The following is a 144179-nucleotide window of genomic DNA, read 5'->3' as shown; positions in this document are numbered from 1 at the left end:
TCCCCATCATATTTGCACTTAAGGGAGAACCATTTAAGGTCATCATCCCCTTAAGAATGTGTCCTCACATCAAGGGAGAACCATCAAAGGCCATTATCCCCTTCATGATGATGCATGCAAGGAAGAAGCATTCAAAGTCATCCCCTTGTGTAGGTCTTAGTTATGTACCCTCAGGATGGGATAATGATTATTTATGATTACTATGCTAGATGTGTAGACAACAATGTAGAATAAGAGTTACGAGCATGAGTTGACAAATTCGAAGTTTAGACATTGGTATGAAAAATAAAAGAAAAAAATATTTAAAGGAAACTTATAAAGAGTAAGAGACTTAAATTTTTAAACAAGGAAATAAGCACGTAGAACTAGCAAGAAAGGAATAAACACAATCAGATTATGAATGCATGGAAGGTGAAAAGTCTTTGATAATATAGAACAACTCAAAAACTAGTATTGGTTAATGAAATACAAAGACTATCCAAATTGAGGTAGATAAATCACGCTTAGTGGGTTGAAAGACGAACATTTGTACAAGGTTGATGAGAAAGTGGGAATATGTAAGGGTAGGTTACATCAATGTAGAGTTTCATAGTAGTTGATTCATTGTGCAAAGGAACTCTATAACATAAGCTTCTAATTAGACAATTTTGGGCACAATTGAACTTTCATATTTTGAAGAATACTCTCAAGGGGATTGTCCAATCCTCCATGGGATACTCGAGCCATTTAGTGACCCACTTCCCTACAATTTTATAAGCCATCCTCTCCAAGTTTAGAATACCTAGCTCTTCTTGGATTGGATTTAATGTGAAGAATTTCCACAAGACCTTGGGCATCTTAACTTTATTTGAATCCCCTCCCAATACAAATGTTTTCATAAAGACCATAATTGTTTTAGGAAAAATTGAGAACTTCAAGAAGATAAAAAATAAATGCATGTAGAAATCAGGATGTGATTTAGAACGACTTTTTGAGCAACAAAGCCCTATTGTAGATCATTTCACCTATCTAGCTTTCTCCAACACCTATCTAGATCTCTAATGTAATGTGAATCCAAAGACCATGGGGATCTCGAGTAATGTATGTATCTTACCTTCTTGAATAAGTTGATAGCCATGGTCTAATAATCGCTAGGGAGGATCTTTTATAACGGTCTTAATGCCAACTTTGTTGTGGTTGATTTAGGATCCTCTATTGAGTGAAAAACTTATTAGCATTTCCCAAAATTGGTTAGTGATTTGTTAGTTGATTTCTTAAAGTAGTGTTAGTATTGTCAACAAACAAGTATAGTAGTTGTAATTGTTTGCAAATAGTTTAAGTATCACATCCTTATAGAAGTGAGGAAGCTTATCCCCTTGGTGTTTCCTTTGTGAAATTCTTCCTTAATTAGCCACCCCAATGCATCTACATCTATAGTAAGAATAGTGGGGACAATGGACATCCATGTCTCATCGATCTATTTAAGGAGAAAATGATTGAGACATCACAACTAGTGGCAATCCTAGGTGAGGTGTTTCCAAATAATACACATATTAACTTAATGAATCTCCTACCTAGTCCCATGTCTAGTAACACTTTTTGAATCAATTTTCCATTCAAGGCAATCATACACTTTATCAAATTCTACTTTGAGGGAAAAATAGTCCTAATTGGAATTTTGGGCAAAAACTAGCCCCTTCCATAGTCCTCTAGTGGCATTTAGGATATACAGGCCTTTGATAGAGCCATTTTGATCATTCCTAACTCAAAATTCAAGATGGGTGGAAAGCCTGCTAGCAAGTGTTTTGGAAAAAACTTAATAAGAAGAGGTGTGATGGGTCTCCAGTTAGATATGTTTTCCTTTATTGCCATTTTTAAAAATTAGTTTGACTACCTCTTCATTCATTAATGTTGATAAAGCCTTGAAAGATAATGCCTCCTTTCAAATAACTAAAAGGAGGGATGAGAAACTTCTTAAAAATTTGGAAGAATTAGTTTGCGAGCTCATCTAATCCACAATTCTTCCAATTAGTTAATGAATCTATATTATCTCGAGCTCTATCTCACATATGTTTGAGATAATTCCTCCTTTAAAATAACTAAAAGGGGGATTAAGAACTTTGTAAAAATTTGGAAGGATTTGTTTGGGAGCTCATTTGATCCACAATTCTTCCAATTAACTAACGAATCTATAGTATCTTCAAGCTCTATCTCACATATGTCTCACTTTGGATAGTTCTACTTTCTTTATATCAGGGGATACTCAAGCTTTGGTTGGTATTGGCCCTCATTGATTGTAGGGGAGTATTAAAGATCTCAAAGTAGTCCTCAGTAATTGTGAGGTTATCATTGTGAAAGTAGGTTAACGAGTCAGCTTTTTTTGAGTAGGGGAATAACCTTCTTAGTTTTCTTCTACCTTAAAAGCTAAAATTTTTCTCTTGAAGGTTGATTGATTTCCCTTGCCCACCATTCCCTAAAATAGATTTGTAGGGTTCTCAATCTCAATCCATTCCTCTTAAGGGAGTGTTTGTCAGAGAGAGAACCAGGGAGAGAGAAAGAGGAGAGAGAAGACTACAGAGGAGAGAGAAAGACTGCAGGAAGAGAGAGAATAAGAGTGACGAGGAGAGAGAAAGACTAGATTTAGAGAGAGAAAGACAAGAAAGAAGGGGAAGCCATAGAAGCTGTGAGCAAGAAGGGAGAGAAAGTTTGTAATTGTATTAATGTGTCAAAAAGATGTGAAAAATTACATCTTCTCTCCTTTTATACCGATGTCAGTGTGACATGGCATAATATCAAGATTATTAACACTTATTTGCTATTCCTAGCTTCTTACAATCCATCCCTTCCCAAAAGTTTTTGTCCTAAAAAACAAACCTAGAAACAACTAGAGAGGAGATGGATAGAACACAGTACTACTCTGTTTTACAGCTTTACAAATGGAAAATGAATGAAGAATGACCATTACAAGAGCTGAATTTGAAGAATGGAAGTAAGGCCCAACTATATACATGATTTGAAGTACTTCAGAAGCAAATGGAGCCATAAAGTCTTCAACAAATAGTCCCAGAACAAAGTAGACAGCTTGCTGAATAAACAGTCCCTGCTGGACCAAATCTACCATAACTTTTGATAGAAGTGTCCAAATGAGATGTACCATATATCAAAACGAAGCTCTTGAAGAGTACTTTAAGCCCATGTAGATAGCTTAATTTTGAAAATTAGGTACGATAAAAATTGTTCTAAAACAGCGTGTTGTCTTGAACCAGTCTGCATCAATACTAGCTCCATAAGCAATAGGCTTTAGCCACCAATGTCTCCCTCAAGTATGGATACTCATCCAATATAGAATCAGGTCTCCAAGAAGCCTCTTCAGATGGTAAACCTCTCCATTTGATCAAATATTCCACAATAGAACGTGATCGAAGCTTCTTTTCGCACTGACCTATAACAGTCTCTGGGATGTATTGAACAAGACCATCTTCATCAATAGGTGGCAGCTCATCAACTATATCCACTAGATCACCATAATAGGGCTTGAGCTGACTAACATGGAAGACGTTATGAATCTTTGTAGAAGAGGGAAGCTCTAGTTTGTATGCCAAATCTCCAATCTGCTTCAGGATCCTGTAAGGGCCATAAAACCTGTGGGCAAGCTTATTACTGGATCCATCTTTCAACGTAGAGTACTTGGATTTGGGCACTTTCAACAAAACCAACTCTCCTTCTTGGAACTCTAAAGGCCTCCTCTTCTCATCAGCATACATCTTCATTTGATCTTGAGCCTTCCTTAGATTCACCTTGCATTGCTGAAGAAGGGTCTGCATTCTTTCCAACTCTTCCTTCCCATGAGGATTGATCTTTTCATTAAAGATGACTGTGGATAAGGGCACCTTGTAACCATACAAAGCCTCAAAGGGTGAAACTCCTATGCTCGCATGAGTGGAATTGTTGTAAGAAAACTCAGCCAGGTGTAACCAAGAATCCCATGAGGTTTGGACATCATAGCAAAAATGGCGAAGATAAGTCTCCAACCATTTATTAACTCTCTCTGTCTGTCCATCAGTTTGGGGATGATAAGCCGTAGATGGAGCCAACTTAGTGCCCATAGATGTAAATACCGCTTGCCAAAAGTTACTCATAAACTTTGAGTCCCTATCATGGACAATCATCTGCGGTAATCCATGTAGTCTAAAAATATGCTCCATAAACTGGTCGGCCACTTGAGAAGCAATAAACTAAATTTTTGTTGGAATAAAATGAGCTGCTTTGGTGAGTCTGTCAACCACCACATAAATACTATTCCACCCCTTCTTAGTAGTAGGTAAGCCAGTGATAAAGTCCATGGTAATATGAGTCCATTTGCCTGTAGGAATAGGCAATGGCTGTAACAAGCCTCCTGGGCTATGGGTGCTATCCTTATTTTGCTTACAAGGCATACACTTCATAACGAAGTCTTGACATCTTTCCACAGTCCTTTCCAATAAAAGCTATTGCTGATCCTATCATAAGTCTTGAAAACTCCCAAGTGTCCAGCTAAAGGCGAAGAATGTAACTCCTCCATAATTTTCCGCTTGAAAGAAGAAGTAGAGGGAATAACAATCTTGCCCTTCCACCAAATAAGACCATTTTTAAGCTGGTAATGCGAGTTTTCTTCCATAAGACCTTGCTGTAATTTCTGAAAGATTTGGCTGAATTCCTAATCTAAAAGATAGACCTCCTGTAGTTCTTTAATCCAATCATTATGTAGTTCTGTCATGGCTGACACTTTGCAGGCCCACATACGAGAAAGAGAATCAGCCACTATGTTATCTTTGCCCCTTGTATGAGTGATGTCAAAGTCATAATTCTGTAATGTAGCTACCCATCGTCGTTGCTTTGAAGTGAGATTTGACTGAGTAAGGAAATACTTGAGTACCCGATGATCACTATGTACTTTGAATTGGCTGCCATATAAGTAATGGTGCCATTTCTTGATTGCATGTAGGATAGCCAACATTTCCTGGTCATAAACATTCATGGCTATCTCCTTATCTGTAAGCTTAAGCTCTCAAATGCAATTACTCCATGCTCCTGAAGCAAAATAGGCCCAATGCCACGGCCACTAGCATCACACTGTATAGTAAACTCTCTGGAGAAATCCGGGCATACTAGGATAGGAGCAGAAGTAAGTAGTTCCTTTAACTGTTTGAAGCTGCTATCTGCAAGAGCATCCCAAAAGAAAGCCTCTTTTTTCAACCTGTCAGTCAAAGGAGCTGCAATTGCCGCATAATGCTTTATAAATCGGCGATAGAATGAAGATAGACCAAGAAATCCTCTAAGAGAGGTAGTACTAGTAGGTGTTGGCCAATCTCTTATGCATTGCACCTTCTTGGGATTAGCCTGTATTCCTTTTTCATTGACTATATGCCCCAAGTATTCCACTTCAGTCTGCATGAAAGAGCACTTCTTCTCCTTAGCAAAAAGCCTATGATGTCTCAACACATCAAAAACCTTCCTCATATGTGACAAATGATCCTGTAAAGTCTTGCTATAGATCAAGATGTCGTCAAAGAACACCAAAACAAACTGAAAGAGGAAAGGTTGCAAGATCTTATTCATCAGGCTTTGAAAGGTAGCTGGAGCGTTTGTAAGCCTGAATGGCATCACTAAGAAATGATATAGCCCAGGATCAATCCTAAAAGCAGTCTTGACTTCATCACCCTCTTGCATACGAATCTGATGATACCCTGATCTCAAATCAATCTTCGTGAAGAATCGAGCCCCCTTAAGTTCATCAAGCAAATCATCAATCTTGGGTATAGGACATCTATTCTTCACTGTTATCTTATTGAGATCCCTGTAGTCAATGCACATTTTGAAAGATCCATCTTTCTTTTTGACTAATAGGACTGGAGATGCATAAGGTGAAGAACTTGGTTCAATGAATCCCATTTCAAGAAGCTCTTTGATTTGCTTGGCTACTTCCTCTCGTTCACATTTTGATAGTCTATAAGGTGGCTTATTGATTGTCTTTGAGTTGGGCTCCAAATCAATGGGGTGATCCACCGCTCTCTTAGGAGGCAATAAAGTAGATACTTCAAACAAATCTCTATACTCCTCAAGAAGAGCTATCAAGGCTGGATGGTTTGCTGAATTATTGGGTTGATCCTGTGTTTCTTTGTTCAAATGCAAAACAAATATCTGTGAGCGCTTCTTGTACTCTCTCTTGAGTTGTTGAATGGTGATAAGCTGAAAATCAGATCTACTAGGAATTCCTTGTAAATGGATGAGCTGTCCATTGGAGGAAAACTCCATATATAACTGTGAGAAATCCATAGTGATCCTGCCTAATGTCATCAACCAATCACAACCGAGTACAATATCTATGGGCCCCATTTCCAAAGTGATCAGGTTTACTTTGACTTCAAAATTTTCAGCCAACTGCAAAGAAACCTGTGGGCAAATTTGTGTGTTGATTTCTTCTTCACCATTAGCCACTTGTACTCTAATGGGCTGCTGTAAGTCTGTGGGAACACAATTTAACTTGTCCATGATGGACTTATTGACAAAACTGTGAGTACTACCACTATCTATCAGGATGAACACTGGCTTTCCACATATACTTCCCTTCATACGAAGTGTATTAGGGCTCTTAGATCCCGTCCAAGCATCCATAGATATAGAACAATTAGTGGCAGCAAGCGACTCATCACAAGATCCAGCAGGATCAAACGGAACATCTCCACCTGGATCAAAAGGAAAAGAGTCGGCTGGATCATAAAAGTACTCCTGTCCATCGTCATCCTCAAAATCTTCATTTTCAGCATTGATTGCCACTGCATTAGCTTCATCTATGTCATCTTCAAAGTCCTCAAAAACTAGCATACTCTAAAGCTTTGGCTTGACATTTTTGTATACACACTTTGAAGCATGATCAGGAGTATACTTTTCTCCACACTTGAAGCATAAACCCTTGTCCTTCCTTGTAAAGATCCATGGGAATAGATTTGGGATTTGTATTAGCTGAAGTGAACTTAGGCTTGTTGTCATCCTGCTTAAATTCAACCTTTGGACTTTTTGCTGTCCTGAAATTACTTTGAAACCTAGAAGCATTGAATGGAGGATAAGTTGGTACCCGTAAGCTCCCACTAGGCATATGATTGCTGCCATAAATGTTACCAACTTGTCCTTGCTTTAAAACAGTCCTTGGCTGTCCATAACTTGGCTAAAATGAAGACTCTTTCCTACACTTTCTTCCATAGCGCTCCGCAAGCTCAATAGCCTTGAAAAGTGAAGTAGGATTTTGCACCATAACATCAACTGACAAAGATAGCTCTAAACCATACATAAACTTGTGAAGCTTGGCCTCATCACTGATGCTTTCCACATACATAGTCAAGTTGAGGAATTGGTTTGTATACTCTCTTACACTTAGGCCCCTTTGTTCCAAACCATACCATCTTTGTGCTAGCTTCTCTTTTTCAAGAGGCGAAACAAAGACTTCAGCCATAAGTGCCTTGAAAGCTTCCCAATTCTCAATAAGTACATTCTCTTTCTTGATATACCTCCACCAAGTACGGGCAAATCCTTCTAGATGCAAGGAAGCAAAGTGAATCTTCATTTCATCAATTTTAGGGTATATATCAAAGTAGGACTCCATCTTAGAGGTCCATTCCTCTAATTCTGATGGTGAAGATGACTGGCCATTAAATTTGGCTAAAACAATTTTGTCCTTGAATTCTCTTTCATGAAAGGGTTGCTGTCCGAAAATTGGCTGATCAGGATTTCCAAGTACAGAACCTCCAAATTGAGACTGAAATCTTCCAAGGTGGCTGAGAATTACCATGTAATCTTCCTGTTGGCAAAGTACCCCTGGAATTTTGAGTATGCAGTCCAAAAGCTTGAGTATTGGCCCCATTCAAACTGCCCAAATAGTCATCATGCCTTTGTGAAGCTTCTCCTACTTCATACTGACTATTTGGAATGCCGCTTCTTCCAATGATCCCATTTCCATGACCATTTTGGTTGGATGGCTGAAGTGGGACTGAAAGGCCACTGTTTGAACAAGCCCTCTCATTGGCTTATCTTGATCCCATTTGCAACTGCATTAATTGAGAAAATTGTGCCATAAGTTGAGCATTAGATTCTACTAACTTATCAATGGAAGCCTTGGTTTGAGTAGTTGAATCCACTAACTTATCAATGGAAGACTTCGTTTGATCAATAGATAAAACCATCTGCTCCATTCTTGACAAAATGGCCTCATGTCATTCCCTATGTCTTTGTTCATGGGCACACAAAGTATCATTGAGTAAACTGACTTCTCCTTGTTGTTGAAGCTCTTCAGGGTTCTCTTGAAGTGTGCTATCCATCATGGAATCCCTCATTTGCTGAGCATAATCCTCCTGGACCTTATTTTTGCCTTTATGTCTTGCCATACTAGTGCAGTCCTGCAGTACCCCCTGTCAGTAAAACGGCTATAACTTTGGCTAGGAAACTCCGATTTCAAAACTTTTTTGTGTGAATCGAAGCTAACAATGCCATCTTCGAGATGAGCTATAGCAAGCTATAACAGGTTTAGGACAAAAAATTCTATAGCTGGATTTCAGAGTCTGAACTGTCCAGTCCTGCACCCTGTCTAGACGTGTAAGTGCCCTGTTTTGACCCTGTAATGCAAGATAGTAACCCCAAATGGCTACAAACCCTGCAAAAGGGTATATAGGACCTGTGGGTACCCTATAGTACCTGCATCTGTGCTTCAGCAATGAATGGTGTACCTGTAACCACCTGTAAATACCCTGTAAGTGACCTGAAATTCCCTGTTTTACCCTGTTTTGGTCCTGTAGGTACTTGAGTCCTTGGAAAGTCTTCAACCTTCAATCCTCCACTCGTTGTACCTTTGTGAGAGATAAAAGGGCATGATAGGATCCCTACACGGGCTCCGAATCACCGGGAGGTGGGCAAAGTCCCCCCCGGGTCGGTTGGTTGCACCTCTTCGGGATCTTCGATAGTGAGGGAGGGTCACCTCTCTTTTGTCCCACTATCTCCCCCGGCATCCATCTTTTTCATCGGTGGGAATATCAACATGGCAGAGGCTAGTGTGCTAAGCAATCAGCATGATATGCAATTCAGAAATATTCATTCAGCCTTTCATGAGATGCAATTGATTAAGATAAGAAAATTTGGGATAGGAGAAGGGTCTTATCGTTGCAATTCAGTGACTCACTGATTGCTAGTACTTACCCTTTTACAATATTTCAATTTGGGCAAAAGAAATTCAGCCAATCAATTGGATTAGAGTAAACAAAGGCATCAATCAATGTATTCAGTCAATAGGATTCAAGTGTTATGCTGAAATTTCAGATTGAAGCCTCTAATTCACTGATTGGAACTAATATGCATTAAGCAAACATTGCATTCATGAATAGATGGATTCAAGCAAAGGTTAGCTGAGAATTTGATTAATAATGTTCAATTCTTTAATCTCTTAATCAAATGGATTAAGCTCAGCAATTGGATTAATGAGAGAGATTAAGAATTGAAGAGAAGTACCTTGACATGGCTGAAGATGACTTGATCAATTGTCAAATGCTTGATAGAGCCCCCGGTTGTCCAATGTTGGTAAAATAATCCATAAGGCTTGCTTATCCAGTGCTTGAGACCAATCTTGAAGCTTCAAATGCTTGAAATTGAAGCATTAAACTCGTTTCCCCCAAAATTTTGCTCGATAGAAGCTCTTGATCTTCAATATTTAACCATTCCGTGTGCTTAATCCTTGCAATTTGTTGAAGAATCCTTGCTGAGATGATTCCACGGGCCAAAAGGATGAAGAATCTTCAAGAAATTGTTAAGAAATGAAAGCTTGGGCTGAAGCTTTCATGGCTGCCCATGGACTGTTCATGTAGGATTTCAAGAGAGTGAAAAGCTGAGAAATATAGCTCTATTTTGGAGTAAACACACCAGGAACTTGAAGGAATCACTACCAAGGATGAATTAGAAGCTCCATAGCTGAGGATTAACTGAGGGAAGATGAAGAACAGGCTGAAAAAAATCAGCGCAAATTTCGGGCTACTGTCCAGGCCACGTGGCAGCTTCAACAGGGTATGAAATGGTGCTCTACTTGTTGCATTTGATGTCTAGAGTACCATTATGCAAGCCATTGTTGATGGAGAGCAAGGATCAGTGAGAAAAGAAGAGATCTCAGCTAGCAAACTCCATGGAAGCTTGGGCAGAGCTTGAAGAAAGAGGAAATGAATACCTCTTTTGAAAAGTAACTGTAGTTTAGTCTCTAACTAAGCCCGGTTAACCATCCTTTATCCTAGTTACCTCCATTTTTGCATGAAATTTGATGACGTCCAGCCATTTAAGCCTTTATCCTCCATATCTGACCTTGGATATCTCCAGATGTAGTCTTTTACTAACTGTAGATGTCTTGCAGCACTCCACTAGTCACTGTCTTGTACCATTTTTGTCTGAAATTAATTTTGAAATAGGAAAAGGGGACTGAAAATGGAAGAAAATAATGGATCAAAGACTGAAGCTCTGATACCACTTGTCAGAGAGAGAGCCAGGGAGAGAGAAAGAGGAGAGAGAAGACTGCAGAGGAGAGAGAAAGACTGCAGGAAGAGAGAGAATAAGAGTGACGAGGAGAGAGAAAGACTAGATTTAGAGAGAGAAAGACAAGAAAGAAGGGGAAGCCATAGAAGCTGTGAGCAAGAAGGGAGAGAAAGTCTGTAATTGTATTAATGTGTCAAAAAGATGTGAAAAATTACATCTTCTCTCCTTTTATACCGATGTCAGTGTGACATGGCATAATATCAACATTATTAACACTTATTTGCTATTCCCAGCTTCTTACAGTGTTAATTTAGATTTAATTAGTTCTTCTTGAAGGTTCATTTACCCTTTGTCAATGTTTGCTTCCAATCGTGAAATTTCTTAGTAAGCAAGGTCTATTCTCTCTCGTGGCTTAGGATATCGTGCACTTATCTCTCTCAAAAACTAAGATTTTGAGTTGTAGCTACCCAAGCCCTAGCCATGCTATTGGGGGGCTTTGGAAATGTTTCTCCCATATTGCCTTAAACTCCTTCAACATACTTAAAGTGGAATAGGGATGGATTAGTATGAAATCACCAAGTATAAGATTTTAGTAATTTTGTGATAGTGTTACCATAGTGGACTTAGGGTCAAAAAAGGAGATGATCTTGAAACCTTTAAGTTTGTAGTTTGCATAGGATGATAGAAGACCATTTGAGATGTCATATCTACCCTTAACCTAACTTTATAAAGATTAGGGGACTTAGACAAGTGAATCTTGAGGGGGAATTGATATTTATTAACAAATCGAACCCCTTTAGGTTCATCCAATTAACCCTCTATCTTTTTATTAAAATTGTATCCTTACCTTTGAAATAATCTTCCTTTGCTTTGACTATATTGAAATTCCTTATGAGAATACCTGACAATGAAGACTTTAAGGAGTCTCATAAGCTTGCTTTGGTGCTATCTCCTCTTTGAGCATAAAGAGAAACCACAAATTTCTTTCTCCAACCATATATTACCTAGGTCCTTAACTTTCTAGGTTATTGCATTATCCATATAATTATCCATTACAAGAGTTGACCCTCCACTACCTAGAGCATGATCATCGTCCTCCTAATAGTATTATTTAGAAATAACCTTGAGATTCTTCTCTAATGTGGTCCCAGTCCTCTTGATTTCATGCAGGTAAATGAAATGCAAAATATCCTCGTGTAATGACTTTTGAATTTATCTAACTCTTTAAGTTATATGATTGTTGCAAAGTGTATCACATCACATGTGATAGACCTTGCATCTTAAAACTTAGAAATATATAATCTCAAAAATATAAATGTTTTAAAAGGTTAGCAAATTTTGCAAGAATAAAGACACAACACACAATAGGGCCTCACATTCCCCATGAGGAAAGCCATGGTTTCTTATCCTCCATTGCAGAATATTGAGTTACTTTGCTATTTACATCTATGTTTCATATCTACATGCAAAAAAATACAAACATCAATCAAAATACAAAGTCTTGTGTATCAATAAGTTTCTTGAAACTTGTTATAACAATTTTGCAAAGTTTTTGGTGTGTCAAATCATGATGTTTTAACATCACCATCATATCCAAAATGAGCCAACACTCCCCAAAATGACTTCAAAAGCTCTAAATTTCAATTCCAAATAAGAGACAAACAATGAAACAATAGTTTTACCCTATTCTACAATCTTGTATGCAATCATGTTGTTTTGATAAAGAAAGAAATATATGAACAATAAAGCATTTCACAAAGAAAGATTACTTTAATTTAAAAGAAAATATCATAACACAATATTAGTGAGTTTGGGAATCTCCCAATTCCCATTTTTTGAATACTAAAAGGTGGCACCCGGATAACATGCCCATAAGTTTCTCAAAACCATATGATGTGACCTATCATTGGAAAGCTCTTGAAAAATGGAATCTATTGAGCTATAGACCGCTCAATTTGGAGTTATAGTGTTCAAGTTATGACCAATCCAAAGATTTGACCACGTGTCCCAAACTTATGGAAAATTCCCATACTCCCCAATATGATGTTTCATCTTAAATTTAATAGTTTAGTATTATTCATATTAAAGAGATTTAATTAAATTAATAGTATTGACGATCAACAATTTAATCTAGACCAACACTAAAGAAGATTAAACTTATAATTCATAAATAAGATAACACTTTTAATCATGCATAATATGATTTTCATATATTATAATATCATGGATATATGCACTATTGTAACATTACACTTACTTTACAATCACCTAGAGATTATACATGCTTTAAGATTCTTCAATTTAAAATTCCAAAATGAAAACCTGCTACATTTTAATTGTTAAGTCTATAATATATGGTTAAATATTAGACTGAAATATAATTATGTATTCCCCTAACTCATCTTAATAATGAAATTTCTCTATTAAGATTATCTAAATAATTGTGATCTCACGTCATACCTTAAGGGTATAAAAGTAAATGACTATATTTGCTTTGCATTTCTTGACTTACATTCAGAAGGTTTACCTTAATCTACATGTAAAAATATAAATTCATCCCTATTTATTATAAAAATTATATGATAAAAATGTAAAAATTTTAGTGAAGAAAAAAAATCAAATCAACAATTAGATAATTTTTTAGCTTTAAAAGAGAGCTCTATGAAATGCACATAAATGTTTGTAGAATCTAAGAATGATAATTCATTTGTCTCCATTACACTGAATATATATTGCTCTATCTATGAATAATGAATTGTCAACAAAGCTCTATATAAAAATTCCACATATACATACATTGCACATCATCCAAAAGATCTATATGTGGAGTATATAAAAATATATGAGGGATATTCTACAAGTATCCTAAATAAAGTAGTATGCACAAAACTCTTATATATAGACACCACAATTAGTTAGTATGCATATCAAAGAGTCACATAGAAGTGGAAATTACTCATGTATATGCTAACAAATATAGTCACACAAAAAGGAAAATCATCCTCATCAAATTTGCACTTAAGGGAGAATCATTTAAAGTCATTATCCCCTTAAGAATGTGCCCTCACATCAAGGGAGAACAATCAAAGGTCATTATCCCCTTTGTGGTGTATACAAGGAAAAACTGTTTAAGGTCATCCCCTTGTGTCGCTCTTAACAATATATCCCTAGGATGGGATAGTAATTACTCATAATTGCTATGCTTGATGTGTAGGCAAAATTGTAGAATGAGAGTTAAGAGCATGAGTTGACAAATTCAAAGTTGAGACATTTGTATGAAATTGAAAAGAAAAATACATTTTAAGGAAACTTATAAAGAGTAAAATACTTTTATATTTTTAAAATAAAACATACATGTAGAACTACTAAGAAAGGAATAAACACAATTAGACTATGAATGCATAGAAGTTGAAAGGTCTTTGATAACATAGAACAACTCCAAAACTAGTATTGTTGAATAGCAAGATAATTAGACTCCAAATATATTACAAGAATTTTAAGATATCCATGAATTATCTTCATAAATGTGCAAAATGAGATTATTCACTCTTAAAAGGGGCCAGCTACTATGAGAGTTTGATTATATTTTAAAATTGCGTACATGAAAGATAAGAGGGTCTACGATTCATGCAAATAGAGATGTTTAAGTATGTATAGGCTCCATGACTAGAAAATATGTGCTCAACACAATCTATCCCTATAATAATACCCTAATATAACTAAAAAAAATGCTAAAGTCTATACTAGATATTAAGGCAAAGTAATCAAAAGTGTAAAGTCTAGTTAGCTTTTAAAAAAAGTTAATCTAGGTTCCAAGGAAAAGTTTGAACAAAATAGACAATTGAAATAAGCAGACAAGTGATCTACAAAAGTAAAGTAAAAAATTAGTGTAATTGGCTATGTTTTATTAAATGAAATACAAGGCCTATCCTAATTGAGGTAGACATAAGATAAAAATTTTGTAATATAGAGAATGTAACAAAGGATAATTTAAAAAACATATAGATAAATTAAGCTTGTTCTAAAACTACATATTAAAAACTCACTACTACTATTTTATAATGAAAAATTAATTAGCAAGTCAATGAAGGAAAATAATAAATTAAATCAAAATAATAAAATTTAAATTCAAATTATAGAGTGCTCTTATTCTACTAAAAATAAAAGAGTGTTTCCATGACCAAAAGGAAAAATATGCTCATAATAAGTGTAAACAAACTAAACTAAACTAAATCATATATTTTAGAATAAGAGATACATAATACTGAGTGATCTAACTAAGCTTTAGAATTGTAGAATTGATGACATCCCTAAACGAAATGTTAAAAGAGATCATAAATTAAAACAAATGTCAAGTAAGTAAAATCCAAATCTATATTAGAAAATAATTCCTAATAACTAAATGTATTTTAAGATTATAAGTGCTTTGCTTAGTAAAGAGAATAGATATGCTTAGTATTAAAGGATTTATTATACGTATTCAACTCATAATAGTACATTGATAAGCTAAAAAGTAACTAGTCATATAGCATGTACAAACTCAAAAACTTCATTAGGAGCATGGAAAGTTGACTAAGTTTAAATCAAGATGAAAGACATATTTTGAATATAGATAAATTTATTATGGTTCACAATTAGTTAAATATCATGGCTAAATAGTTGTAGCTAGTAGAAAGCTCTACTATGTACTATTGAAGGGTGGCTAATTATAAGCATAGGTGCATCAATATGGAGCCTAAATATATCTAGAGTTTAATAAAGTAAAAGTTGAGTTTACTAGCATCTCACAAATAAAATAGCTCAAGAGTTATTAAGGATTGAGAAACTATATATCAAATACAAGTTGAAAGTCTTATGATGCTCTATAAAATTTGTTTTATTGATTATGCTCTAAAGAAAGAAAAAATTGATCAATTCAATACCTTTAAAAAAAGTAAAGAACATATTTCGACAAAAAAGTGCAAAAACATATTGAGAGGCTATCTTCAACTTTAAAAACTTTAAAAATTATGCATTTTTAGCTTCAAGGATCTCTAGCAAAAGCTATAATTATTTTTTTGTACAAATTTTCTTTTTATAGTGCATCTAAAGTCTAAATGAATCAAAATTTCTTTTTCCAATAATTTAGGTCTTTATACAAGTTTGAACTAAAAAATTTGGTTAAGTTTGGGTCCATTTGAAGGCCTAGTTTAGAAACAAAAACTATGAGCATTTAGCATCGGTTCAAGGTTATAATTTGAGAGTTATAGATTAGAAGGGTTCTATAAATTAGTTTCTAATTATATGGGTTGCCAATTTAAGGTATTCAAAATAGAGCCCAAAGAAGACTTAAACACATATTTTTGCTTAGTTGTGAAATATTACCACTAAAAAAGATCAAATTTATGGTTTACAAATAAGTTATTAACTTTTATTATTATATAAACTCATACTTATATATTACAATATGATGTATATATGTAGTGTTGTAACACTTACTTTACAGTCACTTACTTAGAGATTATTCATACTCTAAGAATCTTTAATTAAAAAAATTAAAAAATAGAAACTCTACTAGATTTTAAAATTTAACACTATAATATATTCTCAAATGTTAAAATAAAGTACAATCATATAACTCCCTCCTAATAATTAAATTTCTCTATTCATATTATGTAAATAATTGCATCCTTGCATCAATTATAATAGCTTGATTGATTATGTCAACATTTTTTATTGTGTTTAGAGTTGCTCCCCCCTTCTTCTATGTCGTTCATGTTGCCCAATGGATTTCAAAGTTGATGTCCACTTTTGGGCTAAGCCTCCTCTTGCATATGTCAACCTATGTTCTGCCATATAGTGAAGTTAATGAGAAATTATTGTTTGCCAAGCATGTGTTAACACTCATTGATTTTATTGAGATATTGGATCCATTTAATTAATGTTGAGAAGCCAACCAAAATCAGTACATCTACTCATGCAAAAGGCACTAATCCTAAACACATTAGCATTTGGCCCCATAAGTCTTTTGTACAAAATAATGTAATCAGCTCATTACCCCCATTATAGTGTTGAATGTCAAAAGAGTTCCCCTTGCAAACATGTTGACAAAGCCTAATAAACCTTTTACACTATTCCACCTAAGTACTATTTTAGGCCAGCTAGAAATCTTGTAACCAAAAGAATTAGAAACAAGAAAAAAGAGTATAAGGATTAGGGTTGTTTATGATTGCCATTGAATATGGAACACAATATAGTGCAGGAGGTGTTCCGTGAGATGTTGCCCTTGGTATACCACATATATGGTCCCGATGTAGCTTTCCCCTATGAGAGTGTCTCTTCCCATCTATGGAGTGGATCTTTGTGTCCCCTCATTTTGAGTTCTATAGGACTTGCCAATGGACTTAGTATATGGGACAATATATGACATCTCCCAATTATTGCATCCGTGCCGATGGAATCACCAACCTAGAGTATGACTTGTGGAGACTTCGTTGGGCCAATAGGCTCAACCTTGTTTGCCTTTTTATCTTTTACCCAAGGCACCCTAGCCCTATTAAGTACCATGAGGGTAAGGCTATGACACACGCTCAGTGGATCTATAAGAGGGTTACTTGGGTAATTTGATCCAATCATGTTGTATTTGCTCATCAATCCTAAGCTTGTAACTATCACAAGTAGAAGGGTTTCTAGATCTTTCTAAGGAGTATTTAGCTTTAGATGTCATGGGCAAGCAACCTACATATTACTCTATTTCCTTAAAGCAGTTTCATGGGCTGATGCTATATGAGATCCATGGTCCCTGAACAAAGTCTTTGTATATAAATAATTGAAATAATACATTTGTTTTTTTTGTTTATCATTGCAATCTCATCCAAAATTATGATTTAAGTTAACTTACTTTGTTGCAATTTAGATTCAAAACAAACCATGGCATGACTTCTTGGTCTTCCACACCATGTACCAATTTGTCCTTCATTCATGAGACTACTCTTGAACGAGAATACTTTATGAAGATTTTGGAGAACCTCTAATGTCTCCCAAGATACTATGTGGACAAGCATTGGCCTCAAAATAGTGTTTATTACTTCATCAATGTCAAGAGTAGCTTACCTTTAGATAAATCTGAAATGGATTTGGTGGATGGAAGAACTAAAACTTGTCAAAATATCATTGTTCGAAGAACCTAGGGTGAACCCATAATAAATATAGATGTTCAAAATATCTATCAAGACTCATACATCTATGACTAAGTAACTGACATCTTATCTCTTGATAGAATAGCTCATTTGGTTGACCTAAGTGAAATAATTATGCTATTAAGATATTCATAGAGCATCCTAGTCAATATTGTGTTCTCAAAGTCCATGAGAAGCCTCTAGTGTATAAATAAATCTCCATCGCCAATTTCCATGACTGATTTTCCAATTAGTGTTTTGAAAGCTTTTATAAAGTTATGAGCAATGCCGATATTTCATGCAATAAAACTTAGCATTCCATGGTGTGGATAATCACATATAAATTCTATAAATTATTTTCAAGTATCCCCACATCTAGTCGATTTAGCTGACCAATAGGAAAAGAAATTTCTACTTATGCAAGTAAAGTCTCTTGTGTTGAGGTCCTGTTAGGAGGTCACACTCAACCACCAAGACCCACAGACCACTTATTCATTCAAGCATTTTAAGCGAGCACTAATGGCTACCTCTCACATAGCGACATGCTCTCTCTCGCTACGAGTGTCGTGAGCTTACCTCAATGCCCGAACGAGTCGCCTCCTCCCTCAAGCACACCGATAGCTCCACAATTCTTGATGTGAGCTCAAGCATCCTCAAGCCTCTACCTCCAAGCTCCATCCTCCATAGCTGCGCGCGAGACAAGAGAAGAGAAGAGAATAGAAGAAGAAGAGAGGAGATGGTGGAGAGCTTCATCTCCTTGAACCCTCACCCTCACACACTCACTCTCTCACACTCTCACACTCCCTCTCTTAAGCACACACAAGCAAGCAAGATGAGAGAAGAAGAGAGGAAAAAGAGTCTCTTGTTTCCACACACCCAAGAATTGGCTCTTTTCACTTTTTGAACTTTATATACATGCCCAGAAATCTCATGGGCACCCATCCCCCTTTTTACATGACCGGCCATTGTGGCAAGGTCCTTTTTCCCATTCCCTTCTACTTGGCCCATTTCTTTAGTTTATGCCCGTTTACCCTTTTATAATTTGCACAAGAGGGAGCCTGGCACTCTTTAACAAAAAATTTGGGGTGCCTTTCACTAAAAAATGCTCTTTTTTCTTTAACTTAATTTTAGAGGCTTAGAGGCCGTCCTTGTGCCTTTGCTTGTTCTTCGACCTGCTTCTTCCGTCTCGAGCTAGGGTTAACATTACCCTCCTCCTAGCTTAGTGCCAATCCCATGGCATTGATGTGGAGTGGTTGGTAGGAGGGATGGCTGTAGCCGAATGCCTTTTTTGAGTTGGTATACAAGCCCGTGCGAGGGTGTGCTGGATGGACCAGCCCTTGAAATTGAAGATGAAGTTGGGGTGGGTTCTTCTTTGCTACTGGTGTTGAGGAGATTTATCCTTTGAAATTGAATATCGTGTTGGATGGATCCTTGTGTGGAGAGAGGCTGATGGGAAAACTCATTTTTGAAATTGAAGATGGTTTTAGATGGATCCATCTTTTGTTCCTCCGTAGTTGCCTTCTCCCGCACTGTTCCGAATGAGCTTCTTCATTCACTTTTTGACTGGGGCTGCCTCGGTCTCACTGTCTCTGTTTTGTTTTGCTTGCATGGTGATATTGTCGCAGAAGATGGCCCCGTTCGTAAGTAGGTGCTAGTTCTAGGACACTTGCCTTTTTGAGTTGGCGAGGGCTCGATGAGTATGCGTAGATGTGTGAGTCAATGTTGATGGGGTCCCAAGGGAATTGGGCTTGGGAATAAGGGATTACTCAGTTAAGGTGGTGGGGGCCGTGGGCGTATTGCCTGGATGATGGGGCTTCCAAAGCCGGTGGTTGGGGCCTTTGTTTGTACTTGGAAAGAAAAGAAGGTGCACTACTTGGGGGTGTCTGCTTTGCCGTGTGGTGCATTGTGCTTGTGTTAGTGGAAGTGGGAGTTGGGTCGACGAACCATAGGTAAGAACCATAAGCATACCTGTTAACCCTCAAACGAAAGCTGGAAAATCTAAAGTGGAGGACAAGGCCAAGGCAAAAGTGGAATGGAATACGAAGGCACACTAAGAAAAATATGGAAACGCAAGAGGTGCAGAAAAGTCCTAAATCAAGGAAAAAGGCGCACAAGAAAAGTGCAAGTCAATACTTTTGTAAAAGAGCGCAAGGCGCATCATGATTTATTTTAAGAGCACCAGGCTCTCACCCATGCAATTTGTAAAGGTAGATGGGCAGTAGGAAGGAAGCTAGGAAGATAGGAGGACAATGGGAAAAAGGGCCTAGGCCATGGCTGACCATGTAAAAAAAGGGATAAGGGAATGAACGCCCAAAAGGGATTTAGGGTTTTGTATATAAAGTTGAAAAGTGAATGAGAAGCTCATTCTTATGTGTGGCCAAAAGTGGCTCTCCTCTTCTTCTTATTCTTCTTGTTCTTGCTTGCTTGATCTTGTGCTTGAGAGGGAGTGAATGTGTGAGGGTGAGGGACTAGGGAGGAGAAGCTCTCCATCTTCTCATCTCTTCTTCTCTTCTCTTCTCTTCTCTTCTCTTTTCTTGCTCGTGGCAATGGAGCTTGGAGCGTGGAGCTTGAGAATGGAGCTTGCACTTAGATCGTGGAGCTACCGAAGTGCTCAGGAGAGGAGGTAACTTGATCAGGCATGGAGGTAAGCTCACTACACACGTAGAGATGGATAGTGCGTTGGCTATGTGAGAGGTAGCCATTAGTGCTCAGCTTAGAACTCTTGAAACAATAAGCAGTCTGTGGGTCTTGGCAGTTGATCACCTCTACATTTTGGTTCCGTTGCCGGGACCAACGGATTCAAGCCTTGAGCGCTTGCGTGCTTCGAATTGAGCATTGGAGTAGGGTTTTCCTCGAACCGGTGCTTGAGATAGATAGGTAGGAAGCAAGGGAGTTTGAAGAGGTATTCTATTTCCTTAGCAAGTACGTTTTTGGTTTTTTGGATTTGGAAAAGCATGTTGGAGTAGTGTAGGTATTTTTTTGTGATTTGGATATATTAGGATAAGAAAAAACAAAGAAAAAAAGAGAAAAAAAAGCATTAGGGTTTCTGCTGTCATAACAAGGCAAAATAGGGCATAAATCGTGGTACACAAAAAAGAAGAGTGGTCGAAATGATTAATATCGGCAATTGAGTGATTTGGGATAGCAAGACCTTGTCCGAGAAGGGGTTTAAGGGCCAAGAGACCATAGAAGAGCTCATTTTTCACCCTAGCATTAAGAGAGAGAGAGAGAGAGAGAGAGGGAGAGGGAGAGGGAGCTTCCATTGGCGATTCAAATCGATCTTGCCATCGGGGAGTTCTTCTCATGCGCTAGGTATATCAAACCCTTCCTTCTACATCCTTGTTGTGATTTGGAAGTTTATGTGCCTTGTGATTGTTGGGATCGCTAGATTTAACGAAATCGCCCTCACTGGCATTGTCGCGATAAACTTGGCTCATCTGAGTAGCTTGGTTTTGGGTCGAGTCCCAGAATTGGCCCCCTTGGCCCTCTTGCATTTGGCCAATTTGACCCATCCAAACGGACAACTTGGTTGACACCTTTAAATTCGGTCTTCGGCCCTTACACCTCGACCGGGTTTCGGACATACCATTTGGCCCTGTTTGACCCTTGGCCAACTTGATTCGGCCCAGACCACTTGGCCATTTCCACTCAACCCTTTTTGACTCAGCCTATCCAAACAACTAACTCGGCCCTTGGCCACATCCATTTGGCCGTTCGAGAGCCACAAATTCGGCCATTGTTCCTATTCGGCCCTCGGCCTGCCGTTTGAATCCATCACTCAGTCCTTGCAATTCGAACGAGTTGGGCAGAGTCAAATTTTTGCAATTTTTTCGAAGAATTGCACCAGACCCAACCGCGCAAACCTTGTGAACCATCTCGACGCCCAGAGGTCGATTCTGGCGCAAGGAATAGACGAATTCGCAAGACGTAGCTGCTTAGCAGTCTGAGGAGGTTGCTGAGAGAGTCCGTGCCGTAACGGTAGCCAGTGGAGTCATAGACCCCGAAACGAACCTAAAACGAGTAAGACGACGCATCAAGAAATCCTAGAACCTCAATGGGCCAATCTAGCCAACAAGGGCAAAAAGGCCAAACCACAAAAACATGTATAGGTTGCATTAGGACTACATCTAGTCAAAGTGAAATGCAACATCTCAAGCTACAGTTGCGAGGATGACTAGACATGACAATCTTGAAGATATATGCACCTTGAACGGCATTGCACAGATGACCCAAGATATCAGTAGAGAACCCAAATCTAGATGTGTAGTTGGGGACACAAGGGCATGCATCAAAAGGCTTAAATTTACAAGCCAAGACCTGGAATATGAAGACATAGTGCCGCTTGCTTATGTTAGGGTCAAACTCACCACAAAAAGAGAGCACAATGTCAATGCTCTCATTGATGAAGGGGCAGATTTTAATATCTTGACCTATGAAGCATGGACTCAACTAGGCCAACTAGAACTCACATCAACTAATGCAGCTCTTAGTCCATATAGGGGACACCTACAAGCACTCGTAGGAAAGTGCAAAATCCTTGTAACTATTGAAACTGAAAGCTTTCCTATCCTATTCCACGTTCTTCCAAATAGTGCCAGTTGTGGAAAGGAAACCCTCCTAGGATGACCCTTCAAAAGGGCGACGAAGTGTGAGGTTGATTATGTAGCATAGAGGATACACTTGACACTACCGGGTATGAGGATAATTGCAACCTTTAGTAAAGGTGACCTCATCAAACCTTGAGGGAAAGACAATGAACGTTTTGATGTACCAAGCAAGTCTAGTGATGAGAGCAAGGACTTGTTGAAAGAGTTGATACAAGTGCATGTTGAACAGAGAAAACTGGTGAGCGAGGTCATGACACCACCCTTAGCTCTTAGCCTAAGGATATGCATGTGCAATCCATTGTGACTAGCTCAATCTGCACAAACAAATGCGCAAAGGGCAACAAAAGACACGTCCGCTTCTAATCTGCTCAAGGACTTGATACCGCAATCAACTAATAGTAGCCAGCCCACTGACCTAGTTGCTACTACTTCCAATCAGGAATCACAACAGTCACAGCCTTTGGCCGTGATGATGCCTCTTGCAGAATGTGTCCTTAGCAATTCACCCATGGAAGAGGTGTCGCAATCAATATCCTTGACACCTCTAGCACTATCAAAGCACCTCAAGCCTAAGCATGAGAAACCTCTCGAAGATGTGGCCAAGGAGATGGTGCATCTGACCAATCAACCTAGAAAGGCTGTCCAGCAAGTCGCACAGCTATGTCCCATGAGGACACACCAGAGAAAGAGAAAGTTGAGGCCCAACCAAGCATATCAACGACTGACCTAGTTCAGGGTCCTGAGTCTTTAGGGAATATACCTTTATTGACCGAGAAAAAGAGGGGAAAAAAATGAAAACAATGGCAGTTACAAGCAGTTGGGGACACCAAGAAGACGGAGACCAAGAGCATGAAAGGGCTTGGGAATAAAGCATCAAGTCCACTCACTAAGGAACCCATGGCCATCTCTCCTAATAGGGGTGAAACCTCAGACACATCCGTGTGTTTTGATAAGTCAAACCAACCATTACCATAAATGGTTGCTTGCAACACTCAATCCATCAACAATAGAACTTACATCAAGAGTGGATACAATACTGTCACAACAGGTTGGCGGAACTACACCGGTCACATCCGAGGGAAACCATGACACAATAGTAGCAAAGCCTCATGAGAAATATGAAAACCCTGAGGACATAAACAGTCCTAGCATTGACCAAACTTGCTCATCTAGACCTGACCCCCCCAGCTATGCTAAAGCCTAGGGAAACTCCCAGAACCTTGCATGAGATAGCAACCGAGCAAGCCTTCATAGAACATAGAAGTGTCACAGAATGCTTAATTGAGTTGGATGCTAAACTCAAATTATTCGCATGTGTCTACGTCCTTCCAGACATGGGTACATTTCCTAAGGAGAGCAGCTTGAGGAATACTTGCCATTTCCTCTATCCTGAGAAGAGCAAGAATATCTTAATGAGTACTGTGACAAGCTTCTACATGAACGCATGCAACTCATCTTTGACGAGGAGGTCGACGAACTACGCTTAACTGTGACATTCAACAAAGCACTTTACCAACCAAATCTCTTAGAGATAGAGCAACTTAAGCAACAATCAAAGGGTCGAAGTCAATTTGAAGAACATTGGTTTGAAAACTGCGTTACAATGGTCGAACTAGGAGCCCAGATTGTCTCAGAGGAGCGATTGGCCAAATGGCGGTCTCAAAGAGACCCAACCTATGTGGCTCCAACTTCCTTCCGAGTACTGATTGCTATTCGGGGTATGGGCTTAGCCGAAACTAGCCAAGAGAACTCTCTGGCTGATAAGGTTCTCATTGAGAAGGAGCTACATGTTGCGAGTAGACTTGGACAAGGTACCATGCTACTCAATGTTGCAAAATACTTGTTGTTATTAAGTAGACTGCCCCAAGTACTGGATGTGTGTGCCACACTCCAGTACAATCCTAAGTTCTACAATTGGTTTTTATCCTCACAAACTGACATGGATTCATAAACGTGTACATAAATAAAAAATTTGTTTCGAGATTGTGCATAGGTAGTACCAACACACACAAGAAATGATAGTTAAGCGTAGGGAGAAAAGTTTGGGTTTGATAGGCTAAGCTCCTTAGGTCCTCTCACCACACGTCTAGAAGTTGTGTGACCATTCTCGCCTTGGGGGAGGGTATGCAGCCCTCACGGCCATCATGCGAAGCCTTGACCAACACCTCGGAGGACGTAGACGGGGCATCATCTCCTTTTACACACTTTTCCCCGTTTTCAATTTATCCTTCCGGGGATGAGCCTTGCCCTCACAGCAACTGCGAGCAACTTGGCATATGCAAAAATTTGCTATTAGGTGGAATCCACCCCATAGTTGAGCCAAGATGAATATCATCACACAGGGACCGACCCTCTATAGCAAATACTGCATGGCTCGCATCGCCCCTCTTTGTCATATGCACCAGATAACCCACTGTTTAATTCATTTCATGCGAATAGCTCTATCATGCCTCAGGTCCTAGCCCTGGTTCACATTTTGCAGGTCCCTCCATAGGAATGTGTCATGGAGCACACAATGCAGCTAGCCTATAGCGAAGCTCTCCGCAGAGCAGAAGAGAGCATACGGCACAAGCGCCTCCACCAGAACGCTATGTGACTACCCTTAAGAGGTATGCACCGAAACGAGGCCCCAAGCGACACCACCTAGGACACACATACTGAAAACTCCCCAAGCTAGGAGGATGAAGGCTCAAGGGAACGCCCGAGGGGGGGGTGGTAACCCCTGCTGTGCAGGCCCTCACCAAACGCTCGGGCACTAGGTGCTCAAAGGAAGAGAAGGAAGCTAAAAACAAGAGGGAATTTGATGAATTATTTAAAAGCATTCTTGAAATGGTAGCGGCCAGGGACTACATCATTTGGGTCCCAGCCGATATCTTCTTTGCCTAGCCTGATAGGAGCCCCTCACCAGCAACGCCCTTGTCGCCTCATCACCCGGACTCACCCCACTTCATACAAATAGAATAGCCCTTGTTTTGTACAAAAGGCTTACCAAATTCTCTCTAACCACAACTTTTTTCATTAAATGAGTAAAAGAGGCAGACTCTCTAATTGTGCAAACTTTCTATATCTATTTTTAATATATTTCACGACTTCAACAAAAATCAAGCACAGGTGATATGCATCTAAGTCAACTCCATGGGATTCTGATGAGTGATGTTTCTTTGTGTTGCACTTGTTCATTATGATTGAAAAAATACCAGGAACAAAGAGCCATGACGGAAGCCTCACTGGCGGAAGCAAGAATGACCCTTGTAGACCGCCCACATCCCATGGCCCAAAGCATAGTCATTGGCTACTCTCTCTTTCTACGTCACACTCTACATTTGGATCATGGCAGTTGTTACCTCAATTGTATCGACATCACATGTTACAAAGAGGTTTTGCGAAATCTCAGGTGTATCTCCCCATCTCCACAACTGTCCCTCTCGCAACGAGGCTAGTAACACAATCATCGTTGTAATATCCATCTTCATAGCCTTTGACTCTCTACATTTCCTAGTCCAAATGAAAGGCTGATAGCCTCAACATATTGCAATGGTTGTATTTCCAAAAAAATAAGAAGAGAGAAGCAAAAAAAAAAAGAAAAAGAGAAAACAAAAAGAAAGGACAATAAAAGAAAACAAAGAAAGAAACAACGAAAGAAAAATGAAAAAGCACTCACAATCACAACACAACACCTAGGGGTCCGCAAATTAGGTGCATCTAGTGACCTTGGTCAGCAGACTCCGTCCCTAATCTCCTAGCCCCTTTACACATCCTCCACAATTGTTCACGGCACATCAAAGGCAGGACATACCTAGGGAGCTTGTCTCAGCTATGGTTAGACATGTCACCCTGACCTACTTGCATGATTCCTTTTTTGCATTCCACTCCATGACCATTGCAATCGATCGTGAAAAGCAACACACGAATGACCATGGAAAGTACACCGTACTCATCAAGCAATATAAGTAGCTACTAGCTACCAAAAGTTAAGGTGTCGATGAGTTCAATTACGCTACCTTATGTTGTCATCATGACACAAATTATGTCTCGTCCACCTTCAGGTGCACTTCTTCTCAACCACATGTTGCTACACGGCATCTGCCTATCAGTCTTCTAACTACGTAATATCTCAACATGCACATGCACTCACATAATATCTACACCACAAACTATACACAGTTTGGGTCCTCAAGTGCAGGACATTACTCTTGGCTTGCCTAGAGTTCTGCCTCGAGTTCCACCTGTCTCCCAAACTCATCAAACTCTATCTTATGCACGATAAGAAGTTTAGCACTGCCCTAGGGAGAGACCACATATGAGAGGTTTTTAATTGTGTAGGTATTGAAGACTCCAATAAACGTACCATCATCTCATCATCAACAATCAACTCTAAATTCTTATCCTTCATCCCGCAGGCCCAGTAGTAAGGAATCGTCGCACGCCGAATCCCCAGCACATCCACACCTGTGGTAACCCATGAGTGCAACTCCCAACAACAACCAACCCGATCAACTACTTCAACAACCTTATCACCAACCACTCATGTCAACAAAGTGCCACCCACCACCTTCTCCGCACCACCATTGAAACTCCTCCAAGGCCAACCACATCAGTCCCTTCCACCCACATCTTCAGTGCATGCCAAAGTCTGCTACCTACGACAATGTGAGTGCCATGGGATTGGCACTTGTCTAGGAGGGGGGTAATGTTAACCCTCAAACGAACAAGCTGGAAAATTCGGAAAACCTAAAGCAGAGGACAAGGCCAAGGAAAAAGTGGAATGAAACATGAAGGCACACCAAGAAAAATATGGAAACAAAAGAGGTGCAGAAAAGTCCTAAATCAAGGAAAAAGGCGCACAAGAAAAGCGCAAGTCAATACTTTTGTGAAAGAGGGCAAGGCACATCATGATTTATTTTAAGAGCGTCGAGCTCTCACCCGTGAAATTTGTAAAGGTAGATGGGCAATAGGAAGGGAGCTAGGAAGATAGGAGAACAATGGCAAAAAGGGCCTAGGCCACGGCTGGCCATGTAAAAAAGGGGATAAGGGGATGACCGCCTAAAAGGGATTTAGGGTTTTGTATATAAAGTTGAAAAGTGAATGAGAAGCTCATTCTTGTGTGTGGCCAAAAGTGGCTCTCCTCTTCTTCTTCTTCTTCTTCTTCTTGTTACTTGCTTGAGCTTGTGCTTGAGAGAGGGAGTGTGAGAGTGTGAGGGAGTGAGTGTGTGAGCGTGAGGGACTGGGGAGAAGAAGATCTCCATCTTCTCCTCTCTTCTTCTCTTATCTTCTCTTCTCTTGTCTTGCTCGCAAAAATGGAGCTTGGAGTGTGGAGCTTAAGGATGAATCTTGCTTGAAGCTTGTAGTTGGATCGTGGAGCTATCGGAGTGCTCTGGAGAGGAGGTAATTCGATCGGGCATGGAGGTAAGCTCACTACATCCGTAGAGATGGATAGCGCATCAGCTATGTGAGAGGTAGCCATTAGTGCTCAGCTTGGAACGCTTGAAACAATAAGTGGTCCGTGGGTCTTGACAGTTGATCGCCTCTACAAAACCACATGCAAAAGCTTGGGTAATGTCCCACACTTGAGGACCCAGCTTGTGTAGAAGGGAGGTGCGGTGTGTGTAGCTTAGGGTGACAGGTCTAGTGTTACCTCCCTAGGTATGTCCTACCCTTGATGTGCCCTAAGCATGTGGGGGTTAGCTAACCAACCAAGGCCAAAGGACGTGCCTAACTTGAGAACCCCTAGGTGTAGTGATTGTGATCAACGTGCATCTCACTGTGTCTTGCGTGCTATGTCTTCCCATTTCCTCTTTTTTTTTTTGCCTTGACTTTGGTGGGATAGTACAAAATAGAGGATTTATTCCTCAGGCTCTTGAGTGTGAGATGGGGAGGTAGGGGGCTTTAATGATTTACTAAGGATGTGCCTACTTAGCATGTACCCTTTTTTGCCTATTCTAACATGGACAGGAGTGGTGGACAAAAATAGATGGCTACAGCTGGTAAAATGGTTGTCATTCATGTCCTAAAGGAGGGCCATGCAAAATGATGGAAGTAAACTAGCGCCCAACATTAATCGAGTCATGGTGCATCCATCTATTCTCACATTAATGTCAAAAAAGAGTGGCGAGAGATGGTACTCTATTGGTGCGGGGGGTTTCTTGAGGAGAGTCCTAAGTAATCTAATATAATTACATGTTGTTACAAAGGCAAGATCTAGGCAGGAGGAGAATTTCATCAAGAAATGAGCCATGGAGTCCCATAGATCTTGCTCTGAGAAGGCGAGTGCTTCCTCCGATTTTGTGGCATTGATGTTGTAGATCTTTCGGAAGTCATATCGACCATGGATGTCATGGTCAAAATCTACTCCCACCCTGTGAGGATATAGTAGATAGGTCGGATCATTTCATTTGAAGGGTAGGGAACCGCAATACAACATCCACGCGTCCACATTTTCATTCTAGACTTTTCTTCTCCACTTACGTTGGGATTCGTAGCCTTTCATCGTGTGGGGCAGCTTCTCAATCTTTTTTTCCTACTAATTTGGGGATTCCATCCCCCAAGCTGTTGGATTCTTCTCTCTTTCAGCGAGCCATCGATCACCAAGCCTTCTTCCCATGGCGATTACTTCCATTAGCACTTCAGTGGATAATATTTTGCTCAAGGCCACTGGGTATCGGAAGGTGAAATTGAAGGGTTGGTGGCGATTTTCCCACTGCTCCCAAACTGATAGCTTCGTATTCCAGTTCATGGGTGAGCAGTCCCTTTTTGGTGGGATGGGAAGCTCTGGAATTGCATGTGGTTGCGCTTTTTCCCTTTTGCGTGCTTCATTAAGCATTCTGGCCCTCTTCTTTTTTGCTTATGCCCTTTTGATATCTTTGTGTTCCAGTTCATGGGTGAGCATTCCGTTTTTGGTGGGATGGGAAGCTCTGGAATTGCAGGTGGTTGCACTTTTGCCCTTTTGCGTGCTTCATCAAGCATTCTGGCCCTCTTCTTTTTCTCTTCTGCCCTTCTTTCTGATGTGGCATCTTGCTCTTGAGGGGGCTTTGGTTGTGGCGAGGGAGGTGGTGGAATCCACTCCTCATCTCGTTGTGCACGGTCATGGCTTTTGACCATGCTCCTACTTCCTATGGTTGTTCTTCTTGGAGTCCCAATGCGTCAACCTCCTATGGCATCAAGCCCACTCTCAAAAAATTCTCTCGCTGATCTTGCCTAATCGAGTTGAGACTTGTGTCGTGGATTTGGAAGCACATCCCTTGTTTAATCGCCTTGCGAACTATTTCCAGTTTTCTTTTAAGCACCTCAACTGCCTCCTCCTCCTTAGAGAGTGTGATGTTTAAGATCATGCTGAGGAAGGCATGTTGTTGGGCTTCTAGACTATCCTGAGCGGCACCTGCCTTACTCTCTGCTAGTATTCTACTTCCTTTTGTAAGGGCCAAGCGGCTCGCTAGGTCCTTCACTTTCTTCTCGCTCTTGGCCTCCCATTCCCTTGCCTTCTTTTTCATCTCTTCCAAGCCCTTACTTTGCCTTTGTGACAGGGCCACTATCATTGGCTCCTGCCTTTTTCATTTTTACACAAGTTCTTATTTTTCTTTTGTCAGGTACTCAATCTTCTTTTCTAGTCTTGCTTGTTCCTCTCTTTGTCTTTGCATTCCACACTCTGCTTCTTCCCTCTCTTTTTTCCTTTCTTCTTGTTCTTGTGCTCTCTCTGTTTCAAGTGCGGCGAGCTCTTCCATGTTCTCTTGGAGTTTTCTCACCTACGTTTCGAGCTTCGCTTGTTGTAAAACTAGGAGTTTGTACTCCCTTTGCATTCCAATAAGCTCATGGTTCTCTCCTTCCAGTCTTTTTTGCCATTGTTCCTCCTCGTCTTCCTTGGCCCTCAGCTTTGCTTTTAGTGCTTGGATTTCTTTTTGTTGTATGGCCACTTGGCGGGTCTTTTCTAGTTGGAAGGTATTTGATATTTCCCTTTTTGTTTCCATCTTTGTCATTATTGCTCTCTTCTTCTCTTTTGCCCTTTCTAATTGAACGTGAAGTTCCCTAACATGCTCGTCCTAATCAACAGGCTGCGGCCCCGTGGTAGTGGTAACTGTACCCATGCCATGAGGTTATTGATGTCTACTGTGGTTGGAGTGCCTGGCGTTGTTGCGATGGTCAGGGTGTTCAGCAAGATGGTAGGCAGGATCATGTGGAGTGCAGCCTTGCCCTTTCCCTTTGGGATGGGTGGAGGCAGGTTCCCGGCCCATCTTGCCTTGGCGGGCTCATTGCTACTAACTCCTCATGCCTGCACTACTGCTCAATGGACATGTGCATAGCTTTTGCCAAGTCCTCCTCTTCTTTTCTTCTCAACTCCTCCTCCTGTTTGGTGGTTTTTCTCCTCCTCTCTTCCTCGGCTCTTTTTTGCTCATTCTTGGCTTTTTGCAAGTTTGCTTCCTCCTGATTTTTCCAGTTGTCTTCTTCTTAGGCATTCTTGCCTTCCTCTTGCTCGATTGAGCTTCTTGCTCTCCCTCCTCTTCACTAACCATCCTCTCACTTGATTGTTCTTTGTCCTAAGACAAGGAGGTGACCTATCAGGTGTTTCATCTACTCCCTCTTCTCCATCTTGTGCCTCTTTTATTGCCTCTTGGATAAGGGTGGTCAAGATTCCTCCATACCCTATAAACGAGGCTTTGACTGAAGGCTTCTTCTTGTCGATTCCTTTTGATGCTAGGGACTCTCCACCCATCGGTTTACTTCCAAGGGCTACTGCTTTAGCGGATTGGTCTATGGTCTTCCACATGTAGCCATTCCAATCTACCTCATCCAGCAAATGAGCTGCCACACTCTCCAACACGGACATACTGATACTATGCATGAGTGAGTTGTACCTTTGGTTGGAGAAGAGGGAGTGGATCACCTTGGCCTGCAATCTGACTTTCACGTTAGGAATGTCTTGGATGCTTATGCCATCGTTTGCCAAGACACTCTCCTTTATCATCCCCAGCATGGCATATACGTCTCTTCCTTGCCTCTTCTCCACCTTCGGTTCCAATCCCAATGGATTTTCCACCAAGGCCTTGCTGAGTAGGACTTGCACTTGCTTGATTCCTTCCATGCTTCCTACGAATATTGTCCCACACTCCTTGTCGGGGTTATATGTCCTCAGGAATTCCATGCACTTATTGTGGTTTGAACTTTTCAATGTACTTGGTGAGGTTGCACTGGTCTATGATCCTCCTGATGGCCTCCTCACTGGTCACCACCTCTTCCATATTGTGAATGCTCCTGAATCTAAGCTGGCTGTACGCCTGATTTTCAAGGGAGAGGCCGTACATTTCTCTTTCCTCTTTCGTGAAGGGAAGGCGATGGGCTTGATCTTACTGCGACATCTTTAGTTTATGTCACATAAGCCATGGTTTGTCATTAAGGATTTTCAAAACAGTCAACTACTGGAAGATAAAACTTTATGCTTGCTGAATTGAAATGTTTTTAGCACAGAAATAGACTTCCCTTCCAAGCTTTATTTCAAAGGTTGTGACATTTTCCTCAATCTCTATTTAATGTTTTCCTTCCTTTTCTATTCTTAGATGTGGATTGAGGCTTTTAAGATGTGTTTTTTCTTTTCTTGTTTCCTTATGTGTTTGATTTGATTTTGATTCTCCTTATGATTCACCTTACCCCCGCCTCCAGGAAGTGAGAAGAATCCTTCCTAAGATTGAAGGCTAGAGTGTATGTGGAAAACCAGAGTTGCAACAAGAAAAGTGTGCACAAGAGGGAGATGGAGATAGGAGCTCAAAGTACAAGAACAAAATCTTGTTTACTAAGTTGCTCAAGGTACAACTTGGGTACACTTTATCTCTTCTTTGATAGTGACCCATAGGCTATTTATATAGCCTCTGCCTGGCTAGGTTTAGGGTTTCCCGTGTCCTTCAGGCTATTCACACCCATTTTCCCTCATACACCCTTGCTTATGGTGGGTTCCTATGCTTATCTTCTAACACCCCCCCTCAATGCCAAGGTGGCATTGGATTTCAAAGCATGTAAGATGTACCCCCCCCCCCCCCCCTCAAACAACCGGGATGCCTTTATAGATCAAGATACAAGAGTGTTTATAGGTAGATGGTTTAAGGACTCAAAAAAGTCGATCATCAGATGGATTGGAGGCATAGTTAGCCACCAGTTCTTTGGGTACTTCAGGAATGTTGGGGCATTTACTAGTGATATGCCATGTCTTCTTGAATTTGTTACATTTCATTTTTTTGGGATGCTTCTTCCAACAGTTGTTTACAAAATGCCCTTTTTTCTTACAAAAAGAACATTTAGTGAGAACTGTATATACCAAAACTTGATCACAGGAAGTTGAAGATGCCTGATTGGTGTTGCCTTCTTTGTGGTTCCTCTTTTCTTCATCCAAAGAGGATTGGATGGTACTTGCCAAGGTAGGGTTTGGAATGTTGGTAAGAGTGGTTACAAGGGTAGGAAACACCTTTTTATGGCTTTTAGGAGAATAGCAATAGCATCCTCTTCATGGATTGGATCTTGTACTGAGGCAAGCTGTGCCATGAGACCCTTCATGTGAGGGATGAAATTTCCCAAGTCTTCTCCTGATTTATATTCCAAGTTAAAGAATTCAATTTTAAGGAAGATTTTAGTATTTTTACCAGTGGCTCCATAGAGCTTTTCAAGCTCATCCCATTTTTCTTTAGCAGTATTTAGTTGATCAACATGATGAATCAAGGACTCATCTAAGTGTAGCATGATGATTGCTTGGGTACGTTGGTCATCCTCTACATCAACTAGATTTGCAGAGTTTACAGCTCTAGTGCCTTGAATGAGAGGCCAATACCCTCTCTCCATCATCTTGTACTTGATAAGTACCTACCATGAGTGGAAATATTTGCCATCAAATTTACGAATTTGAGGGTAGACATCAGCATAGGTTGTGGCCATTGGGAAGGCCTTACCACTTGCTAAAACAAGGGTAGTGTCTAGTCCCTTACAAACTTGCCAATGAATGCAAAAGCAAATCAAGGACATTGTTACAAACAATTGATATTCAAAATTGTAATGAAGAGAAAGGCTAAAAATCATACATATGTAATACTTCAAAATATGACTTTGGTGGTCCTTTCTTATGTGCAACCTTCTTGCGAGGTTTAATGGTCTTTTTAGGCTTCAATGATGTGAACCTAGATTGGACTTCTGGCTCCTCCTTGTGGAATGGTTTAGTAGATGAACCTTGTGTTGCGGTCTATGATTTCAATGCTTGTTGCTGATGACTCCGAGGAGAGTACAATGACACTCATCTTTCTAATTTCATTGACCAAGGTATTTGAAAGAAACCACACATGATATGCAGCAAGCAACACAAGTTTAGGATAGGATGGTCTATGCGTTTATAGTTGTACACATAGCCTTACAAAATGAAGTAGAGCACTTAATGGTTTTAATTTTCTAATGAAAAAACTCGGATTGAGTAAATACTAGCAGCAAAATGATTGAACCATATGCTTTAGTGCTTACAAGCACTTATCTCTTAATTTATGCTTCTAGAGATGGTAGATGTTGGTCTTGATGAGCTTGGTGATGCCCTACCAAGTGAAAGAACCTCTGAAATTGAGTTTCAAATTAGTAACTGACTCTGGAAGAGATAACTCGATGATTAAAATCATTGTTAGTGATAGCAAAAGATGAAAAAAAACAAGAAGGTCAAGCTTTCAAGCTTGTGGCTATGGCTGCCATGAAACCCACAGTTAGGGTTTGACTCTGTAGGGGTAGTAGAAGAAGAATTTCAGGGAACCCTCTTGGGTGGAGATAGCACACTTGGGGGGCTATCAAATCCCCATGGTCTCGCCGCCATCATTGTGCCTGCTATAGGCCCTACTACTGTACGAACTGCCCGCCTATTCAGAACTGCGTTAATCTAATGATTTCCTCAATGCTATCTTCCACGCTGTGTTGCTCTTTAATGTGCCAGGATTGGCCACCTTGTGTCAAGGAAGAAGTTCTTAGTTGAAGCCAGGAGCTGAAATGCTCTCCTTTGGCTTCCCTAGGTTCTCCAAAGTGAGACGGTCAAGCTGGTTATGGAGTTTGAAGGTCCAAGATGAAAGAAATGAAGATTTTCTTGTGCACTTAGTGAGGCTGAGGTTTGAGGAAGCTCAAAGGATTAGAGGAGGCTCTGATACCATGTGGAAAAACAGAGTTGCAGTAGGAAAAGTGTGCACAAGAGGGAGATAGGAGCTCAAAGTATAAGAACTAAATCTTGTTTACTAAGTTGCTTAAGGTACAACTTGGGTACACTCTATCTCTTCTTTGATAGTGACCCATAGGCTATTTATATAGCCTCTGCCTGGCTAGGGTTAGGGTTTTCCCCATCCTTTAGGCTATTCACACCCATTTTCCCTCATACACCCTTGCTTATAATGGGTTCCTATGCCTATCTTCTAACAGTGTAGAGGGGATTCTGTGCATGGGTATAGTGCTTTACTTTCGCATGAGCCAAGCATAGAAGTGGAAATCTTATTCCATATGAGCGTGCCGGTCCATGTTGAAAGGTCGGATGTTGACCTGGGTGATGTAAGTAAGGACATCAAGCAAGAAGTCAACAGAGTCTATGCGACTAGCAATGTGCAGTTCCTCCTCAGTGAGGATGTGATCTAAGTAGGGGTGTCCCTGAATATGTTCTTCTAAGGGTCGGTCGTTAATACCCTATAAGAGATTGGAGTGACATAAGTTGGGTCGTACTCCAATGCTTTGATTGCGTGTCATTGCTCGTCATTTTTCATGATCTAACATCCCTTGAGCTCCCATTGAAGGTGAAGAGTGTACCATTTTTTCAAGAAAGGGGAGTTGTTGGCTGCAAGTTGTTTCAAGTGTTCTATCTCTTGATCGTTGGCATAAGTTGTGCACTTATCATATAGGTGATGAGGCTTTGTTTTTGTGCTTGTTTGAGGGAAACCTCAGTGGCAATTAGCTTCTCAACTGCATTGAAAGCCTTGACAAACACAAATTCCAATTCTTCCCAAGAACAAGGGAGTGTCCGTACTTCCATCGCTATAGGCTCGGTCCAAGATTCCCAAGTCTAAGTGGTCATAGCTTTTAGCAAGTGACATGAAGGTGGCATCTAAGCATCTAAGACATGCAACCAAGTCATCCCTTGTTGCTAAGTCCAGGGTCACAGTCAGAATCGATCATCGCTCATAGAAGGGTGTAAGGCCGACAGGTGGTTGGAACTAGAGGGCCCAATAGCTGATGGTGGTTGGGTTGGTTGTTCCTGAGCTTGCGGTTGGACCTTTTGTATAGCAAGCTGGGTTGTGGTTTTGCTGACTGTGCATTGCTACATTCGAGTGGCCTTCCATGAGCTGAAGGACTAGTCATGGCATGTATATGGGTGGCAGGCAGTGGTTTGGGTCGATAGAATCGCTTAGTTTTCACTGGTTTATGTGTTAGTGATTCTGAAGGCTTTGAATTTAGAGGCTTTTACGTTGGCCTTGGTTGTGGCATGTGTGTCTGTGTGATCAAGTTTGAGGGCAACGTTTGATTAGTGCCTTGGGCCATTTTGTCCTTAGGAATCCATATCCAAACATTGCCCTCATAATAGCCTTGCGCTCGCAATAGGTTCTTGGGGACCCATTGCGGTTTGATCGTACATCGATGTCTATGGTTGCGCCTTAATTTGGTAGGGCGCGAGGTGGGGTTCTTAGCCTTGTAGGGTTGTGGGTGTTTGCCCCTAGGTGATGGTTGTTGCCGTTTAGGCATCCATTGAAGCTTTGGCTTATGGGCTTTAGCTTTGACTTTAGTGATTTGCTGGTCTTAAGGCTTGGTGGGTTGTGACGAAGCACCACTCCCCTCCTTAGACTTAGTGGCAGGTTTCTCCATTGTTGACTTTGCAGACCTGGAAGGTGCCACACATCCCGTGTTGAAAGGTGTAACTATGCAGACATTGCCCATGGCTAGGTTGATACGCTGTGACTCGTAGTCGACATTACAACAAGCTTGCTTCTTAAAGGTTCATCCCAACAGTGACTCTGTGCTTGCATCTTTGGTGCTGGGAAACACATAGAAAATCTTTGGCATGCTTTTAGACTCGATAGAAATTGCAACCTTGCACTTTCCTAGGAGTGCATACGATCAGCCCCCATATGAGTTGAACTTAGCAGCAGTGGGTTGTAAATGCGGTCTACCAATTTGGGTCCAATGATCATGAGTCAAGACATTAAAGTCAGCTCCCTCATCGATCAATGCATTGATGGTGCATGTGTGCTTGGCAGTGATTGTTATGCTTAGGTAAGCTAGTTCTACAACTTTCTCATCCTCATCATCCATCTCAGTAATAGCGGCTACTCGTACTTTGATAGGGGATGCTAGCATTGGAGGGTCATGGAGTGGGTGCATGGGAGGGAAGTATTTCTTTATGCGGCTGCCATTGAAGAAGTCTATGCCCTCACCTTCTAGGGTTTCAAGTTCTACATTGCCATTTCGGCTAATGATTCAAACTCTGAAAGGACCTAGCCCCCAAATTTTCATTTTTCGTTTGTGTCCCTTGATTGAGTACAACAGTACTAAGTTGCCTTGTTTAAAGTCTCACTACTTGACATGCTTGCCAAACCAGCTTTTGCATCTTGCCTTCTCACATATTAGTGTGTGGGTGGCTTAGAAGTTGAGTTTTCGATAACCATTCGAGCTCAACCAAGTGGTCCGTCCATGTCTCCTTCCCATCCCATCTCTGTTGAAGGGCTATCCTCAGGCTAGGGATGAAGAACTCTAAGGGTAGAATTGCCTCAGTTCCATAGGAGGTCAACCTAAAGGGAGTCTGACCCACAATAGTTTTATAAGCCGTATAGTAGGCCCACAAGGCCACCATCAACTTGTTACCCCAGTCATTATTGCGCAAAGCAGAGACTACCTTGGTCAGGATGGTCACCAAGATTTTATTTGTGGATTCAGCTTGGCCATTTGCTTGAGGGTTATAAGGTGAAGATTTTCGATGGATGATTAGGAAGGTGGATAAGAGATGAGCTATCACTTCGTTGATGATGGTGTGTGCCTTGGTCGCTAACACATTTGATGGGGCATTTGAATCATGAGATCACTTGCTCCCATAAGAACTTCGCAATAGTTCTAATGTCATTTTTTCTCATAGCTCGTGCTTCTATCCATTTCAGTAGCTTGTGAATATTGTGCTGTAGGACTAATGGGTCCGATGAAGTCAATACCCCATTTCTCAAAGAGTTGTCATGCAATGATTGGGGTTAGCTCCATGTAATCCTTATAAATAGGGACCTTAGTCTGTTGCCACTCATCACAATGCTTCACAAATTGTGCTACATCTCGGAAAAGAGTAGGCCACCACAATTGGGACTATAGCACCTTGCAGGCTATCGTGTCTCCACTGAAGTGTCCTCCTGCAATTCTGCCATGTGCCTCTGTGAGTACATCATGCATCTCATGCTCACACATGCATCTGCGTAGCAACCCATCTTGCCCCAACCTATAAATTTGGCATGCTATCAACTGATAGGGTTGGATCTTCAAGATGAGTCGCCTAAGTTGGGTCTTTTCTATTGGTCATTCTGATCGTCCATGCTCAAGTACTTGGACTATGTCATCTGCCCAATACATCGTCATGTCGGCTCTAAACAAATCTCTTCTGCTGGACAAGTGGAATAGATGCGTGTTTGGCAGTTTGTCTACTGTGCCTTGTCCAGCAGCTTCTCCGATGGGGATGCAAGACATATGGTCAGCCATGTAGTGTTGCTTCTCTTTATGTACCATCACAGAGAAGTCAAATTCTAAAAGCAGAAGTAACCATCGAGTGATGTGTCTTGTAGCACAAGGTTTATTAACAAGATATAGCAGGGCCTGATGGTCAACAAAGAAGGTAAAAGGAGTAGCTAAAAGATAATGCCGAAATTTCTTTATAGCAAATACCATGGCCAAGCCCTCTCTCTATGTCGTTTAGTAATTTATTTTGGGCTTAGTGAGTTGTTTGCTAGCAAAGCTCACTTGGTAATCTAGGTTGTGTTCACAGCTCCTACATCTAATTTTGAAGCATCAGTGTGTACATGGAACGTGAGTGTCCAATCTGGGGCTCATAGAATTGGTCACGTGGTCAGATCCTTTTTCAGTTCCTCATATGCGCGTTGGCAGTTGTCAGTCCATTCCAATATGATCAGTAGCTTGTATAGAGGTCTAGCAATCAATTCGTAGCTCAACACAAACCATCGATAATACCATGTATGACCTAAGAAGCACTGAACGCCCTTGTAATCAGTTGGGGGTGGAAGATAAAAAACATGACATGATTTTCTTCGACACTATGTGTCCTAAGATGCATCCATGCTTTATCCAAAACTGGCACTTTAAGGGGTTCAATGAGAGACGATATAGTCGATATTGTTCAAAGACCACTCGGAGTTTGTCCAAGTGTTCTGTCCAAGTAGAGTGAACACATAGGTCATCTACGAAGACCTCTAACTCCTTTCTAAGCATGTCTTTGAATATAGTGCACACAAGTCATTGGAAAGTAGCTGGTGCGTTAGTCAACCCGAAGGGCATGACTATGTAGGCAAAGATGCCCCACTCAGTGGCAAATACAATCTTGTGCCTATCCTTAGGATGCACTTGCACCTGATTGTATCTAGAGAAGCCGTCTAGGAAATTGTAGGTCTCTTTGCCGGCCACTCTCTCGAGCATGTGCTCAGTGTACAACAATGGATAGTTATCTCTCTTCGTAGTAGCATTTACCTTCTTGTAATTGACACACTAATCTTTCCATTCTTCTTCAATAAGATGACTATGGGTGAGTGTGTCCTTTGCTTGGTTCTACTTTTTGGGATTCGATCATCCATCTAAGTCTTGGGATCTTCTCTTAATGGTGGGTTTCTTCAAATTTTTATGTCTGAGTGAGTTCCTTGTTAGTTATAAATAGTCCTCAACTTACCCTCACCCTGTGCATGTGTGTGTGCCTTCTTTTCTGCGCATTGTGTGCAATCAGGCTTTTAGCTTTTCTTAAGTGTGTTCTGAGTGTTGGAAATCAAAGAAAGTGAGAAAACAAAGTGTCTAAGTGTCTTTTGCACTCTCAATTATGGGTTTGACCTGATAGGCTTGTATGTTCAGTTTTTGGCCGCCCTCGTTGCTCTATAAGGTTTTCACTGCACCTCCCGCTTAGTCAAGATTCGTTTGGGGTCTACGACTTTGCTTGATGCTACTAACGGGTTGGGTCACTAGATAGCTGACTAGCGTGGCCTTTTACATTTGCATTTTGTTGGTTTTTTTATTCCTTGCGTCAGAAACGTGTTTCAAGTGTCTATGTGGCCGTCGAAGGTTCGTGAGGTCGATATCTAGGTGGGTTTGGTCCAAAAAAAAAAAAAGTTCTTGGGAAAAATCAGATTCGGCCAACAGGTGTCTGAATCACAGGAGGGGTTGAGTGATTGACTTGAATAGGCCAAGCGGCCGACGACCGAGTGAAATTGGGCTAAATGGCCAAGGGCTGAGTAGGTTTGGGCCGAATAGCCAAGGGCCGAGTACCTACTTTGGCCAGTCGATGACTCGAACGGGCCAAGTGACTATGTGTGCAAATGTACCAGGACAACTCGGATGGGTCGAGCGGCCGAGGATAAGTGGGTCGAGGGCGGATTCTGGGACTCAACTCGGTGTCAAGCGACTCGGATGGGCCAAATGCAGCACTTTTTTTTCAAGATGACAAAAAATTCGTGGCATTGAGTGATTTTGAGCTTCACACCTACCAAGCACTTCTAGATCCTATCTATGCATGAAGCAGAATGTGTGGTTATACCTATAGTAGGCAATAAACTTGTCGACGGCAAGATCGAAGTGGATCCACGCAATGGGGCTCTCTCTCTCTCTCTCTCTCTCTCTCTCTCTCTCTCTCTCTCAACCAAGGTTTCAAATGAGCTCTCTCTTTGCCTCTTGGCTATTAAACCCCTTCCCAACAAAGTTCTTGTCACTCCCGCTCCCTCACTCGTCGACCTTAATCCCCTTGAGCACTCTTTTTTCTCATTTTTCTTGGTTTGTGCCCTATTCGGGCCTATTTTACAACAGCAGACTCTACGCTTTTTCAACCCATCTCTTAACCTTAACCTACTCTAAATGCAACAAGAATCAAAAGCAAAGTACTAAACTGAGTTCTCCTACTCTCCTATTCATTCAACCATCAAAATAACCAAAATACTTACTTGTTGTGAAGATCAAAAACCCAAAACTTCCTACCTATCTCAAGCTTCGGTTTGGGGATGAAACCCTTACTTTGATGCTCGGTTTGAAGTGCATGAACACTCAAGATTGAATCCGTTGATCCCAGCAATGGAACCAAAATGTTAGGAGCTCACGCTCAACCACCAAGACCCATGGACCGCTTATTCATTCAAGCGTTTCAAGTGAGCACTAATGGCTACCTCTCACATAGCCAATGTGCTCTCTCTCGCTACAAGTGTAGTGAGCTTACTTTGATGCCCGAATGATTTGCCTCCTCCCTCAAGCACATCGATAGCTCCACGATTATTGATGTGAGCTCAAGCTTCCTCAAGCCTCCACCTCCAAGCTCCATCCTCCATAAACGCGCACAAGTAAAAAGAAGAGAAGAAGAAGAGAGGAGATAGTGGAGAGCTTCACCTCCTTGATCCCTCACCCTCACACACTCACTCCCTCATTCAAGCATACATAAGCCAGAAAGAGGAGCGGAGAAGAGAGGAAGAAGAATCTCATGTTGCCACATACCCAAGAATGAGGTCTCATTCACTTTTTGAACTTTATATACATGCCCTAAAATCTCATGGACACCCATCCCCTTTTTTTACATGATCGGCCATAGTAGCAAGGTCCTTTTTCCCATTCCCTTCTACTTGGCCTATTCCTTTAGTTTATGCTTGCCTACCCTTTTACAATTTGCACATGAGGGAGCCTGGCACTCTTTTATAGAAATTTTGGGACGCCTTCCACTCAAAAATACGCTTTTGCCTTTAACTTAATTTTAGAGGCTTAGAGGTCATCCTTGCGCCTTTGCTTGTTCTTCGACATGCTTCTTCCATCTCGAGCTAGGGTTAACAGGTCCCTAGAATCAAAATTAATGATGAGACTTGGATCAAGAAAATGGAAGTGCTTACCTTTCCGCTACTAGGACAAGCGTAGCCCATGCCCACACAAATCTCTCACTGGGGAGGCTCATCTTTTGTGAATGAGCTCAATAATAATATATTCTTCTAGAGTTCTACTAAAGCAATGGTTTAGTGATAAGATCATCTCATCAAGAGCTCGTAAACTTAGGACCAAATCAAGGCGTGGTAGTCCAAGGAAGATACATATGTGTCCATGTTTTACCAAATTTGAAAAATGGATGAAATCTTCAGCTTAAAGAAACAAGGGTTGATGGTGAAAGGTTACTATTCCTACTTTATTACTCAATCCTAGTGTTTTTGTGCAACTAGTCAGTCCAATGCCATGCTAGGACAAAAAATGCCAATACCAATCCTCCTTGTAACCCACTAAAATGGGGCAACTTCAACACTCATGGTCTAAGACAAGGAGCAGGATATGAGGTACAAGTGGACATGCTTGATTCCTAGTTGGAGAAGAAGAAGAAGACCCTATCATATAAGAATTAGAGAAAGAATAATCACGTAGCTATAAACAATCGGAGAGACTGGATGATAGAATTTCATCATTTCAAGTTATTATAGACCACCAAGGTAAACTCTTTTAAATTCTCATAGATTGTGATACCTCTCATTCCTTCCTCTCTCCTAAATCTATAAAGAAATTACAATTGACATGCAAATCCACTAGAAAGTTGATAGTTGAACTAGGAAATGGAAATGAATTTTTGTCAACACAAGCAATAAAAAATGTAGAGCTCCGATTAGAAAATCAACATAAAAGGGCTAATTTTCATGTTATATCCCTAGGGACATGTGATTGTCTCCAAGGTATGTATTGGCTAGTTCCCAATTAGGCTAGCATTCATTTTGGAGAAGGAAAGACTACTTTTAACAACCTTGAAGGGACCTAGTCCAAGCCCATGGAAAGGCAAGAAAGCCTAGAATACAATGGCTTAGTAAGCATGCTAATGTTTTTCTAAAAGACCTAATGGAGTTACCTTCTAGCCATGAACTAGATCGTGAAATTAAACTAACCCCAAGATCTAAATCTACTATATAAAAAGACACTATAAGATGTCAATTCTTGAAGCCATTGAATTAAAAGAACAATTGAAGCAACTATTGGAGTAGGGATTCATCCAATCTAGCAACTCACCTTAGGGTGCCCTTGTGCTAAAACCAAAAGAAGAAAGATGAAACTCTAAGGTTTTGCATCAATATGGAGGCTTGAATCAGGTGTAACCATCAAGAATAGGTATTCCATCCCACAAATTGATGAGTTTCTTGATAGATTATAGAGAGCCAAAATATTTTAAAAAATAATCTTAAGATTAAGATATATCCAAATTTGAATTAAAAATAAAATATATCCCAAAAATCTTCTTAATACTAGGTATGGTCATTTTAAATTCATAGCAATATCCTTTGGTCTACTGATGTCCTAGTTACTTTTAATAGGTTAGTTCATGACAATTTCACACCTTATCTTGATGAATCTATTCTTGTGTTCATTGATGACATTCTAGTTTACTCCAAAGAAGGAAGGAGATGGATTGAAGTTGTGCAAGAGTTTGACTTTAAGACTAAGTACTACTCTGGTAAGGAAAATGTGGTTCCAAATACTATCAATCTCATAAAGACTCCCTAAATGCCCTAATAAGTAAAGACCCTTCAAGGCAATTAAGCCTTGCAAGTCATGCCATTAGGAGAAATATGGACTCTCTTTTTTGCTCCTTAAGGGGTTTCTCGCACCTCTCTCTCTCTCTCTCTCTCTCTCTCTCTCTCTAAAAAGAGATTCCAAAATAATATTAGAATAAGATATCTTTACAATCAAGCAAATCTCGTATTTGTATTTTCAATAGATTTCACCTATTATTTTATTCTCAAACTATAGGATAATGTCACTTTTTCTCAAAATCCTCATAACTTTAAAAATACAATTCTATTTTTTGTAAAAATGAATCCAATCATTAATATATAACTCTTTAATGCCCTCATGACTTTTCAACATGAAAATATGTTAGAATCATTCTCATTCTTGCTTCTTAAAAGGGTGGAAGTTAAAAAACGATATAAAATGATGTACGCATCATATTTTAATATGATTTTTTACCCAAAGACACCTTTTTGACTCAAGATTTTCCTTGTAAATTTTTATTGTTTTTGGACAAGTATATGCCTATTTCTGGGCATTTCTTCATTCCCTCTTAAAGCTCTAATTTTGTCCAAAATTTTGTATACTCTTCTCCTTCCCTCTAGAATATGGTTTCTTGCATAAGAATTCTTCTAAAGCAACACTCAGTACTATCTACAATACTCTCTACCCTGCTACACTCAGTACTATCTACAATACTCTCTACCCTACTACAAGCAATCTCAATAGTGGTTTTGATAGCATTTGCTGAAATCAAATAATCTCTATCTATAACACTCTCTACCCTGCTACAAGCAATCTCCCTCTTCAGTACTGTGCTATAAGATATCTTCCTTTTCAACACTCTATACTACAAGCAATCCAGTGATAATGGAGGTATCTTTGTTTTTTAAATCTTTATGATTTTATTTTTCTTCATAGTTGTTGTTTATTCCTTAAGTGTCAATTTATATAGAGAGAGAGAGAGAGAGAGAGAGAGAGAAGAGAGAGGGGGAAAAGAGAGGACTTTGTGAGATAAACTAAGAAAATAAGTGATAGAGTGACAGAGAGTAAATTAGGGTAGAAGATAAGATAATGTTATTGTTCTCCACTGGCTAAGCTTCTGTATAAATGTGTTTAAATATCTTTGATAAGTTCTTCTTTAGGGGGAGAGAGAGAGAGAGAGAGAGAGAGAGAGAGAGAGAGAGAGAGAGAGAGAGAGAGAGAGAGAGAGAGAGAGAGAGAGAGAGAGAGAGAGAGAGAGAGAGAGAGAGAGAGAGAGAGAATATTTTGGATAGAATAGAAGATAAGATTGGATGTTGATTAGAGGTAGATTAAAAGCTAAGATTACAAGTAGATTAGGGGTTGATTAAGGTCTATCATGACTGAAATCAAAAGAAAGAGACAAGATCCAAATGGGTAAAAAAGAACACAAATATAGTGAATCAAAGGGGTGTAATTGTGTGATTTGAGCCAAGTCCAGAATTAGATGCATGCTACTAGATTGATGTTGACCTGCAGCTCCCAGATATTTAGACATTCTTGCTATTGATAAAAAAATTGGCATCGACTCTTTAGTTACTATTAATCAAAGGGGTGTGATTGTGTAATGTTAACATTGGCATATATTTTTCTTTACAGAATGCAGGTGCAGGACGTACCAAGAGAAAGAGAGATATTCACTTTCAATTGGAGGATAAATATGCACCAATGTTCAAAAGAACTATAGAAAGAGATGATGCAATAAGATACAAGATGCAACAAGAAAGAAATGCAGGGGGGAAAAATGTGGACCTTTGGGTTGATGGGTGCATTTATCCACCCAATCTAGCCACTTAAAGGCCACCACAATTTGAAGGATTAATGGGTGCATTTATCCACCCAATCTAGTCACTCAAAGGCCACCACAATTTGAAGGGCTTACATCATTTGTAAAGTTCATTTGTGAAGGCAATGAAGGATTGCATGGATACACATGCAGACTTGTCACACAAGGATTAGCAGGGGTTCATCAAGCCTTGACAAATATGCATACAAGATTATAACGGAATATGTAATCTTTAATGGAAAAGGATAGATTATTGGCTGAGAAGGATAGGGAGAACCAGAGCCTACAACAAGCAATGTCTATCATTGAAGATGCTATGCAGGCTACACACGTGGAAAATATGGAGTTATAGTCTAAAGTTATGGACTTGGAGAAGGAGAATCGAAACATAAAGAGGAAGCTCACAAAAAATTTGGAGATTGGGCCCACTTTAAAAACTAAAGAAGCATGTCGGCGCATCCAATTAGTTAAGCCAATTCACCAATTAACCAAAGGAAGTGGACAATATCATAGACAGATATATGCTCAATCTGCTATAATGAGAAATATGTTCCCTCATGCAGAGAATGATCCTATTGCCAAAGTCCTAAGCAAGGATATGGTAAAAAATGCATTGGAAAATCGTAAATTCAGGGACATTGTAGATGGTGTCACAAGTGAAAACCTTACGGATGTGAGCAACTTGTTTACTGCTACGTATGCTCAGGGATTATGTGACAAGGTGGGAATGAGTTCTGAGTCATATAGTATGCTCTATCAACAATTGGATACAGGATTTCAACAAGTCTTCAAAACTAAGTGAGTAATGCCTCTGCTAAAAACCATTTCACGTGAAGAAGGCTCAAAAACAACTAAATGAGAAAGTTTTAGAACTAATTGGTGAGCCAATGCATTTGGAAAATACACACATATTGAAGTATGGTTCCAAAGAAGCATGAGAAAAGCAAGCTATGAAAACATCACAGCTAGACAATGCCACACAGAATGGTTGGCAACCCAAGAGAGAGATGGCAAGAAATGGAGACCTAGATAAAGATAATACTTTTGATGTATTTAGAGTCCACGAGAGAGCATAGGTACCCAGGATATGACACATTAATACTCCTATCTTTAACATGAGATGCCTTGCAAATTTTGTTTAAAATTTCGAAGGTTTGTCACTATGTTTTTCAAAGTCGATTTCGAACTATGTTTTTAAATTTTAAAGTTCATTTACACCACACTAAGTTTAAAAGTTTTGTACTTAAGTCAAGTCTCTCCTTTCATTTTTTCCCATTACTCTTCACTCTACCCTTCACCTTTCTATCCTTCATCATCACAACCATGGCACGTTCCAAGCTTCCTATCAAGAAGGCATCTGCAAGAGCAAGAGCTCAACACTCTTTCGAATCTAGTGAGTGTACTATGAGTGACAAAGGTCCCTTGGTGATTGACAAAGGTGGCCCTACTGCAGCTAATAATGGTGGTGCTATTGTGTCCAATAATGGTGGCCCTAGTGTGGTTAATAGCGATGGTTTGTCATTGTCCAGAAATGGTGGTCCACATACTCCAGTTGCTCCACCTCCCACTATTGCTCCATCTGGTAATACACATCCTCCAACACATGAGAAGCGAAGATGGAGACTAGGTACATCTATGCTATGTGAGATAAGGAAATTTCAAAAGAGTGCCAAGTTGATTATTCCTAAGGCACCATTCTCTAGGTTGGTGCGAGAAATATTGTAAGATCTGCAGTTAGGGCATCATCACAAGTTCTTTTCAAGGAACCACACAAGGAATGTGGGGCGATGGTCAAGCCAAGCCTTGCTTTCTCTCTAAGAAGTAGCTAAAAGTTGATTGATCTAATGGGTGATTCCCAAGTTTTAGCCATTCATGCCTGACGTATCACAATTAGGCCCATAGATATGGTTCTTGTTCATAGGATCTGCAACAACAAGGATGCATTTAATCTTAATGTCAACAATATGCTTTGAGAAGCTACCTTGTCATTGGATCTATGTTTTTAGCTCATGTTTGGTTATAGATTGTAAGGAGCTTAGTTTTGGTTTATCTTTCCAGTAGACCTTCAAGTATTTGATAGCAGTGGTCTACAAAATGGAGCTAAATTTTGCCTAGCTCTAGTTGTACTTGGTGCAATGCGCTATCTACAATGTATTTCATGGTTTCGTAATGCCAAATCTGATATTTGATATTCTATTTTACCATGATTTGCATTGTGTGTATTTTCAAGTTTCTAATTTTAAAAGTAGTTTTGTTAAGGATAAATTCAATCCGCAATTACGCACACATCAGTGATCAGTTGTACATGGGCCGATGCACTATATCTTTACTGTATTTAGCGATTTGGCAATACTATACCCAATATGCGGTATTCCATTAGATCCATGACTTATTTTTTATGAAATTTTAAGTTTCCAATATTTCACGTAGTTTGGTTGACAACACATTTAATATGCACTTGCGCACACTCGGTGCGGTGGTGAGTTTTTATGTTATCAGTGAAGTATGATCCAATTAATGCACTTTCAAAAAATAAAAAAATGATTGAACCATCAATTTTATAAATCGAAATTTGGTGAAACTTCACCCACATACCGGGCATCATAAAAAAACATGGATATTAAAAAATTGGCCCCATCAGAAGTCTCTGGGATATCTATGGGGATTCAGGGCCCCAGAAGCTAGCCTCCGGACAGGTGTCCCAGAGACTTCTGATGAGGCCAATTTTTTTTTTGGATAGTTGATATATCCTAGAGAAGTCCACATGTAAAATTTCATGTCAATCAGATCACTGGTTATATTTTTCATAAGCATGGATACATTAATTCAGGTTTAAGGGTTTTTTGAAAGTTTTGCTATAAGTTTAAAGTTTCACCTCATTTTACACATTTCACTTTTGAGTTTTGATTTCTCTCTCCTAGAAGACATGGTACACACCAAGCAAGTGGCCTAAAGACACCCCCTAGAAATCCTATGCAAAGGCCATCTCCCCAAGCTCCACCACCATGCCAAGCATAGTGGCTCTTCGTGAGATCTACCATTACCAGAAAACCATGGACCTCCTGATACCAAAGGCTCCATTCCAAAAGCTAGTGCGTGAGATTATGGACGGCATACTCATTAAGAACAACAAGAGACACTTCCTAGATGGAACACACTTGCAACAGCCTGATCGCTGGACTGCCCAAGCACTCCTTGCACTATAGGAAGCTGCCAAAACTTACATCATCGACTTATTCGGAGACTTGGTCTATGCAAAGCAGTACGTGCAAGGAGAGTCACCGTCACCGATAGGGATTTGCGAATAGTGAGGTTCTTCTGGCGAAGGATAGTCCTCGCAGAGATCAACAATGATAGGGGTGTACTACCAAAACATATATGGAATGTAGCTTCCAAATAAATTTTGTAAAACCCTGGTTGTAATGGATCCCATGTAAAATGTTATGAATATGAATACAATTTTTTTGGCACATCTTATTTTTGTTTATTCACTTGTTATTTGTTTTATTTATGTCTTTGAGTTATCGTTACATATGTTCGAATGAATATACGTTGCGCACGAACTCAATAAAGCACTACGTATTAAATTTAGGGTACGAATCGTGTTGCATATAAATTCGATAAATAAACATAATATTTAAGTAAATAATAATAATAATAAATGCGTATGACAAACTACATTGCATGCAAATTCAACAAATATTGGATTTCATTACTTCAAGAGAAGATTACAAATTACATTACATTGGTGATGAGATATCATTTGGCACTAAGTACATCTACTCTCTCCTAGGCTTCTTTGAGCTAGACTCCCCATGGTCAGGGCCATTCTTGATCATAGGCAGCAACACATTTTGCCCTAGTAGTTCCTGCCTAATGACATTGGGGTCTTCAACACTAGCAACCATGCCATGGGCCACCATGGAAAAAAGCGGCCCAAACCTAGTACTAGAGAATAAATGAGGAGCTTCGAAGGTCGAAGCAACACTACTTTCTCCAAGCTAGAGTTCATCGGGATGGTCTTGAAGGGCCCAGCCTTCAAGACCAGCCTTCATTAGTGTCCTCAACACTACTTCCTCCAAGCTAGAGTTCATTGGGATGGTCTTGAAGGGCCCAGCCTTCATTAGTGCCCTCAACTTCAAGAAGTTCTCAGAAAAAGCGGGAGAGCATGTCTTATGGAATACAAAAATGTCGCTCACAAGCTGGCCGATATACTCCTTCAATGTCGAGTCTTGCACCCTTTCTTGGCTACCAGATTGGCCACCTTGTCTAGATGAAAATTCATCTATATAAACAATGTCTTGCATCACACAAGTTCGATATCAAACTCATTGTGTCAAACTCATTATGCATGGAGTGTGGTAAAGATATATACATCGGATTTGCGTCAAATTTTACCAGTATAGGGACTCTAGGGCATCGGGAGTGTGCACATCGAATTTTGCTAGGATTGGGCCCCCAGAGCTACCCTGGCTGGAGACTCGTGTCTGGGGGCCTTGCGTCCGGGGGACTGAAGGCTCACGTCTAGGGAGCTGCCTTGGCCGGAGGCTCGCATCTAGGGGTCTGAATCTGTAGACACGAGCCTCTGGCCAAGGCAACTCTGGGGGCCCAATCCCAGCAAAATTTGATGTGCACACTCCTGATGCCCTAGAAGCCCTACTGGTAAATTTTGATGTGAATGTGATAACATTAATTCGATAACATTACCTTCTCTGCATCATCTATCTACTGTTGTAATGGAGCTTCTAGGTCTACTCCTGCAACTAGGCCACCCTCGTCTCTCTCTTGGGAAGGTACTGCGTAGTCGGGTCAAGGTCCAAAAATGCTTTCTTGCAACCGCTTGAACTCCTCATCTGAGATCCCATACTATGGTGTCCCATTCTCAATTTGCTCTTGGATGCTCACAATGGTAGAGATGTCATCAATACTTGTGCCATCATATCGAGCCACCTCATCAACATGTGTTGGTGCATCTTGTATATCAAAATCTATAAAATCATTAGGTGCATCACACACCATGATACAATATAGCTCTTCTTCCCTTAGCTCCAAAATTTCTAGTACATCTTGCATGAGTAAATATTCCAGCCCCTTAATGATAATAGCATGGAGAGAAGTGAGGGGTGGCTCATCGCTTATCAGCGTCTCAACAGGGCAAGGAGGTGGGTGCACAATGGCTAAGCTTTGTGTTGCCTCTACTCTTGGATTGAGTGTGATCTCTTCAGGCCCCCTCTCAAAATACTCTAGCTATGGCCGAGAGGGTGTGTCAATGTCTTCCTCACTGTCCTCTTGCACCTTAGTGCACAAAACATATATGGCAAATGCTACATCATGCTCAATAAGATCCATCGTGGTGTGGTCCTTGGATGAGGTGAGCATTGCTCTAGTGTAGAGATGCTGCCCCACATGCACGAGGACTCGATTTATTACCTTTGCATGGCTTGATCAAGCACGTAAACTATATAGGAAATCTATGGGGACCCATCTGAGAGCAAACTCCAAAATAGAGCAGGTGAGAGGGTTTACCGCATCACAAAACGATGCCAGTATACTAGAGCTAGGGTCTAGGGCGGAAATTGAGCTCTCTAGACTCAAGGTCATGCAAAACCTAGGGTATATCTGGTCTCCTATGTGTGCATAGCATGTGGAGCTAATCCATGCGGCAAAGGCGGGAGTGGTAGCCATGGCACACAAAGAGAGAAGGGAGGAGAGCACGTGTAGGGAAGTAGAGAATGAAAGTGAAAATGAGTTTGGAGTTATAGCTTTTATGTATCTAAGGTTTTAAATAAAGGTTCTTTTTTAACCCTAAAGTTTCAAATTAAAACTCTTACCTTAGTTTCTTTATTTCAATACTTTAAAGTGGCCATTAAAATTACTCATATAAACAAATGCTTCATTCTACATTATTGTATCCTAAAATATACTTGGATCGCTGAGTATATTCAAGTCCAACTACAGAAAATATAGAAATTTTTTAAGAAAAGAAATTTGAACACCTTCAAAATCCCTTGGATTCCATTTAATATTTAAATTTAAGAAATAAGTAGAAGAGATGAGCTACAATGTATCATTATGCAAAGACAATATTGCATAGATTATAGAACTCTAGCTTGCAATTTAATTATGATTTTAACCAGCGCGGTTGACTAATTACAGTTTGTATTATCGCATACTTGGATCATAGTAAACTAAGATTATCTAAATTGAAAGTACTCAAAAGTTTTTAAAATTTTATTTTTTATTTAAAAAATTACAATGATTTCACTATCTCAAGGATATGTGGAGAAGCACATTGTTTACTTGCTATGGATTGCTCACTACGAATCTTGACTTTTCTATTATCTAACTAGAAATAGAAGTTGCAGAGGGCCTCATTGGACATTAATTGGATTTATTGTCTCAAAAAAGAAATGGGCCAATGGCTCTTTGCACTGACCACAAAGGGATTATGACCATTCCACAAGATAACCACATCTATGAGAGCTGTATGTGTTTCATATCGGGTCTCTTGATCCAAGCTGATCCATTCCCCTTGCAAAAGTCGCCATCTTCTATATCAAAAGCGAATGCGCAGAGTTTGTCTAGCGATGAAATACTTGTAATAAAAACAAAAATAATGGTAAGTAAATGCGAACAACACAACAATTCATCTAAGCAAGACCTATGTCAATTAAATCAAGGCATTTAAAGTAGTAAAAAAGATTTACCTGAATGTGAGATCAGATTGGATGACCCTACATTCAATCATCTCATCAAAATGTGTTATTTTGACTTGCCAAGACACTCACCCAATAGCTGACTCATCCATTCCTCGGATGGACACTTGCATTGATAAGTAATCTTTATTTTTTTCAAAACATCACATGAACCAAACAAATAAGCAAACAATGAGAATGGAATAAACCAACTAAGATGCACATCTTTGGAGCCTGTGTGGGTTTCATAGCACTATTGATGTCAGATTTTATCTTGGACTTACATGCTCTTGACAACTCCAAGCTACCAATCAACCATTCACCACTAGATAGTGGCGGCAATGGGACATGCTGCAATATCTAGCTTTCTACTACATACAATGAATTATAAAAAAAGATATTTTGAGTTGCAAGTTGACTTGTAGAGTTATTATCATAGATAAAAAAACCTACGTCTTCATGCCAAGCATGTATATTGCCACTCAAACATTTCGCATTCTACCATGCATGCAAAGTTAATGGATATAGAGCTGTCAACAAAACAAGATTGAATTAGAACATTGCAAATATTTTTAAAAACAACTCTAATGCAAAAGAATAAACAATGATAAAATTTAAAAATTTATTGTTTTGTTTATAATTTCCAATGTAGTTCTTGTCATGTATAGAGATTTGTTTGTGCATATAAACATGTTGGTTCAATATTTTTGTTACTGTAGTTGTTCCATTAAACACTTTTCTGAACTCTAAAATTCTACCTTTCCAATGTTTTCTAGGGTTTGCAACATCCCTACACTTGACCTTGAAACTCCCTCGAGTACTTGGATGCATCAAAATCCAATCCAACTTATAGTACTTATCACAAATCCAACTACGGCCACTATCTTTCCTATTGAAGACCTCCACTACAAGTATGTTACTGATGTTTTTCCTCCGTGAAGACATCTATGATAACCAAATAGAAAAGTTACCTATTAGCATGTGTATAATTTGCAAATGTTCTCTCCAAATGAAATGAAATTTAAATGGAGAATTTTTTTTAAAAAAACATTGTGCATGTAATTCTTTTCACAAAAAAGCCCAAAGACGTTGAACAAGAAGTTGACTTATAACAAGACCATTGTTCCTTCACTAACAAATTCCTAGAGTACAAAAACAAAAGAAATATCGAGTCAAAGCATGCATATAACTTACATAGGCTTTGTTCAAATGAGTTGAAACTCAACCATGGAGTAATAGAAAAAAGTGGCAATATACATGTGTCTCTCTTTACAAAAAAACCCAAAGATGTTAAAGAAGTTGAGTTTTAAAAAAATCATTGTTCTCCACCCTTGATGCCTCTGGGAGTAAAAAAATAAAGGAAAACTCGATATGCATATAGCTTGCATACATTTTGTCCAAACAAGATAAAATTTAACCATGGAGCAGCAAAAAAACAAGACAACGTACCTGTAACTTTGTTTACAAAGAAACTGTAAGATGTTGAAGAAGTTGAGTGTTCAAAAGATCATTGTTCTTGACTGTAAGAGACTCCTAGAGTACCAAAACAAAAGAAATTACATGTCAGAGAATGCACATAACTTGCACACGTTTTGTCCAAACAAGATACAACTTTACCATAGAACATCCATGGAAGAGAACAATATACCTATAAAGTTTTGTGACGAAAATCTTAGAGCTTTGGTAGAACAAGCCCTACTCTCATAAAACATGTGAACCTCTCTGTGTTTGTGTAGAGGAAATGAAATCTCATAGGGTTACAGATAGGGCAAGCAACAATGAAGCTGTAAGATTTCATCAGGAAAGAAGAAGTGGGGAAAGAGATATGATAAATTTGAGTTCCGCCTAAGAAAGAGGGGGAAACTGAAAAGGGGAGAAATGAAAAGTCAAACATAAAAAAAATAAGAAAATGAAAATTCGAGTTACAAACTTCCAGGAATTGTCAGCATTGTATTCCCCACATTCCCCTTATTTTATTGCTAAGGGAAGATTTGGGCCAAGATATGGGTAGAAGATTCATGTTACATGAATCTGGAATCCCAGCTCTCTCATTGGTTAGGCCTATATTTCTTTATTCACTCCTTAAGGGGCAAAAAAGAGAGTCCGTATTTCTCCTAATGCCAACAATCTCATTCTTAATGTCATGGCTACTAAAGCTCCTAATGACCTAGAGTACCTTGCGATTAAGAAGATTATTTGACTAGAAAAGAGGATCCCAAAGGAAGAAGCCAAGTGCAAGAATTATCTCTTTCAGGTTGAGCTTTTGTACTATCACCAAAGACTATGTGTACTTGAGAATTGGGACCTCGAAAGAAGAATTGTCAAACTTGTATAAACGCAACCCTATTTGCACCGAATGCTCATCTTTGCCTCAATGGCATGTTTTGGTCCTCAAAGATTTTATGGGAAGCCCATGACAACTTGGTAACTGGACATCCTAGCTATGCAAATACCTTGAATTAGTAAGAATAAGCTACTTCTGGCCAAAAATGAAAGCTAACACACTTAGGTATATGAGCGAATGCTTGAGCTACAAAAGGGTCAAGGCCAAAAGGATCAAACTACCTAACGAATTACACCCTCTTGATATTCCCCAAATGAAATGGGAGTACATTATCATGGATTTTATAGTGGGCCTACCATTGAGCAATGGGGAGATGTTTCCATCCTAATGATTGTGGATATGCTAACCAAAGTAGCTCATGTTGTATGTGTCAAGACAACTCATAAGGCTTTGAATATCGCCAGGATATTCATCAAGGAGATATTTCAATTACATGGGCTCTTAAAAAGGATTGTCAGTAATCGAGACAGCCTTTTCATCTCTAATTCTTGACTAGTCTCTTCCAAGTTATCAAAACCCAACTATGTTTAATACAACCTATCATCCCTAAACTAATGAGCAAACAAAAAGATGCAATCAAGTCTTGGAGGATATTTTAAGAGCCTATTGTAGCAATGAGCCAAAGAGATGGATTAAAAACCTCCCATTGGTGGAATATGCCTATAATACTTCATACCAATTATTCATATATCAAAGCATTGGGACAATGCCATTCCAAGCATTATATGGGAAAGAGTGCTTCTTATCTCAACTTTTCTGACCCTACCATGAAGGTTAAAGCCTCCAAAAGAATGCTAGATGACATGCAAAAGCAAGTCAATGCAATCTATCAAGACATAAATGCAACCTAGGATCAGTAAAAGGCCTATATGGATCCCAAGAGAATGAACAGGTCCTTCAATCAAGGGGATATGGTCTTTTTAAGGGTTCAGCCCAAGAACAGTTCTCTATGTCTTTGAAAATTCAAAAAGCTTAGTTCAAGATATTGCAAGCCGTAAAAGATCATAAAATTACCTAGGACACATGCTTACAAGTTAGCCCTACCTCCTCATTTAAAGATCCATGATGTTTTTTATATAAGCCTATTACAATATTATGTCCCCAATCCTGACCATATGCTCAATAATGAATAAATTGTAGTGTCAAATCCAAGGAATCCTTAAGGTCTAGCTTGAGAGAATTCTAGAAATCAAGGAAAATTCAGATATCTCTAAAGATATGTTACATTCTCTAAAGGGAAGAGAATGTAACATATCCAAATTTCCCAAATAGATGTATCATAACCATGCCAAATTTTCCTCCTTTCCTACATGTGAATTATTAAATTTTTTCCACATATATATGCTTATGTAAAAATACACACACTCTCTCTCATCTAATTCATTTTGCTCTATTATCTACTTATTTTATTAAATTAATAAAACTTTTTAAATTTTTGTATATTTAATTTATTTTGATATTGTTTATCTTGGTTTTATTTTCACTTATTCTCATTTATATTGATATCTCCAATTATAACAATCTCCTTTTTTAATCATATAATATTTTTATTAATATATATATATATTTATTTATTTTTATAAATTTATTTAAATTATTATTATTATTTAAAATTTATTCAAATTTATTATTACTTTTCTCAACTTATTTTAAATTACCATTAAATTTTTACATATCTTATTTATTTTAAATTATCTTAATTTATTATTACTTTTTTACTTTATTTTAATTTTATATATTTAACTTATTTTAACGTTACTTTTGCAAATGTTTTTAACTTAATTTTTATCTTGTATAGTTTAGTGATTTTTCTTAATATATTGTAAAAATTTAATTTTGTTTTATTCAAGTTTATTAATTATTTATATTTAATATGATTTTTTCTTTAATATTTTACATTTAAAAAATAAAAGAAAAAGAAACAAATGTTATTAAACCGAGACAAGAAACCCCTCTTAAAAGGGGGTGCATTGTGATATCTTGCCTTTGTAAGGCAATCCCACCATCCTTAATACTCCACCCAAGAAAAAACAAACCCCCCTCCCCCCCCCCCCCCCCCCCCCCCCGCCCCCAAAAGAATTATATTAGTGTGATGCACCTACACTCGTTACGCACTCAACACGGCACAGAGAGGTAACACGATATGTGAGCTCAAGGTATACTCTTGTATTATTCAATCCAAAAAGCGGGACAAACACATCCCAGGACTACACCCTCATGACGCCACACATAAGAGGGTTTACCACTGGGTATAGGGAATCACACTTAGTGTGAAAACAAGGCAGGGCTTTGAGTCACTACTACTCCCTATATAGGTGCTTCTGATGATAACGGCATGGTATAGCTACAAAGCCCTTACACTCACCCTCACGTACTGGATTGCTATCCTCAGTAATCTAAGGGTAGTGCTTTATTTGACTCATCTGGGGTCTTAACACAGCTTTTCCTATCAAGCTGGTCAGTGTCTGGCAGTCTATGTAACTGTGGGGTCTTAACAGAGTCTATACTATCAAACTGGCCAGTGTCTGCCGCACTAGGACTTGGGGGTCTTAACACAGTCTTTTCTAGCAAGCTGGTCAGTGTCTGCCCATCTAGACTCATTTTTGGGGGGCTTTGTTGGATTTATTGATTTTGGGATCACCATGCGGGTCCACCCTCAACTCAATTACATTTGAGGAGTGGAGGCATATTGGGGTCTATGATTGAGAACCGCTTTGTTTGGTTTGGAGAGGCTCAAGGGTCATTGGAAAGAGCAAGGGGGTTCTCCTTGAGCCACAGGGCGAAGGCATCTTTGCCGTGTTCGCCAGCCTCCGATTCTGAGATCCAAGTGGCCTCCTTGAGTGGACGCTGGCGCCACTTGGTGAGGTATTCAGGGAATCCTCTTTCTTCCCGACGTCGGAGGAATGCTTCTACTTCGAAGGGACCGTTGGAATGGAGCATTGGTACGCACCGTCCCCATTTGTTGTCGGGATAGAACCTGCGCAGAAGACGAGCATGAAAAGCATTATGAACACAAACACTATCTGGCATGTCAAGTTTGTAGATGACTTCATTCAACACGTGCGTGATTCAGTAGGGTCCATAGTAGCGGTGATTGAACTTGGGAGTCATGTTCTTGGGAAGTGACACATTCTTAGAGTTGACTAGGACCATGTCTCCTTTGGTGAATAGTACAGCCTTCCTCTTTTTGTTGGCTTGCTCCATCATAGTGATTTTTCTTTGTTCTAGGCTCTGCTTGGCCGCTGCATTTTGATCCCTCCATTTCTTCAGGAATTCCTCTGCATCTTGATCTTCCGCTTTGGCCGCTCCGGATGCTAAGGCCAGCAGGGTAATGACTTCTTTGCCTATGGTAATTCAAAGGGGGTGTACCCCATTGCCGAGTGGATGGAGCTGTTGTAGTGGAATTCCAAGACATCGAGATACAAGGCCTAGTCTTTCTGGTCCACTCGAGAATAGCTTCAGAGATAGTCTTCAATGCCTTGGTTGACTCGTTCTGTCTATCCATCTCTCTCCGGGTGGAAGGATGAGGAGAATCTCAATTGTGTTTCCAGGGTCTTAAAGAGTTCCTTCCACATATCGCTCATGAATCTTCCATTTCTATCAGATACTATTGCCAGTGGTAAGCCATGGATTTTGAATACATGTGTGAAGAAGAGGCGTGCTACCTCCTTGGCATTCACTGGTGGCTTGGCCGGGATGAAATGTGCCTATTTGGAGAAATAGTCCACCACTACAAAGCTGATTGTGTACCCATGGGACTCGGGTAGTTCCACAATGAAATCCATGCTGATGACATCCCATGGGCGGTTGGGTATGGGTAATGTTTGTAGTAATCCTGCTGGTTTTGAACGTGGTGCTTTGACTAGTTGGCAAGTGGGGCAGGTTTTGATGTAGTCGATGACTTCTTCCTTCATATTGGGCCAAAAGAACTGCTTCATAAGGGCTTCCAAGGTTTTGCTTTTCCCTTTGTGTCCTCCAAGTTTGCCATCATGTATCTCATGCAGGATGAGTTTCTTCAACTCCAAATTGTTGGGGATATACAATCTCTTGCCTAAAAATAGGATACCCTCCTCAAGGGTGTACATTCCATGCGGGGTCTTCTCTGCTTCCACATCTCGGATTATTTTGTGCATCTCTTGGTCTTGCTCTAAGTCCTCCTTGACTAATTCTATGAAGTTGTTGCTGACCACGCTGACAGCTTTTAGGTCAGCTTTCCAGCTCAAGGCATCTGCTATTTTGTTAGTGGAGACAGGCTTGTGTTTAATCTCCAAGTCGAATTCTGCTAAGAAGTCTAGCCAATGGGCTTGCTTTGCCAATAACTTGGGTTGTGATTGGAAGTATTTGAGGGAGATATTTTCGGTGAAGACTATTGTATGCTTGTCTTGAACATAGTGCTTCCATTTCCTGAGGCAGTGGATGACTGCCAACATTTCCTTATCATGTGTACTCCACCTTGATTCAGCATCGGTAAATTTCTTGGACTCATAAGCTATGGGGTGACCTTCTTACACCAGTACACCTCCTATGCCATAATCGGATGCATCTATAGATATTTCAAAGGGCTTGGTGAAATTCGGCACCTTTAAGACGGGAGTTTGACTCATGCATTTCTTCATCTGCTCAAAAGCTTCATGTTGCGTGTTCCCCCATGTAAAAGAGCGATCTTCTTTGGTGAGGTGGGAGAGGGGGGCTGTGATGAGGCTGTAATCTTTGATGAACCTTCGGCAAAATACTGTGAAGCCGAGGAACTCTCGTACTTCTCTTACAGTTTTCAGTACATGCCATCTTTGGACAGCTTCCACTTTCTTAGGATCCACTTTGATTCCAGCTGCTCCTGCAATAAAGCCTAAGAATTCCAACTCTTTCACTGCAAATTCACATTTTTCAGGCTTGGCATATAAGTGATGTTGCCGCAATTTCTCAAAAACCCGGCGTAAATGTTGCTTGTACTCCTCTAAGGTTTTGCTATAGACTAGGAGGTCATTGATGTAGATAATGACAAAGACATCTATCTCGGGCCTGAAGACTCCATCCATGAGGCCGCAAAATGTACTTGGCCCATTGCTTAGGCCAAATCCTAATACTAACCACTCAAAACTACCATAGCGGGTGCAAAAGGTTGTTTTAGGGATATCCTCTTTTGCTATGCAGATCTGATGGTACCCTGATCTAAGTTCTATGCGGCTAATGTACTTGGCCCCGTGCAATCTATCTAAGAGGTCTTCCACTAGGGGCATTGGGTATTTGTTTTTAATGGTGATTTTGTTAAGGGCCCTATAATCTACATAGAGTCTAAATCCCCCATCCTTCTTCTTGACAAATAACACTGGGGCACCAAAGGGGGATTTACTAGGGCAGATTAATCCTTGTTCTTCTAGTTCATGTAGCTGCTTCTTCAATTCCATGAGCTCAATGTGGTTCATGCAGTAGGGTGCTCGAGCCAGTGGGGCGGACCCTGGAATCAATTCAATCTTATGATCCACATCGCGTCTGGGTGGTAGACCCTTGGGTAGCTCTACTGGCATTACATCTTTGAATTCTTCAAGTATCTCTTCCACTTTTGTGTTATTGCTTTCGTGTTTGGGCTTTTTGCCATCTTCTTCTTCAATTGGTCAGATCATACATAAGTAGACCATATCTCCTTGTTTGACTAATTTTTCTACATGCTTGGCACTACACGTCATGATGTGTGGCCTGATAACGGTCCCTTGGATCGGTGCTGTTTGGGTTTGGCCTCTTGGTTGGGTTGCATTTGGCTTCACTGTTTGACATGACACTCCTGGCTTATTTTCCTTCATTTACACTTTGATTGGGGTCCTACCATGCAATTGCATTCTTTCACAGGGTAACTCTAACGCCTTCTCCTTGCATATCTAGCATCATTTCATTTACACATTTCCCGAACATCGCAATGACATATTTGTCATAGAATTCCAAGCCTAGGATCACTTCAAAATCGTCCATGGGGATTACTAAGAAGTTGAGTTTTGCTTTCCACTTTCCAGCTTCTACTTGAACTGCAAAGACTTGTTTCACTTCCTTGGCTTCTCCTTGTGTGAATGTTACTATTAATCCTTCTGGGGCCTTAGATAGTTTCAATCCATGTTTTGCTGCGCACTTTGGGGTAATGAAGTTGTGTGTGGCCCTTGTGTCCACCATGATGGGTTGGTTTCCTTCGCTCACTCTGCCTTTGATGTATAGGTGGGGACTGTTGCTACTCTGGTTGCCATGCATTGGGGTCGAGCGTTGATTGTCCCTACCCTTGGGTGGTCCATGCTTTCATCACTTTTGGTTGGGATTTCTTGAATACACGGGGGTTGCGGTTCTTCTCCTCCATATGCGCTAGTCGCATTCACCCTCGACCCGCTTGATGAGGCTGTATCTTCTACAGGGCATCTGTTTTGGTAGTGTGGACCCCCGCATTTGAAGCATCCGATCCCAATGGAAGGGCCTAGGGATCTCCACCATGATGTATTGATCTTGCGGGTCCATATGATGTACTAGGGGATGTACTAGGGGTTGGCCTATAATGGTTGTTTCCCCATCTTCCTGCTACTCCTCTTGGTACCAATGCGGTTTGCGACATGGCCGTTGTGGTGGTGGGGGTTTGGCTCCTTGTATCTGTGAATGGCCCTCTAGGGGCATTGGGCCTTTGGTTCCATGAGTTGTTGTTGTTGAAGCTGGTGTTGAACCTGCTTTGGTTCCCCTGGGTCTAGGTCCACTAATCTTTTGGTCATTCTCATGGCTTTTGCTAAGCTTGTTGGCTCCTGTCTCTCCACATCTCTTCTGGCCCATTGTTGCATCCCAAACAAAAATCCATGTAATTTGGTGTATGTATCCATGTTTGGTAGCTGCAGCATAATCTACCTATATTTGCTGACGTATTCTTTCATCTTCCCTTGTGTTTGTTTGAGGTTCCTCCATTTGTCTCTCACTTTGAATTTATCCATCTTTGGAATGAAGTAGTCTTTTAGTTCTTCCTGGAGTTCTTTCCACGAAAAGATGGTGTGGCCCTGCTCTTGCTCCAACAAGTACCAACTGGCAGCGTCCTTCTCCAAGTAAATGGCTGCCACTTCCGCCTTCCTGTCTTTGGTTATTCGGTAATACTTCAAGTACCGGTCCACCTCTGCGATCCATTTCTTCAGGACCAGCCCCTCTCTCTCTCCTTTGTACTTGGTTGGTTGGGGCATCTTGAATTTTCCATAGTTATCTTCTGAATTGTCACTATCTTCCTCTTCTCTTCGATTGTGCTTCTTCTCCTTCTTCTTGTCTTTCTTCTTGCTTCTTGCTTCTACTACCTTCTCCTTCTATTTCCTTGTATATTGCGCCCTCCTAGACGTCTCCTCTCTACCCATCCTATCCATCTCCTCTTGCATTTTGTGTCTTTTCTCCTCTTCTTGTTGTTGTAACACCCATTCTCTATAGCCCTGCTCCACTTCTAGTTTTCTCTTCCTTTCCTCTTCCTCTTCCTTCATCTGCATGTTCCTCCATATTGACTCTAGCATGCCTGACATGCCCTCCAACTACCTTTCCAGTCCGACTACCTTCTCCTCTTGGGCCACTCTCCATTCTTGCCCTCTACTCTTCTTCCTCTCCTCCATTGTTGGGAGAGTGACATTCTCCCTTTCGTCCTCCATGTGGTTGGTGGTATTGTCGGCGCAGGGAAGCCGCGATGTGGTCGGTGGTATGGTCGGCATGGGGAAGCTGTGTCTCGCATGTGGTGGAAGAGGTCGTGCCGTGGGGAAGCCGCGTCACATCTTCAGACGGTGGGTGGTGTCGGGGTCGGGACGTCACGCCAGGGAATGAAGCGACAGGGGCGTCGCGACGGGGGTCGATGCGACATGGGGTGACGCAACGTGGGGCGACGCAACGGGGGTCAACGCGACGTGAGGCATCACAACGCGGGGCATCATGACATAGGACATCACGGTGTGGGTCGTTACAACTTCGTTCTCTTTGGGGCACTAGATCTTCTCTCCTACTTCCGTGAGCACTCCTTCACTCCGAACAAGAGTTGCTCTGATACCAAGTGTGATGCACCTGCACTCGTTACGCACTCAACACGACACAGAAAGGTAACACAATATGTGAGCTCAAGGTATACTCTTGTATTATTCAATCCAAAAAGCGAGACAACATAGACACATCCCATGACTACACCCTCGTGACGCCGCACATAAGAGGGTTTACCACTGGGTATAGGGAATCACACATAGTGTGGAAACAAGGCAGGGCTTTGAGTCACTACTAGTCCCTATATAGGTGCTTTCGGTGATAACGGCATGGTATAGCTACAAAGCCCTTGGGGTCTCCTCTTCACATTTTCATTATCGCTCGATGTAGATGTGAAGGCTTTGGCACACACACACACACACACACACACACAGTGTGTGTGTGTGTGTGCACGCGCGTGCATGCATGCGGGGGGGAGGGGGGGGGGATAAAGGAGGATAGCAACCATTTAGGTGAAGTCAACCGAGCATATACCTTCAGCTTAAATGGTCCCACACAAGCATGTATAAGTTATGGATCCCCCCTCTGCTCCTAATTTTGAGAATATTGCAGCCAAGTTGAGTCATGTTTACTATTTTCATTTCAAAAAATCATTTAAAAAGTAAATTTAAAATTTAAAAAACCTTTTAAAATTTTCAAAGTTATAGGTTAAATAAATTTTGCAACTGTTAATCATTTGCTAATGTTGAAATTTAAATAAGTGCTAAAACTGATAGTAAAAGAGTGTGCTAAAATAACAAAAATAAAAAAATTAGAGGTAAATTTTAATTTTAGCTTACAAAATTAAAATAACAAAAACTAAAAATTTAGAGGTAAAATTTAATTTTATCTTATATAATTAAAAATAAATTATAAATAGTTATAAAATAAAAATATTAAATAATTAAAATACGTTACAAGTAAATTAGATTAGAGGTTAATTTTAGGTTTCTCTTAAGTTATTAGCAAAATTTCCTAAAGAAATCTTTAAAAACTAGTAAAATTTAAATTTCAACTCTAAAATTTTATCAAAAAATCATTGAGAAATTATCATTAGGCTTGTAAAAATCTTAAAAGTCTTTCTATATAAACTATCCTTTAATTAATTAAAATGTATTATTAATATTAACATAGCAACTAGATCATAGTTTAAAAATTATTTAAATTTTACTTTCTTAAATATTAACACATTTTCAATTCAAATGACCCATCTTAGTCAATAATTTGGTTTGTCACTTAGATTTTCCCTTCTTACTTTTTAATTATTAAAGTTGATCAAGTCTCCTTTTTATTTAAATATAGGCATGCATTTATATGCATGTGTGGGTTGGACTCAAACCATGAGTTAATTACTAGTTGTTGATTGAAAAAATAATTGAAATTACCCATTGAAATGTTACATTAGCTTAAGGTAGACATTATCTAGAAAGAAATGTTTTTGTCCTATTAATTTTTATGATTGATTTGGGCTAACATAAATTCCTTCAAATGATACTAATGACATATGTGCCTTTGATTATCAAATGGGATTAGAGTGTTGTGCAGTGCCCCATGGCATTGCCCAAAGCTCTTCACTTGGAACTAAATAGAGCTACCTAAGGTAGCCAACCACTGCTTAGGTATGTGAGATCTTTCATATAGAAATGTTCTCCCTTATGGCGAGTGAGAACTAGTGAGATTCTAATATGAAATAATACAATCTCACATCTAGTTCTTTGATATGGAAGTAAATATATACAAGCTCAAAAAGGTTTAGCATTGGAAGGCCAAAGATTAAGAAGACAAGGTTTGGGTTGGTTTGACGCAAATATTATAATATTATAAATACCTTGTTTGCATATGAATGCTTTTATGTCTATGCATAAGAAACATGCTAAAGAACCTTATGCCAAGATACATAAGAAATTTATCTTTAACTATCTCATAGTGTGAGTAGTATGTTTGTTTAGAAAACTAAAGTGTGCCTTGTTTAATTAAGGAAAGTTGATGGGTGAACCCCTTGATGAATCCATCATATGCTTGGGTGGACCAAATAAGCCAAGTGGCTTCTCACAAAACTTAGGAATTAGACCTAACTTATGACCAACCATCCTAGGGTTAAGTCTTAGAACCAACATGGTATCTTATTAGGGGACTAGTGTGAGATTATGCCTATGGACAGAGCGGTTGATGCCTAATCCCCACTATCATTGAACCAATTGTGGTGCCAACACACCTCGATTCTTTGATAACTCATGCAATAGTGATTGATGCTAGTAAACCACTACATATATATATATGTAATTAGGAACCTACATGTCGATGCTCATGGATTGAGGCCTAGATGCCTCACTTGCAAGTTAGGCTGAGGGAACACCTAGTCAGCCAATCCACATGCTCATGGGTAGCATGGATGGTGATGGTTAGGATCAAATCCCTAGACAACTACAAACTACCCTCCTTATGGATAAGGGGCATGTACATTTTAGTACCCCACATCATAAGCTCTTGAGTCTTGAATCGACTACAAGCAAGATGGAGTACCTTCCTTTCTAGATTTGATTTTGTAATATCATATCGACTTGGCAATCAACAAGGGAAACCAAATGCATTCTCTCAACGCTCATATCTTGCATCTAGAAAATGAGATGAAATTCATGACCAATAAGATTATGTTCTACTGAAATATGACAATTCCAACTTTTCATAATAACAAGCAATGCTCTAGAAGATCCAAACTTCCTTCTATAAGTCAAAAACTAACTTTCCAATTATTTCTTTGCCCAAAATATCAATCAAAAAATCAGGAAGGGTGTTGTTACAGAATCCGAGATACACACTCAACTTTCTTATATAATTAAAATATATATGGCGAATATTACGTTGGCACAGAGGGAGAATAGATGAGAGAAAAGAAAGATGTAGAGAGAGAGATAGAGAAATTGGCAACACACTAGGGACAAAGATGGGCCAGTCCCCCTCCTTGTGGAGTTATATTATTGACAAGGAGCAATCTCCTCCATTACACATAAGCCAGTTCTTACTTGTAGATCTTGGAAACAAGATCACGGTTACTTGCACAGTATACAACCGGCTAACACTTGCACAACTTGAAAGTTGGCACCTTTTGATCCTTCTTGAGTCTCCTTCTCTCCTACACAATATGTGTAGGGCTCTCCTCTTGGCGCTTAATTTCAGCAGAGCTTCCACAACACTTGCACCTTCTCTTCTCCTCTTGGAACTTGATTTTGGCAGAGCTTCTGCAACACTTGCACCTTCTCTTCTCCTCTTGGATACATACAAAGTGATGCTTCCTTCACCTCTCCCTTACACCCAAGGAGAGCCTCCTCTTTTATAAGCTTTCAAGAGCTTCTCTTCTTAGAGAGAGAGTTGAGTTGATCTTCATGCAAGATGTGGTTGTTCCACTCTGTAGCACTAATTTCGAGATATCTCTTTGTGCATTGTTTGGATGAAAAAATGTCCAACACGAAAGTTATAGATCTCGTTGTTTTCGATAACCTATGCGGCCCCTTTTTAGAGATTGTTTTTCTATTGCAAGATATTTTAAAAACGGATTCTCCAAAAAATAGCTTTTTAAATTGTACTCTTAGCTTTTGGTCCATGCAACCACTTTGAGTCATAGATAAGGAGAGTTCATTAGATTGCCTTGGGCCTCAACCTTAAGATTGAATTCCACACAAAAGCTTGTGTCATTTTAGACCTTAGAAAGAGAAAATCACTTCTCTCCTCAATTCCAGAGGATCACGTCTCTCGTCTTTCTTAGTGAGAATTCCCTCTCTCGTCTTTCTTAATGAAAGAAAATACCTTAAACCTTGACTTGTAGGGGAGAGGATGACCCCAAATGAATGCAATGCTCATTACACACAAGTAAACATTCCCAGGCGTCCCTGGATGCACACATAAATACATAAACACAATGCTAATGCACTTCCTCTTCTTAGAACTCAATCCATCTTCATTTATGAGTAACTCCTTGGTTCTTGTGTACACTCTTACACTTGGCAGACACTTCTTTCCCCCTTCATAACTTGTACTGCCTGTACCAGATATCCCCATCACAGTGTTCTGATCACCCCATTAAGTGATGCGCTAGGAATACTGGTCTCTAAATGGTCTCATGGCCATGCTAGATCATCATCAACACTTAAAGAAAAGTGAGTCATTAATTTATTGATATAAATTTATTAAATAGAGAATGTGTAATAAGTAATCAATTTAGTGACAGAGATGTAGAAGTATTAAAGGCTTCCATGAAGTTAAAGACATGCTCTATTATCAAGCTCTACTATACATACTACCAAGATCACTTCAATTATATATGCTTAAAATAAGGCATAACCTTCCAACAACAAGACATTTTGGGGTCAATAAAATAAGAGATCATATTTCATGACCTCATGGGTAGCTCCAACCTTTATCTATTCCTAATCACCCTTGATCACGTGTGTCAATGGACTTCATCAATTGATCTATCTATCTCCAAGGGATCTGATTCCATTCTTGTGGTGGTTGATAGATTTACCAGACGGCATACCCACAAGACAATTACTAGCAAAGGCATGGCCCGAACATGTCTACCATTATCATGGGCTACCATATGACATTGTTTCAAATCGAGAATCACAATTTGTATCAAGGTTTTAGAGAATTCTCCTTAAGCTCCTTTGAAGCCTCACATCTTCATCGAGTACCTACTAAAGTAAAAGGTTTTTATCAATAGTATCCATTAAAGCCAAGAGCCTTACCAAGAAATCCCACCACTCCTTGTGGACCTTGTCAATAAAGGAGGGGATAATGTGGCATACACCAAGAAACCTAGTATCTAGAAACTACTAAAGGATTTGAGAAAGTTTTAGAAGATTCTAACAAGGTTCTAGAAGATTCTTATGTCATCAATGATGTCACCATCTAGAAGCTTTTCCATAACCCCCTCAACTTTAGTACAATAGGGGTCTTGGGCTACAAGCTCTTCAATCTTGCCGATGCCAGTATAGTGAGGCTCCTACAATGTAAATCCTTTATAGTTCCAATTCAAGACATTTATATCTAGTTCATGTCTTGTCTTGTCTTGTATCGAGGATCTAGCCTTGTTGTAAACACCATTGTACCATTCTTGTATCAAGAAGTATATCATTGTAATTTATTATCTTGTAATAAAGAATCAAGTTCTTCTTCTTCAAGTTAATTCATTGGTACTTGTGAGGTGACAATCCATGTCATTGCCAAGTTCTTGTTTCCCTCATAATAATTTAGTAAACTTTGTGTTTATTTATGCCAAATTAGTTGGGACGTGGATAGAGAGGAAACTATATGTAATTCTCAAGCTACAAGCTACAAGCTACAACAATATGTGAAAAAATGCAACCACACCAAACATGGTATCCATTGATGCCAAGTCATGGGACCTAGACATGATGTTGTATGTGGGCACAAGAAAATGATGTGTCTACACCAAGCATAGTGTCCCTTAGTACCTAACAAGATTTTAAAAAAACTCAAGTACTCCAAGCGCATCAACCCACATCTATGAAAGGGAATGATAACATAAAATATATTCTCATATTATTCGTATGTAGCTCCTTTAGATCTCTCATATGCATTCACAAGGATTCTTATCACTTTTCTCCTTCAAACACCAGCTATGAAAGGGAATGATATCATAAACTATATTCTCATATTATTCGTATGTAGCTCCTTTAGATATCTCATATGCATTCACATGAAGGGATTCTTATCACTTTTCTCCTTCAAACACTAGTACTAAGACGACATCTCATCATAATTTACCTTACAAAAAGGAAGTTGATGGAGTAAAGACAACGATGTAAAGATAACATCTAAGAGCTCATTGATTGTTGACATCTGCACTGTAAGAAATCATCAAGCATTAATGTTAGGCTAAGGTACTCATTTATGAGAGTTTTGCCCAAGTATTGTTTAACATAAGAAAGTAAATTTTGTTAAATAAAAAAATACATGAAGCACCATTGCCTTCAAAAATCCCTAGTTTGCATGTTGCAACTCTATTGAAGAGAAATGATGGAAAATGGGTGAAGCACCATTAGCCCCAAAAACCCAAGTGTGCATGTTGCAAATTCATTCCTAGGAACTTAAAGCAAATTGATGTAGCTCTAAAGTTCTAAAATTGTGCTAGTTGAGTCCTATGAACATCATTGATGAGCACCAAAGAAAAGGGGAGCTAGAAAGGAGAAAAAGGCCTTAGACTACCCCCAGAGATTTATGACCTATTGTACTAGTTTGCCTACAACAAGGAGACAAATGTGCATGTTGTGGGTTGGCTCATTTTATTCCATGGTCAAGTTTTATATCTTGGACCAACACCTATGGCTAAGTAGGGAGTTAAGGAATGCCTAGGAAAAAGTGATCATGCTCCGGATGGAATTCAAGGCTTGAGAGTGCATGCTAGTAACTAATAGGGCCATGCAATCATCCTTTGTAGATCTAGATGAATTTTTTAGGGTAGAATGTGGCATTGATCTTGTAAAGGCATAGCAAACACTTGTAGAGCTTGGCCTTATCCTAGCCCATTACTTGTAAAGAGCCCATCCCTTGCAAATTTGCAATCTTTGCTTATTTTTTGTAAAATTACTTAGCAATTTTTGTGACTTGTGAATACAACTTAGTCTGCCCCTATAAGGTGTCACAATTTCTTGAATCCAAATACTATGCAATACAATCTAACAAAAAATTTCACTATTTCTACAAGTGCAATGGTGTTGTCTCTATGAGTTTACAATTTCTATCTCTATGAATTTGTGTCTTGATTCTCTATGAACGCTATTATATAGTTTGTATGTCTATGGGACCTTTTTAATCAAGACTTGCAAGATGTAGAGTTAAAAATAGGGGTGATGGAAAGTAAGCAAATGCCTCCATGAGGATATCAAGGAGAATATTGAGAATATAGCCCTTGGCCAATCACTTCAGAATGCCAAGTCCCCCTTGTACTTAGTGAAGTTGTTATGCATACACTTCATGATGGGTTAGCTAGTGGACTTCCCATCAAAGGAGACCCACCATTCCACAGAGGACGTACAAGTGCACAATGTGACCATCACAAGGAATGATATGCAATTGGCACTACAAGGTGCAACATTAGGCTTGCATGCAAGGGAAGAGGCCTTGAAAAACAAGCTAACCCAAAGGGAGACGAAGTTCCCACAAGTCTTACAATCCCAAACACCACCACAAGTGCATGTCCACATTGGGGAATGAATTGAGATGCTCACACAAACTACTAAAAGTAGAGTACCACATCATGGAGGGTGTTTCTCGGGGAGTGTTACCACCACGAGATTACCTCATGAGCATCTACTCCATCCCCATGTCATCGTGCAAATTTTAGATGTTCCCATATGCTCAAGCAATATTTGTATGAGCTACTTCAAGCCATTTGACAATGAAATGGGCTCATACTTTTTGTCATGCAAACATTACATCACCTTACTTGCCTAGTCAAATATAGATGATTCTATCTAAAAAGTATCCGACTTGCAACATCATGTTTCATGAATCCTTGTACAAGATATTTAGAATGTCTCATACACAGGCTCAAGAGGGCAAACAAGAGAGTACTCCTTGTGGTATAGGCAACTAGTTTGACTAAAACCTACTTGGGGATTACAAAATAATCTTGTTTGTACATATACTAAATGACAAGTAATACAATTGTTTGATTTTATATTTCTTTCTAACTTCGAAATGTATCAATTGTGATTCCATTGAATGCTTCTTTCATTGTACAAGTTGAGTGTGGCATTACAAAATCAATAAAATTACGATATGTTCAAGCTTACAAATCTACATGGATTAATCAATTACAATACTTAAAGTCACTTGCATCAAGGGTAGAAGAGAGATGAAGCTTGAAAGGTAATCCATGACTACATTATGTGGTTCCAACTCAACAAGTGCTACTAGGACCGAGCATCTATTGGGCAAGATGCTCAATCCTAGCAACACTATTGAGCAAGATGCTCCTCTATGTTTGCATCTATTGGGCAATATGCTCCTCTATGTTTGCATTGACTACCTCTAGGTTCATATGAATCTCAATGTCTTTGCAACAAAATGATTCTTGCCCTTAGAATGATTGATTCCATCAAAGATTGATATCTATGTCTCAATGTGACAATTGTACATCTATATAGGGGCATACCCTTCTCATAGTTAGTGCTCTCAAGAATCTGCAATATCTTGTCTTTGTAATACATTTATAGCAACTTCTCTGCCCTATCTAGCAATAGTCGATTCTAAAAGATTATGTGTAGATATTTTTATGTGCTCCAATTTCACTCTGAGCTAGAGTTGCTAGTGCATTGCACAAGTACACATACTGTGAGGGGTCTCAAATGTGGACAAGTATCCCCTACATTCTTAGTCCACCACTTCCACGCTAGTTGCTCCTTGGCCATTTCTCACACAAAGAGATTAGAAAATAAGCCTTCTCTTAGTCTGAATCTAAAGATCTATTTGACACATTCTTAATGTGGTTCCACATTGGTTGCTCCTTAGCCATCTCCTACACAAAGAGATTAGAAAATAAGCCCTTCTCTTAGTCTAAATCTAAAGATCTATTCGATACATTCTTTGTGTGGTGTCTCATCTCCCACATGGAACATGTTGCTCACTATGTAGAAATGTGCAGCTATCTTACTATTGCTCCACAGGATCTAACAAGTATGCAACACTATGCTATGGTGTATAGGTAGCAACCCATCTTCTAGGTAAACATATTTTAGCAATACCCTTCTCTAAGATGGCTTGAACAATTTTTGCCATGCATTTCTTGTTGCACTATCCACCATGTTCCAAACTTTTTCCATGTTTTCCACAATTTCATCCATGTTGCATATGGTATACATGACAAACATCATTACATGGTAGGCATCAATCATAGACTACCACCATTTGTCTTTATTTATACAACTAGAATGCAACTTGGTAGCATTATTCCTCTCTTGCACACTCTGCTTATCCTCCCAATTGTATTTATCCATGCATAAGAAGGTCTCTATCACAACACCCTTGTTTCATAGCAAGGATTCCAAATTGTAAAAGTGAGTGTAAAATTGTGTCTTTGCAAAAAGCTTTAGCATGCATGCCATTTAAGCCTAGTAAATGTCAAGCACTCAATCTCTCTTGACAACAAACTGAACAACTCTCCTAGAATCATTAAGAACACTAGTGAACCCAACTGTATCCTCCTTTTCATACCAATCTTTAATACCTAAATTGAGCGAGTAGGTATTGTAACCACTACAAGTAATCTCTACGAACATAACAATCTTGTACAAGATTGGCTGCATTTTTGCAAGTTCCCCTATCTCTTCAATAGTTTTGCACTTATCAAGAACATATTGTCATACTGAGTGATAATATGGAGGGGAAAATCTAGCCCTAAACTCCAATCTTCTTTCGTGTATGTTTCCAATGAAATCAATGTCCATAATTGACATTGTATGGCTAGAAAAAAGATCACCTTAGCTAAGCCATTTGTGCTTCTTCTAAAAGTGTCACACAAAAACTTTCATGGAGAGAGGCTTGACAGACACTTATTTTGTTCTTATTCTTAGATTGACAACTTTCCCCATTGTGTTGTACTTGAAACTTTCCAAAGTTAGAAGCAAGGGGTATTTGAAGCTAAGAGGCATTTGCTTGGTTGAGAATGACATTATGTAAGTAAAATATATTAACCTTAGCACATTACACTCTTGCAATGGGAGCCCTCTTATTGTCATGGTGCTCTCAAATGGATTTGGATGCTTATTTCATAGCTAGGTGTAGACACACTCACACACATGGACTTCTTAATACTACCAAGAAAGTGATTCCTAGTGCAAGGCACATTACCAAACTTCACCATATGACAAGAATTGCACTCCCAATACATGTATTCACCAATAAGTTTTTTGGCCAACTGCCACTCTATCCTTGTGAATTCTTTTTGGAGTTGGCACTTGACTTTCCATTATGCTAGTCAGAGGAAAAAGCATCAGTCTCCAAACCATGCCTGGGAATCGATGCCCTCATGCTCTCAAATACTGCAGTGCAGATGGAGCTAACAAGTGATCAATGATCACTAAATTATAATGTTTAGCCATGTCGAATGATCATAACCATACAATATAAACAAGCAAGCAATACATTAAATAATCCATGGAATAAACAAACAAACAAGTAGATAAATAACTAAGATAAAAATACATGGAACATTTAAACCCTTAACCCTAAACATACAAAATTAAGTGTAATAAAAATTAAAAAATATTACAGTCACATGTGAATGCTATAACTTTATCATTTCAATAGCTATATACGATGCAATATTCACTTTTGCATTGAAGCGAATTTTGTAATCAATCAATCTTTGGCAAATATATCATGGTTTGATTTTAAATCTTTTATCTATTTTTAATGAACACCTAACACATGTAACATAAAGGAATTATGAAATACACAAATAAACATGCAATCATAATCCAAAGAATCAATATTGATGGCTTTTATACCTTGTAAATATGCACAAGTAAATGTGTATATATTAAGTATACATACTTACATTGCAATTTACATAATTTTGTATATTTAAATACATAAAACAAAATGATAAAATTAAATGCAACTTACAAGCAATAAGCATAACATTGAAGCACATGTTTAGACTAATGAAAACAAATGCTAATGAATTAATTTTGCACACACAGTTAGGGATAGCATAGTCCAATTACCATTAAACAAAAATCATACCATGAATTAGCATTGCCCAAGCTAAGACATTAGCCCATTAAAAAAAAATCACACATGTTTAATTGCTACTATCTAATGCAATGCCTTATCTCTAGGATAATTGCAACCTATAAGAGTACTAAATACCCAAGATTTAAAGCACTTCATTATTGTCCCAATGTTTTTTCAAAAATAAGAACTAAGACCAGTAAAGAATCAAAGATTACTTTTTGTTCTCACTAGAATAAGCAACCTGATCTTGTCTAGCACACATGCTTTGGTTCTTTGTTTTTTGAGTATGTCTATGTGAACAATGGAACCTTGCTCATTAAAAGGTCCTCAAAAAATCCACTCAAGGTATGAGATACCCCTAGGATTTTGCATGTAAGAGAGTTCTTTATCTAAGAAGGATGTACTCCCCAAGAACCTCACCCAAAAGCTAGAAAGTGACAAATGCACTTGACATCCTCTATATATAGGGGTTTTTTTTCATGTCTAGATAGCCCATTAGCATTTCTATATTTCCCATGATACTTTTTGCACACTAATTATTTGTTTCAAAATCTCACCTCTTGTTTTATTAGTAGCAAACATATAATCGTGACATTACATCCTCTCCCTCTTAAAGAAATCGAGATGTGCTCATCTTAACAGAAACTGGGGATATTCTTTTTAAAGGGTAGCCTCATCTACCCAAATGGCATCTTCTTTAGGATAATCCTTCTACTGTATAATATGTTCTCTTAGAATTTAGCTTCTTAAAGGATTGTCTCTTGTCTTGAGGATCCTTTTTGGTTGCATTTCAGTAATCCCTTAACCATGCATCATTATTGGTTCATCATGGAGTACTCATGGATGGTGAGGGTTAGATATATAAATGGACATTCCAAAAGAACTACTAAGATACATTTATATGGCTTTGTCCTAAGAGACTTAGAGGAGGTTCTTATTGCTTGTTGATCATATGACCTCATACATCAACATTACCAAGGGGATGGAAGTTGTTGTGTATACGAGGTCCTATCAATTATATACACATATAATTCTTTGTATTTCAAAATCTCGAGTCTTTATAGGGAATTTTCACAATCAAGAAACTACTTGATTTTTTGCATAGGGGTTATGCAAGAGTGGCATCTTGAATTACAAGTTGACTAAAGTGATATCTTAAAAGGTGAAATTCAATATACATTAGCATGTTCATGACATTCACACTTACAAAAAAATTTACAAAACTTATTCTAGACTAAATAAGACTTTGGAACATCACCCTTGGAGTGCAGTCTAGCTCATTTAAAGATCATTTGAGTATATCTCAAAGATGGAAATTTTTGGGTACATCATATTGATGCTATGCTGATGAAGGCATGTATCTTATGGCATAGGAGGAAGGATACTACTAACATCTTTGATCTCTTAAATGTGAGTAGGTTAAAGATATGCACTAAGGTAAGCTTTGCTCTATTTCCATTTTTGTGTGATATGCATGAGGGGCAAGGGCATTTGCATGAGATTGCCCATGAAAAATATGGTTGAGGGTGTTAAGATCGATGGCTCTAGCTTGCAACTTGTCAAGTAGCTAAAGGTCATGCATGCAAATCATGCGTATATGTTTGCTAAAGAAGAAAAGAAGAATGACCTGAGATCTCTCGAAGGTGAAGCCCCTAAGGTGAAAAAGGGTTCAAAAAAGGTGGGGCTATTAGTGGATGTTGGCTCATCTATTGTTTTTGTGCTTGCGAGTTGAGGATCATAAAAGGAGAAAGACACAAAGAGCATACATCTAGTTGCAAGAGGAAAGCAAGGTAATGAATATAAGGTCTCACTTAGTAAAATTTGTTCTTTGTTGTGCTCAATGGTGATAAGGATAATGATGATTTCTATGTTGATTTTTATGAACATGCTCCTTTTGTTGCAAGAAAATTGTTGCCATCACTTGGAATATCCCAGGGATGTTTGGATGCCAAAAAGGTTGTATGAAAGTTGTTGATTCAAGGAGGAAGCCCAATTTAGGTGCACTTCAAGAGGCAAAGACAAGTTTTGAGGAAGTTGAGGACTCAACCTTTAAATGCTATAAATGTAATTTGAGGTATGGGAAGGTAGTACGATAATGCTAATTAAGAAATCTCTTAATCCTATATTTGTTATGAGTAATGGGAAGGCTATATCCTTGCAATCCAAATTGTGATTAGTGGAACTTTTTTTATATGCTTCTAATCTCTCTAGAGTAAAGGGAAGTGATTGTCTAATGTCATGTAGAAGGATTTTACCATCCTTTATGGGATTAGAAGCATGACTAAGTATGCATGCCACAAGTCTCAACTGAGTTCATGTATGATTAAAAAGTAGAGAAAGGCATGTAGTAAGATGTTACATAAGCAACATATTGCTAAGTGGGGCTTGTTACATGTGGGGATGGGCTTCTAATGCATGCTTAGCACAATTGTCATGTTGGCAACTTCATCTTCTATTATTGTTGTGAAAGAAGAGAAAGCTATCGTGGGCACAAGAAGGGTGGAGAACTTTGGTGCTAATGAATAAGGATATGGGGTTGATAATGTCGATTTTGGAGGTCCTACTAAGGCCATTTCAGATGGTGTGACAAAACTAGGGGGTTTCACAATGCCGACTATATAAAGTCAATGTGGGTTTGCAAAGTTTATGTTGGGATATTTTATAGTAGTTGTGCTTTTGTCGAGGAGATAGTATGGCTCATTTAATCTATGTGGTAATTCTAGCTTAGGAAGAAGTGTGTCTTTGGTATCTCATTTATGCAAACATTTGATCCAATGCTTGCAAAAAAATAAATTTTGACCAACCAAGATGATGGTCACTTTCAAATGTTGTTGGTTTCTTAGTTCAAATTTTGTATAAAATTACTTATTTTGGGTGCAAAAAGATATTATATTAGTAAGAATAATCAATCAATGCTCTTAAATAAGCTTTATACAATGAGTTGAGACAACTTTGCTTAAGTCTTGCCATCCAATTTACCCATCAAATGTTGTTGGTTTCTTAGTTCAAATTTTGTATAAAATTACTTATTTTGGGTGCAAAAAGATATTATATGAGTAAGAATAATCAATCAATGCTCTTAAATAAGCTTTAGACAATGAGTTGGGACAACTTTGCTTAAGTCTTGCCATCCAATTTACAAGTCTTAAATAAGCTTTAGACAATGAGTTGGGACAACTTTGCTGAAGTCTTGCCATCCAATTTACCCATCATGTAGAATAGAATCCTACCATCCAATTTTCCTAGCATGTAGGGTAGATTCATGCCATCCAGTTTACCCATTAGGTAGGAAAAACTACTTTTTTAATAACAAAGATGTTTAACATTTTCACTGGATTTTATGAACACAAACTAATCCTTCGGCTTTCAAATGATAAAAATTCTTTGATATCTCATTATGAACATCACTAATGGCCTTCTTGGTGCAATACCAAGTCCTCAAAGGGAATGTGTTTATAATTGTTGTCATTGGAACACCTTTATTTTGTATTATTGTACATAATAAGATGGCTAGTGTACATATGGGTAGCTAAGGGGTGGTTAATGATTATACAATTGTACCAAAACACTACCTTCATGTCTAGGCCAAGTAAAGTAAAGCTTGAGCTACTAAGCCTTGCATGCCAACCCATGTCAAGACTCAACACTTCATGATTTGTAGTTCATGCCCAACATCACAAGTCTTAGGCTAGTAATAGTGGACTATGCAAGTGGTTTGAGTGTTGAAGTTTGAATTGGATCATTGCCTTGACATGGGGTACAACATTCTTTGCACTACTTCAAGTATGCATGAAATATTGGCTACAACTCATAGGGATTGGCATGATGCATATTTTGTTAAATGCTTGCTAAATCCTTGAGTGGTGTTTTGACAAAGGAAAATCAACTTAAGTGCCAAAATTGAAATTGATAATGGCTTGGGTTTAATCTCAATTGGGACCTAATCTATGGGTCTGCTTTGATGAACACATTGTGTCAAATGTAATGGATGCATCAAATAAGCCAAATAGACTATGATTCTTCCAACTGGTATTTTGGGTAGAAGCTTTCATGGCCTACTTGGGCTTAGTTATGAACTAATGGTTTGGTTCTCTATGTAGAACATTTTAGTGTCCACAAAGTGGGTAACATGACCCTAAAACGCAAAAGAGACCCTAAAATAAAATAGGGTGCCATCCTAGAGAAGGAACTCAAAAGGAACCTAACCTTAGTCCTAATTTTTGTCTCTTCATTATAATCATCATTGCATACATCCATGGTATGGAAGCTCTATCAATGTGACTATTTGAGCAATCATTTACCTCTTATATTCTCTCATATTATCTCTATCATTGAGAGTGAGGGAGAGAGAGTATGAGAGGTGTTTTGAGTGAGGAACTTGGGATAGAGGATGTAAACCCCTAATTCACAATTGTGGAAATCCTAAAATGAAAAGGGGGCGCGAACCCTAAAATGCAAACTGGGGGCCATCCTAGACAAGGTGCCTAAACTTAACCCTATTTTGGTTCTATATAAGGGTGGGAGGTCTTGGTTGTAATCATTCTTGCATACATCTATGTTGCTGAAGTTCTATCAGTGCAACTATCGAGCAATCATTTACCTCTTCTATTCTATCAACTTGTCTCCATTATTAAGAATGAAGGAGAGTGTGTGTGTGAGAGGAGTATTGAGTGAGGAACTTAGGATGTACAAGCTCTACCTCCTTTTTTCACCTTTATTCTTTTTCCCCATTCATGGTAAGGGTTTTGAGTTTGAGGTTGTGTATGAGGTTGTGACATTATGAGAGACCGAAGTACTATATGTGGAGAAGCTAATATCTATCTTCTTTCTCTCATTCTTCTTCTCAATATTCTTCTCTCATCATTGGCATACTTGGTGGTGGATGCAAAGGAGAGACAACATCGGATTGTGTTGCTTGGGCCATGGGCACCCACCACTACAGTGTACAAGTGTGCAGGTCTATGTACAAGTAAATATGGGTGGATAGGCACAAGCGGCCTTTAACCCCCAACACTATTCAATTAAAATAAATCTTTTAGTCAAAGTTGGGACATGATGTACATCATGAAGCACAAAAGGAGCACTAGTATCAAACTGTAGTCAAACATCACATATGCCAATAATACCAAATGCATTGTCATCTCCTAGTTTAACAAAACCCATAACAATACAGTAGCTATGAAATAAATGACGATGCAAGGTAACATGAAATAAAACCCCAAAATCAAGAAGCTAACATTGAGAGTAAGAAGACAAATCATCGGTTAACTAAGTAGTATCAATTGATGAAGCAGCAAGAATATAGTCATCAAAACTATACTCCAAGGCATTTATCTCCTCTACCTTCATGTTGGACTTAGGCATAATCTCAGTGGACTTTGCATTTTCCTATATTTTTCCCTTGTCTTTCTCCTTATGCATTTTATGGCACTACGGCCTAATGTGACCCTACTACCCATAATAATGAGATGTCAAAGAAGACTTGAGAGCGCAAGACTTACTACAGGATTGTTCGTGAGACGACATACACTTGCCCTTGTTGGGCTGTGAGTCTCTACTACGATTATTATTCCCATTTTCATACCATTTCTACCTCTAATTGTAAATAACCATCTTTGAGCCTTAAAGATTTTGGACTACAACATGAGATAGGTGAGTTCATACCTTGAAGCTAGTCTTGTGCTCTTGCTTTTTGAGGATATAAAGAAGGATGTGTGGTTAGTTAGAGTGGAGTATCAAGAAAACAAGGTGAGACCTTATCGCCAAAGCAATTTATGATTCTCACTGTTTGGCTCAACATTTTGGTTCTCTGCTAGGACCAAGGATGACGCAACCACTCAGGCTCTCACATTCTATTATGTGTGGTGGAATAGGAGGCTTGTCTGCTTAAGTATGGATGGGATCGTTGAGGAAACTATTATCCATGCTCATGATTTGCAAGCTCTAAAACATATATAGCTAGTTTAGGAAGGTAGAATGAGAAGGAGCTGATTCATTGGATTGACATTGGGAAAGATTGGATTTGTTAGAAGAAGAAAATACAAAACACAAACTCTAAAATACCAAAAAAAAAAAGATAAAACACAAAACTCAACTCTTTACACTTAGACAAGTTGCACAACATTGTTGTGCATCTTGCTTGTCGTGAATGATTGGTTAAATATACCATTCATGGAAGGAAGAAAAGATTACCCAAATTCAAATCTCTAAACAATAAAACATGAGCACTCAAAGCTCAAGTTTCCTTGTGGTGGGACTATGTAGCATCATTGTTGTAAGAAGATTCATTGTTGAGGGTGGTTGTGTTATAATGTTCTATTGGATATGCATGATCAAGAAAGATGTTATGGTATGATTACAACAAGTTTGAGATGTGGTTGTTGGTTAATATCATAGATATGACATGCGAATGCAGTGACATATTCATCTATTCTAAGCCATCATCTATTTGCATGATGTTTATAACATTACAAGTCAACATGTGTTTCATTAGCATGAGGCACCTGCTGATACCTCACACCGGGCACTTCACATCACGATTGGGCAAGAAGGGTTGCATGCGCGAGTAGGCAGGCATGCAAGTGGGTGGATGCATAGGTAGGCAAGCGGGTAGGTAGGGTTCCATGGATTAGCAATCGAGCATGTTGCAAAAGGTTTTGCAAGGTATGCGGGTAGGCGGGCATGGTTGCGTGGACCGGAAAGAGGGGTCCACATGCACCAAGTGGTCCCTTTGCAAAACCTTTTGTTAATAGTTATAGAGAATTTCATATCACCAATGTTTTGCAATGGTGTTGTACCGAATTGGCGACTAGGTGCTTCGTGCCTAGATTCTCCCAACACTTTGTGCTAATATTCTACCAGTGCTTTGCATTAGGATGCTAAGCCACATTTTGATTATTTTAGTTATGCTTTTGGTTTTTAACATCAAGCAAAAATCTAGCTTATGGTAGTGTAGAATTTACCAACACCAAATGCACGTAAGAATAGTACACTCTATAATATGTTTTGAGGATGCATTTTTAATATTTTTTAGCAAGGGAGCATTAGGACTTAAGCTTTCAATAGGGAAGGGAGCACTAAATCTTTGGAAGATGGTTCGGCTTCAAGTGGGGGTTTAGGTTAGGGGGTCTTACCTTCTTTAAATTTTTAATGTTTTGCCCCAAGGGGGGGCATTAAGTATTTGGTAGGTGGTTAGGGTTCACATTGGGGATCAAGTAAATAGGTCTATCATTTTAGAGGCCAAGGGGCTAGAATTGATGGGGAAAGGTAGCTAGGGTTGTTAGATGGGATAGCTAAATTTAGGAGCAAGGGGGGCTAGTGTTTTAGGGAGAGCTAGGGTTTGATATTTCAAGGGCTAGGAGGTCATGACCTGAGTTTTGGTGGTAAGAGGGGAAGAGGGCACATCAAGACTTAAGGAAATCAGTCTTTTCAGAGTGGGAGTTAAGTTTGGTGGGAATATCACAAAGAGAGAGAGAGAGAGAGAGAGAGAGAGAGAGAGAGAGAGAGAGAGAGAGAGAGAGAGAGAGAGAGAGAGAGAGAGAGAGAGAGAGAGAGAGAGAGAGTCATGTTACAATAATGTCTCATATCTTTAGCGAAATGATTAAATGCAAATGCATAATTATTCTTCTACAGAAGTTTGGATAAAAATTCCTCCCCTAGTTGGGCAAGAAAGCATGAGAGAAGAGTACATCAAGTAATAAAGCATACGTTAGAGCTTGAATCCAAAAGAAAGTATGTTAATCCATACCCAAGCATATAACATCACACATTATAACTCATTGAATTCATTTAGTTATCGGGCATTGCAAATCATTTCAAATATACAAATATCTACGCTCTTATAATGCTTCCTTATGCATGTCAAATCCTATATTAATGACTACATGTCAAGTGTACAAATAACCACATGTTAGAAACTTTCTTCCACCCAAATCCTATAGACCTCATGACCCATTATCTTCCTCTCTTTTTCTATACAAAGTCTTTAACTGCCTTGAATATTAAATAATCACATATAACTCTTCATGCATGTATACATGCACATATTAAATATTAAATAATCACATGCAACTACCTTGAATCTATTAAATAATCACACATAAATCTTTATTCATGTATATATGTATATATTAAAATTTGAAATATGTATACAACTCGATGCATTACAACATACCTTTGGTGAAATGATTGAAAAAAAGCATGGATTGTAAGCGGATATATAACCCTATGATATAATACCAAGTTCGAGGCAACGTACATGCAAGCTTGAATGGCATTAAGCTTTGGGAGAGCAACATGTGGACCAACCTACAATTTGAATGGACTTTGTTGATAGGTGTCAATGGCGTAGAGTCAAAAGGTTGAAGAAATTATGAGATTGTTGTTTGAGAAGAGAAGCACTAAGCATATGGCCACTTTTACAATTTCTATATGCCTAAGTGACTCCATAATTAGATAATGTTCCTTCACCTACACTGTTAGTTCTAAATCTTCATGAGTCACTAATCTACAATACCATATGAGTTACTAAACTAATCTATAATATGAAAAGAGATAGTATGATTGTTTTGACACAACATTTGAAGCAAACCAATTGATTTTTACATGTTAGTTTGGCAAGTTTACAAAGGTGACTACATTTGGGCAAAGGCTCTTATCTTACATGGATCCAAGTATTCTAATACATAAGGTGCCAAAGTATACATTCAAGATCATGCTAAAAAGAGAGAGATGGGGACCAACTCAAAAATATAAACTCATCAGGCAAAAAAGAAATAGATAGGGACCAAAGGAGACTATCTAGAGATAACCTAACCCTTATAAAGGGTACATATAGTATTTGTAATATTTTAACAAAAATATACACTTCTAGAATTATTGGCCATATATGTTAAACTTATACATCAACCACACACATAAACATAATTAGCATTGCCTTGATAAAACACATATATCTTCAATTCTCAACTTATATGCCATTTCATTTGGTTTCTAGAATCTTAGGACACCATGTGAACAACCACTTTTCTCAACTTATATACTATTTCATTTGGTTTCTAGAATCGTAATCTCAAAGGAGAGATATCCTCACCAATCAAGTCAATGACATTTATCTCAAGGAGAAATCATTGCATGGCAGGGTTATACGCTTCCTAATGGCTTGGTGCAATGCCAAGAACACCACAACTTTATCTCACATGACTCCCACCTTATTGTTTAAAGTATCTTGACAGACATCGTGGAGACTGGATAATTGATTTTGTTCCATATTTGGAATACATTTTTTTATTTCGAAACCATGCAAAGATATTACAAACCACTATTATTTCAAGGTTACTATAGGACATGTGTCCATTTGTAATAGTTCATTTTTATACATAATATAGGGTCACCTTAAGACGTGGGAGTTGGGACACTCGATTAAACACATTATAGGCACCAAACTAGATGATTAGTTTTATTAGGAATATTAATACTTACACGAAGCACATTCAAGTACAATAATCTCCTCATCTAACATGCTTGCTTACTAGTTTATGACTATTGATCATGTCAAAGGCATTTTAGATTAGAGCTTAAGAGGCTTCCATTTTGGACAAAGTAAAAGGATGCAATGAAAATTGGTGTTTCCATGATATGTTGTTCATTGCATCTACTATAATACCCGTTATTTAGTTTTATGTGTTCACATTTTTTTCTTTCTTTGTTTTAACGCGATGAAAATGCATGTAAAAATAAACAAGCTAGAAAATTTATTAAGTTGTGGGTCCAGATATCATGAAAAGGAATGTATTGCCTCAAAAGAATTTGGAGTGAGAGTAAATTATTCCCAAAATGTCACCTTTACTTATCCTTTAACACATCTCTTATCTCTTACTATTATTAAGGAAAGGTTTTAAGGGGTAGCACGTGGCAAACATTCAACACCCCTTAGGGGTGCCACATGGCAAACATTCAACACTCCTCGAAACCTTCTGTGTGTGTGTGTGTGTGTGTGTGTGTGTGTGTGTGTGTGTGTGTGTGTGTGTGTGTGTGTGTGTGTGTGTGTGTGTGTGTGTGTGTGTGTGTGTGTGTGTGTGTGTGTGTGTGTGTGTGTGTGTGTGTGTGTGTGTGTGTGTGTGTGTGTGTGTGTGTGTGTGTGTGTGTGTGTGTGTGTGTGTGTGTGTGTGTGTGTGTGTGTGTGTGTGTGTGTGTGTGTGTGTGTGTGTTTGTGTGTGTGTGTGTGTGTGTGTGTGTGACCCTCTCCCCTCTCAATCTACAAGTTAGAGCCCATCACTTTTGATGCCCTTTGAGTGGGCCATGTCCCCTCCCCCCCAACACAATTGGCCCTCTCATCCTACAAGACATTGTCAGGCCTACCCCTAATGCAAATACCCAATTGCAAGGAGGACCCTTCATGCCTACAATGGTAGGATGGGAAAGATGCTACCTCTATAGTGTATGTCACATATGGTAGTGGGGTGGACATAATAGAACATGTAATATACCACGTGAGTTCAAAAGAAATGGCATTTTTATTATGTTGACTTACAGTTGTCCAAAAACAGAAGGGGTTTATAAATGCACCATTCACATTAGGGGTCTTTTTATTCAAAAATTATCAAAAGCACACTTTTTTAGGGAGGCAGAGGGGCCGCGAGGGGGGGAGGGGAATCGATACTTAAAGGCATATATGTTCTCATGAGACAAATATTTACAACTAGCATGGGGGAGGGGTGTGGATTCTATCATAGCTTTTCATCAATATGAATTTACCTTGTGTTCACATTAAAATCTAGACAACTTCCAAGTTTCAGGATTATAGGCAACACAGGTGCTTTTGTCGGGTGAGGCAAAGCATCCATAGTTGTTCCCTCTCCTTACAATTTTATTAGCATTTCCCTTTAGGCATATGCTAGTAAAATTGTGTGTGGCAAGGCGGTGCATAGCTCCAAAAAATTAGCCACACTTTACTCAAGTTAAGTGGCTCACTATCTTGAGTAAAGTGGCCCACTTTATGAGTTAAGAGTTGTGGATCTTGGAAAAAAAGGAGTCCTTAAAATTAGGCATTGGCTACATCAAGGCAGATTAGAAGTGTTGGAGGAGGGCAATCAACAACTCACTCAACCTCGTAAACTATCATGGATAGTAGTCCTTAAATTAGGCATTGGCTACATCAAGGTAGATTAGAAGTGTTGGAGGAGGGCAATCAAGAGGTTGCTCAACTCACTCAACATTGTAAACTATCATGGATAGTGGTCAAAATAGAAGTGGTACAATGGTGTAGTAGTAAATTGCATCTTAGTATGGATAGCACCCCCCCCCCTCTCTGCATAGAAGGTAAGAAGATTAGCCAATCATTGTCTTCTACTCATGTCAGGAAGCCATTGTTAAGGTGTAGACCTAACTTTAGCCACATTTGCAGAATCTAGGGCATTGGATTGTCAAATGTTGAGATTGAGGGGGCACTTGTTCATCTTTGGAACATTAGGGCTCCTCTTAGAGATAGAGTATTTGGCTGGAAACTCATTTCAGGTGCTCTTTTTACACATTAAAAATTAAAGAACATAGGTATTTTAGATGGCCTATGTGTCTGTGGAGGAGCGAAAATGCCTTCACACTTGTTCTGGGATGGTTTCCATGCCCCCCAGATTTGGAGGGAGGTTCTTCCCAAATTGAGTCAATGGGGATTAACTATTCACAACCCAAAATTTCATATCATAGCCCGCAAACTTTCGTTGTTAACATAACTAGGTGATTTACACTACATGAAATATGGTAGGCACATGTTAAACTCCTCTTAGGAGAAGGAGATGGGCAAGTTGTCTAGGCTACAATATGGCCAAAATTTTGGTAGTATCTTAGGAGACTTTCTAAAGAGAATCACTTTAGGAATAATGAGCTAAGTTAGCTGGCCAAATGGCTTCCAATTTTGTAACCCAAAGATTCTTTTTTGACACCATTAATAATAACACAATGCTTAGTCACCTCCAAAAAAGGAGTCCTTGATTTCAAGTTAATGCATACTATACCATCAAATGGCTGCCTCACGGCTTGATACTAGACAAATTCTATCCATCCTTTCCTGCAATTAGAGATGTAGGAGAGGAGGTATCATCATCATCATCATTCACCACTATCATCAATCAGATCATCATTCTTACCATTAGCATTTCTACAAGTCTTAGTAAGAGATATGGTCTTGCAATCGATAGCTCCCCTTTGCATTCAATAAAATATCAAGAAAGGGAAGATGGAGTCATTATGGACGTAGTACTTTAAAGATCCCTTGCTATGGCAGGACAATTACAACAGTAATTTAGTTTGGCCCGATATATCTCATCATGACGTATTCAACCTCTACAAAACATGAAATCTTATGAGCTATCATAGATCCCTTGCCAGTGCAAAGGTCTCTATATTTCAAGCACAAAGAGATAGTAGAGGCCTTGTGGTTGGATTGCTAGTACAATCCAAACTAGGTTTTTGAAGAGCTTATAAAAACCAATCAACATCGATACTTGAATTGAACGAAGCAGAGCCTCAAGAGGAGAAAGGAGCTATCTTTTGAGAGGAGACTGCTCATGTTGTGGGACTTTTGAAGGCTTGTGCAAGGCAAACCAATCTATTCAAGGGCACAAGGCTACATGAGGACATTTGCAAACAGAGCTTACTTGAAAGAAGCCCCTATGTTACAAGCACTTTAATAACTATGTATGCTAAATCTGGTGCTCTTGCAAAAGCACAAGAAGTACCTAACAAAGGTATTGTTCATGGATAGATTCTCAGATGGTTGGGAACACATTTGAAATGGATGGTTTTCTCGTACTAGTGTTTTGATCTTTCTATTCAGCATGCACCTCTCCTATTTTGGCCAAATTAGCATGAAGGGAGATTTACTTCTACAATATTGAAAATAGGATAAGATATAATTACTTAGACCCTCCCTAGGACCTACAAATCGATTTAAAGGCTTCAAAATTGTAATGAGAATCCCTTTGATTAAGAGAAAGGGATAAGAAGAGGATTGTGAAAAAGAATTTTATGACAAATGTGCGAAGTAACATGTATAATTTGAAAGATTTCTTATGTACTAATATCTTAATAGATGTATGTATGTATCTATGTATATGTACTTCTATGATTAACACTTAATGCTCCCTTGCCTCCTTGAATACATAACACAGGAACACATACACATGATTAGAATCATCACTATGTACAAGGGTCTTAGGGGATGAGTGTGTCACGATACATTTGTCTTGTTGTGATGAGTGCGTAGGGCCAAAAGGTGCTTGTCAAATAGGCACTTAGTCGTGAACCCAGTAAATGAGTGTCTTTTGATAAGTATGTCACAATTGACTTGGCATTGTGTCATGAACTCGGCGTAGAGGTGTCACTTTGGTTGTGATACCCTCCCTTCCCCCCTGGGTGTAGATGGGCACTTGGTCGTGAATTCGGCTAAATAGTATCTTGGATGGGCTACACATGAAATAAGTGATGGGCATTTGATCATGTATTCAGTTGCACAATGTCCCAATACACTAATTGTTTGCTATTGTTCAATGGGATGGGCATTTAGGTCATCTATTCGGCCAAAAAATGTCCTAGCCTATGTGTAGTTTTTTTTTTAATCTGTCATGTTCTTGCATTTGTATGCTTTTTATAAGTTATGACTTGATGTAATTTGTGTTACCTTTTCAACGTTTAGATGGTATCATGCATTTGAAGTTCATATGTAACACCAATATACATTAAGATTGATATCATACAATTGTATTCTTAATCAAAGATTATATGTCATACATTTATATTAAAATTATGTAGCTTAACTCACAGTTGGTAGCTTAAGCCTTGGCCATTATGTTTATACACTTGTTTTTCTTTATCGCAAAGAGTTTACAATTTGTGAAGATGGCCTTATGTCAACTTTTGCAATTCAACATGTTCATCCATCTAGACCATGTTGCAGCAATGAGGGCTTTCACAGCTAGTCATTGGCTGATACACTTTGGGATCCCAAGAAGAACTTGCATCTTTGTTGTACATTTCTTGGGAATGCACCCAAGACAATTGAAGGTCTTAAGGAGTTAGCACCACTGTCTACATTGAAGGAGAGGTTAGCCTTCTGGAACATGAAGTGGACAGAAGAGGTGGCACGCTTAAAGCGAGCAAAGGACTTGTCCAGGGCAACCTCTCTACCAAAGCATCTAAAGACCACTATAAATGCAAGTCCCAGTTCTAGTCCCGCAAGGCAAAGAGATGATCCATCAAGGGTAGGAACTATGTTGCGCACATTGAGGAATCACCAATGTGCACCAACGATTGGCATTTCCGTTGACACCATCAAGCTAGGCAGAGTCATTGGCGAAGGTTCCTTTGAACAGTGTGTCCAAGTTACTATAGATAATATTACTTATTTTTCTTTAGATTTAACATATTGTGCCAAAATGTACAAGGGCTTCAACAATGTTAAGCTGCAACAATTCCAAGTGGATCATGGGATACAAAAGGTCAATGCATCAATTGTACAATACATTGCCTTTACTTATGAGCCCCCCTAGGTTACGATCTTTCCCTTTTTCAATGGTGGTACAATAGATTATATATTGATGCGGGGCCCTTTTCAGGAATGTAAATATAGGAAAACGATCGAGCACCTCCACAAGCCATCAATGGGGGTTAGACATGTCTTAACAGGGCGCCTACTACTGCAAAGGAGAGGGATAAGATCCTGGGTTGTCATCAATAATATGCCAAACATTATTCATGCATTGGTGGATGGGATGAAGGCCGTGCATAGTGTCGGTGTCACCCATTTGGACTTACATGCCAAGAACATGGTGCTAGATTTTCAAGGGATCACATGTTGTTAGATGATAAGGCCATGTGAATGTCCTTTGCAGATCTCAATGACTTTTTGAGGGCACAGTGTGGCACTGATCCTACAAAGGCACAACGACTGCTTGTAGAGCTTGGCCCTATTCTAGCTCACCTTTTTTGAACAACCCACCTCTTGTAATCTCTCCTTGTATTTTGTAAAACAACCTATCAATATTTGGAGTCTCTATGACTCGTGAAACCAAGGATGCCTAAAAAAGTTGTATTTTTTTATAAACTCTATTCTCTATAGAATATAGCTTGTAATTTGTGCTTTAAGATTAAGTTAGTTATGTGGATGTACATCTTCAAGAGCAATTATCTCAAGATTTTGTGTCTTTATGTATCTTGGCAACAATTTCATCATTGACTTTCTCAAGTTTTGAAATTTAATAACCACATTGTTTTGTATTTAATATCATGGTGTAATTTTTAAAAGTTGCCAAAGAGATATATTGTTGTCGTAAACACACAAGTGTGCAAGAAAGAGAACTACTTCAATGGTTTAAAAAGCTATGATTTTCACAGCGTATTCATATTGCATTTTTTAAATTACTAATGATTAGAAAATAATAATACATTATAAATGAATGATTTAAAAAAACTAATGATCAAGTGTACCCAACAATTATAGATGATATTAAACCTCTTAAACTTTCCCCAACAAACTACTGCTTTCGAAGTGATGCAATAACTCGTCACCTCCACTAGTGCAAGTAGACATTCTCTCGTGTGAGAAATACCCTAGTTTTGTAAGCTTAACGTGATCAAGTGTGCAGAATGTATTAGTGAGTTTTATATATTTTTATCATTTCTAATTCTATGTACTTTATTTTCTATGGATAGGCTTTATTAGATAAATATTTAAGTCTTTACTAGATGCATTGCTTTTATAGTTGCAAGCTAAAAACGTGGTGTGTATTTTTCACTGAGCAAAAAGTGATGCTTGTGTTATGTGATGGAAACAGTTCTAATTTTTTTTTTAATATTAGTGTATATTTTTTAATATTTTTTACATATGAGAAGTTACTAAATTATTTTTTGCTTTGTATTTGGTTATAAGGTTGATCATTCATGGCTTCAAGAACTCGCATGAAGGTCTTTGATTATGGGTCTAGCGAGAAGAAACTTTTAGGTTATGACCGAGTTATGGTGTTGATTCCACATATAGTGCAATATGACAAGATATTACACAAGATGAGCTTATATTTGGTCCCTTTAAATTCATAATTGAAGATGAAGATGATGATAGTGAAGGTTGCACCCTAAACCCAATAGAAGAAGAACATTGGCATGTAGAAAATGTCAAGTTTATTGGTATAAAGAGAGATTCAAGCATGGTAGATAAGGTTGGGGATGAGGGCAAGCCTAGAAAACGCATATGTGAAGGCTTGAAGGATACTCTCGAGGACACTAACTTTGATGCAAGCAATGAAGGTGATCATAGTTTGCACAAGTCAGGTGACAACCTAAAGCATGCTCAATAGCACATTGATTTCAAAGTCTACTCTTGAAAGTTGGCTAAACCAATGTGAGAAAACTTGCAAGAAGTTGAGGGAGCAAAACCCACCAAGAGATTATAGGTTTGAGCTTGCCACAGAAGATCTTAAGGGTGCACCCTTAACTCGAGTATGATGCCATGAATGTGAAGCTCATTATGGATCTGGAGTCATTGGCAAGAAATTCTCTTACTTGTGTCTTTCTAATTTCATGAGAACCCATATATTGGAAGGTCAAGCGCATCAAATAAGATATTTGACAAATCAAGGGTTGAAGGTGGAAGCGACATCTAGCTCAAAAGACGTATAAGAAGGCAATGAAGATAATATGGTTGCGGATTTAATTGCAGTAGAGGAGATGGATATTTTTAATAGCACTCATGAAGGCAAGTGACACCTTTTTAACCATTGAAACCTCCATTAAAATGTTATTTTCATATATGACAATTAATGGTTTATGAAAGCATTGAGCTTTAGTAAGGTTTGGGTTTGTTTTAAAATAACTTTTGTATATGTATCTTAGGGCTAATTTCTAATCATTTTGGAGATTAATTTGTGAGAGTCTTGACTTGGAATCATACAAGATCTGATTTTGAGCTTATTGAGGAAACATTGAATGACTACAAAGATAAAGGGAGAGTAAGAATTGTATGCAAGTATGATCAGAAATGGTTGCATTTGTGCCCTTTAGGATCCGACTTGCATACAATTCTCACAAAGCATATCATGTCAAAGTCTCACATCATGAAACATCTACCAACCATGTAGTTTTGACAAATGCTAGAGGGCGACCAAAGAAGCTCTTTCATGTAGATCCACAACAAAAGTCACTGAGCTCTTTTCTTTAGCCAACCAAAGAAAGTACCATACTAACAGATTTAGAAGGACCTTCTACTTGTACAGGTGACCCATATATGCCTTCTTCTTGTGATTTAAATTTGCTATGTTGGGGATTATGGCAAAGGACCATGGCTTACAAAGCATGTGACGTCAACATAAAATCTATTCTACGTGACCTTAAAATAGGAAAGGAATTGTATCCAAGACATATACAAAATCTATCTTATATGATGGATCTCTTGAAATTAAGGTAGATTAATGCTACGGGCACATAAATTGCCATCATATTTCATGTGGTGGAAATCCCTTTGAAAGTTTTACTTCAAAGTATTGTAAAAAAATCCCCACTTATGATGATTTTTGCATGAGAGTATATAGAGAGAGTACTACTATATTGAGAAGAGAGGGGGGTTAGGAATACAGGAGGAGGAAGGTGATTAGATTATCTTAGCAGTGAAGAGTTGAAAAATGTGAAAGTTAAGTCCAAGACAGACTTGAAAGAAGCCAAGAGAAAGCTATGGTGGTTAGAAGCAAGAATTATCGTGCTTTTTATGAGGATTAGGTCCTTGAAAGAAGCAAACTTTGAATGCTTTAATAGGAAGGATGTGCGGTGAAGTTGGAGGTAAACAAGCTTTGTGGGACTTTTTTCAAGATGTGGCAAAGAATATAGTTCAAACAAAACAAGCACAACGATTCAGTGAGTCCACAAAGGCTATGTTTGAGCTCGTTAAGCTTTGGGGCAGGCCACACTTGCATGAATTTATGAGTACTAACCTTGGAGGGTCATCCATGTGCACTACAAGGAGGCAAGGGAAGAAAGCAATTGACTTCATGCCTGGAGAGCACGACTATATATTTGATGCAGTGGGTAAGATATACATGGATACAAAAAGTAAACATGGAGTAACGTCAATGGTGCCGATTATCATTGTTGAAGATGAGACAGCCATCAAACGTCACATAAGGTGAGCTTAATAGATCTCATGTCTTGTAGTTTGCAATGTTTTTACTTTCAATCAAGTAAATGAAGTTTGTAAGATATTGAAAGTTAAAGCAAACTTTTATTTATGCAAGTGGAATGTGAAGGATAACACTCTTATTGGATTCTATGGAAGTAAAGGAGAATGTCACCAATGCCTTACAAACAACACAATTATTGTGGGAGAGGGATCACATGGTTATAATAAGATAGCGGATGCCTTTCAAAATCATATGGTGGGAAATTATGCAAGACTTTTGATAGTAAACCCTCTTCATGAGAGTCTTCCACTACTAGCTTTGGTAGTGCAAGTCACATGTAATTCCTTTGATAGTGTTTTTATTAGAAATCAATGGAATCTTGTGGAGTGTTTATGGAGTGCAAAGCTAAAGGATACAATATGTCCAATAATTGGAGATGCTTCAAATGGATATAGTAGACAGCGCAAGCTCATCCTTGAAGATTACCTTGGAGAGCATAGAGACCAACTCTTTATTAATTGGTGTGGATGGAAATTAAAAGGGAGAACTGTGAAAGGGCATGTGTATGGTTTACATGATCAAGACTTTGTACATTGTGAAAAAAAGCTTATTAGTCCACTTGATATCCCTACTCGACAACTTGCGATTGGTAAAGTTTGGATTACACTCAATCATGTTAGAATGGTCTATAACTCATTTTCCATTGATGAACACAAGGTACAGGATGGAGATATACAAAGAAATGATCGTCAAAATTGGGCAACTACCCAAAGGATTGCAAGCAAACAAGTGTCATGTTGTATGAGACAATTATAGAAGAAAAAGAGAAGTATGCAAGGAATTGTGGCATATTTGCATAATGTGGCTGATTACATTGATGTTTTCTTATCATTGTATCTAAACCTGAAGATTCGTGTGGTGATGGTAGCTAAGGTTAGTTTCTTCTTCAAGCTTTGGAGGTTGTGGATACATCAACATGCAACATACAACTTGAAGATAAATTTCATAAGTAGAGAGGCCTACACATATATTCAACTTTCATGCCATTTTGTTGTGCTTCTCATAAAGGTTTTTTGTGACTTTTATCCTACTCTCAAATGTCCATTACATCTCATTGGATCAGATGCAGCTGAAATTTATTTCAGTCAAATTGGAGGTATGGTGGGACAAGAGAGAGCCTTTGACTTTGGAGATTTGTTGCATAGTGTTGGTACTTTGAATAAGATTGCTATGCATGAATGTAGTTCAAATGGGCTAGTTTTCTCAAGGTCTCATAAAAAAGAGGAGCATATATGGAAATGCTTGAATAAAAAAGATGGAATTGTAGAAGTAGATTTAGGCAACTATGAATGTGTGTCTTCAAATGATGTAATAGTGGATGCCTTGAAAGAATGCTTGCATCAAGCACAAGTGTTGTGTCCGTCATTGGGATTGAAACCTAGCAAAGCAAATAACTTGAATTGGTGGTTACACCCTTGGGAGGATAAAGATTTGACATGGTCAAAACTAAATGCTAAGATGGGGGAGGCTAATGAGTACGATGACTTTGCACAACCAAGCACTGATGACCAGCAATGTTAAGAGGTTTCAAATGGGGATGATGAGATCATTTCTCTTAGTGAGATTCGACATGAAATCGACGGGCTCTTGGATGAGGTTCATGACTCAGGCACTATTGCAAAGAGACAGAAGATCATCCCAACAATAGAAGTTGATGGAAAGTATATCTTCAAGTCCACATTGGTCAACCAATTGAATGGGAATTCAACATTGTCAAAAGATCGATCGACAAGAGTGAGGCAAGTTGTCTATTTCATTCACGAATCAAAATCACAATCATCAAGCAATGTGAATTTCTTTGGGATAGGTTGTGATTGTGCAGTATATTTTGTGTGTGACACACAAGATCAAGGTAGTAGCAAGCATCCAAAGAGAGATGGAAAAGCCACAAACTTAAATAAAATGGATAAGTCTCATGGCACATGGTATCTTGGCCAAGTCCAAAAGATGAGGAAGAAAGTAGGGTGTAGATATGTGGATTATAAATGGGGCTTTGATTTGACAAATCGACCTCAAGGGATAGAAGTTCAACTTAGTTGGTACCAGAGGGTGAAAGGACAATGTATGTTCACGTATGACTTAACTAACTTGAATATGATTGCTATAGAGTCAATCATCGCATTGGAAAATCTAACATATGATGCATCAAATGACAGATACCAACTAGATGAGAATGATTATAAGATATTTAATGACTTTCTCAAGTGCGCTAAGTAATCATTTTCATGCTCAAAGTAAATGATTTTAATCTATGATAAGCTTTGTAATGTCTTTCTAAATAAGGTCATTACCTTTATTGTAGTGTCTTCTTTCTTGTAGGTAATTGACGTTCAAGCTAGAACTTGGCAAGGCTAGGGTATACTTTTTGTAGCTAAAGTATTGCAACCGAAGAGTTCTTTTGAGATCTCTTCAAACTAGTCATATGGCAATGTGCTACATTGATAGAAGTATATTTTTGTAGCTGAAGTATTAAGGTGATGTATCACTGTTGCATCATGGTTGAAATATGGCGCATATATTGTAAGTAATATCTAATCTTTTTCTTTTTTTAGTTATGCTATATACTTTACACATATTGTTGATGTGTGAGTGCTTGATGCAAGGGACTTTGTTTTTGTTTTGATTTCAAACCAATTTTGTGGCGTTTTGATCTTTTGGGATTCTCAAGCAGCATATTGCATGGAGATGGCTAGTCATGGAAGCAATGAAGTCAACATATTTATGTATTATTCTTTTTTATAGTATATAGCATTTATCATACTACACAATCTAAATGTATAAGACATGCTTTGGACATGTGGATCTTGGAGTCTTTTGTGTATAGCTCTATGTTACAGTGCTATTGTAAACGTTTCATAATATTAACATCATGTCCGGATATCCATCTTGGATCATTGTGAGAATCCATGGCTAAAATATTGTAGTATCATGTTTTAATTTGAATTGTACCGAAGGGGCCATGAAAATGCATATTCGATTCGAATTTTAGATTTATAAAGGGGATATAACTATTGTCTTCAAAATTCACAAAAGGGGTATATAAAATGGTGAAAAAAAATAAAATGGGTTTTTAAAGTATCCTTTAAATGCATGTTATATGGAGAGCTTCTATAAGATGACCCCCCCCCCCCCCCCCCCCCGAGTGACTCCTCCACATTCAAGAGAGAGGACTTGCTAGAGCTTGCATTTGGACTCACTGAGAGTGCGCACAGCTTCTTCTAGGTTATCAAAGAAAGTTGTGCTTGACATGGTGGCACATGTTTGATGAGGTGAATCCTACATAACAAAATCATAGTTGAAGAAGCTCAAGAGGACTAAGAAGGAGATGTCCACCATCTCCGTGCATCATCATAAGCTTAGCTATGGTATTTGTTGAAATAGAGCATAATACCCCTACCCCTAATCCCAACCCCAGCCTCCTCCAACACCTTTCCTCCTTGGAGCACTTCCTCCATATAACCTCCTAGAAACACATCAACTCACAGTAGCACCTCCTCCATCTTGAGAAGTAGCTTGAGACTTACTCCTCTCCCTACATGAGATCCAAGACCAGCTACAATCCCCCCCTCCCCCAAGAAACCCCTCCACCTTTTTGTAGATGCCCCTCCACTATCCTCACTATTGCAAAGCTGACTATGAATCCATGCCTAAGTGGCAACTCAATGGGAGAAGAAGAAGCTCAAAAGAAGAATTTGATGCAAGAAGCATTCAAAGTTGAAGAAGGCCAAGAGGACTAAGAAGAGGAAGTGTTTGAGGCCAAACCTCTCAAAAGCATCAAGGAAGGTAAATGGGATTATAGGGCATTCAAATAGGGCTTAGGTATAAGAGGTGTAATTTTCCATCAACCTTTAGCCACTACATTTATAGGATGTATATATATCCCTCCCTCCCTCCCCCTACCACCCGGCTAGGAATACCACCCTTGCTGCATCTACCATTGCTACTAATCTCATCAACAGTTTCTTAGACCTTCTCCTAGCCTCCCATGTTTTGCCTGCCTACTAAGGCTCCACCTACTAAGGCTACTGCCCTAATAATAAGTTTCCTAGCCAATGCACTTCCACCTACTACCTATTTGCATCCCTAACACCTACTACTTGCCCTGTTGCATGAGCATTGTTGCCCAAGCTCCTAGCTATGTTGGTGGACGTGGAGAGAGAGAGAGAGAGAGAGGGAGAGGGGGAGGGAGGGGGAGGGAGGCAGAGAGACAAAGAGAGATAAAGAGAGAGAGAGAGAGAGAGAGAGAGAGAGAGAGAGAGAGGAGGGAGGGAGGGAGGGAGACAACTATCTCACTAAGTAGGGATGCCTTGCCTACCCCCTATCACTTGCATCTACCCATATCATGCACCTAGCTATGTGCGTAGACCATGGGTGAGTGAGAGAGATGGGGAGAGAGGAAAAGAGTGCCTACACTCCCCTTTAGGCACGCCATTGGCCACCAAAGAAAGAGATGATTGTCTTACCAACCATGTCACACCCTTGGCCCATACCCTTGGCCCATACCCTTGGCCGACTCTATAGAGATATGGAAAAGAGAGAGAGAGAGAGAGAGAGAGAGAGAGAGAGCACCTTCACTCACATTCAAGCATGCCATAGTCCTAGTCACCTAAACTTTTGGTGTCAAGGGTGGTGTCTTTGCAAATCCTTGGGTTGCAAGTTTGTTATCTTGAGCTAAGCATAGACCCTCCAAGCCGAGTGAGTTTGGAGAGAGATCAAGCGGGTACGCTTGTTGTGTAGCACAGAGCTTGCATGTAAGTGGAACTTATTTTACACATGGCTTTTTGAAATGGAAAAACTTGATGGATAGATGCACATATTGAAGGAGTCTGAGTGTTCGAAATTATTCATATAATAAATGTGACTGCTTTTTTTCTATCTTTCAACCCAACTTTATGGATACATAAGATATTGGTGTTTTTTTTTGGATCTTATTCATTTATAACAAGGAAACTAGCAAACCAATAATTTGGAATTTGGGGAAGGTTGAATGGGGTGACTATAGCTACTTTTTTAATTCCTTGTTATTGCGCATCGATGCATCAACCTTCATCTATGCATGACTCTTCATCTCCATCTATGAATGATTGCTAGCATTATATGTGCGTGTGATGCACTGAGAGTGCAAATCTAGCAAGTGGAGTGCTTTTTCCAACTTTTTATTCATCACCCATAGTTGGCATTGTGATCCCCTACACAGACAATCAACCACCTTAGTTCACAAGAAGGCACTTTTCTAGAAAAGAGTAAAGCTTGCAATAGAGTTTTGAGAGAAAAATAGAATAGTTATATTATGAAGGCGTAAGGCTCAAGTGGAGGGAGGAACACCTGGACGTTTGCAAGATGAAAGTTTGTTACAATACTTGTTTGCGTACTTGACCTCCCTAATTGCACCTTTCCTAAAGATTTTGGTAACATGGTGGCCAACAAGTCTATCATCATCTCTTGCATTGTCTCCATCGGGTTGACAACATGCTGTGGCACATCCCCATCTTGAGGTGTTGCTTCTACATCATTGTCACACATCATTGTCAAGTTTAGTTGTATATCCTTTGTCTACCTCATTTGGAGGTCTACTTGGACCCATTCCTAGGGCTATGGAGAACTCCTCTCAGCCATCTCTATTCCCACATTTGTTCTTGTTACATCCACCCATGCTAAACCATAACTAGCTTTCCTGCATGAATCGCTCCCATGCCTGAGCCTTCACATGAGGCGAGCTCTGATACCAAGTGTGATGCACTAAGAGTGCAAATAGACTAGCAAATGGAGTGATTTTCCCAATTTCCATTCATTGCCCATAGTCAGCACCATGATCCCAACTTTCCATTCGTCACCCACCACTGTCAGCACCATGATCCCAACTTTCCATTCGCCCATGATTGGCACCCTGATCCCCCCATAGATAATCAACCACCTTAGCTCACAAGAAGGCACTTTGCTAAAAAGGAGTATAGCTTGTAAGAGAGTTTTGAGAGCAAAAGAAATAGTTGTATTATGAAGGCACAAGGCCCAGGTGGAGGGAGGGACACTTAGACGTTTGCAAGATGAAAGTTTGTTTCAATGCTTGTTTGCACACTTGACCTCCCTCATAGTGGACAACCCTTTGCTACCTATGCATGAGTAGCAACATCCCTACTAGAGTTGATTGATCGTGAAGGCCACAATCATTCTCATCTCTAAATCTTGTATTCATTCTTAGCCACCTCTCACACACATTATGTAGCTCATTTACCACCACTCGACCTCCTTTGGTCTCTTGGCCACTCAATCTCAATGCCCATTTCACACTCAACTACATGTTAAGAATCGTGTGTGGTGGGGGGACTTGCTCAAGATGTTGCGCTGAACACACACAGAATACACAAGGAGAAGCTCACTCATGAGACAAGAAGAGAGATGGAGGCCAAAACATTTTCTTGCTGGTTTCTTCTTCTTCTTCCACACTCTTTACAATGTACACAAAGTATAGATAAGATACAACATAAAGGAAAGTGGCCTACTAAGTCAAACAATGCATAACCGACTACACTAGTCGACTGCCGCTATAACTATGCTAGTTGTAAATAGGTGTAACAACCTGAATATAATAAGTAATGAGTCAGTGGCCATGTGAGAGTCATAATGACCACCGACGTGCTAAGTGTAGATGTGTGGACCCATCTAACCAGGCGGTCCATCATCAATGTCCGCATGTGTTGAGCTTGTCATCTCAACACTCCCCCTCAAGCTCAACTGCATCTCTGCAACTCCAACTAAGCTTGGAAACTTTTGAAGCTTCTCTGTACCCAATGCCTTCGTGAAGATATCAGCTATCTGATCCTGTGTGCTGACATACACCAAGTCAATCTCACCTGCTAGTACCTTCTCTCTCACAAAGTGGTAGTGTACCTCAATATGTTTTGTCCTGGCATGGAACACAAGGTTCCTAGCCAACTGTATACTGCTCATGTTGTCACAATAAATGACAACTGGATCTTCCACATACACATCCAAATCAACCATTAACTTTTGTAGCCATACTACCTCACATGCTGCAACAGCAGCACCTCTATACTCAGCCTCTGTACTCGACAAAGCAACTGTAGATTGCTTTTTGCTGCTCCAAGCAAGTGCTGCACTACCAAGAGAGAACATGTATCTGCCGGTAGATCTTCTATCAGACATACTACCAGCCCAATCTGCATTTGTGTATCCAAACACATGTACATCTGTACTTGCCTCATAGAAAAGTCCATAATGTAATGTGGACTTCGTATATCTCAATATGCGTCTGACTGCATCCAAATGTGGCTTTCTAGGTACTTGCATAAACTGACTCACAAGACCAACAGCGTAGCTCAAGTCTGGCCTTGTAATGGTCATGTAGATCAAACTCCCCACTATCCTCCTGAACATAGTAGGGTCTTCTATCTCATCCCCAACATCAGCACTCAAGTTTATATTCTGCTCCAACGAAACTGAAAGTGGTTTGCATGCTGTCATACCATACTTGGATAACATATCCAAGCCATACTATCTTTGGGACAGCCATATACCATCATCACATCTGATCACCTCAATGCCAAGGAAATACCTTAGCTCACCTAAATCCTTCATCTCAAACTTCTTCTTCAAAAAATCCTTGACTTCAGCAATCCCACTATCACTATCACCTGTAATAATCAAGTCATCCACATAGATGACTATGATGACCAAACCTGCATCTCCCTTTCTCACATAAAGTGAGTGATCAGCATCAGAAACATAAAAGCCAATATTAACAAGATACTCTCTGATCTTGTCAGACCATGCTCTAGGTGCTTGCTTGAGCCCATAGAGTGCCTTCTTCAACCTGCACACATACGTGGGATGCTCTAAATCTTCATAACCTGCTGGCTGATCCATATACACTTCTTCCTACAAATCACCATGCAAGAAGGCATTCTTCACATCCATTTGCTGCAACCTCCAACCTTTGGCTGCTGCCAAAGCAATCACACATCTGACAGTTGCCATCCTAGCAACTGGACTGAAGGTTTCATCATAATCTATGCCATATGTCTGGGCATAGCCTTTTGCAACCAGCCTAGCTTTGTACCTACTAATAGAACCATCTGCATTGTGCTTAATCTTATAAACCCACTTACATCCAATAGCTTTCTTGCCCTTTGGCAATGATACTAGATCCTAAGTCTTAATGACCTCTAATGCAGCCGACCAACAGCCTCCTCAAAACATGTGGGCTCAACATCTTCAACTAGTTTCACCATATAAGCGTAATGGTGAGCTGCATAACCTTCAAAACCAAATCTTTTAACAGGGTATCTGACCCTGCTAGATCTGCGTACCATCGGATCACTCAATGGAGCCTTTACATTACTATGAGCTCTCTGTACACCTGGTGTCTTGACAGAAGGAATGCCAAGCTCATCATCCAAGCTCTCTGAGCCACTGGAGTCTCCATCGAGTACTGCATCAATGCCATCTGACACTTTATTCTTTCCTTTGTCTTTACCTGTAGTGCTACTAGATGCACTTGAAGATGTAGAGCTACTCCTTAGTCTCCCACACCAAGGACTACCAGATGACATCTCTGGTCCACTAAGAGTCCATGATTCTTACTTTTCAGCCTGCACATGAGTGTCATGATCATCATCATCATCCAATGCATCACCACTAGATGCATACCAACTGCTCATTTCATCAAAGATGACATCCCTGCTCACTCTGAACTTACATGTGACAGGGTTATAACAGCGATACCCTTTTTGCTCTAAAGAGTATCCAATAAAGACACACTTTTTAGCCTTTGGATCTAGTTTCTTCCGCAACTCATCTGGCACATGAACATATGCAATGCAGCCAAACACTTTCAAGTGTGAGACATCAGGCTTCTTACCTGTAAAACATTCTTCGAGGGTCATACCATGAAGTGCAGCTATGGGAGTTCTGTTCATAATATAAACAGCAGTATGAATAGCCTCAGACCAAAAATGCTTAGGCATATTCTTTTCAGCCATCAAGGCGCGTGCAACTTCTGCAATATGCATGTTTTTCCTTTTTGCAACCCCATTTTGTTGTGGGGTATACCTGCATGTGAACTGTCTCTTTATCCCATGAGACTAAGAAAATCACTGAACTCATTCGAGAGGTACTCTCCCCCTCCATCTGACCTCAAGCACTTTACCTTTAAGCATATTTCTCTTTCAACTGCAGCCTTGAAAGTTCTAAAGTGCTCAAATGCTTCACTCTTTTCCTTCATAAAATATACCCACAGCTTTCTAGAACAATCATCAATGAATGTGACAAAGTATGAACTGCCTCCAAGAGATACATTTTGTGTAGGCCCCCAAATGTCTGTATGCACAACATCAAGGATATTTCTGCTTGCATCTCTGTCATGTGAAAAGGGTTGTCTTGCCTGCTTACCAAACTGACATGCTTCGCATACCTTATGAAATTCTGCAACTCTAAATGTAGGCAAACCTATAACCAACCCTTTGGACTGCATTAATTTCAGCCTTTGTACATTTGCATGTCCAATGCGTTTGTGCCAAATTTCAATATCTACAACAACACCTTTTCCTTTAGCATACATAGTAGCATTCACAGTAGGAATTCCAGCATCCAGAGTAAACATACATCCAACTCTTCTTCCCTTTGCTACCAACCTGCACTTGTCATTGAAGTCTTCTACAAAGCAACCCTTTGCATTAAATCTGACTTGCAGCCCTTGCTCTACCATTTGACCGACTGACACCAAGTTCTTTGTAATAGATGGTACATGCAATACATCTGAAAGACTCTTTGTCTTACCATCATGCAAGGACAAGGGAACTTTTCCAATGTGTGAAATTGGGTGGCATGAGTCATCACCCGTCTGCACATAACCTGTATTTTGCAAATCTTGCATCTCTCCAAACCATTCTGCATGGCTAGTCATATGATTGGATGCACCTGAATCAACATACCAAACATCATCATGTGTTCCCTTTCCTGTAACAGCATTCAGCATATGCTACATAACAAACAGACATTCATTTTTGTCTTCATTCTGTCGTGAAGACGATGCATAGTTTCCTTGCTGCAACTTGCCATTGCGAATATCATCTTTCTTAGCATAACATTGGGCTGCAATATGACCTGTTTTGCCACAGTAGTGACACAGAATACCAGAGTTGTTAGAACCTCTGTTCTGCCATCCACCTCTTCCTCTAAAGCTCCCCCTGCCTCCAAAGTTACCACGACCTCCTGAAACCTGCATATCGCCAATTTGGTGATTCAATTTGTTTTGCTGGTTGTCACTACCACTCCTGTACCACAACCTCTTGAAGAGAACCTGCCACGTCCCCTTCCTGAACTGGAGTAGAAAGCTTGGACCTGTTCACCAATTCTTTCAGATGTCTCACTCTGCATGTTGATCTCTTCAGTGATCATAAGGGAGACCAACTCATCGAAATCTGGAAATGGCTTTTTGACATATACGGAAGTTACAAAAGACTTCCAAGCCTTTTCATTGTTAAGTCCACCCAAGGTAGACGACACCAAATCATCATCATCGGGCATTGCATCAATCGCTGCCAATGCATCTACAATGCTCCTTAGCTTCAGTGCATACTCATTGATAGACATCTTCCCTTTCTTCAATGTATTCAACTCTTGCTTGAGTTGAATCTTTCTTGCCTTTGTATTTACGGAAAACATACTTTCAAGTATGGTCCAAGCTGCATATGAATTCTTTGCATTTCTAATATGTCCCAGCATATTATTGTCAATTACTGCAGACAGCCAATACATGACCTTCTTGTCTTTTGCATTCCATTCCTTCCGTGCCTTTGTCTCTTCTGTAGTTGGAGGATCACTCACCTCCGGCTCCTTTTCTTCACGTGAAACAAACTAGTAGAGGCCTTTTCCAATAAGGAAGTTCGTGACACAAAACTTCCATGAAGGGTAGTTGTTCTTGTCGAGCTTCTCAATGATGGGGCTTCCACTATTCTCTGCCATTATCACAAAATTAATACCAAACAGCAAACAAATCTTCTGCAACCCTCAACCTATCGTGCACAGCAATACACCAGACAGCCTTTTTTCACTGTTTGCTCAACAATACATGCAATCTGCAACCAGTTTGCAAATAAACCTTGTGTTTACTCATTGGTAAACACCTTTGAACTTACAGATCTGAATTTTGTAACCTGCGCACCCACTTTCGGTCAATACAGTCGAAGTCATAGTGTACCCTGAAACTGTTGTCCGCAACCTTACGGCTCTAAAACGGGGCCTGAAACGGCCTCAGATGCCCAAAATAACTGCGGGAGCGCCCTAAAGGGCTAATCTGCAAAATACACAGCGCTCTTTGCACACACCAAATCTCATTGCAATCTGAGATTTTTGCTCGACCCTGCTTCTGGTGCCTCCACGTGCACTATCCAAGAGAGAGAGTGAAAGAATGGGAGAGCTTCTTACCCGTGGCTTGCTTGCTCGAACCTTGCTTCTTCTCCTTCACTTTAGCCTTCAAAATTAGCCTCTCTCAGTGGCGCGGCTCTGATACCATGTTAAGAATCGCGTGGTGGGGGGACTTGCTCAAGATGTTACGTTGAACACACACAGAATATACAAGGAGAAGCTCACTCAAGAGACAAGAAGAGAGATGGAGGCCAAAACGTTTTCTTGGTGGTTTCTTCTTCTTCTTCCACACTCTTTACAATGTACACAAAGTATAGATAAGATACAACATAAAAGAAAGTGGTCTACTAAGTCAAACAATGCATAACCGACTACACTAGTCGACTAGCGCTATAACTATGCCAGCTGTAAATAGGTGTAACAACCTGAATATAATAAGTAATGAGTCAGTGGCCATGTGAGAGTCATAATGACCACCGACGTGCTAAGTGTAGACGTGTGGACCCATCTAACCAGGCGGTCCATCATCAATGTCCGCATGTGTTGAGCTTGTCATCTCAACACTACATAAGGTCCCTCTCGCCCACAAATTGCTTTATTCCATTTGACTATGACCACACTCTTATGTTCGTGTAGCCACCCTCCATCATATGTTGCCAAGTCATCACTCTGTATTGTGATTCATCGAGTCTAATTATAATCGAGCTTTCTAGTAGTAAAGTCTAGCCATAGTGCTCCATAGTGCACATAGGTAGTAGGCACTCCATGTAATTGAGTCAACCTAGCTAACATGTAAGTTAGAAGCTAGCTTACCTTAGCGATTGGAAAAGTCCACACCTTAGAATACTCATGACCAATTTAGAGGTAGTTGAGTCCATGCCGTGTAGTCAGAGTCTTGGGTAGGGGATCAATCTCACAACCAATGTAGTCTGGTAAAAGGTCATATGATAGTTAAGTATGCACATAAGGATAAGTTCACATCCACACACTACCACACCCACTCTCCCACATAGGGGAATTTTGTACACTAATATGCACTTAAGAAGCACCCTTTCATAACCAATGCGATAAGGCATCATGGATGGGCACATAGTACTAGGCTTCTATGCACACTTAAGCATGTTAGGACTAACCCACGCATAGATAGGGTAAAGGCACCTAGTGAGATAGTAATGTGATCACATTACACACATGCAAACCCACAAACAGGGTTTGTTAATAAGGGTCATAGGAATGCCACTAGCACCAACAATAATCTAAGGCACCACTTGTGCATACATATTCTTCTTTGGACACTTTTTGCACACTAGGGAAACCTTCATAACCCACATAGTAGTCTTATGAGCAATTAGAGTCACCCCTCTTTTATAGTAGGGTACATTAGGACATGGCTGCATAGACTCACCAAAACATACTCTTAGGCTTACTAACAAACACTTAGACCACTAATTACCCAGGTGCACTATGTCTTAGACCCTTAGGAGGGCACAATAGGTGCACATAGAAACCCATCACATCCTAGCATAACTCATGAGACCTACAGGCGTATAGTTATCGAAGTTTAGGTTTAGGGTATGTTTGGATTCGTAGGAGTACCTATACCTTCAATTGCACCATAAGTTAATATAGGGCATTTAGAACCACCTTTCCCTAGGTTATTACACCTAGTAACCCTAGTTTCTCAAATTTATCTCTAACCCCTTGGCATTTTTTACATTTTCCTACAATATTTCCTCAAAGAACATCAAGGTCATGACATATCCAGGGAGTCTCAACTCTCCTTGGTTAGACCTATCTCCCTAAGTCATTTGTACTTTTTACCTCTTCAATCCCATTGCAAGGTGGAATGATACTTTAAGCCAAAAGGGACCAATTACATTAGCTACAATATGTGGTCGATTCAATAGAGAAACTTATACTTTAAGAGTTACTTTGTTATAAGATCCAAGATACACGCTCGACTTTCTTATATACTTAAAATATATATGGTGAATACTATGCTAGCGCAGAGAGAGAATAGATGAGAGAAAAGAAAGATGTAGAGAGAGAGAGATAGAGAGAGATAGAGAAATTGACAACACACTAGGGACTGGAAGATGGGCCAGTCCCCCCCCTTGTGGAGTTATACTATTAACAAGGAGCAAGCTCCTCCATTACACATAAACCAGTTCTTACTTGTAGATCTTGGAAACAAGATCACATTTCCTTGCATGATATACAACCAACTAACACTTGTAAAACTTGGAATTTGGCACCTTTTGATCCTTCTTGAGTCTCCTTCTCTCCTACACATATTGGCTCTTCTCTTGGCGCTTGATTTCAGCAGAGCTTCCGCAGCACTCGCACCTTCTCTTCTCCTCTTGGAACATGATTTCAACAGAGCTTCCGCAGCACTTACACCTTCTCTTCTCCTTTTAGAACTTGATTTCAGCAAAACTTCCACAACACTTGATTTCAACAAAGCTTCCGCAGCACTTGCACCTTCTATTCTCCTCTTGGATGCATGCAAAGTGATGCTTTCTTCACCTCCCTCACACCCAAGGAGAGCCTCCTCTTTTATAGGCTTTCAATAGCTTCTTTTCTTGGAGAGAGACTTGAGTTTATCTTCATGCAAGATGTGGCTGTTCCAGGACCTACTCTGCAGCACCAATTTCGAGATATCTCTTTGTGTGTTGCTCGGATGAAAAAATGTCCAACACAAAAGTTGTAGATCTCGTTGTTTTCGATAAGCCTCTCAACCTGTTTTTAGAGATCGTCTTTCTATCGCGAGATATTTTAAAAATAGATTCACCATGTCTTTTTTAAAAAGAACAGCTTCTCAAACTGTACTCTTAACTTGTGGTCCATGCAACCACCTTAAGGAGAGTTCATTAAATTGCCTTGGGCCTCAACCTTAAGATTGACTTCCACACAAAAGCTTGTACCATTTTAAACCTTAGAAAGAGAAAAATCACATCTCTCCTCACTTCTAGAGGATCATGTCTCTTGTCTTTCTTAGTGAGAGAATTACCTCTCTCGTCTTTCTCAATGAAAAAAAATACCTTAAACCTTGACTTGTAAGGGAGAGGATGACCGCAAATGAATGCAATGCTCATTACACACAAGTAAATGTTCCCAGGAGTCCTCGGATGCACACATAAATACATATACACAATGCCAATACTCTTCCTCTCCTTAGAACTTAATCCATCTTCATTTATGTGTAACTCCTTGGTTCTTGTGTAAACTCTTACACTTGGTAGACACTTCTTTCCCCCTTCATAACTTGTACTACCTGTAGCAGATATCCCCTTCATAGTGCTCTAATCACCCCATTAAGTGATGCACTAGGAATACTGGTTTCTAAATGGTCTCATGGCCATGCTAGATCATCATCAACACTTAAAGAAAAGTGAGTCATTGACATAAATCTTTTTAAATAGAGAATGCGTAATAAGCAATCAATTTAGTGACATACTTGGATTGAAGTCATCCTACCTTTAGGCATTCCAGACGTTATTCCTCAACAACTCTCTTTTTTCTCCGCAATGACAATTCTTCCAATCATCATCAACTCACCATTTCTTACTCTATCCATCTCCATCATCCAGATAACAACCCATGAAGAAATCATCTAACTAAGTATTAGCCTATGTATATACGCATACTCGCATAATATGGTTTTGGATCCACAAGTATGGGACAACACTTCCAATTCAACACACCTCCTGAACCAACAACAATATATGTCTTATGTATGAATAGAAGCCTAGCACTCTTTTGTAATAAGTGAATCCATGTGAGGTTTTACTTTGCAAGTACAAAATTTTGAGGAGAATCATGAGCCATCACTTCAACTTCCATGTCAGGTCTCCCACCTTCTACAACTTCTAGTTCATTTTTCCATGATCATTTAAGTTTTCTCCATCAAAAGGACCAACAGTCAAGTATATCTCCAAGAGAAACAACATCTTCTACAAGCTACATCACCCACAACTTGTCATCATTGCCATTTATCATAGTACCAAAAATGTCATCTATATTATGCACAAGAATATGATCATCTTTAACAATAGTTCTTTGGTAGCAAAATTCATTACTCCTTCATCAATACTTGTTCATCAACTATCCTAGCATTCCACATCTTCAGTACAAGCTATAGCATGCTACCTCTAATGTGAGTGCCACGGCCTATGGATTGGTGCTTGTTTAGGAGGAAAATAACATTACCAATATTTTGAGAAATCTAAAGTCAAAGGATGTCAAAGATATTTATGGAAGGTTAAAGTCCAAGTGCCAATATTACTTTTTTGAAGGATATTATTTTTGGATCGTTGTAGTGTATTATTTTTGGTACCTACATTATTTGTGGTGCTTCATGGACACATAATTATCATGGTTGTATTCTTTTGTGCCAAGACTATGGCCCATCATATGTGTGTACATTGTATTATCACCCGTAGTTGTATTTGTCACACCCACAATCGTTGCTTGGGTTGCACACATGAATTTGTTATTGTAGTAGCTTTAGCTATGTCTAGTTAGGTTAAGGTCAAAGTATGGATTAAGGACGGACTTGCCTAAAGTTGATAAAGCAGGTAGGATGCCCAAGAGAGGGTGCAAACCCTATTCATAGTTTTGGAAACCCTAAAATGCACATAAACCCTTAAACACAAATAGGGCACCATCCTAGAGAAGGGGCCTAATACTTACCCTAATTTTTGCTATATATAAGGGTGGAAGGTCTCAATTGTAATTATCTATTTGGCAATTCATGACGTGGAAGATCTATCAATGTAACTATTAAGCATCCGTTCACTTCTTCTATTCTATCATATTGTCCACATTGTTGAGAGTGAGGGTTGGGTGAGAGAGATATCGTGTGTGAGAGGTGTATTTGGGCAAAGGCCCAAACCAAAGAAGCTCTATGTCTTCTTCTTCTCCATCTTCTTCTTTCATCATTGGTGTATATGATGGTGGATGTGGAGTGACAGCATTGGATTGTGTCGCATGAGTTCTAAAACCATCTTCGAGCCTTAAAGCCAGTGGACTACAAATCAAATGCAAGAAGGTAAGTTGGTGAGTTCATTACACTGCAAGAGTTAGTCTTATGTTTCTACTTTCTTGGGATAGAGAAAAGGGTGCATTGTTAGTTGGAGTGGAGTGTCGAGAAGATGAGGTGAGAGATTGTCGCCAAAGCAAGTTGCAACTTTCTAAAATGGCATAAGTCTATCCAATGACCCAATTATGCATTTATCCGACCAATGTGTGTGTGTGTGTGTGTGTGTGTGTGTGTGTGTGTGTGTGTGTGTGTGTGTGTGTGTGTGTGTGTGTGTGTGTGTGTGTGTGTGTGTGTGTGTGTGTGTGTGTGTGTGTGTGTGTGTGTGTGTGTGTGTGTGTGTGTGTGTGTGTGTGTGTGTGTGTGTGTGTGTGTGTGTGTGTGTGTGTGTGTGTGTGTGTGTGTGTGTGTGTGTGTGTGTGTGTGTGTGTGTGTGTGTGTGTGTGTGTGTGTGCACGCGCGCACCCCTTTGGTAAGCCATGCTTCCTTTGCCCCTCTTGATTCTAATATCCTATTTGGTTATCAATAATTCATGTCTCTTCATCTAATTCTCGCAAACCTCTATATCTCTCACATCCACAGACACATATAGCAAAGCATTTATTATAGCTAACAAAGTAGGATAGCATGCTACTTTATATGATTTGGCTTAAGTTTCCAGTCTTCAATTGTAATACTTTTCTATTGATGATTTGTCTACTTGATTTTTATTTTTAACATTTCATAAGAATACTGTCTCTATTATATATCAGCATAACTTTGTATTATTGTATCCCTTTTTATCTTGTATTCCTTTACAGGATTAAAGGCAAGCCATGGTGAGAGTTTCAGCTTAATTTTAAGTTTGTGAGCCTTTCTCTATTTGTCCTTTTCATTTGATCAAAAGCAAGCCTTGGTGAGGTTTTTAGCTTATTTCAAATGTTGTGAGCCTTTAGTTTCATGTTTATAAACACTTATCACTTGGCAAATCAAAATACAAGCACAATTGAGTTTATTACTTTTTGCTTTGCATAAAGATGCTCAAGCTAGAATTAAAAACCACTTATTATTAAGAACTATTTTGTAATGCAAAAATTTGGAAGACTCATAAAAATTGAACGATGTAGGAAAAAGACATGTATTAACAAACCTTGTGGATGCATGATTGGATCTACATTTATTTGCACAAACTTGTTGTTGCAATGTATCATTCATTGTGGGCATCACATGGTGACAATAAGCCTCTAATTTCACTACCATTGATCTTTCTCCCATCCCTCATGTGAACACATGAAGACTAGCATAGCCTCAACTTTAACCAATAGATATGATGATACTGTAACTAACATTGTGTACTTTTTGTTTCAAGCCAACATGTGGCAATCAATAAAACATAAACCTTCATGTCTAGCTTTTAGCATGCTTATATAGACATATATGATTCAAAAGGGAAAAAAACCATTATTATACAAATTTTGAGAAGTTTGACCACCTTTATCAAGTTTGGTATAAAAACACAGCAAACTTCAAAGGAAGTCCACTCACATGTGCTTCCTTTAAAAGCCAATCCCTTTAAAGGTGTTGACTAAATGTTATGCAACTCCAAGGCCTTTGGGACATTTCCATGTGCTTTCTATAACAACACTCAAGAAGTGATGGTGGGGTTACAAAGATCTTGATGTTGTCCTTATAAGGAAAGAATACTAAGGAACAAGTTCATTTTCTAATGTGATCCAAATAGTCATATCTTAGTTTTTTTCAACTTTCCAAAGCAAGATTCGTTGTTTTTATTACTACATAAGAAAACTAGGTTCCATGTATAAGATTGTTCTCAATTTTGTAAAGCAATACTACTAACATGCATACATACAAGTTATATTCGAACACAAGTAGAGAATTTTATGTTATGCGTAAAGGATTGATCGTATATTATTCCAATCACTTAATCACTCCTAATTACTCGTGTTGTAATCTTTTACAATGGCATGTGCAATGTAGAAAATATAACAACTTCGTAGTTGGGGAAACACAACAAGTCTCAATTGTTCAAAGAGGGCTTTTGGAAGGAATGAAATATTGTGGCTCTTTAATTAACAAGTGTAGAAGGCCTCTTATGTTGGGGGGGAGGGGGGGAGGTCCTCCTAATGAGGGAGAAAGGTGCCCTAATGGTCCTAAGTGTGTTCACACAAATCATGACTAAAATTTAGTAACACGTTCCCCTTAGAAGTGATGCAATGAACAAGAGCTAGCACTCATGTAAATGGAAATGCTTAGGATCAATCACAAAGGGAAGTAGGCCCAAAGCTTTGCAAAAAGCTTCAAACTTTCCACAAGGCAAAGCCATTGTTAAAAGATTTGCAAGGTTTTCCTATGTTGGCACATAAATTGAGTTTCTCTCTCATGAGATAATGATAATGCACCTCAAAATGCTTATAGTACAAGCATGAAACATTGGGTTTCATACAACCACCAATGCACTCTAGTTGTCGGTGAAGATGGTGTTGGTAGATGATCATCCAACACCCAATTTAAGTAAAAGGTGTTTGAGCCAAACACTTTTAACTATAGCTATGAAAGTTTCCCTATACATAGCTTCACAACTAGAGTGGCCATGGTAAGTTGCTTCTTTCTCAACCACAATATGCATGATCTACCAAGCATGAATACATGTGTTGTAATGATTAGCCTAGTCAAAATCAAAAAAATCATGTAAATTTTGCAAGAACAAACCCCATTGGAGCCAAAGCTACCAAGTACCACTCAAATAGTGAAAGATGCACTTCACTCCAACCATTGCTTTGTGCATGGACTATGCATAAACATGCTCATCTATGAGACTACAAATTAAATATCAATCCTTGTGATGCATACATAAATTAAGCATCCAACAACCTAATAATAGAGAAATACTTCAAAGTAGACTTTAGCATCATGAAGGATTAACTCCAAACCCGTCTTCATAGGAGTAGCAATAAGCCCATGGTCTTCTATACAAAATTCAAATCCCACCAAAGCATTGCAATCTACCACTCCATATGAATGTGGGGCCATGCATAAGCTAGGCAACGAAAAACACAATGATTCGTTCTTTTTGCCATCCAAGCGTCATATGGATTAACAAACTATAATGCTTTGGTGGGGCTTTCCTTATACATAACTTGCAAGGTAACAACCTCAAGCTAGAAACCATGTGACAAAGCTTGACTTTTGATCATACATCATGCCATCTTTATGAAAGAGCTAGTGTCTCAATTAACTGCACATTTTGTTGAGGTGTATATGACATTGTACATAGGTGTTTTACCCCACATTCAATGAGAAAAGCATTAAACTCTTAGATATATTCTACCCTCCCCCCTCGAAACAAAACAAAGAATGCCTACTTTATATCCCACAATTTTTTTACCATACATACAAACTATGCAAAGCACAACAATATTTTAGAGTTAACTTTCAAAAGATACACCCATGCATACCTAGAGTAGCTGTCAATAAAAACCATAAAATCTAGATGATTTCCAAAAAATAGTATTTGCCTTAGACCACAACCACCACTATGTGAACAAGCTATGATTTGTGAATCTATTCTATATATTATTTAAAGGTTTGCATTGGGGATCCCTAATCAACTAAAAGGCTATGTGGCACAAGGGTAAGTGGGGGTCTCTCTCTCTCTCTCTCTCTCTCTCTCTCTCTCTCTCTCTCTCTCTCTCTCTCTCTCTCTCTCTCTCTCTCTCTCTCTCTCTCTCTCTCTCTCTCTCTCTCTCTCTCTCTCTCTCTCTCTCTCTCTCTCAATTGAACATAGGATATGATCATGGGAAAGAGGAAAGGTGAGTCTTGTGTGTGTGTGTGTGTGTGTGTGTGTGTGTGTGTGTGTGTGTGTGTGTGTGTGTGTGTGTGTGTGTGTGTGTGTGTGTGTGTGTGTGTGTGTGTGTGTGTGTGTGTGTGTGTGTGTGTGTGTGTGTGTGTGTGTGTGTGTGTGTGTGTGTGTGTGTGTGTGTGTGTGTGTGTGTGTGTGTGTGTGTGTGTGTGTGTGTGTGTGTGTGTGTGTGTGTGTGTGTTGTAGAGAGAGAAATACTCTCCCTTTTCATTGAAAATATACATAGACACACACACTCTCCCTCTTTCTCTTTTTTAATTGAACATAGGATATGATTATAGAAAGAGGAAAAATGAGTCTTCGAAAAATGTATGTGTGTGTGCGTGCGCACACACAAGCACATATGCGTGTGTGTTATCAAAATGCTCCTCATCAAAATAATTTTAACTAGATTGCTACTTTCCATCTCAAAGAGGGGTCTAAACAAAGTAGATTGCATTATCTTCTTTGCAAATTATTCAAGGGATCACATTTCAATGATAATATAAGGAATAAAGGTCAATGTGAGATACAAGTGGGTAGAAGTGAACCAACATTCACAATAGGAAGGATACATTGGAATTATGTGGCAATATAAAGATAGTTGTGAATTGATAGTGAAATAAGTTCACAATTGTCAAAACATGGTACAAATCACACGGTGGGGTGGTGATCCTAGTACTTGCAAGCCAATCGAAAACACTAGTTAGTAAGGACCCAAGAGCATTAACAAGTTGCAAGTGTCAAGGGACCACCTCAGCCATCATCAGGGTCACACGATGTCAATTGTACCTTATTAGAAGATTGTGAAGCCATAATTTGCCAAAAAATAGAATTGGCCTTTTGTCTCTGAGTGTAGAGTGTGGTCTAATTAAAAATGTTACATAAATATGAGACCGAAATTGCCATTTTATAAGGAGAATGCCTATTAATATATCTGGTAGTGGTGAGGTAGGATTTGATATGACTTGAGAGAGATGTAAATCTAGATGCATGACTTAAATTTAGAGATGCCTTAAGATGTTGGATAGTATGAGAGAGAGTGTGTGTGTAATATATAGTGTATAAGAGTGTAAAGTGTTTAGTGTATATAGTGCAAAGTGTTTAGAGTGAGATGTATAGAGTATATTCAAACAAAAGTGCATAGAATAAAGTGTTTAGAGTGAAGAATTAGCATGCATTGTGTATAAATGAAGTGCTTACTATATAACCCAAATTCGTAGCTACATTAAGAGGTGGAAGAAGGATAATTAACTTTACCTTGTTAAGTGTGAAGCCTCAAAGATGAAATTTGGGTTAACTTCTTGTGATAACAACCATGGGAGGGATTTGGTAAGTAGGAGATGGGGAATTTACAATATAGGAAAAGGGGAATGATTGAGTATGGTATGTTGTGATTTATATAGGCCAATTGAGAGATGGGCAAAAGGGAATATTAGCTCACCAAAGATGGTTTCATGCTCAAGTTTCATGTCAAATTCGGGTAAAGGATATGCATCGGGTCGTTCATTGATATGATCTTATGGCCCATCAACATCCACAAGATAATAGTGATAATGGTTGCACTAAAAATTGTGGAGGAGAGAACGGTTGCATTCAAGGTCATTAGCATTCATCAAAGGCATCAATTTTGCCTCATTACCATCATTATTATGTATATGTGCCCATAGGCATATATTCATATTACATGCTAGTAGAGCTATCCTAGTCTCATGTTTGTTGCCCATTCATGTGCATTCATTGTCCTCATCCAATCTCTTATGGTTTGACACACATCGATATCATCTCGACTTACCCTCATCTACATCAAAGGAATGAACCACATCTTCTATTTATCTCTCCATCCATATTGAAGAAACACGTAAATCCTACTCTCTATCTTGAAGCATGGCACTAAATACTAGGTCAAAGAAAGCCCCATCTTAGAAGAAGCAAACTCTTTCACAAAATTGGAAGAGGGTGACATGACATAGGTTCTATTGTCATTGGAAGATCAACCTTAGAATCAACTGTTACAAAGCTAGCTATTTAATATCGGTGTACCCAATGGGTACATCAAAGAGAACAAGCAACAAAGAGTGTAGTGTATGGACACCATTCAATGTTACTCCATACATCGTTATATAAGTGATGCAACATGAGTAGAAAGTCTCCCTATATATGAGCCAAGAGAGAATATCAAGTTGTAGGAGAATATAGTTTTAGTGGTGTGGAGGAAGAGGCTAAAGTGAAGCAATATGATGTGAAAGTTTTGATAGATTGATTATTTTTGGTCGAGTATAGTAGCTTTATTAAGCAAACATGTCGTTGTTGATAGAAAGGATACCAGTAAGACTATAAATACTACTAATTTGTTTATGTTCAAGGTTATTATGTTGAACCAAGAGAGGAGACAAAAGTTGATTGTGCAAATTGCCTCAATGAACAAGCAAGTAATATAGAGATTCCCTCTATGTAGAGTCAAAATTATGTCATTGTTGAAGCTTGAAGGTGCTAAACCCTCATAATTAGAAAATGAAATATACCAAGCTTATGTGTGTTGTATTAACAATAAAAACCACTCGTATCCCATTGACATTTCTCTTAGCACTTAGAAATCTCACATTAGCTAAAATAGCTTCTAGTGAGAGGAGGATTGGATGGTGCTCAAAGGGGTTTCAATTAATTACGTAGGGAAGCATCTAGGCCTTCTCTTACTATTTGGGGATCTACACCTTTGCTCTTGGAAATTAAAGCGATCTTTCTGAAGAGAAAAAAGACAATGCTATAAGGCACACCAATGCATACTTATTTTTCTATTATGAAGCAAATCCATATTTTCCTAAGTTAATCCTCCCGGTGGTCTTCTTCTTCTTCTTCTTGTTTTGCTCCATGTTCTTCTTCTTCTTCTTTAACTGCAACAACTAGATAGGCCTTTTGGGACCTCTGGAGTGGCAAAACTTCTCGTTGTGTCCGGTCCTTTTGCAGAAGTCACAGAAGAGCTAATCCTTCTTGCCTTTATACATGTTGCCAACATATAATGCTTGTTCATCTCTAGAGGTGCTTGGTTTCTTTCTTAGTTTTTAGCTTCTTTTCCTCATCTAACAGTGATGCCTGGATATCAACAAGCTCAAGGTTTGGCATATTGATTAGAGTTGTTTATACATTATTATATTCAAGAGGTAAACTTTTAAGTAGAACACCAATGCAAACATCTTCTTCCATTTTAATGTTGATTCCTACAAGCTGGGTTAGAAGTCACTCCATGTAATTTAGATGTCTAGCAAGTGATGTGCTGGAAGCTTGAAAAATTCAATCAAGAGACCATACTTTGATGACTTAGACTGTGCACCAAACAAAGTGTCAAGTCTCTTCCATGTATCATGTGAAGTATCACAATTATCTACATGGTGGATATAGCTATTGTCTAGCTCCAGTTTGATAATGGCGTGAGCCTTATCATCATTCTTTTGCCCAGTGACTACAAGGTCTACATAACGAGGCTTCTTTTCTTTTCCAGTGGTAATGGCCTAAAGGTCCTTCTTCATCAGGATGAGTTTGATGCGGGTTTGCCAAGTGTGAAGCCCGACTCCTTTGAAGCGAGCTATTGGAGAGTCTTTTCCCATGTTGGATTTGCAGGGATAGCATCAAATAAACTTTAGAATTCTCAAATTTTATCAGTGGAAAAGTAGATTACAGTGTGTCAAGAGACACAAGTAATGACAGTGTGAAAACACACTATATAAAGACTATGTCTAAGTTGATGTCGAACTTAAATCTTCTTAGTTCGGGGTCGTCGATCCTTCTTCAATCTTTCCAAGTCCTTCCCCTTCTTGATTTGATGCTGGGACAGTAGATCAGAGTGGCAATGGGTTGCTCTAGGTGATAGGAGAGAGAAAATGATGAGATTTTTGAGCTTAGGTGAAAATGGCTATGGAGTCACAGTTAGGGTTTCTGGGGGTAGCCTGGTTTTTCTAACATTGCAGGAGCTACCCTTGATCATTTTGATTTTTTTTTTAATGGAGATGAAGCTTGAGTGATGGGCTATCAATACCCTATGGTGATCATCAACATCATGAACTGTAGTGATGGCAGTAGCAGTACGAATGATAGTAGGCACATTCTGGGCAGCGATCTGCAAGAATGACAATGCTGGGCTCAATGACGAGTAATGTTGAGGTTTGATGGGCTAGGGAGGAGCGCTTTGAGTTGAGGAATGATCCTCTAGAAGAAAGCAAGAGAAGATATTGCTTGGATGGAGAGACCAACTCCTTCAAGTGAGTAGGGTCCTGTCTGGCTATGGCAGCCATTGAAGCTTCACTGATGAAGGTAGAGTGAAAATTGGAACCATGAGTTGACATGAGGTTAGGAGAAGCTAGAAGAGCAGAGAGAAGAGCTGGATTGAGCTAAGGTCATGCTCAATTGAGCTCTGATACCATGTGAAAGATGTGGGATCTAGAGCATGGTCGATGCGGAAACTATGGAGGTTGAAAGAGAAAGAGTGAGTTCATGAAGACACTGACATGATTGACTGTTACACAAGTGAATTAGGTTCCAAGATGGAAGCTTGGACTCGTAAACAAAATCTTGTGTATTGATTGACAATGACATAGAGACTTTACTGAAGGACAAAAGTACTATGACATTGCATTAGAAAAGAGAGCAAGTTCAATGCTTTACAGGAAACTGGATAGTAGCACTTCTCCTACTGTGCATATGGGATTCTAGTCCTGAGCCCTCACTGCTCCTTATAAAGAGACTGAAGTACGTGTGATTGCAAACATCTCAACAATTATAAGATAATTTCATTTGTAAAAGGAGGAAAGAAGTTCTCACATGTAATTTCCAATGTTTATGCTATATATGACATTACAAAGTCATATTGATTTTGTAAATTGAGCTAAAAGTTAGAATTTATGTTTGCAATTTGAAAACACCATAACATTCAACTATCATATGTGAAGTGGTCACCTATTTTATTTTATTTTTATTTCTAATTTTTAAGTTATCCCTCATCTAAACATTTTATTAACTAAGGAGAAGAGGCACAAAAATAACATTTTCTTAGTATCAAGCTTAGTTTTGTATGTTTTCCAAGGTGCCCAAGTGCAATGTTGAACATAAGAAAATGTAATATATGGGGATGTGACACTCACTAATGTATATGAAGTGAAAGATAAAAGGGATCAAGCCTAAACTATATCTCCAATGAAACCTTATAACCATTTCTCAAAGTTTCACAAAGACAAACCCATTTAATGGTGATTTCCATCCACATTGAGCTTATCATGGCATGCATATTATCATCACACATTAAATCAATAATTTCACATGAATTTAACAACCCATAAATTATATCAAGAATTTCTTATTTTTGTTCTTCTTATTCCTCTCTCTCTCTCTCTCTCTCTCTCTCTCTCTCTCTCTCTCTCTCTCTCTCTCTCTCTCTCTCTCTCTCTCTCTCTCTCTCTCTCTCTCTCTCTCTCTCTCTCCATATACATAATTATATATGTGTAAATATTAATTGAAATAGAACTATATATTTTTATTAATATTTAATTGATATATTAATAATTGATTACATAATCAATGTGTACGTGTGTATGAATGATGCATACACATATGCATATATTTTCTTTTCATGTTCCTACTTTTCTTTTACTTTATATGAGCATGTGTGTCCGTGCACACGTGTGTGTGTGCGTGTGTGTGTGTGTGTGTAATATATATGTATTTATTTATGTGGTCTCATAAATATATATCCTCTCTCTCCCTCTCATCATTTTTATTTTCTCTGCTTTCTTTTTTTTCTTACTTTATCACATTTTTCTTCATCTCATATATATGCATATGTATACATGTGTATATATGTGTATGTATATGTTTGTATACATTGCGTGTGTGTGTGTGTGTGTGTGTGTGTGTGTGTGTGTGTGTGTGTGTGTTATAAGTGTATATCCATTCTCTCTCCTCTGCTCTCTCTCTCCATTTTTTCTCTCACTCATATATATTTATGTGCATATGAGCATCTCTACATATATGCATACATGTGTGTATGTGTTTGCATATTTATATGCATGTGTGTGTGTGTGTGTGTGCGCGCACGCACGCGCATATATTATTCATGTCTTTTATGTAATCTATGTGCATTTTTGTGTGGCTTTAGAGTATGCATGCATTGCATGAACAAGTTTAACCATTAAAATTATTATCCCATCCCATAATGTTCAATTTTATTTTAAAAAACAACTCTTTTTTAAATAGTACATGTATATTTGTGAATTTTTTAGAGTATTTACATATTACATGCACATGTTCAATCATGAAAATATCATATCATTTCTAATTAAAAGGGAAATTGAGAGAGAGAGAGAGAGAGAGCGAGAGAGAGAGAGAGAGAGAGAGAGAAAGCGAGAGAGAGAGAGAGAGAGAGAGAGAGAGAGAGAGAGAGAGAGAGTGTGTGTGTGTGTGTGTGTGTGTGTGTGTGTGTGTGTGTGTGTGTGTGTGTGTGTGTGTGTGTGTGTGTGTGTGTGTGTGACATACAATTTTTCAAAGACTCTCCTTTTTCATTTCCATGATCATATCCTATATTCAATTAAAAAAGAGAAAGATAGAGAGTATGTGTGTGTAAGTGTGTTCAATTGGGTGAGGGAGATCATAGAAATTAAATATAATCCCTACTCACCCTTCAAGAAAAAACCATATTTATTTCTTGAATACCAAACTCGTTCTCCTTATGCCACATAAGCTTGGGAGCCTTTTGTTTAGTTAGGGATCCCCAAGGCAATGCTCTCAATAATATATAGAATAAATAAGATATGGTTATGGAAACGGCAGAGATGAGTCTTTGAAAATTTGTGTGTGGCTCTCTCTCTCTCTCTCTCTCTCTCTCTCTCTCTCTCTCTCTCTCTCTCTAAAGAGAGATGAATTTTTTTAATTAGACATATAAAATAACATTATATTTTAATGGGTGAATACATGCATGCAATATGTACATACTCTAAAAACATCCACAAGTGCACATACACTATAAAAAAGAGTTTAATTTCTTTTTTATTGAACATTGTTGGATGGGATAGTAATTTTAATAGTTGAACATATATATGCAATGAATACATGCTCTAAAATCACATATAAATGCACATAAACTATAATCTGCTACATCTATTATTGGAAGCTCTTTTGGGAGGGACAAGGAAGGAGGGTTGTAAGGGCTTTGTAGGTACACCATAGCGTTGCCACTAGAGACAGCTATATAGAGAGTAGTAGTGACTCTTAGCCTTGCTTGGTTTCTACTCTATTTGTAATTCCCTATACCCAGTGGTGAACTCTCATATGTATGGCATCACAAGTGTGTAGTCTTAGGATATGCCTATGTTATACCATTTCTTTGATTGAATAATAAAAGAGTATACCTTACTTTCACATATCGTGTTACATTTATGTGATGTGTTGAGTGAGTGATTGAGTGTAGGTGCATTACACTTGGTATTAGAGCAACTCATACTCAAAGTTGAGGAGTGCTCATGAAAGCAAGAGAGAAGATCTAATGCCCTAAAATCGTGTTGTGATGACCCACATAATGATTCCCCATATCATGATATCCCATATCGTTTCAACCCTCATCGCGACACCCCATGATGCGACGATCTTAGTGCGAGTTACCATTTGAAGATGTGGCATGGCTTTCCCACAACAAGACAACTACCACCCGAATGCAAAACATGGCTTCCCCGCGATGACAACCTCAGAGCCGAGACACTACTCCATTACAACACAACACCTAAAGGCGAGATGCAGCTTCCCACAACAACATGGAGGAGAATGGAGAGAATCTACCTATCCAACCGTTGGTGGTGAAAGAGAGGAAGAAGAGCCTAGGTCAAGAATAGAGAGAAGCTCAAGAAGAAAAAGTAGTTGGGTTAGAGAGGTAGTTATAGAGTATATCAAGATTGTTAGATTCAATTTGGAAAATCATGTAGATGAAGGAAGAATGTGAGAAAATGAGAAGAAAATTTGAGGAAGAGCAAGGGTATAAGGAGTGGATGAAACAACAACAGGAGGAGGAGAAGAGACACAAACTATAAGAGGAGATAGGTAGAGTGTTAGATAGGCTAGCTATGGAGGAAGCCTTTAGGAGATCTCAAGAGATGCAAAGGGATAAGGAGAAGGAATATGAAATAAGAGACAAGAAGAAGAACATAAGACAAGGCAAGAAGGATGGAGAGGAGAGTGAGAGTTTAGAATATGACTATGGAAAGTTCAAGATGTCCCAAACTACCAAGTACAAAAGGAGAGAGAGAGAGATGTGCTAATTTTGAAGAAATAGATTGAAAAGATAGATAGACACTTGAAGTATGCTAGGGTCACTGAAGAGAGAAAGAGAGAAGTGGTAGCCATTTATCTTGAAGAGGATGCCGCTAGTTGGTACCTATTGGAGCAAGAACAAGGCTACATTGTCTTCTCATGGGAGGAACTACAAGAGGAGCTTAAGGATTACTTAATCCCAAAGATGGAAAAATTCAAGGTTGGGGATGAGTGGAGAAACCTCAAGCAAGCACAAGGGAAGATGAATGAATATGTTAGCAAGTATAGGTAATTGATATTGCAAGCTCCAAACATAGACATAGATACAAAATTACATGGATTCTTATTCAACATGCAAGAGCGGGCTATAAGAGATGTAGAGAGACAAGAGCCAACAAGTCTTGTTGAGCCCATGAGGATGCCTGAAAGACTTAGATTTAGAAGAAAGAAGAACCATCCAAGGGAGCCATGCTAGATTCAACACCAACCTCACCACCAACTCTTAGGTTGCAAGGCCAAATCCCCCAAGAGGACCCATTTCAAAGATTAGAAGTTAGATCTCAAGAGTAACACCAATCAGTTCACAGTTTGCCATGGTACCAAGGGGAGCATTTGGAAGGCAGGGAAACAATCTCTATAAACCAACTCCAAGCATATCTTATGGGTTAGCAAGGCCAAATACATCATGGTAAAGACCCCAAGCCTCAACCACAAGAGTTAGATGTTTCAAGTGCACGCAAGCACGCTATCAAAATAGATGTCCCATGGAAGACATAACTACAACAAGTGGATCTAGAGTAACGACCACAAGCAGTTATGAAGGAGGAGAGGAGCCACAGCCCCCATGCATTCAAGAGATCCCAATGAAAGCGAGAAGAGCTATCATCACCCAAGAGTGGGAATATCGAGTGCACAACCCCAATGCATAGCACATGAGTAGTAGCAATGCACCACCTATACTTGAAGGGAAGAGTTAATGAAAGGGATCAAGCAATCATAGTGGACACATGAGTGATTCCCAATTTCATCACACTAAAGTGTGTAGCAAAGCATGGGCTAAAACTATATAAGGTCCCAAAAGGATTAACAATAACTTTCACACAAGGAGAAGCAAAGGAGGTGAAACAAGTATTTGCAGTGCAAGAGGAAGTTGGAAAATGGAAAATGGAAGGCTAGACTCAATTTTCTAGTCATACCCATGAATGACTTTGAAGTCATTTTGAGTCTATCCCCACTATCCTAACTGACCAAAGGAGAAGGAAATTTCACATCAAGGGAAGTGATCAACAAGTAGTCTTTGACTTTATGAAGGAGTGTATGAACCAGACTCCCATACTCAAAGTGCAAGACTTCACTAAACCCTTTAAGATCTCAACAAATGCATCTAATTATGGCATCAGGGGAGTATTTATGTAGAATGGTCATCCCATAACCTATGAATCAAAGAAATTCATAAACACAAAAGTAGGTGTAGTACACATGGGAAGGAAATGCTAGTAGTAATCCACCACCTTAGAAAGCGGAAGCACTATGTACAAGAGAAGCACACAATCTCTCTTCATGGAAAATATCTCTCTCAAATACTTCTAGTCCCAGCCTAAATTGTCCACCAAACAAGCAAGATGGCTAGATTTCCTAACAAAATTTGACAGGGAGATAAAATACAAGCCAAGTTCTACAAAAAAGATAGTAGATGCACTAAGTCTAAAAGTAGATTTGAAAATAGTGAGTGTAGCCAACAACAACTTCCTAGAGTTAGTGAAGGAGGCCCTAAAGCATGACTAGCAAGTGCATAATGTAATAGAAGAAGTGAAAGCTGAGAACACCACATGGTCTGTATACCCTAAAAGAAGGGATCCTTTTTGTAGAAAGAGATTGTACATCCCCAATAGTGTGGAGCTACAAAATATCATCTACACGAGGTGCACGATGGAAAATGAGGGGAACACAAAGGTCAAAGCAAGACACTAGAGGCCTGAAGCAAACAATTATTTTGGCCAAACGTGAAGGAGGAGGTCATAGACTATGTCAAGATATATCCCACTTGCCAACTAGTGAAAGCTCTACATGCCATGTCGACTAGCTTACTTCAACCAATGCTAGTGCCAAGCTGCCCATGGGACATGATCAGCATGGGTTTTATTATAGGACTCCCAGAATCTCGTGGCTATACTATCATCTTTGTAATGGTGGACTATTTTTCTAATCAAGCATACTTTATTCCCACCAAGCCATCACTGAATGCCAAGGAGATAGGCCACCTCTTCTTTACTCATGTCTTCAAGTTACATGGGCTACCCTTAGCCATTATATCAGATTGGGATGGTCACTTCATGAGCAACATGTGGAAATAACTCTTCAAGACTCTAGAAGCACAACTTAGATTTTCATCATCCTTCCACCTAGAGATAGATGGCAAACAAAACGAGCGAACCAAGTAATTGAAGACTATCTCAGAAGCTATGCCTAAGTGGACCAAAAAGATTGGGTCTTATACCTTGATGTGCTCAAGCTCCACTACAATAGTTCAATCAATTTAGCAACAGATTACACCCCGGATGAGTTAGCCATAAGGAAAGAAGTCATCACACCATTGGCCATAGCCTCAAGTGCTGCCAAAGCAAAAGATCATGATGTAGAATACTTCTTAAGGAAACAGAGAGAAAGAGAAATGTAGCAACCAAGTAGAGTTTGGAAAATAGCAAAATCACCATGATCGAACAAGATAATAAGAAGCGCAAAGCAATTCTATTCACCAAGGGAGACATGCTCCTTATTAGCTCCAAGCACATATCCTTGCCAAAGAATATGAGCCCCAAGTTCAACCATTGGTATTATGGACCATATCGCATCACCCAAGTCTTAAACGAGGTCACTGCCTACCAAAGAGCATCTTTGTATACAATGCATTCCATACACACCTTGTGCCTAGGTTCTACCTAGATACCCAATGGGGAGCACGTTCCACTGTTTCATTCCAATAGCCCCTTCGAAGTAGAAGTAATCCTTCAACACTAGAAGTAGAAGGGTTATCATGAGTATCTTGTCAAGTGGAAAGGCACCCCCCCAAAGAAGTCACTTGGATTTCAAAAGCAAAGGTTTACGAATGTGGTAAAGAGGCCTTCACTACCTAGCTCAAGGGGAATACCAACAATACTTCCAACTACCATTGAGTCATTCATTAGATTATCGTAAAACTTTGAAGCTTCCACTCCTCACATGTAATTGAGTCGAGGGTGGATGGGAACAAAAATCAATAAAAACAAAGAGGCTAGTGGGCAAACAATGGCTAACTTAATAGGAAAATATGTGATAAGACCCCCAAGTCATAATGCGATAGACACTAACCAGCTTGATAGAAGAGGTTGTGTTAAGACCCCACTAAGGAGTCCAACCCTAAATCAATAAACACTAACTAGCCTGCTAGAATGAGTTATGTTAAGACCCTAGAATGAGTGAATAAAAACCACCCTTAAATTGTTGAAGATAGCAATCCATTGTGCTAGGGTGAGTGTAAGGGCTTTATAGGTATACCACGGTGTTGCTACCAAAAAAATCTATATAGGGAGAAGCAGTGACTGTGAGCCCTGCTTGGTTTCCACTATATATATGATTCCCTATACCAAATGGTGAACCCTTGTATGTGCGGTACCACAAGGGTCTAGCCTTGGGATGTGCCTATGTTGTACCAATTTTTTGATTGAATATTGCTCTCACATATCGTGTTACCTTTTTGTACCATGTTGAGTGAGTGATTGAGTACAAGTTAGGGACACGTGTCCACTCCAAGCCTCCACCATGAATCGCACTTTCGATGACTGCGTGTCAGCTCTAACCTTGCATACCTCACCCACCTGTAATGCATAGAGCCATAGGCACACTTGGAGAGCAAAGATTGAGAGAGTGTAAAGAGCATGTATAAAGAAACGTAAAGACTCATTTGTATTGCAGTCTCTCAGCTCATTCATAAAATATCAACATGTGTCTACACATACATACATACATTACATGTGTGTGTGTGTGTGTGTGTGTGTGTGTGTGTGTGTGTGTGTGTGTGTGTGTGTGTGTGTGTGTGTGTGTGTGTGTGTGTGTGTGTAATACTATTTATATTTTTATAAACAATAATGTATAATGCTATATATACATATTGATAATGCAATATATTATAAAAGTTAATATCTAATATTATATATAAATATGTATGTATGTATGTATATATATATATATATATATATATATATAAATGCATGATATATCATACCAATATATAATAAACATTATTATAATTATCAATAATATGATTATTAACATAATTTAAATATAATTTATTAATTATATTATATGTATTATTATAGTTATAAATATATATTTATATAAAAATTATTATCATTGTTGATATATTGATAATATATAATAAATAAGATTATATATACACACACACACACACACACACACACATACATAAGGTTAAGGTAATGTATGTATTATATATATTAACATATGTTTATAATATATGTTCATATAATTATTATATTAATTATATATATACTCTGTTTGTGTGTGTGTGTGTGTGACCCTCCACCATACTTAACTCCCAATCTAAATAGATTAATCTCCCTAAGTTTTGATGCCCTCTCCCCTGTGGCACTAAAACTCAAGTCATGACCCCATAGCCCCCCCAAATGCCAAACCAAACCCAAACTTTAGCTCTCCCCAAAATGATAATCCCTCTTTGAGACCTAACTATCCCATCCAACAATCCTAACTTTCTTTCCCCATTGATTCTAACCCCTTACCCTCTAAAATGCTGGACCCCTTTGACTTGACCTCTGCATGAATCTTAATTGCTTACCAAGGACTTGTATCCACTAAGGCCAAGTTTTGAACCGGGTTCGAAATTAGTTTGAAAACTTGCGAGTTCCCATGACCCGTGGAATCACAAATGAATCTTGGTTCACAATTTATTTCGGCCATGGGTGGGAGGATGACCTATAAAAATTCACAACTAGCAAAAGATTTCATGTATTGAAAATGACATTTTATTTGGTAACATAGTCTTCAACACTTATGAAAAAAATATGTATATTGTGACTTTGTTACACATGTAAACCAAGTTTTGAACTGGTTCCAAACCATCAAGGTGATGGGAACAAGTTCCAAATACTTAACGCTTCCCCTCTAAACAAATATAGAACATATAAAATATGATATTTCATTCTCATTATAGAGATATATAAGTTGACAAACACATTGCAATTCAATACCATAGAGAATTGTTGGTGAATTTAAAAATATCTATAGTTTTGTTTCCAATGACTGATGGCTAAATGTGTATGTGTGTGTAAGGAGGAAAAAAAAAAGTAACTCATTATATAGTTTATGGATTATCAAATTCATTTAATGTCATTGTCTTACCACATGCTCCTTTGAGCCTCGATGTGAAGCACCGAGAGAATTTAGGCATTGAGTGCCTAGCCTAAATATTATTGAAAGCTTTATCTCAGGAACCACGAACCAACCAAAAGACTCCCAAGCCTATGTGGCACAAGGAGAAGAAGTTTAATATTTAAGAAATAAAGATGGCCTTTTCTTGAAGAGTGAGTGGGGGTTATATTTATTTTCTATTATCTCCCCCACCCAATTGAATACACATATGCATACATTCTCTCTCTGTCTTTATATATATATATATATATATATATATATATATATAAGAGATGAGATGATTTTTTAAATTAGACATACAAAATGATATAATATTTTAATGTTGAATATGTTCATGCAATGTATAAATGCTCTATATGCATTTGTATGTGCGCATGAACACTCATACATATGAAGCATATAAAAAAGAAAAAAAGAAAAAAACGTGTGTACATGTGTATCGTTCATACATATACACACATTGATTACACATAAATTATTGAGTATTAACTATTATTATGTAAATTATACTTAATGTATAATCAATGCATATATGCATAATTAATATTTACATTATATATTAATACTTAATTATTATATATAATTATTATTATTATATTATGTATATATAATGAGTAGTTTATATTTTTATAATTATATTTGTTAATATATTTAATATTAAATTTTATATATAAAAAATTTAATAAAATATTTATAATATAGTAACATATAAATTGATTAATATACGTGTGTGTGTGTGTGTAATATGTTATATATATACATTAACATATAACTATAATCTATAATGTTAATTAACTTATTTTTAATTAGTATATGATTATATTTTATGTATTATTTGTATTAATAAAGTATACTTGTATTTTGATTTGTGTGTATGTGTGTGTGTGTGTGTGTGTGTGTGTGTGTTATTAATTATGTGAGAGAGAGAGAGAGAGAGGAGAAGAAGAAGAAAAAGAGATTGTTCTTAATATAGTTTATGGGTTGTCAAATTTATGTGATGTCATTACCTCAATGTGCAATGATAATATGCATACTATGATATGCTTAATGTGAATAGAAATCACTATTAAATATGTTTGCCTTTGAGAAACTTTGAGAAATGGTCATAAGGTTTTGTTGGTGTGATATAGTTCAAGTTTGGTCATGTTAATGTGGGACTTTCGCTCCATATACACTAGGTACTCCACGCCTAGATTCTCCATGTGCTTAACACAAGTACTCTCTCAGTACTTTGCATTGGGCTTCAAAAGCATGTTCCGTGAGGTAAAATGATTCATTGAAGATTCATATAAGAAACACAATCCAAACTTCAAAAGCTTTGGCAACTTGGACTAATACAACGTTGAATGCGCAAAAATGCAACACGTGGGAATGTGGCACTCATGATTTAGGTAGTGAAAGACTAATATATACATAATCAAGCCTAAACTATATCTCCAAAGGACCCTTATTATTGTTTCTTAAAGCTTCTCAAAGACAAACACATTAAATGGTGATTTCTATTCATATTGAGTCTATTATGACATGCATATTACTAAATAATGACATATATACATAATTATACATGTATAATACTTTAATCAACATAGAATTGTATTATATATATATATATATATATATATATATATATAAATCAAAGTTCGTATATTATAATTATCATTAATATAAATAATAATTAATTAATTGAAATAATAATATATTAACGAAGTTTATATATTATAATTATATATTAACATATATACACACTCGGTAGTATGTGTATATATATATATATAATATATTTTTATTAGTAAATAATCAATAAATTTATAATTAAGAATTAATATATAATAAATCATATTAATATATTAATAACTATAATTAATATGTATATTATTGAATGAGTATACAATGATATCATATATCTCATTATATTATTGATTATTATGCATATCTAATATAATAATCATATCTATACATATTAATTATTATATAAATAACTAATTATAATTGTTTTAAATAACAAATTTATATTGATTAGGTATTCATACATATAATATTAATATTGATTATGAATTAAATATAATTTAGATGATAATATTTAATGATTAATACGAAATCAATTATAGTAATGTATTATTAACTATAATTAATACTTATATTATGAATTTATGTACAATTATATCATATGTATCATAATTATCATCATTCTTATTATTATTACTATATATATTAATTATATATCAAGTATAATTTATGTTATAATATTCAATTATAATAACAATATAGTATGAGAGAGCGAGAGAGAGAGATGTGTGTATATGCATGTGCATATGTATATGTGTGTCTCATACATGTGTATCTATTTATGTGGTCTCATAAATATGTGTCCTCTCTCTTCCTCTTATCATTTTTATTTGTTCTCCTTTCTTTTTTCTCATATCTTTTAACTTTCTTCACCTCATATTTATGCATGTATACGCATGTGCATATTATGTGTATACATGTATGTATGCATATGTGCATGTTTGTAAACGGATGTTATATAAGTATGTATCCATTCTCTCTCTCTCTCTCTCTCTCTCTCTCTCTCTCTCTCTCTCTCTCTCTCTCTCTCTCTCCATGTTTTCTTACTTATACTCTAAAACATCCACAAATATACATACACTATAAAAAAAAGAATTGAATTTATTTTTTTAAACGAACATATGAGATGAGATAACAATTTTAATGGTTAAACATGTTCATGCAATGTATACATGCTCTAAAACCCACATTGTGTAAGAAGCTGGGAATACTTAGAATACTAATAATATGCCATGTCACATTGACACTGGTATATAAGGAGAGAAGTTGTAATTTTTCACATCTTTTTGACATATCAATACAATTACAATCTTTCTCTTCCTTCTTGCTCCAAGCTTCCATGGCTTCTTCATCTTTCCTGTCTTTCTCTCTCCAATTCTAGTCTTTCTCTCTCCTCTTCTTCTTTCCCTAGTTCTCTCTCTGACAAGTGGTATCAGAGCTTCAATCTTTGATCCATTATTTTCTTCCATTTTCACTCCTATTTTCCTATTTCAAAACCAATTTCAGACAAAAATGGTACAAGACAGTGACTAGTGGAGTGCTGCAGGACAACTACAGTTAGCAATGACTACATCTGGAGTTATTCAAGGTCAGATATGGCGGGTAAAGGCTTAAATGGCTGGACGTCATCAAATTTCATGCAAAAATGGAGGTAACTAGGGTAAAGAATGGTTAACCGGGCTTAGTTGCAGACTAAACTACAGTTACTTTTCAAAAGAGAGCTTCTCTTCTCTCTCCTTCAAGCTTTTGGCTGAAGCTTCCATGGTGGATGTCAATAATCTTCACAAATCTCTCTCTATGTGCTGAATATCTCACTGCCAAACCATGGGGTAAAGATTCCTTGTGTCATAAGCTTCAAGAGGAGTACCAGGCTTGACCATTGCTGAAGAAGATTGGCCAGGAAGTAGCCCGAAAAATGCACCGAAAAATGCGTTGATTTTCCTGCTCCTGCTCCCTGCTCAGCTTGCTCCACTACCTCAGCCATTAATCACAGCTCTTGAAGGCTTCATCAAGCACTGATTAGCAACAATCTTTAACCTCTGAAGTATTCTGATTAGCCATTCCTCTGTTCAAACCCTAATACACAGCAGGGCAGCCATAGCCACAGACATGGAAGCTCAAATTTCTCAAGATTTTGGACTTTCCCGACCTTCAAGGCTTCTCTAAAGCTGAATACAAGCTGGATAGACTTCAAGATTGAAGACATTGAAGAGATTTCAGCCCGTGCATGTCAATGAAGCTCAAATGGAAGGAATATTTTGGGGCTTTTCATCGGAGAGCTTGAATCTTTGAAGTTCAAGTGTTCAAGCAAGGCTGGAGTATTGATCTTTCAAGGATTTCATCATATTGAAGCATGTATGGACTGATTTCATGGAGATTTCAAGCTTTATGTTGGATTCATGGTGGATTATGAAGAATTCTTGCATCAATCGGGTTAAAGCTGATATCCATCATCATTTTCAAGCTTAATGGAGGTATTTTCTTTTGCTAATCTCTGAAATCTCTCAATAATCCTATTGCTAATGGCTTTTCCACTTGTTGATGAGAGGTTATTTATCAATTAATTCACTGGATTGATCAATAGATCAGAGAATAGTATTAATTTTTTTCAATTTCAGCCTATTTCATTGAATTCCTTTTGATTCAAAACCATTACTCATCTTAGGTAACATTTGATCAGCTTGATGCATAACCTTGATCTGTTTTGTTGAAATTCTCTCTTATCCAAGCTGAAATATTGTAAAAGGGTAAGTACTAGCAATCAGTGAGTCACTGAATTGCATAGGTAAGCCCTTCTCCCATCTCAAATTTTCGTATCTCAATCAATTGCATCTCATGAAAGGCTGAATGGTTATTTTTTTTCAATTGCATATCATGCTGATTGCTTAGGACACTAGCCTCTGCCATGTTGATATTCCCACCGAGGAAAAAGGTGGATGCCGGGGGAGATAGTGGGACAAAAGAGAGGTGACCCTCCCTCACTATCGAAGATCCCGAAGGGGTGCAACCAACCGACCCGGGGGGAACTTTGCCCACCTCCCGATGATTCGGAGCCCGTGTAGGGAGCTCGTCCTGCCGTTTTATCCCTCACACAGGTACAGCGAGTGGAGAATTGAAGATTGAAGACTTTCCAACGACTCAAGTACCTATTGGAGTAAAACAGGGTAAAACATGGCATTTTCAAGTTACCCACAGGGTATTTACAGGTACACCCTTTGATACTGAAGTACAGGTGCAGGTACTACAGGGTACCCACAGGTCCTATATACCCCTTTGCAGGGTTTGGTAGCCTTTGGAGGTTACTTTCTTGCATTACAGGGTCAAAACAGGGCACTTACAGGTCTAAACAGGGTGCAGGATTGGACAGTTCAGACTCTGAAAGTCAGTTACAGAATTTTCTGTCCTAAACCTGTTATAGCGTGCTATAGCTCATCTCGAAGAGGGCATTGTAAGCTTCGATTCGCATAAAAAAGTTTTGCAATCGGAGTTTTCTAGCCAAAGTTATAGCGGTTTTACTGACAGGGGGTACTACAGGACTGCACTAGTATGGCAGGGCATAAAGGCAAAAATAAGGTCCAGGAGGACTATGCACAGCAAATCAGGGATTCTATGATGGAAAGCACATTTCAAGAGAACCCTGAAGAGCCTCAAAAAGGAGAAATTAGCATGCTCAATGATACTTTGTGTACCCATGAACTAAGGCATAGAGAGCGACATGAGGCCATGCTATCAAGAATGGATCAGATGGTTCAATCTACTGATCAGACCAAGGCTTCCATTGATAGATTGGTAATGTCCAATGAACTACTCATGGCACAAATCTCTAAACTTTTACAATTACAAGTGGCATCAAAAGAAGCTAATGAAAAGGCCTGTTCAAATACTGATCCTTCAGTTCCACTTCAGCCATCCAACCAAAATGGTCATGGAGATGGAATCATAGGAAGAAGAGGCATACCCAATAGTCAATATGAAGTGGGAGAAGCTTCACAAAGGCATGATGACTATTTGGGCAGTTTGAACGGTGCCAATACTCAAGCTTTTGGACTGCATACACAGCATTCTAGGGGTGCTTTACCAACAGGAAGATTACAGGGTAATTCTCAGCCACCTGTTGGAAGATTTCAATCTCATTTTGGGGGTTCTGTACTTGGAAATTCTGATCAGCCAGTTTTGGGACAGCAACCCTTCCATGATAGAGAATTCAAGGACAAAATTGTTTTATCCAAATTCAATGGCTAGTCATCTTCACCATCAGAATTAGAGGAATGGACCTCTAAGATGGAGTCTTATTTTGATATATTTCCTAAAACTGATGTTATGAAGATACACTTTGCCTCCTTGCACTTAGAAGGATTTGCTCACACTTGGTGGAGGTATATCAAGAAAGAGAATGTACTTATTGAGAATTGGGAAGCTTTCAAGGCACTTATGGCTGAAGTCTTTGTTTCACCTCTTGAAAAAGAGAAGTTAGAACGAAGATGGTATAACTTGGAACAAAGGAGCCTAAGTGTAAGAGATTATACAAACCAATTCCTCAACTTGACCATGTATGTGGAAAACATCAGTGATGAGGCCAAGTTACACAAGTTCATGTATGGTTTAGAACCATCCTTGTCAGCTGATGTTATGGCGCAAAATCCTACTTCACTTTTCAAGGCTATTGAGCTTGCAGAGCGCTTTGGAAGGAAGTATAGGAAAGAGTCTTCATTTCAGCCAAGTTATGGACAGCCAAGGACTGTTTTAAAGTAAGGGCAAGTTGGTAACAATTATGGCAGCAACCATATGCCTAATGGGAGCTTACGGATACCAACTTATCCCCCATTTAATGCTTCTAGGCTTCAAGGCAATTTCAGGACAGCAAACAGTCCAAAAGTTGAATTTAAGCAAGGTGACAATAAGCCTAAGTCTACTTCAACCAATACAAATTCCAGAAATATTCCCATGGATCTTTATAAGGAAAGAAAGGACAAAGGCTTATGCTTCAAGTGTGGAGAAAAGTATACTCCTGACCATGCTTCAAAGTGTGTATACAAAAATGCCAAGCCAAAAATTTAGAGTATGCTAGTTCTTGAGGACCTTGAAAATGACATAGATGAAGTGAATGCAGTCCCAATCAATGCTGAAAATGAAGATTTCGAGGATGATGGTGGACAAGAGTACTTCTATGATCCATCTGACTCTTTTCCTTTTGATCCAGGCGGTGATATTCCATTTGATCCTGGTGGATTTTGTAATGAGTCACCTGCTGCCACTAATTGTTCTATCTCTATGGATGCTTGGACGGGATCTAAGAATCCTAATACACTTCGTATGAAGGGAGGCATATGTGGAAAGCCAGTGTTCATCCTGATAGATAGTGGCAGTACCCACAGTTTTGTCAATAAATCCATTTTGTACAAGTTGAATTGTGTTCCCACCGACTTACAACAGCCCATTAGAGTACAAGTGGCTAATGGTGAAGAGCAAATCAGCACACAGATTTGTCCACTGGTTTCTTTGCAGATGGCTGAAAATTTTGAAGTCAAAGTAAACCTGATCACTTTGGAAATGGGGCCCATAGATATTGTACTTGGTTGTGACTGGTTGATGACCTTAGGCAGGATTACTATGGATTTCTCACAGTTATATATGGAGTTTTTCTCCAATGGACAGCTCATCCGTTTACAGGGGATCCCTAGTAAATCTGATTTTCAGCTTATCACCATTCAACAACTCAAGAAAGAGTACAAGAAGCGCTCACAGATATTTGTATTGCATTTGAACAAAGAAACACAGGATCAACCCAATAATTCAGCAAACCATCCAGCCTTGACAACTCTTCTTGAGGAGTACAGAGATCTATTTGAAGTACCTACTTCATTGCCTCCTAAGAGAGCGGTGGATCACCCCATTGATTTGGAACCCAACTCAAAGACGATCAATAAGCCACCTTACAGACTATCAAAATGTGAACGAGAGGAAGTAGCCAAGCAAATCAAAGAGCTTCTTGAAATGGGATTCATTGAACCAAGTTCTTCACCGTATGCATCCCCAGTCCTGTTAGTCAAAAAGAAAGATGGATCTTTCAGAATGTGCATTGACTACAGGGATCTTAACAAGATAACAGTGAAGAACAGGTATCCTATACCCAGGATAGATGATTTGCTTGATGAGCTTAAGGGGGCTCGATTCTTCACGAAGATTGATTTGAGATCAGGGTATCATCAGATTCGCATGAGAGAGGGTGATGAGGTCAAGACTGCTTTTAGGACTGATCGTGGGCTTTACCATTTCTTGGTGATGCCATTCGGCCTTACAAACGCTCCAGCTACCTTTCAAAGCCTGATGAATAAGATTCTACAACCTTTCCTCTTTCAGTTTGTCTTGGTATTCTTCGACGACATTTTGATCTACAGCAAGACTTTTCAGGATCATTTGTCGCATATGAGGAAGGTTTTTGATGTGTTGAGACATCATAGGCTTTTTGCTAAGGAGAAGAAGTGTTCTTTCATGCAGACTGAAGTGGAATACTTGGGACATATAGTCAGTGAAAAAGGAATACAGGCTGATCCCAAGAAGGTGCAATGCATAAAAGATTGGCCAACGCCTACTACTACTACCTCTCTTAGAGGATTTCTTGGTCTATCTTCATTCTATCGCAGATTTATAAAGCATTATGCGGCAATTGCAGCCCCTTTAACTGACAGGTTGAAGAAAGAGGCTTTCTTTTGGGATTCTCTTGCAAACAGCAGCTTCAACCAGTTAAAGGAATTACTTACCTCCGCTCCTATTCTTGTATGCCCGGATTTCTCTAAAGAGTTTATTATACAATGTGATGCTAGTGGCCGTGGCATTGGGGCTGTTTTGCTTCAGGAGCATGGAGTAATTGCATTTGAAAGCCGTAAGCTTACTAATAAGGAGATGGCCATGAATGTTTATGATCAGGAAATATTGGCTATTCTGCATGCAATCAAGAAATGGCACCATTACTTATATGGCAGCCGATTCAGAGTGCATAGTGATCATCGCGTACTCAAGTATTTCCTTACTCAGTCAAATCTTACTCCAAAGCAACGGCGATGGGTAGCAACATTACAAAATTATGACTTTGACATCACTCATACAAGGGGCAAAGATAACATAGTGGCTGATTCTCTCTCTCGTATGTGGGCCTGCAAAGTATCAGCCATGATGGAATTACATAGTGATTGGATTGAAGAGCTACAAGAGGCATATCTCTTAGATGAGGAATTCAGCCAAATCTTTCAGAAATTACAGCAAGGTCTCATGGAAGAAAACTCGCACTACCAGCTTAAAAATGGTCTTATTTGGTGGAAGGGCAAGATTGTTATTCCCTCTACTTCTTCTTTCAAGCGAAAAATTATGGAGGAGATGCATTCTTCGCCTTTAGCTGGACACTTGGGAGTTTTCAAGACTTATGACAGGATCAGCAAGAGCTTTTATTGGAAAGGACTGTGGAAAGATGTCAAGGACTTCGTTATGAAGTGTATGCCTTGTCAGCAAAATAAGGATAGCACCCATAAGCCAGGGGGTTTATTGCAGCCATTGCCTATTCCTACGGGTAAATGGACTCATATTACTATGGACTTTATCACTGGCTTACCTACTACCAAGAAGGGGTGGAATAGTATTTATGTGGTGGTTGACAGACTCACCAAAGCAGCTCATTTTATCCCAACAAAAATTCAGTTTACTGCTTCTCAGGTGGCCAACCAGTTTATGGAGCATATTTTCAGATTGCATGGATTACCACAGGTGATTGTCCATGATAGGGACTCAAAGTTTATGAGTAACTTTTGGCAAGCGGTATTTACATCTATGGGTACCAAGTTGGCTCCATCTACGGCTTATCATCCCCAAACTGATGGACAGACAGAGAGAGTTAATAAATGGTTGGAGACTTATCTTCGCCATTTTTGTTATGATGTCCAAACCTCATGGGATTCTTGGTTACACCTGGCTGAGTTTGCTTATAATAATTCCACTCATGCGAGCATAGGAGTTTCACCCTTTGAGGCTTTGTATGGTTACAAGGTGCCCCTACCCACAGTCATTTTTAACAAAAAGATCAACCCTCATGGGAAGGAAGAGTTGGATAGAATGCAGACCCTTCTTCAGCAATGCAAGGTGAATCTAAGGAAGGCTCAAGATCAGATGAAGATGTATGCTGATGAGAAGAGGAGGCCTTTAGAGTTCCAGGAAGGAGAGCTGGTTTTGTTGAAGGTGCCCAAATCCAAGTATTCTACATTGAAAGATGGATCTAGTAATAAGCTTGCCCACAGATTCTATGGCCCTTACAGGATCCTTAAGCGGATTGGAGATTTGGCATACAGACTAGAGCTTCCCTCTTCTACAAAGATTCATAACGTCTTCCATGTTAGTCAGCTCAAGCCCTATTATGGTGATCCAGTGGATTTAGTTGATGAGCTGCCACCTATTGATAAAGATGGTATCGTTCAGTACATCCCAGAGGCTGTTATAGGTCAGCATGAAAAGAAGCTTCGATCACGTTCTATTGTGGAATATTTGATTAAATGGAGAGGTTTACCCTCTGAAGAGGCTTCTTGGAGACCTGATACAATATTGGATGAGTATCCATACTTGAAGGATACAATGGTGGCTGAAGCCTATTGCTTATGGAGCTAGTATTGGTGCAGACTGGTTCAAGACAGCACGCTGTTTTAGAACAGTTTTTGTCGTACTTCATTTTCAGAATTGAGCTATCTACATGAGCTTAAAGTACTCTTCAAGAGCTTCGTTTTGATATGTGGTACACTTCATTTGGACACTTCTATCAAAAGTTATGGCTGATTTGGTCCAGCAGGGACTGTTATTTCAACAAGCTGTCTACTTTTCTTTGGAACTATTTGTTGAAGATTCTATGGCTCCAATGGCTTCTAAAGTTTTTCAAACCATGTATATAGCAGGGTCCACTTTCCGTACTTCAAATTCAGCCCTTGTAATGATAAATTCTTCACTCATTCCCTATTTGTAAAGCTGTAAAACAGAGTAGTACTCTGTTCTATCCATCTTTTCTTTAGTTCTTTCTAGTTTTGTTTTTGGGGACAAAAACTTTTGGGAAGGGATGGATTGTAAGAAGCTGGGAATACTTAGAATACTAATAATATGCCATGTCACATTGACACTGGTATATAAGGAGAGAAGTTGTAAATTTTCACATCTTTTTGACATATCAATACAATTACAATCTTTCTCTTCCTTCTTGCTCCAAGCTTCCATGGCTTCTTCATCTTTCCTGTCTTTCTCTCTCCAATTCTAGTCTTTCTCTCTCCTCTTCTTCTTTCCCTAGTTCTCTCTCTGACACATTGATAATAAAAGTAGATGGCCAGTACATACACATGTACATATGCATACATGTGAGACGTGTGCAAACATATACGCATATGTATTGATATATATACACATGTATGCATATGTGCATACATTCTCATACATCATAAGCATATATATGTTGCATAAAAATAAAAATTTCACTCATTTTCTATAGTGCATGTGCATTTGTGATCGTATTACATACGCATGTTTGACCATTAAAATATCATATGATGTTCAACCATTAAAATGTCATATCATCTCATATGTCTAATTGAAAAAGAAATTCATAAAGAGCCAGAGAGAGAGAGATATGTGTGTGTGTGTGTGTGTGTGTGTGTGTATATATATATATATATAAGTTTTCAAAGACTTATGTTTCTTCTTTTCATAATCATATCATATAGTCAATTAAAAAAGAGAAAGAGAAAGAGCATGTCTTGAAAGAAAAGCTCTAAATAATATATAAAATAGATTAGTGAGTGTCACATCCCCATAAATTCCATTTTCATGTATTCAATATTGCATTGGTCTAAATTGCCAAAGCTTTAGAAGTTGGGATTATGTTCCTTATATCAACCTCCCATGAATCCTCTTGCCATATGAAATGTGTTTTTAAACATCGAGGCGAAGCACTAGGAGAATTTAAGCGCAAAGCACCTAGTACGTATTGTAAAACCACACACAAATGCACATAGACCATTAAAACACATGAACTATATATATATATATATATATATATATATATATATATATATATATATATATATATATATATATATATATATATATATATATATATATATATATATATATAACGTATACGAGTGTGTACGGGATCATATAGTGATTCTAATAGTTGAACATGTTTATGTAATGTATACATACTAGAAAACCACACAAATGCACGTATACTATAAAAATACATGATAATACATGTACTTGTACACACATATGTGCAAACATACATGCACACGTATGCATATATATACACATGTATACATATTACATGCTCACACACACGTAAACATATATAAGTGAGAGAAAAAATGACGAGAGAGAGAGAGAGAGAGAGAGAGAGAGAGAGAGAGAGAGAGAGAGAGAGAGAGAGAGTGTGTGTGTGTGTGTGTGTGTGTGTGCGAGTGTGTGTACATGTACAAAGAAATGGTAGAAAATAAAAGTGACAAGAGAGGAAGAGAAGATACACATATATAAGACCACTTAAATAGACACACAAGTTTAAACACACATATACATACATACACATGTATACATATATATGTGCACATGTATATGCACACACACATACAACATATGGAAAACAAGAAGAGGCAAAAAGGAAAAAATGCATGTGAGTGTGTGCACCATTCATATGTATGCATACATACATATTAAATGTATAACGTAATATTACATCAAAGTTAATCTTGTATAATGTGATTAATATAATATTAATGGTATATTATATAATACAAGTACATTATATGTCTCAACCTTAATTAACAAAAGATACACACACACATACACATGCATTTATAATTTATATAAAATAATAATTATAAATAATATCTATATTTATTTATAATTTAATTTAACATAATCATTATAGCACAAAAATGAAATGTAATTACTATAATGAATAATGTAAGGGGTATATTCTATGTATATGTTCACATATAATAGAATTATATAGATAATTGTTATTGCAATATAATGTAATTACATTATCATAATATAATATATATAACAAATATAATATGATATAATATAATTCATATATATTTATATATATATAAAACGAATCCTCTCTTCTTCTTCCTTCTCGCCTCTCTTGGCTTACGAATTAGAAGCATATGTGCTCTTTCATCCCTAGGGCTGTGGGTGTGAGACTCTCTCTCTCTCTCTCTCTCTCTCTCTCTCTCTCTCTCTCTCTCTCTCTCTCCCTCTCTCTCCCTCTCTCTCCCTCTCTCTCTCTCTCTCTCTCTCTCTCCCTCTCTCTCTCTCTCTCTCTCTCTCTCTCTCTCTCTCTCTCTCTCTCTCTCTCTCTCTCTCTCTCTCTCTCTCTCTCTCTCTCTCTCTCTCTCTCTCTCTCTCTCTCTCTCTCAGGCAATGGGCTATAAGCAAATGAAATATGCATTAGGATGTGAAGTGCACTAATTGTTTATTTACATTAGCATTGTGAGAACTTTGGCATGAAGCACCTAGTATATCTTATTGAGCCATCTTTCCAAAAGGAAGGTTACAACATTTTACCCAATACACATCTCTCACAAATATATTTTATAATAGTAGGTAATGAAGACACCAAGTTTGATTTTTGCAAGCATAGTAAACTAACAAAAGTTAGATGACTGAAATGTGCTTGCTAAAGTTTTGCATCTAAAATAACCCAATCAAGCCAATCTTAGCAAGTGTGTAAATTGACTAGAAATTCTTTTTTATCTTTGATACATATAAAGTACCAAAAACTGTGAAAGTACAATTATTAGCAAAAGTCAATATGACTTCACCAAATCCTTAAAGAGGATAAGAGGTTTTGTTGATGCATTGGCAACACTATCCTTAGGGGTAGACTAAAGAAGACAAACTATGTTGAAAAGTAATGTGCTTAGTGGCACTATTATCAAAGCACCATACAATCTAAATCCACATTAGACATCCAAGAATCATGTAATTAAGGATTATAATTGCATTGCATACTAAATTTATATTTTGTATCTTGCACAAAATTTGCAAATTGTGAATATTTTATTAAGAAGAATGAGATTAAGAATATGTTATTTTCATTCTTATTGGCCCTCATAAAAAGATTGTTTGTAACATAACCTTTATCCATGTGTTTCACTCTCTAATTGCTTATGTAGGTAAGCAACATGGTTCTCACTTCTTCCTCTATACAAACATGGAAGTGTAGAATATTTAGCTATGTTGTGCAAGCAAATGTGTGGAGTCATGGTATATTTAATAAAAAATGCAATCAAGGCATGAAGATTGTGTATCCTTGCTATCCTAGAAAATTCACTTACTAGTAGTAGGTAGTGGTGCTTTAGCACTAATCAAAGTTGAATTTGGAATTCACAACATCCCCAACAATATATATTTCTATTGTGATTGTAGCTTCTATAGTCACAAGATGTATATAACTTCCTTGCATGATGTTCCACGACTTGATTGTAACTAATACACGATGCATCATACAAGCCCATAATGGATAGTTGTTTCCATCCAACTTGTCCTTAACACCTAACATATGGAATATGTCATTGTTGTCACCCATGGCGATTGATTGCGTACTTCATACAAAATTTGCATATTTTGAGGAAAATTTTGCATAAAACCAACATATTCTATATAGGACAACAAAGTATATTATAAAAGTTATTACTTGCAAAAATACACCCTAAGAATGCTTGTTGAATCTTATATATATATATATATAATGGGTGGAGATGAATTGAAGAGTGTGTTGATGACCATGCCCAAGGAGTGAAGCCCACTTTAATAATGAATCTTTGATTCAAGGGTTGCAATACGCACACAACTTGAAGAAGAAGAAGAAGATTTAGAAGATTGAATTTGCCATGAAGTGAATGGGCATGTATAGGAAGTCATGGAAAAAAGACCTCCTAGTAAGGGAAAAAGAGCGCCCTAGTGGTCCTATGTGTATTCACACATATCATTATCAAAATATGGTGCCTGATATGCTACCCTCTTATCTCTCAAGTGGAACTCTTTGTGGTATCAAAGCTCCAACAAGAAGAGCTCTAGAGATCATTAATCCTTGTATATATATGACTTGATGTAATGGTTCAAAGTCCTCTCAAAAGAGGCAATGCTACTGCTACTTGATCTCATGTGAATGATGTTGCAGTTGAATCTCATAACCGTAAGTGTGGCACCTAGGCTTGTTCAATTGATATCATTGACTTCTAATAGTCTTGTTCATATCTGCTATCGTCATAACCAATGGTTTCTCACAGACCCAATGAATTTTGGAATTCCCTATTCAATCCATCACATTCTTCAATCAACTCTATCCTCATGTGGTAGAGGCTTGGTGCCTAGATCTTTGCTCTAGAGATAAGTGTTAATGTGACTAGTGTACCAAAAAGCCAAATTTTGATGCATCACTCCTAGAACAATACTTGTGTACACTATCCCTCAAGTGTACCTTCTATTACAAAACCCTATGCTATCTAAGACCTTATCATGTCCTGCACATGGAGAATCAAGGCTCTTTAAAGGTCTTGCTCAAATATACATATGCTTTAACTATTTCAATGGGACTCTCAATAAAAAGTAAATTGGTGCTCTGGTATGGTTACCCAAGGCTGTGTAGTGTTTAATCTTTTGTTCTAGGCCAAATTTTGCTTCTTTGGTAAAAATTAAGGGTCATGAGAAAGTTTGGCTAGAAGTAGGGCCATTTTTGAGTCCCCAATATCAAAATGATAATTTAAAGTTTGAAAATTTGGTAGAAAATTTGGGTCTTGATAGCCTAAAATTGGTATTTTGCAAAGAGATGTAAGCACATCTATTGGCAACCATACAAAGACATGTTAGGCCATGTGATAAGTTACCTCTCCGGTTGAGGGTTTTGTTGCTAATCTACAATAACTTTTTCAAGAGAGGATCTTGAAAAAAGAACATTGGTGTTGTTAAATACCATGACCTTGGTCTTCCCAAGGTTTAGTGAAAAGTCTCTATTTGCATAGAGGTAGTAGGGCATTTAGATAATGTTGAAGGTCCCCAAGGGAGTTAAGCACAGAGCAATTTGGGAATGAGTAGTCAAGAGCAAGGCTCACACCGGGGCCTCCCAAATTGTCTAGTAATCAACTATTTCATCAATATAGAGGCTAAACAAAATAAGCGACCAAGGGTTTCCTTTGCCCCAATGGTGCTAGTCATTGTGTTTGATAATCGTTTAGGTGGTTGCACTCTCCCTATCATCAACTCATACAAAGAGGTATTTGGTTCTTGTAGTATATATAGCTCATAAATGTGGCTTGTGGTCTAGTGTCAAAGGCTTTATAAAAGTCTATAAAACAACAATAAATCCTTCTCCCACATGCCTTGTCCTTTCTCTATGATGCCTCTCAAGTGTGATCCAACATAGTGTATCCTTGAAATTGTCATGCCATGTAGCTTTGTGTCGGCTAGCCATTTAGCTCATGCTCAATGATAGAGGCATAAATCTTGGCCAGAGAATGGTGGCGAATCATCTTACTACTATATTATTTTTGCAGTAGGTTTGGAAGGCCTCGAACCTCCAGAGGGCTTCTCGAACCTACCTCCTTCTCCAAACCTCCCTTTTTCAATCAAAACCCCCTTCTCTCCCCTCTTTCTCATGTGTAATCTCTTCTTTTCTCTTCCCCCTCCATTTTTTTATTAAAGCCCCTCTCACCTTCATTTTTAAATTTAAAACCCCCTCCTCTTTCTCTCGCTTATAATCTCTCTCTTTCTTTTTCCCCTCCCCTTTTTAATTAAATTCCTCCCCCCTCTCCCCCTCTCTCTCATTTGTAGGGCCTAGGTTCTCTCTCTCTCTCTCTCTCTCTCTCTCTCTCTCTCTCTTTGTTAGATTAAACTTTTTAATTAAATATATCTTATTTTTTAAATTTAAAGTTTTTCAAACTTAGTTTTTCACACACTTTGAGAGAGAGAGAGAGAGAAGAAGAAGAAGAAGAAGAAGAAGAAGATAGAGAGGGGAGGGGGGAAAGAGGAAAGAGAATAGTCTTTTTTCATTAAATATAATTCTTTTTCCCCTCTCCCCCTCTCTCATGTGTAGGGCTTAGGTTTTCTCTCTCTCTCAATTAGATTAAATATTTTAATTTAAAATTATTAATTCAATATTTTTAAAAACTTTTTTTAAATTTAAAGTTTTTTGGACATAGTTTTTCACACACTTTGAGAGGAAGATAGAAGAAGAAGAAGAAGAAGGATAAAAAAGAACAAGAAGAAGAAAGAGAAAAAGACAGAGAGAGAGGGGGAAAGCGAAAAAAGAATAGTTTTTTTAAAATTCAACATTTTTAAATATATTTTTCTACTTTGAGAGAGAGAGAGAGAGAGAGAGAGAGAGAGAGAGAGAGAGAGGAAACATATACTTTGAAAGAGAGAAAATAGGGAGGAGAGAAAGAGAAAGAGAGAAAATAGAAAATAGAGAGAGAAGAAAAAATATATAGAGAGGAAAGAGAGCGAGAGAAAAAAACTTGAGAGAGAGAGAGAGAGAGAGAGAGAGAGAAATATACGAGCAAAAAAGAAAGTAGAGGAGAGGGAGGGAGAGAGAGGGGGAACATTGAGAAAGAGAACTATAGAGAGAGAAAATATAAAATTTAAGAGAGAGAGAGATAGAGAGGAAATATATACTTTGAAAGAGAGAAAATAGGGAGGAGAGAAAGAGAAAGAGAGAAAAGAGAAAATAGAGAGAGAAGAAAAAATATATAGAGAGGAAAGAGAGCGAGAGAAAAAAACTTGAGAGAGAGAGAGAGAGAGAGAGAGAGAGAGAGAAATATACGAGCAAAAAAGAAAGTAGAGGAGAGGGAGGGAGAGAGAGGGGGAACATTGAGAAAGAGAACTATAGAGAGAGAAAATATAAAATTTAAGAGAGAGAGAGAGAGAGAGGAAAAGAAAAAAGGAAAAGAGAGGAGAGAGAGGGGAGAAGAAAAGGGGGAAGAGAGATAGAGAGAAGAAAAGGAGAGAGAAAAGAATAAGAAGAGAGAGATTTTGAACACAAAGAAAGAATTATAGAGAGAAGTGATAAAAATTAAAAGAAAGAGAAAGGAAAAAATTTAAAGAGATGAAAAAATGAAAAAAAAGGAGAGAGATAGTAAATGAAAAATTAGAAATAGAGAGAGAAAAGAGAAGAGAGAAAGATGAGAAATCTTATTACTATATTATTTTAGCTATAGGTTCGGAAAGCCCCAAACCTTCAGAGGGCTTCCCGAACCTACCCCTTTCCCAAACCTCCATTTTTCAATCAAAACCCCCTCCTCTCCTCTCTTTCTCACATGCAATATCCCATTTTCTCTTCCCCTTCCCTTTTTTCATTAAAGCATTTCTCCCCCCTCACCTCCCTTTTTAAAATTAAAACCCATTCCCCTCTCTCTCACTTATAATCTGTTATAAAATCCAAGATACATGCTTGACTTTCTTATATACTTAAAATATATATGGCGAATATTATGTTGGCACAAAGGGAGAATAGATGAGAGAAAAGAAAGATGTAGAGAAATTGGCAACACACTAGGGACTGGAAGATGGGCCAGTTCCCCCCTTGTGGAGTTATATTATTGACAAGGTACAAGCTTCTCCGTTACACATAAGCCAGCTCTTACTTGTAGATCTTGGAAACAATATCACAGTTCCTTGCACGGTATACAACCGGCTAACACTTGCACAACTTGGAAGTTGGCACCTTTTGATCCTTCTTGAGTCTCCTTCTCTCCTACACAATATGTGTAGGGCTCTCCTCTCGGCGTTTGATTTCAGCAGAGCTTCTGCAGCACTTGCACCTTCTCTTCTCCTCTTGGAACTTGATTTTAGCAGGGCTTCCGCAGCATTTGCACCTTCTCTTCTCCTCTTGGATACATGCAAAGTGATGCTTCATTCACCCCCTCCCTTACACCCAAAGAGAGCCTCCTCTTTTTTATAGGCTTTCAAGAGCTTCTCTTCTTGGAGAGAGAGTTGAGTTGTTCTTCATGCAAGATGTGGTTGTTCCACTCTGCATCACTAATTTCGAGATATCTCTTTGTGTGTTGTTTGGATGAAAATACGTCCAACACAAAAGTTGTAGATCTTGTTGTTTTCGATAACCCATGCGGCCCAGTTTTAGATATCGTTTTTCTATTGCGATATATTTTAAAAATAGATTTTCCAAAAAAAAATAAACTATACTCTTAACTTATAGTCCATGCAACCATTTTGAGTCATAGATAAGGAGAGTTCATTAGATTGCTTTGGGCCTCAACCTTAAGATTGAATTCCGCACAAAAGCTTATGTCATTTTAGACCTTAGAAAGAGAAAATCACTTCTCTCCTCATTTTCAGAGGATCATGTTCTCTTGTCTTTCTTAGTGAGAGAATTCACTCTCTCATCTTTCTTAATGAAAGAAAAGACTTTAAACCTTGACTTGTAGGGGAGAAGATGACCCCAAATGAATGCAATGCTCATTACATACAAGTAAACATTCCCAGGCGTCCCTGGATGCACACATAAATACATATACATAATGCTAATGCACTTCCTCTTCTTAGAACTCAATCCATCTTCATTTATGTGTAACTCCTTGTTCTTGTGTACACTCTTACACTTGGCAGACACTTCTTTCCCCCTTCATAACTTGTACTACCTGTACCAGATATCCCCGTCACAGTGCTCTGATCACCCCATTAAGTGATGCACTAGGAATATTTATCTCTAAATGGTCTCATGGCCATGCTAGATCATCATCAACACTTAAAGAAAAGCG

This window comes from Lygodium microphyllum, chromosome 23 (genome assembly GCF_053477565.2).
Source record: "Lygodium microphyllum isolate KBCC chromosome 23, Lygodium_microphyllum_v1.1.10, whole genome shotgun sequence".
In the NCBI taxonomy this organism is placed as follows: Eukaryota; Viridiplantae; Streptophyta; class Polypodiopsida; order Schizaeales; family Lygodiaceae; genus Lygodium; species Lygodium microphyllum.
This window is presented reverse-complemented; position numbering follows the sequence as displayed.